This window comes from Argopecten irradians, chromosome 2 (genome assembly GCF_041381155.1).
Source record: "Argopecten irradians isolate NY chromosome 2, Ai_NY, whole genome shotgun sequence".
Classification (NCBI taxonomy): Eukaryota; Metazoa; Mollusca; class Bivalvia; order Pectinida; family Pectinidae; genus Argopecten; species Argopecten irradians.
This window is the reverse complement of record NC_091135.1, coordinates 67,142,191-67,286,369: the sequence shown is the minus strand read 5'-3', so window position 1 is coordinate 67,286,369 and position 144,179 is coordinate 67,142,191. Positions and strand designations below refer to the sequence as shown.

General features: G+C 37.2%; 6 protein-coding genes across 7 annotated transcripts; 2 read left to right on the top strand and 4 right to left on the bottom strand.

Annotated features, from left to right (window-relative positions):
* Positions 1 to 15,059: 15,059 nt before the first annotated feature.
* On the bottom strand, positions 15,060 to 27,147 carry LOC138317066 (uncharacterized). The gene is made up of 3 exons (XM_069258689.1): positions 26,800 to 27,147; positions 18,228 to 19,250; positions 15,060 to 17,672 (listed from the first exon to the last, which is right to left on the bottom strand). Exons 2-3 carry the CDS (start codon positions 19,227 to 19,229, stop codon positions 15,945 to 15,947), a joined length of 2,730 nt encoding a protein of 909 aa, XP_069114790.1. The 5' UTR covers positions 19,230 to 19,250; positions 26,800 to 27,147; the 3' UTR covers positions 15,060 to 15,944.
* A 15,228-nt stretch (positions 27,148 to 42,375) lies between these two features.
* LOC138316291 (mitochondrial inner membrane m-AAA protease component AFG3L2-like) lies at positions 42,376 to 84,682 on the top strand. Its single transcript, XM_069257924.1, is given in 19 exon segments — positions 42,376 to 42,545; positions 44,362 to 44,524; positions 49,847 to 50,039; positions 52,347 to 52,485; positions 55,305 to 55,364; positions 55,600 to 55,745; positions 56,389 to 56,446; positions 56,930 to 57,033; positions 57,370 to 57,610; positions 58,921 to 59,074; positions 66,510 to 66,639; positions 68,054 to 68,139; positions 68,275 to 68,354; positions 68,356 to 68,395; positions 77,491 to 77,606; positions 78,726 to 78,806; positions 81,607 to 81,726; positions 82,642 to 82,827; positions 83,306 to 84,682. Coding segments are annotated over 19 exon segments (2,397 nt in total). The 5' UTR covers positions 42,376 to 42,461; the 3' UTR covers positions 83,522 to 84,682.
* A 1,230-nt stretch (positions 84,683 to 85,912) lies between these two features.
* LOC138316802 (mucin-6-like) lies at positions 85,913 to 95,833 on the bottom strand. Its single transcript, XM_069258458.1, has 5 exons — positions 95,825 to 95,833; positions 87,914 to 88,730; positions 87,139 to 87,779; positions 86,539 to 86,839; positions 85,913 to 86,397 (listed from the first exon to the last, which is right to left on the bottom strand). Exons 1-5 carry the CDS (start codon positions 95,831 to 95,833, stop codon positions 85,913 to 85,915), a joined length of 2,253 nt encoding a protein of 750 aa, XP_069114559.1.
* A 9,705-nt stretch (positions 95,834 to 105,538) lies between these two features.
* On the bottom strand, positions 105,539 to 111,090 carry LOC138316290 (uncharacterized). The gene is made up of 2 exons (XM_069257923.1): positions 110,979 to 111,090; positions 105,539 to 110,068 (listed from the first exon to the last, which is right to left on the bottom strand). The coding sequence occupies exon 2, from the start codon at positions 110,046 to 110,048 to the stop codon at positions 108,015 to 108,017; it is 2,034 nt and encodes a 677-aa protein (XP_069114024.1). The 5' UTR covers positions 110,049 to 110,068; positions 110,979 to 111,090; the 3' UTR covers positions 105,539 to 108,014.
* Positions 111,091 to 112,130: 1,040 nt separating this feature from the next.
* Positions 112,131 to 139,640, top strand: LOC138316289 (uncharacterized). Of its 2 annotated transcripts, none has more exons than XM_069257920.1 (6): positions 112,131 to 112,227; positions 114,150 to 114,333; positions 124,815 to 124,986; positions 135,222 to 135,345; positions 135,613 to 135,741; positions 136,602 to 139,640. In XM_069257920.1, the coding sequence occupies exons 1-6, from the start codon at positions 112,220 to 112,222 to the stop codon at positions 136,990 to 136,992; spliced, it is 1,008 nt and encodes a 335-aa protein (XP_069114021.1). In that variant the 5' UTR covers positions 112,131 to 112,219; the 3' UTR covers positions 136,993 to 139,640. The 2 variants fall into 2 exon arrangements, with proteins under 2 accessions (XP_069114021.1, XP_069114022.1); XM_069257921.1 differs by lacking the exon at positions 112,131 to 112,227 and adding an exon at positions 112,501 to 112,658.
* On the bottom strand, positions 137,187 to 139,227 carry LOC138316801 (clumping factor A-like). Its single transcript, XM_069258457.1, has 3 exons — positions 139,210 to 139,227; positions 138,045 to 138,191; positions 137,187 to 137,828 (listed from the first exon to the last, which is right to left on the bottom strand). The coding sequence occupies exons 1-3, from the start codon at positions 139,225 to 139,227 to the stop codon at positions 137,187 to 137,189; spliced, it is 807 nt and encodes a 268-aa protein (XP_069114558.1).
* Positions 139,641 to 144,179: the final 4,539 nt, after the last annotated feature.

Below are 144,179 nucleotides of genomic sequence, written 5' to 3'. Positions count from 1 at the left end.
CGGACACATTTATGTATTTAATAATGAAACCGCCCTGCCAAGTTCAATGACCCCATTTGAGAAAAAATGAATGCACTTATACCGTGCAACAGTTGTCTGCCGGAGGAGCATTGGTTACCGCGTTACAATTAATTACTGATCAAGGATGTAGTAATTACTTATCAAGGCTACAGATATATTCAGGAATACGATCCCTCATTGTATGGTATTTATCACGATACGAACTCATACCCGTAGAATCCGTTCATTGACTCCAGATCACACGCACAGTTTGTGTGAAACAGGTTTGGAGAAAAGTTAAGATTAACATGTCACGATGGCCTGTGTAAAAACATGTGCAATTAATTAATACTAAGATTCGATCATCTTATGTTATCATAACTCGATTTCACTCTCAGGATGTATTATTTACTGTTTCTTGTTTCAAAACTGACAAATTATCCCAAGAGTAAACCATTTGTTATAAGTTCAGTTTTTATTTGTCCGAGTGGGAAATCTACCATTTGGTTCAGACAATTCATAAAACAAGAAATTCTGTAAGTGTTTATTAATATCTAGCCACTATTGGTTTTATAGACTCTTGAATTTTAAATTATACATATATTGTTAGTGTTTAACTCTTGTAAAACACTGTTATCAATCATATAGTCAATTCACATCGCTGTTTCTATATTAATGACAATAATATGGCAATATTAAGAAATAACGTATACATATCCCGACATATTTTCACAGTTTTCACCTTGTATAAGGACCTATTTAATGCCTTTTTTGAATTGTCAAAAAGCATGTTTGTCGCTATATTGTGAAATGAACTTGATTTGCTTTGCTTTTTCGCACGACACATAATGACGAACATTCTCCTACCTAATGCCTTCTGATACAGTAATTCAGGATACCGTTCATTTGAATTACTTGAACCAGAATAACTCCTTCCTTGCTGATTCTGCTTTGCATCGCTAATTAGGAAAAGTGAACGCAATTATACGACGTTGCTACGTAATATTTCGTTGCAAAACAGCGCAGACAACTCTAGATTGTGCAAAGACAAAATGCCAATCTGTTCTTGAATCGAGATTAACAAATAACACACTTTGAAACGAAAAAATATAGCATCACTATAAAGGACAATGATGATGTATAATTAAACAATAGAGATAGAAGATACATGGAGTTGAAAGAAACTTGGTGGAATCAGTAATAGAAATAACTAGCGCATTGTATATTGCTGACAATGGATTCTCTTTGGAGCAGATACAGTCACGCGTACCTATTTATAATGCTTTATTTTTCTGATCTTAATCCGGCGTTATTTTCATTCCGTGTTCCCTGATCAGTGATCGTGTATCGTAAGAACTAAAGGAAGGGCCAGGAAATAATAAATAATTAACACGGATTAATGATGGGCTAAAATTCCTCAATGAGATCAAACGTAATTTCACACACCAGTCGTGTGATATTATGGCCGATGGTAGACGCACTGTCTCTCGTGTCCTGTGCGTTCATGTTTGAATGATTAGCTTAACCTGTCACGTACGTTATCTTATTTTACATACTTAATTTCTTTCATTCTCGTCATTTTAATCCTTGCATTAAACTGTTATTGGCCATCAACAAAATGTTTCTACAAAATTCAGAAACAATAAAATAAGCACGATCATAATGACACGAAGGTCAATGGTTTGGTTTGGTTTGTTTAGTTCAATGGAAGTATAGAATAGGTTTGTATGGACAACTGGGAAAAGAATTCAGACGGGGTAGCCAAAGCAGGACCTTTATGAAACTTACAATACCCTGACCAAAGACTAAAATGTACTTTACCAATGTGATTCACGAGACTTGCATACATAAATCATGGTATGGATTACAAAGCTCCCTCAATTTTTAATCCTTTTCAAGTCAAATAGTCGTGCAAATGGTGTGTATTCGTAGTTCTGGTATAAGATATACGTTTTAGTGATGGCTTTGATGTATTAAACAAAATTGTGCAAAGTCTTGGATATTTTAGATGTACTTAAGCACGTATGGACAATAAAATCTCCCCATCTGCTGCTCATGGCTTTGAATCAGTTTATCTGTAGGTCATCTCATTTGTATACCCTATAACATTTTTAACAATTACAAAAACCACGTTTACTGAGTCATTTCATCTATATATTGATATTATATGTGTTAAATAATTTATATTGGTAGCTTTTATCACTCAATCAATTAAAGCAAAACACAGATAGTAAGTTAAACCTTTGGAACACATCAATATTTCATAAATCATAAGCAATTCAGTGATTTACTTTAGAATTGGTCGTTTGGAAGTCTTTATTCTTTGACAATTTCCCCTTATGAAATATTCTTTCCATGCATGCAAATGGAAGAAAATCACACGTGGGTTTTGAAGGCGTAATTTCCACAATAAGCTAGTGAATACTTATCAATATATTTGTCAAAAATGCACATCCAACCAACGTTGTCCTTATATATTTGTTCTTACCCATGCTCCTTTAAAGTGAACAGTCGGGCAAGGATGGCTAAAGTCGGTAAAATTGTGTGAATGTATCCAGTATAATTTCTTATGAAATAGAAAAATAAAATCTCTCGCCAAAATCTGTCTGCGCACGAAGAAATTAATTTAAAGTATAGGAATTCTAAAACGTCCTCCCGGCTGACTATGTCCGTGGTTACATTTACACGCAGCCTCGCTTTCAATGCTTTCAACTTTCCTTTACTTTAATGGTCAGAACTGGGAAACGTAAGCAGAACTAGGCCGTCGTATTAATATGTGAGAACTTTTGGAAGGCCAACGAACGCATGTTCACTTTAAGAGCTGCTATAAGAAGATTTTAAATTAATCATTTTCAAATCACCCTCTGTGTACGATTTAACAATGATATCGCGTTTAATTTAATCAGTTTTTCCACTCCATAAAATATCATAGTATGCTGTTGATTTTCTTTATATAAGAAACATGGGGTGTTGGAAGTGCTTTAAAGAGGTGGTTAAATTGAGAAATAAGTCTTGTTTTGTAGATGATGGTGGGCTATTCAAATCGCTTTTCATCCGTGGTCCGTCCTTCCGTCCGTTAACAATCCTTGTTACCGCTATTTCTCAAAAGGGACTGAAGGGATCTTTCTCAATTATCATATGTAGGTTCCCCTGGGGCCCTAGTTTGTTGTGCATATTGCATTTTGGTACCAATCGGTCAACAAAATGGCCGCCAGGCAGCAATCTTGAATTTTGACAATTAAAGTTTGTTACCGCTATTTCTCGGAAAGTGCTGAAGGGATTCTTCTCAAATTTCACATGTAGGTTCCCCTAGGGCCCTAGTTGTGCATATTGCATTTTGGGACTGATCGATTTACAAGATGGCCGACATGCAGCCATCTTGGATTTTGACAATTTAATTTTGTTACCGCTATTTCTCAAAAAGTACTGAAGGAATCTGTCTCAAATTTCATGTGCATGGTCCCCTAGGTCCCTGGTTATGCATAATGCATTTTGGTACCAATCGGTGAACAAGATAGCCGACCGGACGCCATCTTGGATTTTGATAGTTGAAGCTTAATTTAAAATTGTTACCATTTTTTCTCAGAAAGTACTGAAACGATCTGTCTAAAATTTTATATGTAAGTTCCCCTAGGACCTTAGTTTTGCATATTGCATATTCAGATCGGTCAAAAAGATTGCCGACAGGTAGCCATCTTATTTTTTGATAATTGAAGTTTTTTCCTGTATTATATCTCAGAAAGTACGCAAAGGATCATTCTCAAATTTCATATTTAGTAATATGTAGTAAAAGTTTGAAAAGCAGAGAAAAGATCCCTCTTCCCTTTGTCAGACATAGATCATTCTTGGTTTGGCGCCAAGGTACCTCTGGTTATTATCCCCCGCCCAACAAAGTTGGCGGGGGATATACAAATGGGTTCCGTCCGTCCGTCCGTACGAATGGTTTCCGGAGCATAACTCTAAAACCAGTAGAGATATTTCCACGAAACTTCATACACACATTGGTCTTATGGTCTAGTAGTGCCTTTTGCTATTTTTAGGTTTTCATTTTTTGCATTTTTTCGGTAACCATGAAAACATTGCTGAAAATATCATATTTTTGTACCAGGTTCGTTTCCGGAGCATAACTCTAAAACCAGAAGAGATATTTCCACGAAACTTCATAGACACATTGGTCATATGGTCTAGTAGTGCCTTTTGCTATTTTTAGGTTTTCACTTAATGTACTTTTTTCTGTAACCATGGAAACATTGCTGAAAATGGCAGATTTTTGTGTAAGAATCGTTTCCGGAGCACAACTCTAAAACCAGCTGAGATATTTCGATGAAACTTCATAGACACATTGTTCTTATGGTCTAGTAGTGCCTTTTGCTATTTTTAGGTTTTCACTTTTTGTGCTTTTTCTGTAACCATAGAAACATTGCTGAAAATATCATATTTTTGTAGCAGTTTCATTTCCGGAGCATAACTCTAAAACCAGCAGAGATATTTCAACGAAACTTCATAGACACGTTCTTTTTATGGTCTAGTAGTACCTTTTGCTATTTTTAGGTTTTCATTTTTTGCACTTTTTCCGTTACCATGGAAACATTGCTGAAAATATCATGGTAAATAGTAAATGTTACTTTGCAAAACTCCACCCATCTTTGTGTATATAGTCTAATATAAATGTCAAGGCTGTATACCTGATTCAACAATTGCAGCCCCGCTCTGCTTGAATTATACTCCATCTTTCTTTAGCTCAACTTCCTTTTTCCTGATTTTTTTTCATACACATAAGTCTCCACAATCAAACTTACTTCAGCTTTGATATCTCCATTGGCGGGGGATCTGAATGACTATGTCCTTGTTTTTCATACACATAAGTCTCCACAATCAAACTTACTCCAGCTTTGATATCTCCATTGGCGGGGGATCTGAATGACTATGTCCTTGTTTTTCATACACATAAGTCTCCACAATCAAACTTACTCCAGCTTTGATATCTCCATTGGCGGGGGATCTGAATGACTATGTCCTTGTTTTTCATACACATAAGTCTCCACAATCAAACTTACTCCAGCTTTGATATCTCCATTGGCGGGGGATCTGAATGACTATGTCCTTGTTTTTCATACACATAAGTCTCCACAATCAAACTTACTTCAGCTTTGATATCTCCATTGGCGGGGGATCTGAATGACTATGTCCTTGTTTTTCATACACATAAGTCTCCACAATCAAACTTACTCCAGCTTTGATATCTCCATTGGCGGGGGATCTGAATGACTATGTCCTTGTTTTTCATACACATAAGTCTCCACAATCAAACTTACTCCAGCTTTGATATCTCCATTGGCGGGGGATCTGAATGACTATGTCCTTGTTTTTCATACACATAAGTCTCCACAATCAAACTTACTCCAGCTTTGATATCTCCATTGGCGGGGGATCTGAATGACTATGTCCTTGTTTTTCATACACATAAGTCTCCACAATCAAACTTACTCCAGCTTTGATATCTCCATTGGCGGGGGATCTGAATGACTATGTCCTTGTTTTTCATACACATAAGTCTCCACAATCAAACTTACTCCAGCTTTGATATCTCCATTGGCGGGGGATCTGAATGACTATGTCCTTGTTTTTCATACACATAAGTCTCCACAATCAAACTTACTCCAGCTTTGAACTCTCCATTGGCGGGGGATCTGAATGACTATGTCCTTGTTTTTCATACACATAAGTCTCCACAATCAAACTTACTCCAGCTTTGATATCTCCATTGGCGGGGGATCTGAATGACTATGTCCTTGTTTTTCATACACATAAGTCTCAACAATCAAACTTACTCCAGCTTTGATATCTCCATTGGCGGGGGATCTGAATGACTATGTCCTTGTTTTTCATACACATAAGTCTCCACAATCAAACTTACTCCAGCTTTGATATCTCCATTGGCGGGGGATCTGAATGACTATGTCCTTGTTTTTCATACACATAAGTCTCCACAATCAAACTTACTCCAGCTTTGATATCTCCATTGGCGGGGGATCTGAATGACTATGTCCTTGTTTTTCATACACATAAGTCTCCACAATCAAACTTACTCCAGCTTTGATATCTCCATTGGCGGGGGATCTGAATGACTATGTCCTTGTTTTTCATACACATAAGTCTCCACAATCAAACTTACTCCAGCTTTGATATCTCCATTGGCGGGGGATCTGAATGACTATGTCCTTGTTTTTCATACACATAAGTCTCCACAATCAAACTTACTCCAGCTTTGATATCTCCATTGGCGGGGGATCTGAATGACTATGTCCTTGTTTTTCATACACATAAGTCTCCACAATCAAACTTACTCCAGCTTTGATATCTCCATTGGCGGGGGATCTGAATGACTATGTCCTTGTTTTTCATACACATAAGTCTCCACAATCAAACTTACTCCAGCTTTGATATCTCCATTGGCGGGGGATCTGAATGACTATGTCCTTGTTTTTCATACACATAAGTCTCCACAATCAAACTTACTCCAGCTTTGATATCTCCATTGGCGGGGGATCTGAATGACTATGTCCTTGTTTTTCATACACATAAGTCTCCACAATCAAACTTACTTCAGCTTTGATATCTCCATTGGCGGGGGATCTGAATGACTATGTCCTTGTTTTTCATACACATAAGTCTCCACAATCAAACTTACTTCAGCTTTGATATCTCCATTGGCGGGGGATCTGAATGACTATGTCCTTGTTTTTCATACACATAAGTCTCCACAATCAAACTTACTCCAGCTTTGATATCTCCATTGGCGGGGGATCTGAATGACTATGTCCTTGTTTTTCATACACATAAGTCTCCACAATCAAACTTACTCCAGCTTTGATATCTCCATTGGCGGGGGATCTGAATGACTATGTCCTTGTTTTTCATACACATAAGTCTCCACAATCAAACTTACTCCAGCTTTGATATCTCCATTGGCGGGGGATCTGAATGACTATGTCCTTGTTTTTCATACACATAAGTCTCCACAATCAAACTTACTCCAGCTTTGATATCTCCATTGGCGGGGGATCTGAATGACTATGTCCTTGTTTTTCATACACATAAGTCTCCACAATCAAACTTACTCCAGCTTTGATATCTCCATTGGCGGGGGATCTGAATGACTATGTCCTTGTTTTTCATACACATAAGTCTCCACAATCAAACTTACTCCAGCTTTGATATCTCCATTGGCGGGGGATCTGAATGACTATGTCCTTGTTTTTCATACACATAAGTCTCCACAATCAAACTTACTCCAGCTTTGATATCTCCATTGGCGGGGGATCTGAATGACTATGTCCTTGTTTTTCATACACATAAGTCTCCACAATCAAACTTACTCCAGCTTTGATATCTCCATTGGCGGGGGATCTGAATGACTATGTCCTTGTTTTTCATACACATAAGTCTCCACAATCAAACTTACTCCAGCTTTGATATCTCCATCGGCGGGGGATCTGAATGACTATGTCCTTGTTTTTCATACACATAAGTCTCCACAATCAAACTTACTCCAGCTTTGATATCTCCATTGGCGGGGGATCTGAATGACTATGTCCTTGTTTTTCATACACATAAGTCTCCACAATCAAACTTACTCCAGCTTTGATATCTCCATTGGCGGGGGATCTGAATGACTATGTCCTTGTTTTTCATACACATAAGTCTCCACAATCAAACTTACTTCAGCTTTGATATCTCCATCGGCGGGGGATCTGAATGACTATGTCCTTGTTTTTCATACACATAAGTCTCCACAATCAAACTTACTCCAGCTTTGATATCTCCATCGGCGGGGGATCTGAATGACTATGTCCTTGTTTTTCATACACATAAGTCTCCACAATCAAACTTACTCCAGCTTTGATATCTCCATTGGCGGGGGATCTGAATGACTATGTCCTTCTTACAGTTAGCTTTTCAATTGGAGAAAGATTTCTTCTGTTCCATGAGTTTATTAGAGTCTTTAGTTTCACAAGCTTCCTATCAAAGTTTAACTGAACATTCTTTGCAAGTCAACATCATATCCAATGCCTACAAGATTAAATTTTGTTATACCCCATGACAGATTATGTTCTGTGGTGTATTTATCTTTGCTGTATTTTTTGCTGCCAATCCAAACTACCTGGGTCTTCGTTAAATTCATTTTGAGACCTGAAATTTTGACATAAAAGTTGTTGTAAATTTGAGGTTAGAGATTTTTCAGAACCACCAAGAATCACAGATGTGTCGTCCGCAGCTCTGCAGGAAGGGCGTTAGAATTGTACCTGCTGCCCCTATTACATGTTCGTAAAAGGCGACTAAATTTAGGGTCTTGTCTTTACTCTTCTTCCTAACTGACTTTATCTTTCATAATGCCCTTGACACTACCTCACTTTTGGCTTTGAGTTGAGCGTTCGCCCCAGTAAGGAAGGCAGAGACACACCAAAGTCTATAAAAGTTGTAGTTTCTGCTCCTACTTAGCGCTCGGCATACCCGGGAGTGGGACGACTGGTTCGCCGGTTGTCAGTATAATGTGACCGGGTGGGATGTGTTGCCTGGTGTCTTCGGCGGCATGCGTCAGTGATATAGCACTATAAAAAGGGCAACCGTTCCCTTTTACAAGAAGACACAACACGAACATACCACAGTCTCCCAAAACACGCACCTCTCACTTCACACACACTACACACTGCATAAATTGGAGGCCGTCCTGACATGATCCTGCCTATTAATAGGACGTTAAAATAATCAAACAAATAGAAGTGTCGTCCGTAAACTGAGAAAGAATAACTTTTTTTCGTTAATAACAATACCTTTTATGTCTGAATCGTTTCTTTATACGATGATATTTCCGCACAGAGAATAAAAAATATACGATGAGACTGAGTCCCCTTGTCGGCAACCGCGCTCAAATTGCGAATAAATTGGATAAGTTTCCACCTATATTAACAGCAGAGTGAATGTTGTTTTGGAAAAGTTTGAACCAATTAATGATAGAATGTCCAAAAAATTGTAAGGTTTTTTTGATGAAATTCCATTAATTAGAGTCAAATGCTTTTTCAAAATCAATTAATAATAAGAGTCCAGGTAAATTATTTTCTTCAGTGTATTAAATCATGTATCAAGCGCTAATTTTCACCAATATCTCTACCTGGGATAAATCCAGTTTGATTGTTACTTATTAATTTAGTTATGACAGTCTTTATTCTCTCTGCTATTGTACCAGATGCTAATTTGTCAACAGTGTTAAGGAGTATAATAGGTCTCCAGTTTTTAAGTTTATTACGGGGTTTGTCACCTTTTGGAATACATGAACATTTTCCTTGCTTTTGAGTAATAGATAGTTCTGAAATTGAAAAACCATGGTTAATTGACCTTCCAATAAAATGACCAAGTTGTTTCCAAAAGACTTTTTAAAATTCCGCCGAAAATCCATCTGAACCGGGAATTTTATTATCTTTCATTTTCATTAGTATTTTCGCCATTTCTGTAATGGTGATAGGTCCTTCCAAAGAAAAAGATCTAACGGGAGATAACTTTTGGATTTCATATTAATCTAGCAAATCATCTAAGTCAACATCTTGAGTATTGATATTTATTTTGTATAAATTTTCATAAAAATGTTCAGTTTCATCAAAGATCTCTTTCTGATCAGAAATCACTGTGCCATCTTGGCCCTGCAGATAGGGTGTAAGAATTGTACCTGCTTCCCCTATTGCATGATCGTAAGAGGCGACTAAATTTAGGATCTTATCTTTTCTCCTCTTCCTTACTGACTTTATCTTTCCTAATGCCTCACTTCTGGCCTTGATTTGAGCGTTCGCCCCTGTGAGGATGGTTCTGGGTTTTGTCCACTGGCCGAGACACACCAAAGTCTATAAAAGTGGTAGTTTCTGCTCCTGCTTAGCGCTCAGCATACAGGGAGTGGGACGACTGGTTCGCCCGTTGTCAGTATAGTGTGACCGGGTGGGATGTGTTGCTTGGTGTCTCCGGCGGCATTCTTCAGTGATATAGCACTATAAAGAGGGCAACAGTTCCACTATACAAGAAGACACAACATGAATATACCGCAGTCTCCCAAAACACGCAACACACCACATACACGGGAGGCCGTCCTTACATGACCATAGCTGTTAACAGGACGATATAATGAATCAAACAAAAAAACAAAGCCATCATCTACGCACCTCGCACAACATACACGCAACACACCGCACACATGGGAGGCTGTCCTTACATGACCATAAGTGTTAATAGGACGTTGATTAATCAAACAAACAAAGAAACAAAATTTCTTTCCGAGGAATGATTTTGCTGGTAAAATTTCTTGATTCTAATTCACAGAAACACCTAGTTGGTTTTCTCCTTCACTGATCCATTTTGCTCGAGAGAGAATCATGTTGTCATTTAAATTGTGCTTTCTTAATTGTTCTAATTCATGTTTTTTTATATACAGCATATTAATATCATAATTTAAAGATGTACTTTCTTCTTGTTTCTGAATATCTCCTATCAGTTTTTTTCTAAAAATTATTGCATATTTTCTTTTTATGACAAGAGTAAGAAATAGTTTTACTTCTTATTTTTAGTAATAGAGTTTCTAAAATCAACTGATTACCGATTACAAAGATTAAGTTTTCTAGAGGAATATTTTCAATATTGTATACTGGTAATGCATACTGTGCTTTTATTTTTACAATTAAAGATCTTATGGTGTCCAAGTAATCAGAACCTTTAAGTAATGAATTGTTCATTTTCCACAGCCCTCTATCTTTTTGAAATTTGGTAAAACTTAAATTGATAAGATTTGTTACAAAAAGTGAAAAGTGGCAATACTTAAAAAACGAGATTTCGACAGAATTTTTAATGCAAATGTATTGGGAGGCGATTTTTGTTCATCAATGATTTGCTTAACACAAATATATATGAAATTTTATTAAATGAGTCGAAGAAGGTTTTATTTTTAGAGCTTTTGCGAGCATCTTTAAGGTACTTTTTATCATATAACTACAAAGAATCTCGCAGCAGAATTTCCAGACAATGAAAAATGCACTGGTGACACATGCAAAATATTACACTAAGAAATCACTCGATATCGGTCAGATATATTGGTAGTACTAATAAAAAGACTTCACCTACCGAATTTTATTTTGTGGTCTTTTTTATACGATTAATCATTAAACTTGATTAGTAGATTCTGAAGTATTAAACTCTGTAGAGAGTGATTTTAATATTTTACCTATTATACAGAATGATTGATTTGAGTCTTACAGACAATTAAACAGTACAATATGTTTTGAGGTATTTGAAGTAGAAAGAAAAATCTGGTATGTTTATTTCTAATACGGCGTACACACCAAAATGGTCATCAGAAATAAACTGACTTCAACACTCAAAGAAAGATAACTCTGACAAACTTAGGCGTATTGTTTAAAAATATTTTTAATGATCGCCAGAAGTCAATTTTACATTTGTATGTAGTTGGATTAGATGAAGTAAAAATAAAAAGGTTTATAAACATTACCTTGAATAGTTTTGTTGACTTTTAATTCGTTCCCCATATTTAGCTGATGGAAAGTCATTATCAGTATACTTACTGTTTACCGTGTTAACCTAAACGATATATCATTATGGTATACCTGGGGTTGATAGTGGGAATCGGGCAGTTTGTGTAAATAATATCAAACTGCGCGGCTTTATACGTTTTAGACTGTTTTGGGCAAAATACTGTCATAATGAAGCCTACATGTTATGATATCAGCGATATCTAGCATTTAAAACAATATCTTTTCACCAGTTGCAGTTATACATTTAGTTCCTATCAAAAGTTCACATAACAACGCTGTATCTGGCATGAATGTGTTTGGTGATTTCGTATGTGTGGGTGTGTGGTATATCCATGTTTCTCCTTGCCGTATCCAGGATCCGAAATCAAAGAAATACAAAACATTTCACAAATAAGCATTGTTTTTTGTTATCACTGATAATAGAGAAGCCCAGGATACTGATAAGGTTTGACAGTAAGCAGCAAATAAATCAAATAAGAACGTTATAAATTGCACTTGAAAGTTATCATTAGATAGACGAAAATAAAGTTCTAAGACAATATGTGTCCCAAAAGAACAGCGTCGTCCAGAGTCTTAACAACGAATCCGTTGAATAGTAGCCCTCACCCCAAGAACAATCTCGTGATGGCCCCTAAGCCACATACACATACCATAATTTTACGGTAAATAATACAGATACCAAATCGTTATTTAATAATAATTCGAGGAAACCACCTAGGTTAAATACAACCTGGATAACTGACGGATTCGTGCAATGGCTCCACCATCAATTTTTATTGACCCTTGGGAGTCGTAACCTGATGCAGTCGGCCGTAAACAGACAAATGGTCTTCGCAGTGTCAACATGATACGGATACTGCCTTACAGTTTATATCAGTGTAAATGTCATGTATATCCGTGGTGACACTTTAAATGGATATTGAGTGTTCAGATGTAGGAAACAATTCAAAATGGTGCATTTCCAAAGGGTTGCAAGCTTCTTGTACTAAACCATTCCTAGCCTTTGTAAAGAGAACAAATAATTAGCGGTCAGTCATTTTCATGGGAAAAAGGTTTTAACCATTTTGCAAGGGACATTGATATGGTTGCGAATATTTGATCTATGAATTCTGCCAGTACGGAAAATGTCCAATGTGCTGAATAAAAAGTATTGTTCTTGAATCCGATACATCCATAACATTTGACAAATTCTGAACATTAGTTCAGTCAGTGAAAAAGAGATAATCTACTTGAAAGTTTTACATGTACGTTTGTATCCATCGTTATCGGGTTTCCTTTAATGCATTACACTGTACTTACCTGACACGACGACTCATATTTAGATATTTAATTTATATTTTTGTATTGGACTTTATTGCTAATCGTTAACAGTTCCATTCCAATAAATCAATCACTGCCCGTTCCCCGTATCACGTGATCGTATTATCACCTAGCTGGATGTCAGCTAAGGCAATATCTTCGCATAATAATTAATATTTGATAGCTATCAGTGAACAATTATTAATCCCATGTGAATTATCCATATTGAACTCGACTTTAGGATTTGTTGACATAGAAACGCAAGTATGTACTGAAGACTAAAACATTGCTGTAACAGGACAAACAGTTCCGGAAGCATAACCAGACAAATAGGATTTTACTTTCTCCCATACTTCTCTGGAATATCCCATGGTTGCTAAGGAAAAGATGACTCTTTCTCCCATACTTCACAGGGATACCCCGTGGTTGCTAGGGAAAAAATTAATAGAAACTTACATGGGTCTGTGAAGTGGACAGGGATATCTCAACCAGAGTGAAAGATTTTGGCCGTCAACCGAGAGTTGAGATATCCCTGTCTACTTCACAGACCCATGTAAGTTTTTTTTCTCCTATATTTAGTAGAAAAAATGATGAAATTTCACTTGGTTTCCAGCTCTTTCATCGTGCCATTATCGAAGGAACGTCGTTATGCGTCAACATTGATGACGTAATCTACAATGCGCGCCGCAGTTACGCCGCATGAATTGATGACGTCTAGTTATTGTCTAGTGATTGTCTTCAGGTTCAAAAGGCTAGCGCGCGCAAACAGAGAAATCTCCCACGGCTAAAACCAGTGACAAATCAGTGAATGGTGGGCGAATAATAGAATCTTACATGGGTCTTTCAAGTGGACAGGGATATCTCAACCCGAGTGAAAGATTTTAGGGTTGAAATCTTTCACGAGGGTTGAGATATCCATGCCCACTTGACAGATTCATGTTTGATTCTTTTTCTCCCATACTTAATAGGAAAAAACCAAAATTATCGTTGCTTTCCAGGCTTTTCATCGCGCCATTATCGCAGGAACATCGTTATGCGTCAAAATTGATGACGTGATCAACCATGCACGACGCGGCGACGCCGCATGTATTGATGACGTCACGTTATTGTAAAACTTTTATATATTTGAGGATTTGAAATAACACCTGTTATCTCACACTGTTGTACACGTGATTTTATAGCACCTTTCAGATATTACAATATTGATTTTTTTTGTATAAAGTTATTTAAAACAACTTCAATGACAGCTCTGCATTGAGTTTGTTGAATCGTCAGCATTCCACGATTATCCCGGTTATTTGTTTCATCTCTAAATCTCTTTTTCAAAACACTAAATATTAGCCTTTGTATGAGGAGACCATAACGTGAAACACTAAATTTTAACCTTTGTATGAGGAGATCATAACGCATATTGGCGGTATTGTCTTTAAATATTAACATCCTTAATCTCCATGCCATTCGAATAAACAACTAAACCTGATAGAGAAAAACTTTCAGTGTAATGTGACTGTTGGGAGTGTCTTGTTTGCCTTTTCAACAGCATGCTTTAGTGTCTATTCCGCCAACACGTTTATAATGCTAAAAGGGATCGTAAACTTTGGTCTATGATTGACTTTTTTCTAGTTGGAAGCACACATAATTCTACTTAAATGACCTTTAGGTGGACTCAATGTAAGCTTCACGTGTGATTTAACTCGAGGTATGATAATACGCAATCGTTCAAAGTCAACCTGTATCTGACGTAGCTTTGTTTGGTAGATTAAATGGGTTACCTGTTGATACTTTTTTTCTGCCGAAAAGGTCTGTCATTTTCATTTTCGTTGTCATTTTGGGACTTGATACAAAGTCTTATTCGGTTATCTTGGAATACAATAGACTCCATTATCGCGTCTTTGTTGATGTTTGTTGATGAATAAGAAAACTTTGTTCCATTGTCATCTCAGAATCATTTCATATCTACTATGTCTCTTGTTTGAATTCCTTTCTATATATTAAAAAATATAACAAAACCATCAAGTATGATCTGTGACTTTTAACGCTTTTTTCAAATTCTGGAAATTTAAAAGCTACTCTTTATATGATTTCCTTTGAGTTGACAATGCAAATACTGAGGAATAAAAACATGAATACCTATCATAGATTCAATTTTTATCAATGCAAACTAGCATTCACCACAATATGATAATACGTAACATATATGGCAACAGATATACAGCGCATCCAAAATTCAAAAAGGACAAACAATGCATCCAAGTAATACAGAATTATATTTTCATTCATGAATATACTCATAACGCCAATTTTGAGGACCATTATCTTATGATAACGAGGAAATAGAATAAAGATTTAAAGTGTGTTAGCTTTATAGTGTTAAATATCTACAAACCTAGATACTGATAAAGTTATACAATAGGTGTAACTTACACGGGACAATGCGATTGTGCTATCCTACGCTAAATGACAACAAAAGCAGACAATGCGTTAATAAACCAAACCAGAAACTTTGGATAAATAACATACAACATTTACCAATGTTTGGATTTAATAAGATAATTACGTAGCAATTATATCATACAACTAGCAATAGTTCTATCTTTAAAGCCAATTTTTACAAACTTTAAATTTGAAATCGTAATATATTTCTAATTTAATTTCAAAGTTAATTTCATTTTGCAAGTCCTGCTTTATTGGACTTGTGATTCTCTGAAAGCTGTTAATGTCTTGTATTACCTCACCTCCACATGAAATCCGATAAAGACGCATAAGGAGGACAGACACCACGCGCCACAAAAGGACAGTTTGTATGTTTTATACTACAGGGTTTACAAATCGAGTTACTGTAACTTTATATGACACTAGATTCGTTACATGTATTAGTCAATACCTTAAAACCAGGTAATATGTCATAAGCAAGAGATCTAGACATTTCCGTTCAAGGTTTACCGTTGTCATGTACAATATGAGTATCTACAACAATTATTAACAACTATTAGCAATAGTGGTTTAACTTTACACCAATGTGTAAAACCAGTTCAATAGTGTGAAATTAACTATAAGCTATAAATGACTTGAAGTCCTCAAACTCCCGCCATTTTCTGAAATCATCTCGGCTATAGGCTGGAAATCCTTTTGCTGTCTCCTGGCTGGGTTGCAGGGACAACTGGAAGCTCTTTTTTCAGCACGTGTTTCAGAGTTATCTACTATATTTGTACATGTTGCCTTTAGTTTGGAATCGGTAAGGGAACATATCATTATATACATGGACGAGATCAGATTCATCACAAGGAACAGGTAGACATTTCCTGTCCAACGAGCGAAAGATATCAGATACCAGAAGGACTGCACGAGTAACAAAACAAAGGATACTTTACTATAAAAGCCAAACATATGCACAAATTCTACATCATCCTTCTCAAGGGCGATGGCATAGCTATAAATAGCTAACACCAGGGAAACTAAGAAAGACAGCGCTAACATTGTCAGGATAGGAAGGCAAGATATGTACAGGGATAGCGAGTTGATTGCTGAGTAGCATGGGAGCCCCCATGATATCCAAGGAACAGTGACGTCACTAGAATGGCTGACAACATACCAATACGTCACGGATGCAATAATTGATGGCAAGAGTACAGGGTACGATGCGTGTAATATTTTCAGAATGTAAGGGTTTTGAGATTGCAGGTCGACACGCATCATCAATCCAACATGGAAGACACAGAGTTGTAGTAAGGATACGGAGAAGGCAGCTGTGAATTGTAGAGAGGCTCCGGTAATACGACAGTTGTAGGTCGACACAAACGGAAACGGCACTGTGAGGAGGACGATGTTGTATAGTATGAGGCCAAGCACCAGTCCCATCAACATGTAGGACAAAGTGTTCCGGGGCTTATACACAACAAAGACTCCCACTAAAGCAACACATAGACAAAGTATAGATAGACCTACCAACGCCAGGCCAACACGACTTTCTGCATCCTCTTCTGTTCGACCTAGTTTGTCATCTTTTGGCGACAGTTTATCAATTCTCTCGAAGAACCTTTGACTGCATAAGATAATGTATGTGTCACCGTATTCAAATTCGTCCAGACTAAAGCAGAGATCAATTTGAGGAAGACATAGGGTGTCGTTAACCCTAGTAGTGTTATAGTCTTCCATTGTGATGTTTATCTTAGAACATAGTGTGAACTTAGATAACGTGGTAACAGGCATCCGGGATCCACAAACACCAAAGTCATTTCGAGCCCCAAAACCTGGCAGTTGGATATTTTCTGTTAATTCCAAACCGTTTATTGTCAATGATTCCCGCTCTATTGAAGTTACCGTTTCAGACATAAAAGGAGATATGTCAAAATATATGACCTCATTTCTCACTGTAGTATTAAATCCCTCCATATCACTGTATAGAATCCGTTCCATGGTGGCGATGTCGTTCTGCTGACCGATAACTACAAACTCAACTGGGACATTAACGTGGGTTACCCGAGTTTCGTTATTTTTAGGAAATACATTAAGTTTCCCTTTCACGGTTTTGGCAAATACTTCCGCAATAGAAGAACATTGTTGTGCCTGTAGAGGAAACAATACCAAGGAGAGATATTCTTGGATGTAGCTTGCTGGTCGAGCGGCCGCAAATGGATCTGGCAGCCATTTGTAGGACACGTTATAATGTGGAGTTATCATAAGATTTAGGTGATATCTCCGGAGACTGACCGACCTGTAGATGCTGGTACAGATGCCGTTTCTATAAATTAGAGGAGGGCTGCAGAAAATCTCACGACATAATTTCTGAAAAAAAAAAGAATAAGAATATTCCGTATGGTGCATTTCTTTAAAGAACACTCCTATTTTTGAGCTTATTTGAGTAAGATATTGAAACAATTCTAGGGAAATGAATGTGGATATAATTGAAACATGGGAATAACAGTATGATAAAATTCAGGAATGTTTGTGAAAGTTGTCACTGTGTAGATAAATGCCACTTATTGATGGGGTTGTTTTGCAAGATTAGTGCATGTGGTTCTTGGAATAGAGACAAATAATATACAAATATTAGCATCCCAAAGATCTAAGTGGGCAACGCAGAAGCTTAAGTCTTTGGTTGCAAAATATGGAAATTAAACAATGATATGATGACATTGCTTAACAATTTCAAATGTTCATGAGGAAGATATTTTATAATGTGTGCGTGCTTGTATAGTGTCGATAATAATAGGAATTGTAAAATATTTGATGCTTACAAATAAAATGTAGTAAGATAAATCTAGTTAATGGATCTAGTGATGTAAACCCTACATGCATGTTAGTTTATACCCCTGGTTAATGGATACAGATTATTCCTACCATTATCCCGTCATATCGTGTCCCTGGTAGACATGTTGCTCCTACAGCATCATGACCAAACACTAAGTTGGTTATTAAATCCTGCTCAATGGCTCCCGAGAAGGTCGGTATCGGGGGCAAGGGGCGGCTGCCTATCAAAGGATATGTTCTGGTACATTCCGTGTACGGTTCGTCATTCACGTTACACATGTAACAGTGTATGTTTTGGTACGTTGATCTGTAGACCGACCTGTAACTCGTACAAGCACGATCCATGTCGTCATCAAATACCGTCCACCGTCCGGTGACGTTACATTCAGATACCAACCCCAAGGTGTCACACTTAGCCAAAGTCATGTTACGTGGAGGTTCGAACAACAGATTGCATTGTTTGTTACTAGCAACGCTCTCCATTAGTTCCCGAAGACTTTTAGGTTCAGGTGTTGATGACGATGTACAGTTTACATTGGCAGACCAGGCTATAAGATTTTCTTCTTGTCTTGAATTGCATATGGCGCAGAACACATTCCTGTATGTAATTTTGTTTGTAGTGTCCGTTATAGGTAGAACCATGGTCATGTTGTACGGGTGTAGCACAGAGCCACGGACACAAAGTCTATCAATACGAACGTCCTCGAAGACACTTGGACATCGATTTATCATCAAATAACTTTGTAAGCTTGATTTCGTCTTATTTTCTTTGTATATATATTGGGGACGGAGGCATGCGAATCTGCTATCTTTTCCTGTGTAGTCGGGACACTGCTCAAGCGACGGAGAAGCACTATCACAACTACAGCGAGAGCAACAGGACGAAGGTGTCATAGAATGGTCCACCGTACAAGTACTGACGTGTGGACAGAAGAGTATTTGTTTTTCAAGGACGAATCTGAGGAAAGGATCTTTAATACTGACTACTTTTTCACGCGCGGCCTTCCTGTCCGAGTACGTCACATAGTTTCTGCTCATTGCCATCGTACCTATTATAGAACCAGTCAGGAGCCACATCACTACGCTCTCCATGTTACTGGCTCTTGTCCTTCTCTGTAATTTAAAAATAATTAGATTCACAGATGTATGTAAACAGTGACGATATGATACCTTAAACTAATTAATTATAAAATATGTTTAAATACTGTATAGAAGGTGGGCAATCGATGTCGAGCCTAGTTTTTTAGGGTATACACGACACAATAATGACATCATGAAAGGACACAGGATTCCTTATAATGCTCCAGCTACTAACCTCAGTAGTCCGCATCCAGGATAACCTGACGTCGATTTTCTAATCACAATAAGAGGGCATCTTACATCGAATGGTGTCGATAAGTACTTAGTGTACTTAATCATACCTTCATTCGGTAAATAATAAGGGTGAACACGTGCATATGATTTAAAACAAGATATTAATACCGAGAGGACAACACATTATTTACGTTATTAATTGAGTCTTTGTGATATGTTCACGTACGTTAATATCATACTATACCTGTTTTGAAAAAAAACATATTTAGTTTACTGATATAAATACTAATACATCTTTAACACGTGCCGTATTTGTCAAACGTGTTTCTGACAATTGATAAAGTTTGACAGGTGGGGTGGTACATACACGTTGCAAATTGAATTAATTTTATCAACAGATGGTATTATGATACAATGTATGTATATATCTATACCTGACGGACATACGCGTTAGTAAATGAAATAAAATTAGTTGCTGAAATCGGATATTAAAGTGCACAAATATATTATCCTGTTAGATTATATTCCGTCTTCCAGTTTAATTGGCTACAATGGAGATTTATTACTAGTTCTAAGCTTACTGGCAATGATAATGTCTTTCTTCTGATTTTGGTTAAGCATCTTTCATGCGTTTGGTCACGAAATTAATATTCCATATTTACAATCCACTGTCCGTAAATCTTGTGTCAAGATAAAATAAATTTAACCTTTACAAGATTTTCCTGATATTTAGTTAATATAAGATTATTGGTTACAAGACTTACGTGATGTTTAGGTGAAATGAAATTAACTTGTACAACACTTACCTGATGGTTAGGTGAAATAAGATTAACCTGTACAAGACTTACCTGATGGTAAGGTGAAATAAGATTAATATTTAAAAGACATACCTGATGTTTAGGTGAAATAAGATTACTATTTACAAGACTTACCTGATTGTAAGGTGAAAAAAGACTAATATTTAAAAGACATATCTGATGTTTAGGTGAAATAAGATTAACATGTAGAAGACTTACCTGATGGTTAGGTGAAATAAGATTAATATTTACAACACTTACCTGATGTTTAGGTGAAATAAGATTAACATTTATAAGACTTACCTGATATTTAGGTAATATAAGATTATTGGTTACAAGACTTAAATGATGTTTAGGTGAAATTAAGTTAACCTGTACAAGACTTACCTTAAGTTAGGTGAATTAGGATTAATATTTATAAGACTTACCTGATGTTTAGGTGAAATGAAATGAACCTGAACAACACTTACCTGATGTTTAGGTGAAATAAGATAAATATTTACAAGATTTACCTGATGTTTAGGTGAAATAAGATTAATATTTACAAGATTTACCTGATGTTTAGGTGAAATAAGATTAACCTGTACAAGACTTACCTGATGTTTAGGTGAAATAAGATTAACCTGTACAAGACTTACCTGATGTTAGGTGATATTAGATTAATATTTACAAGACTTACCTGATGTTAGGTGATATTAGATTAATATTTACAAGATTTACCTGATGTTTAGGTGAAATAAGATTAACCTGTACAAGACTTACCTTATGCTTTGGTGAAATAAGATTAACCTGTACAAGACTTACCTTATGTTTAGGTGGAATAAGATTAACCTGTACAAGACTTACCTGATGTTTAGGTGAAATAAGATTAATATTTACAAGACTTACCTGATGTTTAGGTGAAATAAGATTAACCTGTACAAGACTTACCTGATGTTTAGGTGAAATAAGATTAACCTGTACAAGACTTACCTGATGTTAGGTGATATTAGATTAATATTTACAAGACTTACCTGATGTTAGGTGATATTAGATTAATATTTCCAAGACATACCTGATGTTTAGGTGATATTAGATTCATATTTACAAGATTTACATGATGTTTAGGTGAAATAAGATTAATATTTACAAGACATACCTGATGTTTAGGTGAAATAAGATTAACCTGTACAAGACTTACCTGATGTTAGGTGATATTAGATTAATATTTACAAGACTTACCTGATGTTAGATGATATAAGATTAATATTCACAAGACATACCTGATGTTTAGGTGAAATAAGATTAACCTGTACAAGACTTACCTGATGTTTAGGTGAAATAAGATTAACCTGTACAAGACTTACCTGATGTTAGGTGATATTAGATTAATATTTACAAGACTTACCTGATGTTAGGTGATATTAGATTAATATTTACAAGACTTACCTGATGTTAGGTGATATTAGATTAATATTTACAAGACTTACCTGATGTTTAGGTTAAATAAGATCAATATTTACAAGACTTACCTGATGTTTAGGTGAAATAAGATTAATATTTAAAAAACCTTCCTTATATTAAGGTGAAATAAGATAAATATTCAGAAGACTTACCTGATGTTAAGGTGAAATAAGATTAATATTTACAACACTTACCTGATGTTTAGGTGAAATAAGATTAACATTTATAAGACTTACCTGATATTTAGGTAATATAAGATTATTGGTTACAAGACTTAAATGATGTTTAGGTGAAATGAAATGAACCTGAACAACACTTACCTGATGTTTAGGTGAAATAAGATAAATATTTACAAGACTTACCTGATGTTTAGGTGAAATAAGATTAATATTGAAAAGACTTACCTGATATTTAGTTGAAATAAGATAAATATTCACAAGACTTACCTGATGTTTAGGTGAAATAGGATTAATATTTACAAGAATTACATGATGTTTAGGTTAAATAAGATCAATATTTACAAGACTTACCCGATGTTTAGGTGAAATAAGATTAATATTTAAAAGACTTACCTGATATTAAGGTGAAATAAGATACATATTTACAAGACATACCTGATGTTTAGGTGAAAAAAGATAAATATTTAAAAGACTTACCTGATATTAAGGTGAAATAAGATAAATATTTACAAGACATACCTGATGGTTAGGTGAAAAAAGATTAATATTTAAAAAAAAACCTTCCTTATATTAAGGTGAAATAAGATTAATATTTACAACACTTACATGATGTTTAGGTAAAAAAGATTTATATTTACAAGACATACCTGATGTTTAGGTGAAAAAAGATTAACATTTATAAGACTTACCTGATGTTTAGGTGAAAAAAGATGAATATTTACAACACTTACCTGATGTTTAGGTGAAATAAGATTAACATTTATAAGACTTACCTGATATTTAGGTAATATAAGATTATTGGTTACAAGACTTAAATGATGTTTAGGTGAAATTAAATTAACCTGTAGAGGACTTACCTGAAGTTAGGTGAATTAGGATTAATATTTATAAGACATACCTGATGTTTAGGTGAAATGAAATGAACCTGAACAACACTTACCTGATGTTTAGGTGAAATAAGTTAAATATTTACAAGACTTACCTGATTTTTAGGTGAAATAAGATTAATATTGAAAAGACTTACCTGATATTTAGTTGAAATAAGATTAATATTTACAAGACCTACATGATGTTTAGGTGAAATGAGATAAATATTTACAAGACTTACCTGATGTTTAGGTGAAATAAAATTAATATTTAAAAGACTTACCTTAAGTTAGGTGAATTAGGATTAATATTTATAAGACATACCTGATGTTTAGGTGAAATGAAATGAACCTGAACAACACTTACCTGATGTTTAGGTGAAATAAGATTAATATTTACAAGACTTACCTGATGTTTAGGTGAAATAGGATTAATATTTAAAAAACCCTTCCTTATACTAAGGTGAAATAAGATTAATATTTACAACACTTACCTGATGTTTAGGTGAAATAAGATTAACATTTATAAGACTTACCTGATATTTAGGTAATATAAGATTATTGGTTACAAGACTTAAATGATGTTTAGGTGAAATTAAGTTAACCTGTACAAGACTTACCTTAAGTTAGGTGAATTAGGATTAATATTTATAAGACTTACCTGATGTTTAGGTGAAATGAAATGAACCTGAACAACACTTACCTGATGTTTAGGTGAAATAAGATAAATATTTACAAGATTTACCTGATGTTTAGGTGAAATAAGATTAATATTTACAAGATTTACCTGATGTGTAGGTGAAATAAGAATAATATTTACAAGACCTACATGATGTTTAGGTGAAATAAGATAAAATTATTTAAGATTAACCTGTACAAGACTTACCTTATGTTTAGGTGAAATAAGATTAACCTGTACAAGACTTACCTTATGTTTAGGTGGAATAAGATTAACCTGTACAAGACTTACCTGATGTTTAGGTGAAATAAGATTAATATTTACAAGACTTACCTGATGTTTAGGTGAAATAAGATTAACCTGTAGAAGACTTACCTGATGTTTAGGTGAAATAAGATTAACCTGTACAAGACTTACCTGATGTTAGGTGATATTAGATTAATATTTACAAGACTTACCTGATGTTAGGTGATATTAGATTAATATTTCCAAGACATACCTGATGTTTAGGTGATATTAGATTCATATTTACAAGATTTACATGATGTTTAGATGAAATAAGATTAATATTTACAAGACATACCTGATGTTTAGGTGAAATAAGATTAACCTGTACAAGACTTACCTGATGTTAGGTGATATTAGATTAATATTTACAAGACTTACCTGATGTTAGATGATATAAGATTAATATTCACAAGACATACCTGATGTTTAGGTGAAATAAGATTAACCTGTACAAGACTTACCTGATGTTTAGGTGAAATAAGATTAACCTGTACAAGACTTACCTGATGTTAGGTGATATTAGATTAATATTTACAAGACTTACCTGATGTTAGGTGATATTAGATTAATATTTACAAGACTTACCTGATGTTAGGTGATATTAGATTAATATTTACAAGACTTACCTGATGTTAGGTGATATTAGATTAATATTTACAAGACTTACCTGATGTTTAGGTTAAATAAGATCAATATTTACAAGACTTACCTGATGTTTAGGTGAAATAAGATTAATATTTAAAAAACCTTCCTTATATTAAGGTGAAATAAGATAAATATTCAGAAGACTTACCTGATGTTAAGGTGAAATAAGATTAATATTTACAACACTTACCTGATGTTTAGGTGAAATAAGATTAACATTTATAAGACTTACCTGATATTTAGGTAATATAAGATTATTGGTTACAAGACTTAAATGATGTTTAGGTGAAATGAAATGAACCTGAACAACACTTACCTGATGTTTAGGTGAAATAAGATTAATATTTACAAGACTTACCTGATGTTTAGGTGAAATAAGATTAATATTGAAAAGACTTACCTGATATTTAGTTGAAATAAGATAAATATTCACAAGACTTACCTGATGTTTAGGTGAAATAGGATTAATATTTACAAGAATTACATGATGTTTAGGTTAAATAAGATCAATATTTACAAGACTTACCCGATGTTTAGGTGAAATAAGATTAATATTTAAAAGACTTACCTGATATTAAGGTGAAATAAGATAAATATTTACAAGACATACCTGATGTTTAGGTGAAAAAAGATAAATATTTAAAAGACTTACCTGATATTAAGGTGAAATAAGATAAATATTTACAAGACATACCTGATGGTTAGGTGAAAAAAGATTAATATTTAAAAAAAAACCTTCCTTATATTAAGGTGAAATAAGATTAATATTTACAACACTTACATGATGTTTAGGTAAAAAAGATTTATATTTACAAGACATACCTGATGTTTAGGTGAAAAAAGATTAACATTTATAAGACTTACCTGATGTTTAGGTGAAAAAAGATGAATATTTACAACACTTACCTGATGTTTAGGTGAAATAAGATTAACATTTATAAGACTTACCTGATATTTAGGTAATATAAGATTATTGGTTACAAGACTTAAATGATGTTTAGGTGAAATTAAATTAACCTGTAGAGGACTTACCTGAAGTTAGGTGAATTAGGATTAATATTTATAAGACATACCTGATGTTTAGGTGAAATGAAATGAACCTGAACAACACTTACCTGATGTTTAGGTGAAATAAGATAAATATTTACAAGACTTACCTGATGTTTAGGTGAAATAAGATTAATATTGAAAAGACTTACCTGATATTTAGTTGAAATAAGATTAATATTTACAAGACCTACATGATGTTTAGGTGAAATGAGATAAATATTTACAAGACTTACCTGATGTTTAGGTGAAATAAAATTAATATTTAAAAGACTTACCTTAAGTTAGGTGAATTAGGATTAATATTTATAAGACATACCTGATGTTTAGGTGAAATGAAATGAACCTGAACAACACTTACCTGATGTTTAGGTGAAATAAGATTAATATTTACAAGACTTACCTGATGTTTAGGTGAAATAGGATTAATATTTAAAAAACCCTTCCTTATACTAAGGTGAAATAAGATTAATATTTACACCACTTACCTGATGTTTAGGTGAAATAAGATTAACATTTATAAGACTTACCTGATATTTAGGTAATATAAGATTATTGGTTACAAGACTTAAATGATGTTTAGGTGAAATTAAATTAACCTGTAGAAGACTTACCTAAAGTTAGGTGAATTAGGATTAATATTTATAAGACATACCTGATGTTTAGGTGAAATGAAATGAACCTGAACAACACTTACCTGATGTTTAGGTGAAATAAGAATAATATTTACAAGACTTACCTGATGTGTAGGTGAAATAAGAATAATATCTACAAGACCTACATGATGTTTAGGTGAAATAAGATAAAAATTTACAAGACCTACATGATGTTTAGGTGAAATAAGATAAATATTTACAAGACTTACCTTATGTTTAGGTGGAATAAGATTAACCTGTACAAGACCTACCTGATGTTAGGTGATATTAGATTAATATTTACAAGACTTACCTGATGTTTAGGTGGAATAAGATTAACCTGTACAAGACTTACCTGATGTTAGGTGATATTAGATTAATATTTACAAGACTTACCTGATGTTAGGTGATATTAGATTAATATTTACAAGACTTACCTGATGTTAGGTGATATTAGATTAATATTTACAAGACTTACCTGATGTTAGGTGATATTAGATTAATATTTACAAGACTTACCTGATGTTAGGTGATATTAGATTAATATTTACAAGACTTACCTGATGTTTAGGTGGAATAAGATTAACCTGTACAAGACTTATCTGATGTTAGGTGATATTAGATTAATGTTTGCAAGACTTACCTGATGTTAGGTGATATAAGATTAATATTTACAAGACTTAACTCATGTTTAGGTGAAATAAGATTAACTTTTTTCAAGACTTTTCTGAGGTTGAGATACAATAGAGTAAGTCTGCTAGGAACTTACCTTATGTTAAGCTTTCGATGAACTTTTACACGGCTTAAGGGTGTCGAAGTAACCCTTGTTTACTAGTAAATGACTTTACTGTGAGCGTTGTTGGCGATTTATTGTCATATCCTCGTGTCTCATGAGGACTATCTATCATGTTCATCTGGTGTGCGCGAAATGCCATCGTCGATGAATAATTCATCAACTTTAATGGATTTCTGTGCAACTATTGATGACCTTGTTTAAAGTAAATATTTAACTGATATGATTTTGCAAATAATTCCGAGATTTTCAATAATGATTAGTGCGAAATATCTGTAAATACATCGGTTTGGGCCGCTAGCATCTTTCATGTTTGTTTTTGATTCAGTATTATTAATCAGTCATACAGGTATAAACACAATTGTTATTAACAAGGCCTGATGCTATTCGTATTGTTTAAACTATGCTGCTGTATTAATCTCGCATTCGGTTTGGTTAGAATCAACACCGAGGCATGGAGACACCCAAACAGAAATGAAGCAATGTTCTTCTGACATGTTGTTTCTTTTGACATTGTTGGTTAATATCATTCTTTTGAAAAAAAATTAAAGTTAATAAGACTTGGTTAAACTCTTAAAACATACAAAAAGATAAGAAAATTATGCTTATTTCTGCGTTTCTTGCTTTATTGACTGAATCATGGAATGGAATTTAAACTTAATGCCCTCTTAACTCTCAGATTCATTTCACGACTTGTTTTAAACGTGACCAAAATATTGGCCAGATATATAGATAGATCAGCACGAAACTCCGTCTCTCCGTCCACCATAAGGAATACGGGTATCTTAGCTGTTAATAGGACGTTAATTTATTTTGTGTGATATGTTACATAATGTCTTGAAAACATCATCCATTTATTGTATCTATGCAGTGTGTTTGTAAACAAAAATATACCTCACATTTATTGTTTTAACCCTATACTACATGTATATGTGTAGACGCATCATGCTATGTTATATTTTGCTATGATGAATTATGATTAATGATATCACCTATATTTACTTTGTATGTACATTGTAGATTACATAGTTGTATCGCACCGATTATCATATCTTGCAATCTTAGAAATTACTATAGTCAACGTTAATACAATCAATTAGTCTATCAAACATCTTACATCATATAAACCATTTCATAAAAATGATATTCTCTTCAATTTGTCCATCCAATGATGTCTCACTTAGATAAAATATATATATACATAACACGTTACATCATCTGTTACAGGATTTAAAAGCTAAGGAAACTTACTTCGTCTCCTTCACACAGTGGAAAGTGTTTGATAGTTTGCCCTCATAAATACTTTTTTTTATTTTCGGAGCGAAGCCTAGCGGAGATTACAAAAACTACGGCATGCAATCCAGTTTTTCAGTAGGCTAACCTAGTATCATGTTGGAGTTGTCGCTGGAGTGGAATTTGTTATGAGAAGACGTTTGATAGTGTAGAGAAACGCCCTGAAAGCTGCCGAGGTAACTACGGAGTTTCGGAGAAGATTGTGACATTAATCAGATCCACCTACCAAGACATGGGCTACAGCATTTCCCATACCGACCAGCTGTCTAATAGATTTGGTGTGATGTTTGGAGTTCGCCAGGGATGGTTGTGTGCTGTTACCATTTGTCTTCCACTTGGTCATGAACTGGATAGTGACAATGACCTTGATATTGTGGATGACAACGCACTCCTGGTACACAACTACAACCATATGCAGGATAAAGGAGTTCGTCTGGGGGTCAAAAAAGGAAAAGCGAACTGAAGAAAACCAGCACATCAGTCACAATGAACGGGGAGCCAAGTAGGGAGATCGATTCATTTTTACTTGCGAAGTATGATTGACAACAGGGACAGACTGAAGAGGATGTTGCTTCCAGGATTGGTAAGGACAGACGAATTTTCACTGAAGAGCATGTGAGTGTCAATGGAGATCTGCACAAATAAAAACAAGATTCATATCAATGTTCAGTCTGTTCTACTATACATGTATATAGAATCGACTCCAGGAGAACAACAAGATTCAGACATTCCTAAGACCTATTTGAGACGCATCTACAACATCCAATAGTCAGCGAAGATCAGAAATGCTGATCTGTGGGAGCGTATGGGACAGGAAGACGTTGCCAAAGAGATTACATTGTGCTGAGGAATTGGGCTGGATTGGACATAAACGTACCCATGGAAAACCAACATCTAGTCATGCAAGGAAAGAGAAGGAGTTGTTGGTCCTGAAACAGTAGGAGACAATGTGCCGACACGGTTGGTTGGTTAGTCCTGAAACAGCCGGAGACAAGGCACCGACACGATTGGTTGGTTGATTAGATTGCCGTCTTTGTTAATGTGCTACTTGTAGTAACATTCGTTCAAATTTATTTACACAACCGTGTTCAATATCGGGTGAGTTCTCTTCTATTAGTGCCAGAGATAAATACTATACTATAGTACATACAGGTTAACTATAGCACATGTTAGAAATGTCACTTTGCAGTAATATATGCGATGAATCATAGCCAGTCACTATCTATATATAAATTATGATAACACCATGGCCATTATATTGCGATAATATATAAAGTATCGCGTATTTACTGCATACTTCTAACCTTTCACAAAGGAAAAATGTGGCCAATAAATATATTGCTACCACAGTGGAGTTCACACATAATCCCTTTTCATGGCCAATCTTGATTATAACATGGCCATGAAAGGGGCTGGACAGTCGACCATGGTAACAAATGCTGTAAGAGAGGGGAGATAATAATTACCCACCTTGTTATAATGATTTAATTAAGCAATTGTCACGAGAGTGATACTATGTGAGTTGGTTCACGAATATATAAATAGAATCCAACAGCTATAAACAGTTGAAAGTTTATTCATATAAAAACGGAGACAGATAACCCTGAAATAAAAAGAACAATACCTGACAATATATAGGGACACATAAATGAACCGACTACTATATCTTCTATATTTATACTGTAAGGTATAAAATATAAACAGGTATATATTTAATATATTATAATATTAAATTGTATTTTAATTTCCGAGTTACATATATTTACAAATAACATTTAATTTACAGTCACTTGACTCTATGCATTGCCCTAACCTCACCGACCACGTGCGGTCCTTTGTTATACATAATATAAAGCTTTATGGACAAGTTGTTTAAAGAAGTTTTGATTATATAAAGTAATTAATTATATTGCATAGTAAGAATAAGTTAATTACTTTATTTCTAGTTATACATTAAATAAACATACCTTTTAGTACTGTGGCCGTAAAGCACACATGTACAGTCCAGTGCCTATTTCCACGTAATGTGCGGACACGCTTCCTCAAGGGTGGGCGTGCACGTGCAAGGACAGGGTCATGCAGGGTCAATGTGACACACTCAACCAATCCATTCACTCGCCTCTCATACGTCATCATAACAACTTACACACAGATTTACATGTACAGGACAATGCATGACACAGGGACATGTAATATAAATTCAGACAGACACAGGGACATGTAAATTAAGACAATACACAGCGCATGTAGTTAAAACACCATATATAATACATATTATATATATGGTGAATTTAAACACCGCGACATTCTCCCCTGCAAAGGAAAATGACTCCTGGCATTTAAATCACCAAGTGTTAAACATCACAGTTAAAATATTCATAGGAAAATCAATGAGCAGTACAGTATCCAGTATCCAAGTGATTGGGGCAATCCCTACCTACAAGGATTAAAGGATCACTGCTCACTGAACAGAATTTTTTTTTACCAATATTAGAAATCAATATTTACAAAATTTATCACCTTGGCCAGTGTCCCAAGGTAATATCCAGCATCTATAGCTTAACTAGAATTTCTCCTCTGCCAAGTGAAACAAAACATTCCTGATGCGAATATAATCTAACATTTATTATAATTGAATGTAAATTGCAATTATGCTACAATTCTACTTAATAAATGGTAAACCATAAGGTAATACACATTAGTAGCTGTAGAGATTAAATATAATTTTCACAATCAGGAGTGGTCTTTGCTCACTATGACATTCTCCCACTGCTCTAAATGTCTAAACGTAGACCTCGGACCCAGAATTTGATGGCACCAAGGTTTCCATGAGCCATTCTCCATACAACTTAGGAGGTTTACAGGCTTGTCTGGACCTTGTAGCTGGAACTGAGTCTTGTGTCTGACCAACACTGCGCATGCCTGCAGCGTTAGAATTTCGACACACACCCCTGGTACCCTGTTTCAGAGAATTCCCTGTACCAAAGGTATTTGGTTGCACTGGTCGTTGCGCGCCAGCGACAGTGCGCCTGGGTCTCCTCGCAGGAATGACGTACCTGGGTGATCGACTTCCATCATCATCTGAGCTATCAGAGTCAGTAGTGGAGGAGGAACTCTCATCAAACTGTATCCCAGGATTCTGATTCTGAGTTGTCTCCCTTGGTTCATCAGCACCCTGTGTTCTAGGTAGCCACATGAAAGGGAGGAGCAGGTTCCTATGCACAGTTTTAATAGGTCCCTGTCCTGACTCTTTCCGGATCTTATATACAGGCATATCAGCATTAGGTATACTAAGGATAATGTAGGGATCCTTAGCCCATTTATCAGCTAATTTCTGTTTGCCACATATACCTACGTTCCTCATCAGAACCCGGTCACCTACTTCTAGAGTAGCTTCCCTAACTCCCCTATCATACCTATCTTTGTACCTCTTACCCTTCCTATCGCTTTCAGCTGAGGCAGCTTTGTAGGCAAAGTCTAACCGACGCTTAAGCTTTTGGGCATAATTCTGGCGACTCCCTACAGTCTCAGAATCTGTATCGATGCCTAAAAATGCATCTACACTAAGTCTTGGGTGCCAACCAAACATTAGGTAATGAGGGGAATATCCAGTGGTCTCATGTTTTGTAGCATTATATGCGTGAACAAGAGGAGCCACGTAAGATTTCCAATTGGATTTTTGTTCTTCCTCCATTGTACCTAACATTTTTAGCAAAGTTTGGTTGAACCGTTCGACCATGCCATTGCCCATAGGATGGTAAGGGGGTAGTTCTCGTTTTATCCACTCCAGCTATCTTGCAAAGTTCCTTGATAACTTTGCTTTCAAAATTCCTACCCTGGTCACTGTGGATTCGGGCAGGAAAGCTGTAGTGGACAATGAACTGTTCGTACAACACCCTGGCGGTGGTACTCGCTAACTGGTTCCTGGTTGGAATTGCCTGGGCATAGCGGGTGAAATGGTCAGTGATAACCAGCACATTTTCGTAGCCCCCCTTTGACCTTTCCAAGGTCAAATAGTCAATGCAGAGTAGTTCCATTGGTCGAGAACTTTGGATGTTAACCAACTCTGCTTTTGGGACAGTAGGGGTTTTTCTACGAATACACCTACCACAGCTTTCGACCCATCTATTTACCTCGGCATCAAAGCCAGGCCAAAAAAACCGACGCTTTGCCAACCAGTTTGTCCGGTCACGTCCCTGATGACCGACATCTTCATGCACTCCCCTGAGGACCTTCTCTCTATATGCCTCAGGAATGACTAGCTGCTGAATAGGGTCATTATCAATGGTGGTGTTTCTATACAACACGCCCTTACGCAGTTCAAACAGCCGCCACTCCCGCATATACTGCCGCACTTCCTCAGGTTCGTGTCTCAGAACACTCTTATCAGGTCGAACCCCCTCCCTGACAAAATGTATAACCCTCCTGAGATGTTTATCTAAGGACTGTTGTTTTTCCCAATCCACACCAGAGAGTTTTACATTAGCCATATCTAGAGTGTCATTCTCTGTATCATTCTCTGGTTCTAGGGCTGATGTGTTTGAGAGTACCACAGTTTCAGCTAATGGCAATTCCTCTCTCGTAGTCAAACAAGCACAGGAAACTGCTCTCACAACATCTGGGAAAACTTCCTCTAGCTGATATGGTCGCCTTGATAACCCATCAGCGTCCCCATTAAGACGGCCCGCTCTATAGACTAATTTAAAGTTATAGTTTGAGAGTGAGGCTAACCACCTATGGCTTGCTGCGTCCAGCTTTGCAGTGGTCGTCACATAGGTTAGAGGGTTGTTATCTGTACGTACCTCAAAAGTGTTGCCATACAGGTAATCATGGAACTTGTCAGTGAGGGCCCATTTGAGACAAAGAAATTCCAACTTATGAGCTGGGTAGTTCTTCTCGCTGGGACGTAATCCTCGACTAGCATACGCTATTACCCGTTCATGGCCCCCTTGATTCTGGTACAGTACAGCACCTAAACCTTCTATTGAGGCATCCGTGTTAACAATGAAAGGCTTAGTAAAGTCTGCATATGCTAACACTGGTGGAGATGATAGAAGACCAACAATGGTATCAAAAGCCTTCTGTTGACTATCCCCCCATACCCAGGGAATCTTTTTCTTTGGCCCCTTAACATTTTTGTGGGTACAGTGTCCAACAAGGAGATCGTTTAAAGGTTTTATGACTTTAGCATAATCCTTAATGAACCTCCTGTAGTACCCTGTAAAACCTAGAAAAGAACGCAAGGTTTTGACATTGACTGGTTCCGGCCATGTCTTTAATGCTGAAAGTTTCTCTGGGTCAGTTTGAATCCCTTTCTCAGAAACTATGTGGCCCAGGTAGCGCACATGAGTTTTAAAGAACTCGCACTTAGACCCTTTCAGCTTTAAGCCGTGTTTCTCAAGCCGTTCAAACACACCTTCCAGTCTTTTGAGGTGTTCCTCAAAGGTGTCTGAAAATATGAGAATATCATCCAAGAAAATTAAACATTCCTTAAGATGACTCTCACCCATACAGGCTTGCATTAATCTCTGAAATGTCGCAGGCGCATTAGTTAGACCAAACGCCATGCGGTTACATTCAAAGAAACCGAGTGGTCCGACAGAAAAAGCTGTCTTAGCCTTGTCCTCCTCTTTGATTTCGACCTGCCAGTAACCAGATCTCAAGTCCAGTTTACTGAAGTATCGCGAACCAATAAGGGAGTCCATGGTTTCCTCCACCCTAGGTAGGGTGTAAGCATCCTTAATGGTTTTCCCATTGAGTTTACGCAAATCAATGCAAAATCTCAGGGACCCATCTTTCTTTCGAACGAGGACCACATTCGAACAGTAGGGACTGTGAGACTCTCTAATAGCGTCAGAGTCTAACATCTCTTTAAGATGTTGTCTCACTTCCTCATACATTCCTGGTGGAATACGACGATACGGTTCCTTAAATGGAACATCGTCTGAGAGTTTAATCTCGTGCTGCACCAGGTCTGTCTTCCCTAAATCCTTTGGGGATGTGGAGAAAATATGTTGCCACTTACCCAGTACCTGATATGCTCTCTCCAACTGCTCAGGAGTGAGATTATCCCTATCAATAGAGACCCCCAGTTTGTCCCACCATTCCCCCTCAGTCTTAGAGGATTCAGTATCCTTACTAGAGGGTTCTGGGGACCACCTGTCCATTACCTTCACATCTGTGAGATTACAGAGAGGCGATTTTGGCGATATAGTAATCGACTCCGTAGACAGATTACAGATCCGGACTGGTACTCGTTTAAGTCTTCCAGGTGCACATTCAAGTGACACTACCCTTGGACATACAACAAGGTTTCCGGATTGCAGAGAACTGCCCTGTTCTGTTACAGCCGTACTAAAATCACCATGCTTGCGTACCAAGCCATGGACAGTCTTTACCTGGTTTGGACCTATGGACACTGGGTATGTATTGGCAGATTTCACCACCATGGGATTGTTAAAACACAAACTATCAACAGCAGACTGCCAGGCATCTGGAAATGTAGAATCAGAGCCAGTCTGTTGTATATCCCTACACATACGAATTATATTTGTGCCAACAATCACAGGAACTTGTCTGTTATAGTTGGTCATTGGTGTTACCAGAATAGGTACACAAAAAATTCACAATCAGACAGAAATGGAATAGTGATATCTGCCTCAATATATCCTAAATAATGGTAACTTAGACCCACCTGCTCCAAATACCTTAAGATCAAAATCTTTGATATCCATCAGAACAGGCTTGGGATTCAGAGATTTGTAACATTTCTCTGAGACACAAGTGATCATAGAGCCACTATCAATGAGAGCAGAATATTTCTTCCCCCCTAGTATGATATGGTCAACATTAGAACCACCAACCATTCTATCATACAGAGTACTGTCTGTACTATTAGTGTTATTCGGGCTTGTCCTAACTACACCATCCCCCATCTGCCCTACAACAGGGGAGGTTACTCTTTTGGCTCAGACTTTCCTGCTGAGGGTTTCTGGGCATTACCTTTATTCTGTTTCTGGTACCCATCGCTGCGTCCAGCCTTCCCTTTATTTTGGTTTGCCCCAGACTTACCATTACCCTCAAGCTTCTTTTCGAGGACCTTGATTTTGCTCATTAAGGCACTTACCTGGTTAGTGAGCTTGTCAAGTTTCGTGTCACTCTCTGAAACTTGTACAGGGTTATGCTGAGCTTTAGCCTTTTTAGACTTATCGGTTGCCTTCTGAGCTGGGTTAAGCTCCAGGTCTACCGCTCTGACTTCCCTTAACAGCAAGTCATATGACTTAATGGAGTCATACTTGTGACGCGTCTGGCCCTTCAATTTGTCACAGCGTAAGCCAGTCCAAAATTTGGATCGGAGCATGTCGTCTCTGGCTGCAGAGTTTACATGTCCACTGTTAATGGCGAGCTGTAACAGTGCCTCGAGTCTGCACCCATAAGCTGTGACAGACTCCCCTTCTTTCTGTGTAGCAGAGTAAAACTGCTGTAACACAACTTCATTAGAAGCTACGTTACCAAAGAAGGTGTCTAGTTTCCTTAAAATCTCAGACAAAGTTGCCCTAGGACCTAATGGTATAAGTGTCTGACGAGCAATACCCCTGAGTGACTTCCTGATGGCTTGGAGAATCAACTCTTCTGACAGGGTGCTGTCGGATGCTAAACACCTTACCTCATACCGCCAACCCTCATATGTGGTTTCACCACGCTGAGGTGATTCATCTCCAGAGAATGTGGAGATTTTCGGAACTTGAGGTAAAAGGTGTGTATCCCTTCTTTGAGGTGGTGGAGTGAGTGGAACTCCATATCCTCCCCCCAGCCCTGAAAATGGAGAATCACTAGAGTCATTACCCTTTGGAGGTAAAGGAGTACTAGTATTCACTCCCTCCCCACGTCCTACAAAATCAAATTTATAACCTGGGGAACCTACCATACCTTTGTCACTATTTGACTTTACCTGTGCAGGCAATACTGAGGCTGCAGGAGTCTTGACAGAACCAGGATCGTTTTGGCTCAACATACTGTCATACTCCACCTTGGTAAACAGGACATAGTCGTCATTCTGGCGCAAAAGGCTAGCCATGAGATCATAGTCTGCCTGATCCAAGTTGGATGATCCTGCGTTTGGCTTTGACATTGCCATGTTGTACAAAATACAAATTGAAATACAAAGTAAAAGTTAATAAGACAATGAATATAAACGATGAAATAAGTAGTACAATATCTAGTATCCAAGTGATTGGGGCAATCCCTACCTACGAGGAATACAAGATAACCACTTAATCATACAAATACAAACTTAAGGCAGAAATTTAAACACAATATGTACAAATAGAAAAACAACAAGTCTTTTCATCCAACACCTAGCTAGTAGTGGAGTAGGGTGGATTCCGTCCTTATACAAACTAAAATTCAGTGAAACCCTGGATTTATCCTGGTGTTTCGCCTTCCTGTACCTTACCAAGTCCAACCTGAGATGAGGTGAGCTGACACAAAGTCTATTATTGACTTGCGTAAGGAAACTATTCAATTCCAACACCCTGTCATTAAGGATGTCATCTTGATGTTGGAATGAATCAGGATTTGGATGTCCCTTGGATTTGTTCCACTCTTGAATAGAGTATGAAGGGATCTCCAAAAATACAAGTTGTACAGTAGGGAAATTGGAAACAATGGAAACAAACTTGTTGATAATAGAATGCAAATCAGAATTTGCAAATTCAGAAGTCTGGTGTCTTAGACTAATAAATTTCCCTTGTTTGACAGTAAGGTCGCATGTACCTAGCCAAACATATAACACAATATGTGGATAAGAAATGACTTTGACTGGAAGTTCAGTCTCTAGCCAACGAAGAAAATGTGTAAAACGACCACCTGGTTGACAATTAAATTCAATATTACAACATAAATTTTGCAATAAATCCAAATGACGTTTCAGGTAAAATCCCTTACTACTTGTAAGAACAATAGGTTTCTTCCTTATCACCACATGTGGTATAGGTTTATCAATAAATTTCTGTAGTTTACTACAACTCATAACCTACAGAGTATTGAAATGGGTATATGATATATACTAATAATATAGATTTAAACCTGTATACTCTAAGATAATATACAAAATGTACCCAGCAAAGTATACTACCTATACTTAAACAGATTCAAGAGAATATGTAGAAGTATCGATTACATATATATATATATATCATACAATGCGCTGACATAAAACACAAAGGACAAATACAACATTTACAAACCAATCTTCAGCAGCAGTTTCACTCAGCTCTTGATCTTCTGACACAATCCTCAAATTCCGCTACAGTGCAGTGCAGTGTGTGCAGTGTTAGTAGGTTGGGATTGTTAGCTGGGAAGCAAGCATGCAATATATGTAAATATAAGATAGTTTGAAATGTAAAGAAATATAAAAGTTTATCACATTTTACAGATTTAAATTTGTAGATGAATATCTATAAATTTTATAAAATGTTTACGATAATGTTGTTATTTATCTATTTATATAGTTAATTTAGTAATATTAGATATGATTTAGAGTATTTTATGTAGTATAATTAGATTCAAATGTAACCTACACTAGCATTTATATGTTTAAATCTAAGTGAACATTTGAAATTTAGTTATGTTTACTACGCTATGAGAATATGAGAATAGCCTACAGCATAAATACACATGAAACATCAAACAAATCAATAACAAATGCAATGAATAATATCAATAGTGAATACAAATGACAATGAAAACAAAAATATGTAAATATTTAAAGTCAAAGATAAACACGCGAACGATAAATGTCAACACTTGGACGGCTCTCCACTGGACGATACAGAATGACAATCAGTTACAATCCAACGACGACAGCAGGAACTCAAAAGTAAACAGGATGACGACGACACAATCACGAATCCATGATGACAAGACGAAAATAAAGACGATGACAATCACAGGTAAACAGAAGACATCACAACCGGAAGCACATGTTGAATCGATGAGGTATCAAGTATAGAGTGATCTCCCCCTGACCATGCTTTCCGGTCCTCTAGGCTCGTATCACGTGATCACCCACGTGGTAAACTATGGGTGTTACGTTGTACGCCGGGCACTGCCTCCGTCGAACTATTACGTTGGGCGCCAATGTCACGAGAGTGATAATATGTGAGTTGGTTCACGAATATATAAATAGAATCCAACAGCTATAAACAGTTGAAAGTTTATTCATATAAAAACGGAGACAGATAACCCTGAAATAAAAAGAACAATACCTGACAATATATAGGGACACATAAATGAACCGACTACTATATCTTCTATATTTATACTGTAAGGTATAAAATATAAACAGGTATATATTTAATATATTATAATATTAAAATTGTATTTTAATTTCCGAGTTACATATATTTACAAATAACATTTAATTTACAGTCACTTGACTCTATGCATTGCCCTAACCTCACCGACCACGTGCGGTCCTTTGTTATACATAATATAAAGCTTTATGGACAAGTTGTTTAAAGAAGTTTTGATTATATAAAGTAATTAATTATATTGCATAGTGAAGAATAAGTTAATTACTTTATTTCTAGTTATACATTAAATAAACATACCTTTTAGTACTGTGGCCGTAAAGCACACATGTACAGTCCAGTGCCTATTTCCACGTAATGTGCGGACACGCTTCCTCAAGGGTGGGCGTGCACGTGCAAGGACAGGGTCATGCAGGGTCAATGTGACACACTCAACCAATCCATTCACTCGCCTCTCATACGTCATCATAACAACTTACACACAGATTTACATGTACAGGACATTACATGACACAGGGACATGTAATATAAATTCAGACAGACACAGGGACATGTAAATTAAGACAATACACAGCGCATGTAGTTAAAACACCATATATAATACATATTATATATATGGTGAATTTAAACACCGCGACACAATAGACCAACTAACCAATGTTGACAAGATTTTTTAAAACACATTGCAATAAGAAAATCACATTTATTTAAATGTAGATCGAAAAAAAACTTCATTAATTATTATTTCAATTAATTATCATATGATAGCAACTTCGTATTTTAAGGAAAACTTTTAACTCCTGAGGAACATTTATGTCAACAAATGATGCCTTGGAATTGATATAAATGCATTCTATCAATTGAAAGCACAGATGGGATTAACTGCAAATAAAATTTATATTACATTAAAAGTTTCTGACAATTTTTTTTCTTCATTAAAAGTTTCTGACGATTTCTTTTCTTCATTAAAAGTTTCTGACGATTTCTTTTCTTCATTTACTTATTTTTCTTTTATCCCCTATAAATATTTTGATGCAGCATTTTGCAGCCAAAGTTTTTATCTCTACACATGGCAAATCTCTTTGTGTTCCTTACAATGGACAACGACAGACTGAAGAATTAACATTGAGCAAAGAACCCCTAATATACTGAGAAATGCTCACAAGCTTAATAATATGGGAGAGTGGGGTATAGGGATGAAAAGGTGTGAATTTTTCAAACAATCTGTTTTTTGTTCGAGGTTAAGACGCATGCAGTAAGTCAGTTATTGCATGATTTCTCGTCACTCTGGACTTATTACCCCCTCGCTTCGCTCGGGTGTAATAAATCCCTTTTTACTCGAAAGCCATGCAATAACCTTTACCTTTTGTTGTGTCCTTTGTAATAGTGAAACTTTTGCCTTTTTATAGTGCTTTATCTCACTGAAGCATGCCGCCAGAGGCACGAAACAAGAACATTCCATCCAGTCACATTGTACTGAAAAATGGACAAACCAGTCGAGCGCTGAGCACTAAGCAGGACGATAAATTACCATTTGTAGACTATAGTGTGCCTCGGCCAAGAGACAAAACAATGTGCCTTCCTTACGGGGTCTTCCTTGAACACCAACTCTGGGTAGGGTGGAGTGTTTTCATATGGGTTAAGGTGGGTTTACATGGAGTTATAGTTTATCTCAGAATTGTTCTCAGTGCAAGATCACAGGTAAATCTCAGGTAAATCAACTCACCTGGTAAATCAGTAATTGTTAATTATTGCCAAGCTGCTGCAGAATGGTGTATAAAACAGTGGCATACATATACTTGGGGAAAAAAACATACTTTCCTCATATTTTAATGAGCCTTCCTTACAGGTGGTGACCAAAAGTGAGACTTTGTCAAGGGTTACGTTAGGGAGAAGAAAGTCAGTTGGAAAAATGAGAAAAGAAAAGTTCCCTAAATTTAGTCGCCTTTTACGATCATGAAATTTCTAACGCTCTACATGCAGTGAAAACTTGGTTCAGGATAGCAAGAGAAGATAAGAACTGATTGAGAAGACAGAGTGTTGTCGTTGGCCTATACGCTTTATGGCGAGCAACGGACAAACATATGTAAATCATTTGAGTTGTTTAAAATTATCTATACCCTTAAAATCGACATATTTCTGAGCATCACCTAATAGAAGCCATTGTAAATCATCACAAAACTCACATTGTATTAAAAACGGACCTCGTCCTCAATCTCATTTAATAAACAAGATTTACACATTCTATTTTCTATTGGCACTTTCGGCCACGGGAATCTAAAAATTAGTTACAGTTCATATAATTATGGATCTACCAGAGTTCCCTTGAGCGTTTTCAGAGATTTTGAGGGTTTAGATTCGGTACATACTCTACATCGTAAGTTATACATGTAAGGATGGAAAGCTCACAGAGACAAAAATTTTATCTCACATAGCTTTAGCGGCTAAAAAATCACATTTCTAGCACGTATTGATAAAAACAGTTACTACCGTTAGAAAGCATTTTTTTTCTTTCAAAATCACCCTACATGTATACAACTATATGAAGTTCCGCCAATAAGATGATAGCAGCCCCGTTTCAACAAAAATAGCACGCAAGTGTCTTGTGTAAATTCATCATGGAACTTTTCCATGCATTATGCATGAGCGAGATCACCAATGGAATCTCATTGGCTAACTGAAATAATTACACATGTTTCTGGTTGTACGGACAGTCATATTATTTTCCATATTTCAGATTTTATGAAACCTCACTTATAAACTGTTTAGTGGTAGTGGATTACCAACGCATATCACCTCTATCTGTCAGGTTCTTTGAATGCTTTAAAGTAATTTTGACAGACTTTGTTTTGATGTACCATTACCTCTCAGTTGGAATGTGTATCCCAATGAAACAAGTCATTTGAACAGTTCGTGAGCAAAACATACAGGTTTCTTAAAAAAAACCCATTAATGACATCAGAAAATATTTCCCTATGGTCTAAGATGAAATTACGACACCAAACATATAAAAGATTTCCTGCATAAAATATGAAAACGATGGAAAGTCATTAATTCGTTGTTTTGCCATCTGTCGCAGTGGTAGTCAACTACTAAATTATCGATCTCGTTTTACCGTTTCGGAAAGGTAGCGGGTCTTTAAAGAGCATAACATTAGGTAAGCGCCAGATTTAAGGTGTGACATAACACAGACTTTTATTTTCAATCAATTTTTAATGTTCTCTATTTCCCATTTCATCAATCTGATTCAAATCACTCCGTTAAATTTCAAACCAGAAACATATATTAGAGAGATTGGCAAATTCGCCATTTATAAACCATGATGTTATATATATATGTTTTAACTTTGTATTGATACAGATATATAATGTTTAAAAAATACAATTAAAAGTAGTTCGCCAAAGGAAAATGCCTATAAACCGGAGTTCCCTCTGTCTGTCAACGAAGACACAGAGGGAGTTTCCAATCTCTATGTATAGTCTATATGTTTCTGATCAAACGTACAGTAGTGATAAGAATCTGTATTTTATCAGATTGCCATTTCATTAATTCATTAGACACACTGCCATATATTCTCTGCAACTTCTTCTTTAAAAAAAAAAAAAAAAAGATTAATGTAGTCATTTTACCATTATATCAGTTTTCTTTCAGGTTGCATAAAAATACAATTATGTTTTATAACTAACCGACCGATCGACCGGAAGTCCAAATTGGCCGAAACGGGTTAAGGATGTGCAACCAAATTCGTTTATATACGAAACTATTAAATATTATTGTAATGTTCCTTCAGGAAATCGAAATAGGGATGTTATTATTTATGTAAATTGATAAAAGATTATTCTCTTTGATCATATGAGAAAGTTACTCTATAAATACCTGAAGTAAATATTGAAAGTCTATGTAAACAGTAAATACGAAACTAAAGGTTACAATGCATTCACTTCCGGCGTTTTCATAACAGCGCCCTTGTCGGTGCTTCTGATGTAACTCATTTAAAGATTGATCTATTAGGTGCATGGTCGAAAATTCAGGATGTCCCACCGATATATGACTGTTGGTCGTAGAGGCCATGCCATTCTTCGAAGGGTGTTGTCTGTACGGTCTCCAAATAAAGAGGTAAATTATTCACTTGCAATCCATGCTGAATCGTGATCATGAAATTGACAATGTCACCTGACAAAGCTCTCAAAAATATCATAATATGTTGAATTTTATCTATACCTAACTGTTATTTATTGATTTTATATTGTATTTTGTACTTTATTTAATTGATGGCCTCCTTGGTGTTTCTGTCCCTCATTAGATACAAATTAACTTCCCCCAGCACAGATATGTGTACTACCTTTTTTGGACGACGTGCGTGTATATCAGTTTATGTAATTTCGTTTGAGGTAATTTGTTGATCAATTTCAATTTCTCACTTGATTCGTTGAATAAAATTTAGGATTTTTATTCATCACGCGCTTTTAAATTGTAGGAATAAATTTTGAGTTTGTAAACATACAATACATGGAATTCAATGTTTATCAAGGATTTATCAGTCAGAAGGATTTGTCACCCAGGGTTTTGGACGAATACGTTGCAAGAGCTTTTGTGTTTGTGCACCGACCTTGACGTTAGGTGACGACTGTTTTTCTATTATTTATTTGGGTGGCAGTGAATAGTAGATCAGGGAAAAATACACATTCTTGTCGAGTATCAAAACCAGGTCAGGAATCAAACCCATGGCCAGGTCTCCGGTATGAAAACAACATTTGGCTGATATGGTTGTACCTTAGTGGACAACTTCTCTACTTATAAATACTTCTTCCGGTGTGACGTATATATATACTGGTATAATTTCACATAATATTGATAGTTCTTCTCATTTTTTTTTTAACTGGATAAAATTTATAGACAATATGCCTTGATACTTAGATGCACTTACTCTAACTAATCCTTCCATTACTTATATTTAAAAAACAACTATTTTCATAATTTCGATGAGGGGATATTGAACCGTTAATTGTCTCTTGGTCCATATTTTGCACATTTGATCCTGAAGGCTGAACATATTAGAATGATGGTTTGAATTTATTGGGATTGTCTTTCCAATGATTGTTTAGGTGGCTTTTGAAACTATTGGTCGTTGGCGCCAATACAACTGATTCAGGAAGTGAATTCCATTGTGTGATGACTCTGTTACTGAACACATTTTTGCTGGTGTTAATTAAGTCTAACTTGTCTCTTGTATAATTTTTTTGAGTGTCCTATGGCAGATCCATATTGTGCAAAGAAAAACATTCTTTGATGGTCCACAATATCTATTTTGTTGATGATTTTAACACCTCCAGCATGTCTGATCTGGCAGTACCAACTGAACTGCATTGTAGCCAGGCATGCTCTGTCATGATCATCTGATCATGAGTGACAGATGTCGTATTATAACTTAGGCCATACAAAAAATATTTGTGTTTCCGGTAACCCGACCAACCCTTATATAAAATCAGTGCCTACTCAAAAACTTTTTATCAGTTTTGTCCTCAATCAAACATTAATAACAACCTTGTTGTTAACAATTTTGTTTAGTTTTTCACAGAATAACGAATTTTGGTACAAATTCTGTAAATTTAAGACACCAATAATCTCCCGGGAATTAAATCCATGGTTTATATATAAGGTTGAATAAAGTTAACTTCAGTTTTTCACTGCAAGAAACTGGGATGAAGCGAAAAAATTTTTTTTTTAAAAATCCCTACCTATCAACCCTTCATTTTTAAAGGGTGTTACCAGAAACAAGAATATATTTTCATTTGGCCTTACAAGCCACAATGATCTGCTCCTTTTTGCCCTAGAAAGAAGACAGGAGATCCAGCTGCAGCCAAAGTTAATCACTTGCTTGACTGTTGAATTTTAAGTTATTATGTGTTACATATATATTTTTCCCTTGTAGATACAAAGAGAAATAACACTCCTTTCCAAAGCATTACACTCCAAAGAAATGGATTTTCTGATTCGGAATTTCAGCTGCACAGTCCTTCGAGCATCCACCAATTCTCCAAAAGGATTTGAAAAATTTGATGAGATTCTCAGAAAGAAATCAAAATCAGCAGCTGGTAAATTTCATTTCATATTCAACCACTCATGCATTTACTGGTATATGTACCGTTTTTTTCCCTAATAAGGGCTCCAGGCACAGGTAATTCGGCCAAGACAGGGCGCCGTTATTTGAGGCCATTTTTAGATGTTTTTTTTCTGAAACAGACTATAGTCATCTTGCTTTTATTTTTGTATTTTTGATGCTGTGAAACAGCAATCAGAGGTACGCTTGGCAAGCTTGAGCACATCAAATCAATAATAACAATCCATGATGAAAATGAAACTTTCACACCCTAATTGAAGGTAGATAATAATAAAATACTCATGTACAATAATTATCACAACGATAATCAATGTTCACAATTAGGCAATCAGTGATGTTTCCCGATGTTTACTTATAACTATTTCGTTTTCATATTCTTTTGCATCTTGTGTAAAAATCACACACAGCCTTCTTGATTTAATCCTCCGCAGTAGATGTTCTTTGTTTATCTTTCTATTTAAATGATACAAAATTTATGCTATAAATGATGATTAATTATGCTTGTTGTAATGATTTATACAAAAAATAAGATTTAAATGTGTTTACAAAAGTCTTTTATTTGGTTGAAACTACACTCTCTTCCATCTAGAGATGTGAAATCTCAAGTTACCCCCCCCCCCCCCCTTTAAACATCATTGCTATTAGGCCTAACATTCATAGCTATACTGAACGGTACATTACCGTAGTGAAAGTGCACTGCATAGCACTTGCTGTTCAACTTGTTCAAGCTGTGTTTAAACAAACATACACAATGTATTATTTGCAGCAATGTTTCATTACATCAAAGGATTGAAATTATGACTTTTTATTTGACAAAAGTATCTGGCCATGTAGGCAGCTATGTTAGACTTTCTAACAAGGAAATCAATACATAATCCGGAAATCGCAATATTTCTGTTGTTATTATATTGATATTAATTAACTTGTTTTATTATATTTCCTTTTGAAGAGACATTGATGAAATAGATAATTTCAGTAATTTATTAGCTCACCTGGCCCAAAGGGCCGGTGAGCTTATGTCATGGCGCGGCGTCCGTCCGTCCGTCCGTCCGTCGTCCGTCTGTCCGTCAACATTTCCTTTAAATCGCTACTAGTCATAGAGTTCTGCATGGATTGTAACCAAATTTGGCCACAAACATCCTTGGGGGAGGGGGAACAGAACTTGTATAAATTTTGGCTCTGACCCCCCAGGGGCAGGATGGGCGGGGCCCAATAGGGGAAATAGAGGTAAACCCTTTAAATCGCTACTTGTCCTAGAGTTCTGCATGGATTGTAACCAAAATTAGCCACAAACATTCTTATTGGAAGGGGAACAAAACTTGTATAAATTTTGGCTCTGGTCTCCCTGGGGCAGGAGGGGCGTGGCCCAATAGGGGAAATAGAGGTAAATCCTTTAAATCGCTACTAGTCATAGAGTTCTGCATGGATTGTAACCAAAATTAGCCACAAACATTCTTGGGGGAAGGAGAACAGAACCTGTATAAATTTTGGCTCTGACCCCCCGGGGGCAGGATGGGCGGGGCCCAATAGGGGAAATAGAGGTAAATCCTTTAAATCGCTACTTGTCCTAGAGTTCTGCATGGATTGTAACCAAAATTAGCCACAAACATTCTTATTGGAAAGGGAACAAAACTTGTATAAATTTTGGCTCTGGTCTCCCTGGGGCAGGAGGGGCGGGGCCCAATAGGGGAAATAGAGGTAAATCCTTTAAATCGCTACTAGTCATAGAGTTCTACATGGATTGTAACCAAATTTGGCCACAAACATCCTTGGGAGAAGGAGAACAGAACTTGAATAAATTTTGGTTCTGGTCACCCTGGGGCAGGAGGGGCGGGGCCCAGTAGGGGAAATAGAGGTAAATCCTTTAAATCGCTACTAGTCATAGAGTTCTACATGAATTGTAACCAAATTTGGCCACAAACATCCTTGGGGGAAGGGGAACAGAACTTGTATAAATTTTGGCTCTGACCCCCCGGGGGCAAGAGGGGCGGGGCCCAATAGGGGAAATAGAGGTAAATCCTTTAAATCGCTACTAGTCATACAGTTCTACATGGATTGTTACCAAATTTGGCCACAAACATTTTTGGGGAAGGGGAACAGAACTTGTATAAATTTTGGCTCTGGCCCCCCAGGGGCAGGAGGGGCGGGGCCCAATAGGGGAAATAGAGGTAAATCCTTTAAATCGCTACTAGTCATACAGTTCTACATGGATTGTTACCAAATTTGGCCACAAACATTTTTGGGGGAAGGGGAACAGAACTTGTATAAATTTTGTCTCTGGCCTCCCGGGGGCAGGAGGGGCGGGGCCCAATAGGGGAAATAGAGGTAAATCCTTTAAATCGCTACTAGTCATAGAGTTCTGAATGGAATGTAACCAAATTTAGCCACAAACATCCTTGGGGGAAGGGGAACAGAACTTGTATAAATTTTGGCTCTGGCCCCCCGGGGGCTGGAGGGATGGGGCCCAATAGGGGAAATAGAGGTAAATTCTATAAATCGTTGCTTGTCCTAAAGTTCTACATGGATTGTAACCAAAAATAACCACAAACATCCTTGGGGAAGGAGAACAGAACTTGTATAAATTTTGGTTCTGATCCCCCAGGGGCAGGAGGGGCGGGGCCCAATAGGGGAAATAGAGGTAAATCCTTTAAATCGCTACTAGTCATAGAGTTCTGCATGGATTGTAACCAAATTTGGCCACAAACATCCTTGGGGGAAGGGGAACAGAACTTGTATAAATTTTGGCTCTGACCCCCCGGCGGCAAGAGGGGCGGGGCCCAATAGGGGAAATAGAGGTAAATCCTTTAAATCGCTACTAGTCATACAGTTCTACATGGATTGTTACCAAATTTGGCCACAAACATCCTTGGGGGAAGGGATACAGAACTTGTATAAATTTTGGCTCTGGCCCCCCGGGGCAGGAGGGGCGGGGCCCAATAGGGGAAATAGAGGTAAATCCTTTAAATCTCTACTTGTCCAAGAGTTCTGCATGGATTGTAACCAAATTTAGCCACAAACATCCTTGGGGGAAGGGGAACAGACCTTGTATAGATTTTGGCTTTGGTCCCCTGGGGGCAGGAGGGGCGGGGCCCAATAGGGGAAATAGAGGTAAATCCTTTAAATCGCTACTAGTCATAGAGTGACATACATTCTTGGGGGAAGGGGAACAGAACTTGTATAAATTTTGGTTCTGATCCCCCAGGGGCAGGAGGGGTGGGGCCCAATAGGTGAAATAGAGGCAAATCCTTTAAATCGCTACTAGTCATAGAGTTCTGAATGGAATGTAACCAAATTTAGCCACAAACATCCTTGGGGGAAGGGGAACAGACCTTGTATAAATTTTGGCTTTGGTCCCCTGGAGGCAGGAGGGGCGGGGCCCAATAGGGGAAATAGAGGTAAATCCTTTAAATCGCTACTAGTCATAGAGTGACATACATTCTTGGGGGAAGGGGAACAGAACTTGTATAAATTTTTGGCTCTGACCCCCAGGGGACAAGAGGGGCGGGGCCCAATAGGGGAAATAGAGGTAAATCCTTTAAATCGCTACTAGTCATAGAGTTCTGAATGGAATGTAACCAAATTTGGCCACAAACATCCTTGGGGAAGGGGAACAGAACTTGTATAAATTTTGGCTCTGACCCCCTGGGGGCAGGAGGGGTGGGGCCCAATAGGGGATTTAGAGGTTAATATTAAAATTCCTTCAGAAAAGAAACAATGAACCTGTATTCAGAACATTACTTGGCATTACAAATCAGGTGAGCGATACAGGCCTTCTGGGCCTCTTGTATTTACATAGAATTTATTAATTATTTATAAAACGAAAATGTCACTCAGATTTTTACCAGATTTATTAGTTTGATAAATCTACTTATTTCAGAAATAATAAATTTTGATATACAGTGTATTAAATATATTTCAGTCATTTAAGGAAAAAAAAATGTTGAATCAACTTTAATTATAATAAAAAATGTTGAATCAACTTTAATTATAATAAAATAATAAATATCTTTTTCTTTAACTCCAAAATTCAACATTGTACATTATATAAATACAATGTTCTACAACATGTTAACTACATTTAATATAAATGATAAACCAATTTCTTAATTCCTTTGTTTAAATCCTTCGTTCACAGTATCTATGAGTGGCCTTGGCACTTTGATTCTGAAATTTGATTACTATAACCAATTTACGTTTAAAAGTCAACTAATTACTGAATTTTTTATTGTTTTGAAGAAATGTATGCACCAGAAGTATTTAACATTGATTAAATGTATCTGTTTCACGGAATTTTGGCATTTCATGCTGGCCTGTTTGTTTACCATGCATACACAAAATGGCAGACAATGCTTTCGATCACTACTTTTGTATGTATCAGATGGGAAATATTGACAAGTGTACACAATAAAATGGATAACATTTCTGTTATTTAGGAACCTTTATCATAGATATTCAGTAAAAGGTTATTTCCAGTAAATGTTCATCCGAACACATGTGTGGGACATTCAAGTGACACATTTTGTTTTGAACATAGCGATCTCGCTGTTTCTATGCATAAAAATATCTGAAGTTGTCCAATGCAATAAATTTAGTTGTTATAATATACTAGATGATATATATGATAAACATCAAACTGATGTGAAACAGTATTTTATTGGCACCGACAAAGACAAATTGTCACAATCTGCCACAACAGTTGTATGAAATTAATTGTTTTTTTTTTCAGAAAAAACATGTTGAGGGGCGCTCTTATTAGAGGATGCTCTTAATAGGGAAAATACAGTACATGTACAATGTGCATACTAGTGTATTACAATGGCATGACAGTGTAACAGTTTTATAGGAAATGAAAGGAAAGAAAAAGGCAGTGTTTATGAAATCCTAGTTTTCTTTGATTAATTTAATTATGAATGATAATTGAAGATGATAACTTGATTTCCCTTGTTTGATTAGATTGTCACATGGTATGTGTTAACCTCTAACACTGGTGGAGTAGTGTCTTACCTGATATAGTGGTTGCCTGTCATTGATATCATTGCTTTTAGCTCCAAAGTCATTATATAATTATCATTAAAGGTTTAACTGTATCAAAGTACATAATAAGTTATAGTACTAAGAAATAATTTTTTTGTTTTGATGAAAATAGCTCTCGGATTATTACTCAGGAATTTTTCTATAATAAAATCTGAGACTGAACAACAAACTCATTTCCCTGAAAAATCTTGTAAAAAATCCCTAATTTCTTCTGAAAAATTCTTAATTTTATGGGTGGTCTACCTTTACTGTTGTATCTCAGATCCTAAGAGGGAAGCTGAGGAGTCTTCAACTGGACAGAAAATGGAGGATCCACCAAAGAAAAGTGCAGATGATAAACCTAGAGAAGAGGAAAAAAAATGGAAATCTGATGATCCCTGGGCTGAACTCAGATCAGCATTTAAGAAAGCCTCCGATGAATTTGATAAACAATCTAAGCAATCTTCCGGAAATCCGTGAGTAAATTCATATGATTATATAATTATAAACAAAAAAAAATAACATATGGTCATGATGACCTATCGTGATAGTTTTTTGTCTGACGTCGTGTGACGTCCGTTAACATTTCTTTATGATCATTTTATGAACTTGAGTAAATATAAACGTAGCTTACTGAAACTTTGCATGTAGACTAACATTGGAGACTCAGAGATTTCGGACAAGTATGAAAATCAGCTTGATTTGATTGTAATTTACGGAGTAATTGCCCTTATCACAAATAATTATTATTGGACATTGTGAACATAATAACTTGAGTAAATATGAACTCAGCTTCATGAAACTTTGTAATTATACTAAAATCGGGAAGATCTGAGACAAGTTCGAAAATCGGCCTGATTCAATTGTATTTTACGGAGTTATTGCCTTTTGCAGTAATGTTTATTGAACCTTGTGAATACAATAACTGGAGTAAATATGAACTGAGCTTAATGAAACTTTGTATGCAGACTAACATTTAAAATATCTTGGAGCAGTCTGAAAATCAGCTTGATTAGACGGTAATTTACGAAGTTATTGCCCTTTGCACTTATAATTATTATTGGACCTTGTGAACCACACATTAACTTGAGTAAATATGACCTGAGTTTCATGTAACTTTGCATTTAGACTAAAATTGGAAAGATCTGGGATGAGTTAGAAGATCGTAACTAACTTTGCAAAATCTGAATGGTGCAAATACAACACAAATCAGTAAATATATTTTAGTGACAAGAACTATGATTGTTTTCAAATTGGTATTGTAAGAACTCTAATAACACCAGACCTTTCAGTTTATCAGTTTACTGATTTTGTAAAATGAAAATAAACCATTGATTTCAGGTTTGTGCGTATATTTAATATTTTCCTACAAATATATATTTTATTAGACAAAAACTAGATTGGTTTAGAAATCAAACATATTTATATAATATTAACACATATATATATGTGATAAATATATGAATAAACACAGTCTAATATAATATACTTTAAAACCTTTACAAAAACAAGCCAAAATCAGCATTAAAAGTATTCACACAAGAGTAAAATATCCTTTGGAATGTTCAATTCAGCACTGGAAAAAAAATCAAGGAGTAAAATCAGCATTGAGTAAAAAAAAAAATAGGGGGTAAAAACCCATTGACCTAAAATTTTATCTGGAGCTCTGTTACAGAGTTAATACCCTTTGCAATTATAATTATTGAACCTTGTGAACAGAACTTGAGTAAATATGCACCAAGCTTACTGAAACTTTGTATGTAGACCTATTAGATGTATGTTCCTATTTTGTGAACAAAAAACATCAGCTGGCTATTAATGACATAACTAATATGTATCAAATATCAGTTTGCCGTTAAAGCCCATGGGCCTCTTGTTTATTCAAAGTTTAATTATTTTCACATTTCATAGATCAGTGCATTTGTATTTCGTAATGATTTTTGTGTCGCCTGCAATGTAAGGGGGACATATAGGTATCACTATATCGGCGTCCGAGAAAATTAAAAGGTTTCGGTGCGATAACTTCATTATTTATTGTCTGATTTCAACCAAATTTGGTATATTACTTTATATCAATGAGATTTGGGATGAGTTGGATACTGATGAAAATCTCAATATTTGCAAGAGTGAAAAGACTTTAAATCGTCAAAACAGATAAATCCATGGTTTCCGCTCTATGACTTTAGTATTTTTATTGTCTGATTTCAACCAAAAATTTCTTCATATCAATGAGATCTTGGATGGGCTTGATTCTGGTAAAAATCCATTAATATTTGCAAGAGTTACAGGATTTTAAAATCATCAAACAGATAATTTCTTGGTTTCTGCTCAATAACTTTTGTGTTTATTATCCCATTTCTTTCTGTGATGTTTTAAATTGCTGTGCAGGCGACACATTCACTTCCGTGGAATTCTTGTTGTTAAAACTGGCTGACCATAATCATTAGTATACTTCCTGCACTGAAGTTGGGGATGTCGACTGTATACTGGAATTTCCTTGTCTTGTCATCAGTTTGAATCTTGTCTGCACTACTCCTCATAAACTATTGAACCAATTTCTATGAACTTTGATCACAATTCTATTGGGGACCATGTGAAGTAAGATCTAGATTTTTTGTTTATAATTTGTTGCAATAGTAACAGGTCACTTTATACAGGTTTTGTAATATGGCAAATAACTGGGTGGTCATGATCATGGCATCAGTTTTGTTCAAACTTGGACAATTGACATTTGGATGGCTATTATTACATTTTTATTTTATTCTCATTTTCTTCCCTTACAGTAAAGAGCCCAGCCCATCTCTGTTGTTTACTCTGTTTGGGGCCTTTGCTGCTGTCATATTATTAGGATCATTAATGGCACAACAGAAGAAAGAGATCTCTTACAAGGAGTTTGTTAGCAATTACCTGAGTAAAGGACTGGTGAGTAAGCAATTACCTGAGTAAAGGACTGGTGAGTAAGCAATTACCTGAGTAAAGGACTGGTGAGTAAGCAATTACCTGAGGAAAGGACTGGTGAGTAAGCAATTACCTGAGTAAAGGACTGGTGAGTAAGCAATTACCTGAGTAAAGGACTGGTGAGTAAGCAATTACCTGAGTAAAGGACTGGTGAGTAAGCAATTACCTGAGTAAAGGACTGGTGAGTAAGCAATTACCTGAGTAAAGGACTGGTGAGTAAGCAATTACCTGAGTAAAGGACTGGTGAGTAAGCAATTACCTGAGTAAAGGACTGGTGAGTAAGCAATTACCTGAGTAAAGGACTGGTGAGTAAGCAATTACCTGAGTAAAGGACTGGTGAGTAAGCAATTACCTGAGTAAAGGACTGGTGAGTAAGCAATTACCTGAGTAAAGGACTGGTGAGTAAGCAATTACCTGAGTAAAGGACTGGTGAGTAAGCAATTACCTTAGTAAAGGACTGGTGAGTAAGCAATTACCTGAGTAAAGGACTGGTGAGTAAGCAATTACCTGAGTAAAGGACTGGTGAGTAAGCAATTACCTGAGAAGGAAAAAAACTGGTGGTGAGTAAGCAATTACCTGAGTAAAGGACTGGTGAGTAAGCAATTACCTGAGTAAAGGACTGGTGAGTAAGCAATTACCTGAGTAAAGGACTGGTGAGTAAGCAATTACCTGAGTAAAGGACTGGTGAGTAAGCAATTACCTGAGTAAAGGACTGGTGAGTAAGCAATTACCTGAGGAAAGGACTGGTGAGTAAGCAATTACCTGAGTAAAGGACTGGTGAGTAAGCAATTACCTGAGTAAAGGACTGGTGAGTAAGCAATTACCTGAGTAAAGGACTGGTGAGTAAGCAATTACCTGAGTAAAGGACTGGTGAGTAAGCAATTACCTGAGTAAAGGACTGGTGAGTAAGCAATTACCTGAGTAAAGGACTGGTGAGTAAGCAATTACCTGAGTAAAGGACTGGTGAGTAAGCAATTTACCTGAGTAAAGGACTGGTGAGTAAGCAATTACCTGAGTAAAGGACTGGTGAGTAAGCAATTACCTGAGTAAAGGACTGGTGAGTAAGCAATTACCTGAGTAAAGGACTGGTGAGTAAGCAATTACCTGAGTAAAGGGCTGGTGAGTAAGCAATCACCTGAGTAAAGGACTGGTGAGTAAGCAATTACCTGAGTAAAGGACTGGTGAGTAAGCAATTACCTGAGTAAAGGACTGGTGAGTAAGCAATTACCTGAGTAAAGGACTGGTGAGTAAGCAATTACCTGAGTAAAGGACTGGTGAGTAAGCAATTACCTGAGTAAAGGACTGGTGAGTAAGCAATTACCTGAGTAAAGGACTGGTGAGTAAGCAATTACCTGAGTAAAGGACTGGTGAGTAAGCAATTACCTGAGTAAAGGACTGGTGAGTAAGCAATTACCTGAGTAAAGACTGGTGAGTAGCAATTACCTGAGTAAAGGACTGGTGAGTAAGCAATTACCTGAGTAAAGGACTGGTGAGTAAGCAATTACCTGAGTAAAGACTGGTGAGTAAGCAATACTGAGTAAAGGACTGGTGAGTAAGCAATTACCTGAGTAAAGGACTGGTGAGTAAGCAATTACCTGAGTAAAGGACTGGTGAGTAAGCAATTACCTGAGTAAAGGACTGGTGAGTAAGCAATTACCTGAGTAAAGGACTGGTGAGTAAGCATTACCTGAGTAAAGGACTGGTGAGTAAGCAATTACCTGAGTAAAGGACTGGTGAGTAAGCAATACCTGAGAAAGCTGGTGAGTAAGCAATTACCTGAGTAAAGGACTGGTGAGTAAGCAATTACCTGAGTAAAGGACTGGTGAGTAAGCAATTACCTGAGTAAAGGACTGGTGAGTAAGCAATTACCTGAGGAAAAAACTGGTGAGTAAGCAATTACCTGAGGAAAGGACTGGTGAGTAAGCAATTACCTGAGTAAAGGACTGGTGAGTAAGCAATTACCTGAGTAAAGGACTGGTGAGTAAGCAATTACCTGAGTAAAGGACTGGTGAGTAAGCAATTACCTGAGTAAAGGACTGGTGAGTAAGCAATTACCTGAGTAAAGGACTGGTGAGTAAGCAATTACCTGAGTAAAGGACTGGTGAGTAAGCAATTACCTGAGTAAAGGACTGGTGAGTAAGCAATTACCTGAGTAAAGGACTGGTGAGTAAGCAATTACCTGAGTAAAGGACTGGTGAGTAAGCAATTACCTGAGGAAAGGACTGGCGAGTAAGCAATTACCTGAGGAAAGGACTGGTGAGTATGCAATTACCTGAGTAAAGGGCTGGTGAGTAAGCAATTACCTGAGTAAAGGACTGGTGAGTAAGCAATTACCTGAGGAAAGGACTGGTGAGTAAGCAATTACCTGAGGAAAGGACTGGTGAGTAAGCAAATACCTGAGTAAAGGACTGGTGAGTAAGCAATTACCTGAGTAAAGGACTGGTGAGTAAGCAATTACCTGTGTAAAGGACTGATGAGAAAAAATGCATGCTGCTATATATGCTTCATTAAACCAGTTTAGAAAGAACTTCTTCAGATGTCAAATACAGAATTGTTTCCCTTTGTATTTTAATGGTTTTAGAAAATTGTGTCATTGCAACTTGTGATTTATTAGATATAAAATGTTTTGATACAAATGAAAGTGCTACATAATATTACAGTTAGTTAAACTTTTTAAAATAAGAATTCTCTTCGATAGTATATTTTAGCCACTATTCAGGATGATGCTTTGCTTGTAACTTTGAAACAAGATGTATTGAATAATGATTGATTTTACTCCTCAGGTGGAAAGTCTAACTGTACAAAACAAAGAAGTTGTAGTGGTCAATTTTAAGCCTGGAGTGGTAAGTGTATTATTATTTTAATTGTTTTTTTTCACATCTTCTGTAGCCTTTATTAGGTCATCTTGAGATGAAGACTCAAGCTGCTAAACAAACTCAGGTGACTGCATATTAAGGCCCATGGGCCCTTTTGTTTTAAATTGTGAAAATAATATTTTAACATTTTTGTAAACAGATTTTTTTTAATCATTCAGTTGAACCTAAGTTTTTTATGAAGCTATAAAAATTACTTTTCAAGCTGCAATCAAGGACTGTTGAGTTCCGAATTGGAAGTGTGGATGCTTTCGAGAGGGCTTTACAGACAACACAGGAAGAACTTGGAATAGATAAGTCACATTTTGTGGATGTTTCCTATACAGAAAAACAAAACATAACATTAGGCAGGTAAGATATTCTCGCCCACAGTAATCAGATGATGAGCTATTTAAATCATCTTATGTCAGTTGTCCTTCCTTCCTTCCATTAACAATTCTTCTTACTGCTATTTCTTAAAAGTACTGAAGGGATCTTTTTTAAATTGCAAAGTAGGCTCTACATGGGCCCTAGATATGTATATTTCATTTTGAGACTGATCTGTCAACAGAATGGCTGACAGGCAGCCATATCTAGGATTTTGATAGTTGAAGCTTGAAAGCAGAGAAAATATCCCTCTTTTCATTGTCAGACAGAGATCATTGTTTGGTGGTCACCAAGATCCCTTTGGAGTCCCTTGTCTTACTTACCTTACCTACATGTTGTGTTATCTTCATACAGATGTTAACAGTATAACAAACTGTGTTAATCCAAATAAAACAAACAAGGTTTGGGCTGTAGATAGATTGTACTTATTTGATTGTAGAAATTACAAGATGTAATAAATACTTTTGTTTATAATACTAAGTGATATAATATACATGTACATTGAATATGATCACGTAATAATGATTGAAACAACTTTTTGAAAATATTTCTTTGAATTAACAATGTATTTTATAACTGTGAATGTTGTTGTTTCAACTTAAACATAACATTGAACCTTTTTTTCCAGCATTTTGCTGAATAGTTACATGCTGCTTCTCCTTATTGGTGGTTTATACTTTTTGCGGGTAAGTATTCCTCTTATTGGTGGTTTATACTTTTTGCGGGTAAGTATTCCTCTTATTGGTGGTTTATACTTTTTGTATTCCTTAGTTCCTGCTCTATTTGATTTAAATGATTTTGTCCCTGGGTGTTCCTCATATCATGAATCACAGCATGTCAATATACATAGTCTGCATCTTAGGTTTATGTAACTAGCTATCAGTGACTCTTGTTTTGATCAAACTAAAGGACTTTTTTGTAAATATTGATGGATCATGTTTACTATTCTTTCATTTATACATGACAATCTGACTGTTAGCTAGTAGCTGATATAAAAAGGTTGCTGGAGTCGAAACAGATGTGAGAGATAAAGAGTTTTGTATTAGTTACTGAACTATTGTAGGGATTCTGTGATGACTGCTAGAGATATGCTGCAATCAATAAATTCTGATCTATTGATGATGGGAGTTACAAGTATGATATGTAATTTAACTTTTATATCTAAACAGAGAGGGGGAATGATGGGAAACAAGGGTGCGGGAGGACCTTTCGGATTCGGGAAATCAACAGCAAAAGTCTTCAAGCCAAACTCTGATATTGTTGTCAGATTCAGGTCTGTAAAATATATTGTTTATATATAGGAATATTTGATGATATAAAAAACACTGTATATAAATAAGAATATTTAATGATATAAACAAAAAAAATGTATAAATAGGAAGAGTTTATGATAAAGAAAACCCATTGCATATTAATAGGAATATTGATGATATAATGCTGTTATGAAATTTGATAAAGTCAATTCAGAAAATTTTAGTTACTTCTGAAATTTCACATAATTAATGCATTCTTATATAACTATTACAAAATTTCTTACAATGTATGTATGTATGAGTAAATAAATATTTTTTAGTTTCCTTGTACAATGATGTGTAAAATCTGTTTATAGTGATGTAGCGGGATGTGAGGAAGCCAAACTAGAAATCATGGAATTTGTAAATTTCCTGAAGAATAAGGATCAGTACCTGAAACTCGGTGCCAAAATCCCCAAAGGAGCCATGCTGACAGGCCCGCCAGGAACTGGCAAAACCCTTCTAGCTAAGGCCACAGCTGGTGAGGCCAACGTCCCTTTTATCTCAGTATCCGGATCAGAGTTCCTGGAAATGTTTGTTGGTGTCGGTCCTGCCCGAGTAAGTGGATCTTAAAATTAAAAAATATACCTGGTAATGCCATTAGCATCAGTTAATAGAGAAATCAATAGAGAAATCAATATAAATTTGCAGGTTAAATAGAGAAGTCAGTATAAATGCGCAGGTTAAATAGAGAAGTCAGTATAAATGTGCAGGTTACTTAATCATTGTGCTAACAATTTAATTTTGCCTTAAATTTGATCATGTTAACATATATACCAGGGTATGTACATTTGGATATTTAAAAAATAGTTATGGCAGTGTGGATTTTGGTATATTCTAGTCCAAGATACTCTGGCCTTGACACCAGACTTAGTAATATCTACTTAGCCCAAGATACTCTGGCCTTGACCCCAGACTTAAACATTATGACAGATAGATGTCTGGTGTAGCCCGAGATACTCTCTCCCTGACCCCAGACTTTGACCTTATGACAGATAGATGTCTGGTGTAGCCCGAGATACTCTGGCCTTGACACCAGACTTATACATTATGGCATATGTGATATTATAATTCTTAATTTAATATGTAGTTTAACACTTGATATTGATTGAAACCCCAGTGATAAAACAAGAAAACTATACAAGGTATGAATTATTAAATATTTTACTGTAAAAGATGAACTTCTGTTCCGAAACAAAAACTTCCATCAAGTATATATGGTTGTGTGTTGAATTAAAGAATTAATCTCCTCCTGTGGGTGCGGGGCGAGTGCATATAGATGTCTGGTGTAGCCCGAGATACTCTGGGCCTGACTCCAGACTTAGACATTATGACAGATAGATGTCTGGTGTTGGGTCAGGTCATCTCCTATTCAGACTGCTTACAATACACTGACAAGCGCCACTAACCTTGGTCTTTTCAACAAATGAATAATTTATCTACCCATAGCAATCTATCAAGATTTTTAAGTGATTTGCATATTATGAAAAATGACAACAACGAGGACGTATATTTGAATTTGCAGAAAAAAAACCTACTCTATTGACATAATAGAATATGTATGTGTGATAAAATGGTTTGCTATAGGTAGATAAATTATTCATTTGTTGAAAATACCAAAGTAAGTGGCACTTCTCATTGGGAATGTTTTGTAAGCAGTCCAAATAGAAGATGACCTGGCCCTAAACCAAACGGTGTCAGCGAATCCATGTTTTCATATAGTAGTGCGCTCTGGCCCTACACCAGACATCTATCTGGTCATATATTATAGTCAGAGTATCTCAGACTAAGAATATTTCAAATTTGCACAATGAATTTAGATTACAAACTATTTGACAATTGAGTAAGTGTTTCTTCTTTGTTAATAGGTCCGAGACATGTTCAAAGAAGCCAGAAAAAATGCCCCTTGTATATTATTTATAGATGAGATTGATGCTGTTGGACGAAAACGTGGGAGGTCAAATTTCGGGGGCAACAGTGAACAAGAAAATACACTCAACCAATTTCTTGTGGAACTTGATGGTAGGATGTTAGATTGTATTAATATCTGTTGATAATTAACACAATCATATTAATGTTATTAAATAATGGCTCAATGCTGTCATCATTTCTATCAGTACAGACATGCCATATACACGCGTACATGTGTGACATTGTGCGCGGAAGTTAGACGTGAATGTGCACATGGTTGTTACAAAGGTCTGTAAGTCAGAAAGCAAAGATTTGTGGAAATGGTCAATAAAAACACACAATATTCAAAATAACAACTCCATCGGTCCATTAAAATGTTCACTTCTATTTCTTATCATGATTTTGTTAGGCCAATAACGTAGATATAGATCCTTGGTTAGGCATTTTGAAACATAATTTGCCGTACGACAGATCAAGTGTGGTACGTAGCTATAGGCATATATCGACCATACACAAACAACGATGGCATTTGGTTTTGTCTTTTAAAAAAGAATTAAGGTAAGAACCTAATAACATAAAACAAATACCTTTAAAACATAAAAAATGAAATATTTATTTTAGTACACATACATTACATAAAAACCTATTATCATTTACAAGGTAGAGTAGTCCAAATGGTGATTTTCCACCCAACCTAAAAAAAATAGTTCGCATAAAATGTTTTTGCACAGAAATGTTCTTTAACATGTCCTCCATCAGAAACTGGATGATGCCACCGTGGCATCATTGGGGAAATTGAAATATTCAAGATGGCGGACAAGATGGTTGACAAACTGCAACATTGATATATTTCAATCCTTATTTGATATTCTTGCTATAAAATCATCATGCAATTCTTTATGCTCTTCGATAAAATTTTGTGTACATCATATTAGTCATACCGTCATTGAACAGAATTCTTAATATAATAAAGTTAACTCTTGTAATTAATGTTTAATTAATAAGTTAATTAACATAATTTTCAAATCGGTTATTGTATGATAAAATTGCTTTGATTCATTAGTTATTACATGTAGATTGGTATTTTGTGTGGTTTTGTTTAAGACAATATTTTACATTTCGCTGGTTTCGGTGTCTATAGCGTTTTAATTCTACCTTTTTGCCCATTACATGATCATAAAAAGGCGACCTTTTAGGCTTTATATATTCTTTTCTGCCTAACGTCTTCCTTGACACCACCTCACATTTGGCCGCCTTGAGTTAACCGTTTAGAAAGGCTCTGGGAACTATTACTTGCACAAGACACGTCTCTTTACTGTAAACGTACTTATTTTAGCGGTATTGAACCATCGAACTGCGTTATTTTATATCCGCGACGCTAAATAATAATTTACAGATGTCTTGCGCTACAATAAGTATGTTTTTTACAGAATATACATGTACATTGTTTCTGCTCTTGCTTAGCATTCAACAGAAAGAGAGTGAGACGACTACTATACATGTAGCCGATGTCAGTATATATGACCGACTGTGATGTTCTCCCAGTGTATTTGGCAACATGTTTCAGTGAGAATACATTGAAATGTTTCCACCATTAAAAAAGGCACTCTTGCATGATCATATCACAGCCACCCGAACCAAAGGCATCCAACAAAGCAACATATGTAAGGTAGACCGTTCTTAAAATGATATTTTCTGTGAAAAGGGCATTATACGTAATCAACCAACCAACACTTTTAATATTTACAGATTTTCTTCTACCCAAAATGGAATTACCCATTCAGTAGTCATTTTGAAAGATATAGGAATAACCTCATGTGATTTTTAGCAATATAACTAATCTTATTATAATTATTGGTAAGATGACATGTTCAGTCGTACCTTGTTAATTTGTTCTGCAGGTAGGGTGTTAGTATTTAGTATTGTACCTGCTGCACCTATTTTATGATCGTAAAAAGGCGACTAAGTGTATGATCTTATCTTTTATCTTCTTCCTAACTGACGTCTGACTTCTAACGTCTCCCTTGACAACGCCTCACTTTGGGCTTTCGGTTGAGCACTCGTCCCTGTGAGAATTTGGTTTGGTTTGTTTTAGTTTTACGTCCTATTAACAGCCAGGGTCATGTAAGGACGTGCCAGGTTTGTTGGTGGAGGAAAGCCGGAGTACCCGGAGAAAAACCACCGGCCAGCGGTCAGTACCTGGCAACTGCCCCACATAGGATTCGAACCCGCATCCCAGAGGTGGAGGGCTTGTGGTAATATGTCGGGACATCTTAACCACTCGGCCACCGCGGCCCCCCCTGTGAGAAAGGTTCTGGGTTTGGTCCCTTGGCGGAGACACACAAAAGTCTGTAAAAGTGGTAGTTTCTGCTCCTGCTTAGTGCTCAGCATACCGGGAGTGGGACGAGTGGTTCGTCCGTAGACAGTATAATTTGACTGGGAGGGTTGTATTTCTTGGTGTCTTGGTGGCATGCTTCAGTGATAGAACAAAGGGCAAGAGTTCCAAAATTTCCACTATACAAGAAGACACAACACAAATATACCAGTCTCCCAAAACACTCCCTCACTTCTTAAAGCAATACAGCGCATACATGAGAGGCCGTCTCAACATTACCCTGCCTGTTAACAGGACGTTACTTTAATCATAATAAAAAAACACGACAAACAAACTAGTTTATTATGCAATACATCTTTATCATAAAATGAAAATACACACTTCTTGAAATTGATTTTTTTATAAAAAACAAGAATAACTTTTTATTTAAATATAAACATAGTGTATTGCCTAACTATTTGATGGTATAACCTGCAATAACGATGTTTTGCATGCTTCAATATGTAATAAGCAGGAGCAGAAACTACCACTTTTTAAAGACTTTGGTGTGTCTCGGCTAGGGGACAGAACCCAGAGCCTTCCTCACAGGGGCGAACGCTCAACTCAAGGCCAAAAGTGAGGCGGTGCCAAGGGAGGCATTAGGAAAGATAAAGTCAGTTAGGAAGAAGAGAAAAGATAAGATCCTAAATTTAGTCGCCTTTTACGATCATGCAATAGGGGCAGCAGGTACAATTCTAATGCCCTACCTGCAGGGCCAACGAAATCACAACCCTCGGGGCAATTCCTGAATGTCCAACCCTCGGCAAGCCTCGGGTAAGACGTTCATGAATTACCCCTTGGGTAGTGATTTCGTTGTCACACCCTCTAGGTAGGGAAAGATTCTATTAATCACAGCCCACGCGTTCACATTAAAATGACAACGGGCAAACAGTCATCCCCATTCCCTATGTACTGACCAGACACTGCGACATTTTAGAGTAATGTGAGGCTCGGCTAGGGGATGTATTCCCCAAATGGGCGAGAGTTCAACTCTGCCAATTTAGGCAGCGATGTTGGGAAGAAAAAGAAAAGATACCAAAATTTAGTCGCCTTTTACGATAATGAAGGGACAGCAGGTACAATTATTATGCCCTACATACAGAGCAACTGGACAAACTTTCAAGACAGATATTCAATTATTATTTAATATAGAATGGATGCCTTTGTTTCGTAACCAGTTTGAATATAATTGATATGCACAAAGATGTTATGAGGCATTGAACCATCAAAATGTCAATAAAACATATGATTCAGTACTTCGACAAAACCATTTCTTAACCCATTTTAATGTACAATATACTTGAAAACGATATCAGTTGAAAAATATACATGTAGCAACTGTAAAGGGTAATGCTTACTAATGATATATTCATTTCCAAAATAGTTACCAGATAAAAATGTTATACTTATTAGATGTTAATTTTGATATTTTTCGAAGGCCAAATTGATTTTTTTGTTCTTAATGGTTTATGATATTTATATTTTTATTCTGGTTTTGTGTAATTTATTGGTTATACATGTATTAACTAGCTTGAATGTAACAACCTTAGAAAACAAGTTTTAGTTAATTTGATATGGGAGTCCAAAATGACAACATTCCAATATAATGAACATGAAAAATCTTTCTTTGGGATGTTTGATTGCATTACAATGGTTTTTTTTAAACTTTTTAAAAAATGTTTGATTTAATAAATGGAGTTGAACATCGTTTTGATAAAGGGAGTGAAAGCACTGGTTTGTCCATTGTTAGTATAATGTGACAGGGTGGGGGCGTTTTGTTATCCCATGCAATTTAATAACATTTACCATATTGAGATGGGGGTATTAGTTTATAACGTCCTATTAACAGCCAGGATCATGAAGATAGAAAATAGATTTTTATCTAGGTCAATACATAATACACACAAGTGTTATTGTATGTAAATGGATGTGGGTATCAATTTATTCTTAAATAATTCAATTTTGCTTGTTACAAGCATTTTCATTGGCCTACAATTTAATTTATCAGCCCATAAATCAAAACAATGGCGTTGTCGTTTGTCACGATGCTTCTGATGGGCTGAGATGACGAAGTAATGATTTCATAGCCAAAAGCCAAAATGAATTTTGAATATAGAAGAGATTATCTTTAGTAAATTGAATTATTAGGATTAATTTGAATAGATTTGTTATATTATGGAGATATAACACAAAAGCCTGAGTGTCGTAAACGGCTTCGCGGTTATTTAAAGTACACTCAGATTTTTGTGTTATATCTTCATAACATAAAAATCTATTCAGGTTAATCCTTAATTAACATTAATTTAAATAAGTGTTTAAGATTGGGTTATATGACAAGATAGTTGTCCTTATTTCTGTTATTCGGGATTATTAAAACGTTTTGCTACTACCAAAACAGTATAAACTAGTGTTTAAAACAAAGGGCTTAGTTTTATAAAATGTCGGTAAAATGATCATATCAAATCTTTTTTTCTGAAAGTATAGTAAATTCATAAATGCATTATCAATGACTTCTCTTGGCTTTTAAATCATATTATAACAAGTTACTAGTCACTTAGCATTGAAATTGGTATTAATTGTATGTCTAGCTGTTTGAGAAAGAAGTACGTAACTAATTTATTTCAATATACAATATCTTATAGTGATTACATAGTTCAAAGAATATTGATATGATGCTTGTATGCTTCCTATATGCTAACATTAGTTTATATTGTTCGTTAATTTTGGCTGCTGTAATTTCCGCCGTGTACCATCTGCCTTCTATTGCATGATATCTTACAATGCGACTAAATTTCAAATATTTTCTTTCCTCATGTTCCTAACTGCATTTTAGCCCACCATCATCAGATGGTGGGCTATTCAAATCGCCTTTCGTCCGTGGTCCGTCGTCCGTCCGTCCTTCCGTCCGTCCATCCATTAACAATTCTTGTTACCGCTATTTCTCAGAAAGTATTGAAGGGATCTTTCTCAAATTTCATATGTAGGTTCCCCTAGGACCCTAGTTGTGCATATTGCATTTTGGGACCGATTGGTCAACAAGATGGCCGACAGGCGGCCATCTTGGAGTTTGATAGTTAAAGTTTGTTATCGCTATTTCTCAAAAAGTGCTGAAGGGATCTTTCTCAAATTTCATATACAGGTTCTACTAGGACCCTAGTTGTGCATATTGCATTTTGGGACGGATCGGGCAACAAGATGGCCGACAGGCGGCCATCTTGGATTTTGATAGTTAAAGTTTGTTACCGCTATTTCTCAAAAAGTACTGAAGAGATCTTTCTCAAATTTCATATGTAGGTTCCCCTAGGACCCTAGTTGTGCAAAGTGCATTTTGGGACGGATCGGGCAACAAGATGGCCGACAGGCGGCCATCTTGGATTTTGATAGTTAAAGTTTGTTACCACTATTTCTCAAAACGTGCTGAAGGGATCTTTCTCAAATTTCATATACAGGTTCTACTAGGACCCTAGTTGTGCATATTGCATTTTGGGACGGATCGGGCAACAAGATGGCCGACAGGCGGCGGCCATCTTGGATTTTGATAGTTAAAGTGTGTTACCGCTATTTCTCAAAAAGTACTGAAGAGATCTTTCTCAAATCATGCATAGGTTCCCCTAGGACCCTAGTTGTGCAAAGTGCATTTTGGGACGGATCGGGCAACAAGATGGCCGACAGGCGGCCATCTTGGATTTTGATAGTTAAAGTTTGTTACCACTATTTCTCAAAACGTGCTGAAGGGATCTTTCTCAAATTTCATATACAGGTTCTACTAGGACCCTAGTTGTGCATATTGCATTTTGGGACGGATCGGGCAACAAGATGGCCGACAGGCAGCCATCTTGGATTTTGATAGTTAAAGTGTGTTACCGCTATTTCTCAAAAGTACTGAAGGGATCTTTCTCAAATTACATGCATAGGTTCCCCTTGTACCCTAGTTGTGCATAGTACCTTTTAGGACTGATGCATAATGCCTTTCAGGACTGATTGGTAAACAAGATGGCCAACGGGCCGCCATCTTAGATTTCATTGTTGAAGTTTGTTACCACTTTTCTTAGAAAGTACTATAGCGATCTGTCTCAAATTTTGTATGTAGTGTGTTTGAAAAAGTTTGAAAAGCAGGGAAAAGATCCCTCTTTCCATTGTCAGACATAGATCATTCTTTGGTGGGCGCCAAGATCCCTCTGGTTTTCTTCTTTATGTCTCTCTTGACATCACCTCACTTTGCGCAGTTGAGCGCTTGCCCTTGTGGGGAAGCTCTGGCTACTATTCTATAACCCAGGATAAAATAAAAAAAGATATCCTAAATTTAGTCGCCTTTTACGATCATGCACAGGTACACTTCTGATGTTCTACCTGCAGGACATTCGTAAACAGTTTGTGTGATGTAGTAAATCATTTTCCCGGATGATCGTCCTTAAATATGCTATTATGTTTAACGTTGCGCAATATAAGTAATATTGTTCATTTTTCGACAAAATAATGATGTAAAATAACTGATTCTGAAAGTTAGTTTTTATCAGATTTTATTTTCTATCAAAGAATATGCATCTATCTTGCAAATTTAAGAAAGAAAACTTATCTTTTGCAATTACGTTACATTTAACTCTAATTTATTTGACTTATACCGTTTTTGAGAACATTCATGGCGGCCATCTTGAATATTTTCAATTCCCCAAAGATGCCAAGGTGGCATCATTCGGATTCTGATTAAGCACATCCTACTGCAGCATAATCAGCGAAAACATTTTATGCGAACTATATTTTTGGGTTTTCTGGTTGGCACCTGGACTACAGGTGAGTAACTCGTACTTGACAATTTAATTGACTAAGAACACGGAATTCGGCAGTCTGGAGAAATTTGTAATCCAGATAGTTTCGGCTTGGAACAAAGGTGTCCAGATTATCGATGGTCTACTGTTATACTCTTTTCTTCATATATTAATTGTTTTATTGTTCAATGCAGGTAAAATACAATGCTTGAGTCATTAGAGAAATCAACAATAAGTACACAGATAATCACAGATTAGGAAATTGAAATCTGTGTAATGGTCATTAATTTGTTAGTTAAGTTTAGATGAATTTGTTAGTTAAGTTTAGATATTCTATTCTACAGTTTACAGAATACAGAATTTACTCCTATGATTGTACATGTACATATCTAATGGTTTGTTTTAGGTTTCAGTTCACAGACAGGAGTAGTGGTCCTAGCTGCTACTAATAGAATTGATGTCCTAGATCCGGCCTTGTTACGGGCTGGGAGATTTGATCGACAGATCTATATACCTTTACCAGATATCAAAGGCAGGTAAGTTGTGACATCAAGTACAGGTGTTCTACAGGTGTTGGAGTAAGTAGTAAACTTGTTGTTTTGATATAATGTTACATGCTCTAGAAGAACCTAAAATAGAGTGAAGGTGATTATACAATTCCTTGTAAACTTCCCTTGGTGAAAGTTATTGTACAATCCCTTGTAAACTTCCCTTGGTGAAGGTGATTATACAATCCCTTGTAAACTTCCCTTGGTGAAGGTGATTGTACAATCCCTTGTAAACTTCCCTTGGTGAAGGTGATTGTAAACTTCCCTTGGTGAAGGTGATTATACAATCCCTTGTAAACTTCCCTTGGTGAAGGTGATTGTACAATCCCTTGTAAACTTCCCTTGGTGAAGGTGATTATACAATCCCTTGTAAACTTCCCTTGGTGAAGGTGATTGTACAATCCCTTGTAAACTTCCCTTGGTGAAGGTGATTATACAATCCCTTGTAAACTATCCCTTGTAAACTTCCTTGTGAAGGTGATTTACAATCCTTGTAAACTTCCTTGTGGAAGTGTTGGACAATCCCTTGTGGAAGGTGATTATACAATCCCTTGTAAACTTCCCTTGGTGAAGGTGATTATACAATCCCTTGTAAACTTCCCTTGGTGAAGGTGATTGTACAATCCCTTGTAAACTTCCCTTGGTGAAGGTGATTGTACAATTCCTTGTAAACTTCCCTTGGGTGAAGGTGATTATACAATCCCTTGTAAACTTCCCTTGGTGAAGGTGATTATACAATCCCTTGTAAACTTCCCTTGGTGAAGGTGATTATACAATCCCTTGTAAACTTCCCTTGGTGAAGGTGATTGTACAATCCCTTGTAAACTTCCCTTGGTGAAGGTGATTATACAATCCCTTGTAAACTTCCCTTGGTGAAGGTGATTGTACAATCCCTTGTAAACTTCCCTTGGTGAAGGTGATTGTATACAATCCCTTGTAAACTTCCCTTGGTGAAGGTGATTGTATCAATCCCTTGTAAACTTCCTTTGGTGAAGGTGATTATACAATCCCTTGTAAACTTCCTTTGGTGAAGGTGATTATACAATCCCTTGTAAACTTCCCTTGGTGAAGGTGATTGTACAATCCCTTGTAAACTTCCCTTGGTGAAGGTGATTGTACAATCCCTTGTAAACTTCCCTTGGTGAAGGTGATTATACAATCCCTTGTAAACTTCCCTTGGTGAAGGTGATTATACAATCCCTTGTAAACTTCCCTTGGTGAAGGTGATTGTACAATCCCTTGTAAACTTCCCTTGGTGAAGGTGATTGTACAATCCCTTGTAAACTTCCCTTGGTGAAGATGATTGTACAATCCCTTGTGTAAACTTCCTTGGTGAAGTGATTATTCAATCCCTTGTAAACTTCCCTTGGTGAATGATTGTACATCCTTTTACTTCTTTTAGGGCCAACATATTTAAGGTTCATCTTGGAAATATAAAAAACAGATCTTGTGAAATGGCGAAAAAATTGGCTGCACTTGGTTTTTGATGTTGTATCTGACATCTAAATGGTGGACAATTCAGTGAATATCTTGTAAAGAAAGATTATTTTATATCCACTTAACATTTCCTAAAAGGGAAAAGTATTCAATTTTATATAAACTCACCATTGAATGGTGTTGTAGGTGCCGACATTGCCAATGTGTGTAACGAATCAGCACTGATTGCTGCCCGATTTTTTGACCTAAATGAATCAGTTGGAGCCTACCCACTTTGAACAAGAAGCGATAGAGAGAGTAGTAGGAGGTAAGCTGTTGTCTTATAGTGAACAAGTCATAGAGAGGGTAGTAGGGGGTAGGCTATTGTCTTATAGTGAACAAGTCATAGAGAGGGTAGTAGGAGGTAAGCTATTGTCTTATAGTGAACAAGTCATAGAGAGGGTAGTAGGGGGTAAGCTATTGTCTTATAGTGAACAAGTCATAGAGAGGGTAGTAGGGGTAAGCTATTGTCTTATAGTGAACAAGTCATAGAGAGGGTAGTAGGAGGTAAGCTATTGTCTTATAGTGAACAAGTCATAGAGAGGGTAGTAGGGGGTAAGCTATTGTCTTATAGTAAACAAGTCATAGAGAGGGTAGTAGGGGGTAAGCTATTGTCTTATAGTGAACAAGTCATAGAGAGGGTAGTAGGGGTAAGCTATTGTCTTATAGTGAACAAGTCATAGAGAGGGTAGTAGGGGTAAGCTATTGTCTTATAGTGAACAAGTCATAGAGAGGGTAGTAGGGGGTAAGCTATTGTCTTATAGTGAACAAGTCATAGAGAGGGTAGTAGGAGGTAAGCTATTGTCTTATAGTGAACAAGTCATAGAGAGGGTAGTAGGGGGTAAGCTATTGTCTTATAGTGAACAAGTCATAGAGAGGGTAGGGTAGGCTATTGTCTTAGTAACAAGTCAGAGAGGTTAGGGGGTAAGCTATTGTCTTATAGTGAACAAGTCATAGAGAGGGTAGTAGGAGGTAAGCTATTGTCTTATAGTGAACAAGTCATAGAGAGGGTAGTAGGGGGTAAGCTATTGTCTTATAGTGAACAAGTCATAGAGAGGGTAGTAGGAGGTAAGCTATTGTCTTATAGTGAACAAGTCATAGAGAGGGTAGTAGGGGGTAAGCTATTGTCTTATAGTGAACAAGTCATAGAGAGGGTAGTAGGGGGTAAGCTATTGTCTTATAGTGAACAAGTCATAGAGAGGGTAGTAGGAGGTAAGCTATTGTCTTATAGTGAACAAGTCATAGAGAGGGTAGTAGGGGGTAAGCTATTGTCTTATAGTGAACAAGTCATAGAGAGGGTAGTAGGAGGTAAGCTATTGTCTTATAGTGAACAAGTCATAGAGAGGGTAGTAGGGGGTAGGCTATTGTCTTATAGTGAACAAGTCATAGAGAGGGTAGTAGGGGGTAAGCTATTGTCTTATAGTGAACAAGTCATAGAGAGGGTAGTAGGAGGTAAGCTATTGTCTTATAGTGAACAAGTCATAGAGAGGGTAGTAGGGGGTAAGCTATTGTCTTATAGTGAACAAGTCATAGAGAGGGTAGTAGGGGGGTAAGCTATTGTCTTATAGTGAACAAGTCATAGAGAGGGTAGTAGGAGGTAAGCTATTGTCTTATAGTGAACAAGTCATAGAGAGGGTAGTAGGGGGTAAGCTATTGTCTTATAGTGAACAAGTCATAGAGAGGGTAGTAGGAGGTAAGCTATTGTCTTATAGTGAACAAGTCATAGAGAGGGTAGTAGGGGGTAAGCTATTGTCTTATAGTGAACAAGTCATAGAGAGGGTAGTAGGGGGTAAGCTATTGTCTTATAGTGAACAAGTCATAGAGAGGGTAGTAGGGGTAAGCTATTGTCTTATAGTGAACAAGTCATAGAGAGGGTAGAAGGGGGTAAGCTATTGTCTTATAGTGAACAAGTCATAGAGAGGGTAGTAGGGGTAGGCTATTGTCTTATAGTGAACATACCATAAAAGGGTAGTAGGAGGTAAGCTATTGTCTTATAGTGAACAAGTCATGGAGAGGGTAGTAGGGGGTAGGCTTTTGGTCTTATAGAGAACAAGTCATAGAGAGGGTAGTAGGGGGTAAGCTATTGTCTTATAGTGAACAAGTCATAGAGAGGGTAGTAGGAGGTAAGCTATTGTCTTATAGTGAACAAGTCATAGAGAGGGTAGTAGAGGGTAAGCTATTGTCTTATAGTGAACAAGTCATAGAGAGGGTAGTAGGGGGTAAGCTATTGTCTTATAGTGAACAAGTCATAGAGAGGGTAGTAGGAGGTAAGCTATTGTCTTATAGTGAACAAGTCATAGAGAGGGTAGTAGGGGGTAAGCTATTGTCTTATAGTGAACAAGTCATAGAGAGGGTAGTAGGAGGTAAGCTATTGTCTTATAGTGAACAAGTCATAGAGAGGGTAGTAGGGGATAGGCTATTGTCTTATAGTGAACATACCATAAAAAGGGTAGTAGGGGGTAAGCTATTGTCTTATAGTGAACAAGTCATGGAGAGGGTAGTAGGGGGTAGGCTTTTGGTCTTATAGAGAACAAGTCATAGAGAGGGTAGTAGGGGGTAAGCTATTGTCTTATAGTGAACAAGTCATAGAGAGGGTAGTAGGAGGTAAGCTATTGTCTTATAGTGAACAAGTCATAGAGAGGGTAGTGGAGGGTAAGTTATCGTCTTATAGTGAACAAGTCATAGAGAGGGTAGTAGGGGGTAAGCTATTGTCTTATAGTGAACAAGTCATAGAGAGGGTAGTAGGAGGTAAGCTATTGTCTTATAGTGAACAAGTCATAGAGAGGGTAGTAGGGGTAAGTATTGTCTTATAGTGAACAAGTCATAGAGGGGTAGTAGCTATTTGTCTTATAGTGAACAAGTCATAGAGAGGGTAGTAGGAAGGTAAGCTATTGTCTTATAGTGAACAAGTCATAGAGAGGGTAGTAGGGGGTAAGCTATTGTCTTATAGTGAACAAGTCATAGAGAGGGTAGTAGGAGGTAAGCTATTGTCTTATAGTGAACAAGTCATAGAGAGGGTAGTAGGAGGTAAGCTATTGTCTTATAGTGAACAAGTCATAGAGAGGGTAGTAGGGGGTAGGCTATTGTCTTATAGTGAACAAGTCATAGAATGAAGATAGTAGGGGGTAGGCTATTGTCTTATAGTTAACAAGTCATAGAGAGGGTAGTAGGGGGTAGGCTATTGTCTTATAGTGAACAAGTCATAGAGAGGGTAGTAGGAGGTAAGCTATTGTCTTATAGTGAACAAGTCATAGAGAGGGTAGTAGGGGGTAGGCTATTGTCTTATAGTGAACAAGTCATAGAGAGGGTAGTAGGGGGTAGGCTATTGTCTCATAGTGAACAAGTCATAGAGAGGATAGTAGGGGGTAAGCTATTGTCTTATAGTGAACAAGTCATAGAGAGGGTAGTAGGGGGTAAGCTATTGTCTCATAGTGAACAAGTCATAGAGAGGGTAGTAGGGGGTAAGCTATTGTCTTATAGTGAACAAGTCATAGAGAGGGTAGTAGGGGGTAGGCTATTGTCTTATAGTGAACAAGTCATAGAGAGGGTAGTAGGGGGTAAGCTATTGTCTTATAGTGAACAAGTCATGGAGAGGGTAGTAGGGGGTAGGCTTTTGTCTTATAGTGAACAAGTCATAGAGAGGGTAGTAGGGGGTAAGCTATTGTCTTATAGTGAACAAGTCATAGAGAGGGTAGTAGGGGGTTAGCTATTGTCTTATAGTGAACAAGTCATAGAGAGGGAAGTAGGGGGTAAGCTATTGTCTTATAGTGAACAAGTCATAGAGAGGGTAGTAGGGGGTAAGCTATTGTCTTATAGTGAACAAGTCATAGAGAGGGTAGTAGGGGGTAAGCTATGGTATCTTATCGCACCTCGGACAGAAATGTCCCCAAATGATTGGCGGAGAGCCATCACGTGGTGACCCCCTATCACTTTATAGGGGTCATTAAATTTTATTATGGTGCAATATAGCGGCTCTCGCCCTCGCTTCAAAATTTAAACACATTATCTTCAACTAAATATACCACTTCATTACCGTTAAACTATATATTACTTGTTAATTTTTGTGTAAAAATAACTTTAATGGTTTTAATACTTCAAATCACATGAAATACATTTTTAGGTCATCTGACCCGAAGGGTCAGGATGACCTATAGTCATCATGCTTCGTCCGTCGTCGTCGTGCGCCGTGCGCCGTCCACCGTCCGCCGTGCGCCGTCCGCCGTCCGTAAACTTTTCACATTTCAATCTTCTTCTCAAGTTTGACCAGTGGGATTGAGCTGAAACTTACATGAAATGATCCTGACATGGTCCCGACAAAGTGTTGTTATTTTTTCGGGTCGATCCGAAATCCAAGATGGCCGCCACAGCCGCCATCTTGAAAACACATTTTGAACTTCTTCTCAAGTTCTACCAGTGCGATTTGGCTGAGACTTGCATGAAATGATCCTGACATGGTCCCGACAAAGTGTTGTTATTTTTTGGGTCGATCCGAAATCCAAGATGGCCGCCACAGCCGCCATCTTGAAAACACATTTTGAACTTCTTCTCAAGTTCTACAAGTGCGATTTGGCTGAAACTTGCATAAAAATGATCCTGACATGGTCCCGACAAAGTGTTGTTATTTTGCGGGTCGATCCGAAATCCAAGATGGCCGCCACAGCCGCCATCTTGAAAACACATTTTGAACTTCTTCTCAAGTTCTACCGGTGCGATTTGGCTGAAACTTGCATGAAATGATCCTGACATAGTCCCGACAAAGTGTTGTTATTTTTCGGGTCGATCCAAAATCCAAGATGGCCGCCACAGCCGCCATCTTGAAAACACATTTTGAACTTCTTCTCAAGTTCTACTAGTGCGATTTGGCTGAAACTTGCATGAAATGATCCTGACATGGTTCCGACAAAGTGTTGTTATTTTTCGGGTCGATCCGAAATCCAAGATGGCCGCCACAGCCGCCATCTTGAAAACACATTTTGAACTTCTTCTCAAGTTCTACCGGTGCGATTTGGCTGAAACTTGCATGAAATGATCCTGACATAGTCCCGACAAAGTGTTGTTATTTTTCGGGTTGATCCGAAATCCAAGATGGCCGCCACAGCCGCCATCTTGAAAACACATTTTAAACTTCTTCTCAAGTTCTACTAGTGCGATTTGGCTGAAACTTGCATGAAATGATCCTGACATGGTTCCGACAAAGTGTTGTTATTTTCGGGTCGATCCGAAATCCAAGATGGCCGCCACAGCCGCCATCTTGAAAACACATTTTGAACTTCTTCTCAAGTTCTACTAGTGCGATTTGGCTGAAACTTGCATCAAATGATCCTGACATGGTTCCGACAAAGTGTTGTTATTTTTCGGGTCGATCCGAAATCCAAGATGGCCGCCACAGCCGCCATCTTGAAAACACATTTTGAACTTCTTCTCAAGTTCTACCGGTGCGATTTGGCTGAAACTTGCATGAAATGATCCTGACATAGTCCCGACAAAGTGTTGTTATTTTTCGGGTTGATCCGAAATCCAAGATGGCCGCCACAGCCGCCATCTTGAAAACACATTTTGAACTTCTTCTCAAGTTCTACTAGTGCGATTTGGCTGAAACTTGCATGAAATGATCCTGACATGGTTCCGACAAAGTGTTGTTATTTTCGGGTCGATCCGAAATCCAAGATGGCCGCCACAGCCGCCATCTTGAAAACACATTTTGAACTTCTTCTCAAGTTCTACTAGTGCGATTTGGCTGAAACTTGCATGAAATGATCCTGACATGGTTCCGACAAAGTGTTGTTTTTTTCGGGTCGATCCGAAATCCAAGATGGCCGCCACAGCTGCCATCTTGAAAACACATTTTGAACTTCTTCTCAAGTTCTACCGGTTCGATTTGGCTGAAACTTGCATGAAAGGAGCCTGACATGGTCCCAACAAAGTGTTGTTACATCTCTGGTTGATCCCCAATCGAAGATGGCAACCATGACACTATATCTAATTAATTTCCTATATGATTATTGCCAAGGTACTCAGATGACCGTTAAGGCCCATGGGCCTCTTGTTTAAATACGAGTTGCTTCCCCTACGCCAATTTGAAAGTTGATGAAGCGGCGAAAGTCAAACGTAACAATTCAAGCGTTTTCTAGACTGTGATTATAAACAAATGGAGGTGTTCGTACCTACAGATCAATCTTCACTCTACAATCAATTTATGGGCATATCTTTTAAGTGATTATCTCAGCGAGAATGCACAGATGATCAAGGAGATTGTGTTTAAAATGTTAGATGGATGTTTGTGTCACTCTTGTTTGTGATGCTTTCAATATACAGATGGTCTGGTGTCATATTGAGGTAGGCCTACTGTGCACATAGGAATGTAGAAATTATTGTTGATTTATGAATTATTCATTATTATTCTGCAGGTTCCTTATACAGTTTATTTGAAAATTCTTGAAAGAAATACATAGATAAATATTTAGCCTAGGCCAATTATTTGAAACGTGGCGATTGTTTGTTATCATTCGTGCCAGTATGATTTAAGTTTGATTTCAGATTCTTGACCAAACAAATAGGAAACAAAGAATTAATAAAACAAATAAATGGTCCTCGATGCGATAAATTCGTTATATAGTCAGTTACTGACCCCCTATAAAGGCATAGAGGGTCAGTAAGAAGTATAGGAGGCTCGAGCTATGCCCTCGCCCCCTACAAATCTTACTGACCCTCTATGCCTGTATAGGGGGTCAGTAACTGACTATATAACTAATAATAGTGAACAAGTCATAGAGAGGGTAGTAGGGGGTAAGACATTTTCTTATAGTGAACAAGTCATAGAGAGGATAGTAGGGGGTAAGCTATTGTCTTATAGTGAACAAGTCATAGAGAGGATAGTAGGAGGTAAGCTATTGTCTTATAGTGAACAAGTCATAGAGAGGGTAGTAGGGGGTAGGCTATTGTCTCATAGTGAACAAGTCATAGAGAGGGCAGTAGGGGGTAGGCTATTGTCTTATAGTGAACAAGTCATAGAGAGGGTAGTAGGGGGTAAGCTATTGTCTTATAGTGAACAAGTCATAGAGAGGGTAGTAGGGGGTAAGCTATTGTCTTATAGTGAACAAGTCATAGAGAGGGAAGTAGGGGGTAGGCTATTGTCTCATAGTGACAAGTCATAGAGAGGGGGTAGCTATGTCTTATAGTGAACAAGTCATAGAAGGTATAGGGGTAAGCTATTGTCTTATAGTGAACAAGTCATAGAGAGGGTAGTAGGGGGTAAGCTATTGTCTTATAGTGAACAAGTCATAGAGAGGGTAGTAGGGGGTAGGCTATTGTCTCATAGTGAACAAGTCATAGAGAGGGTAGTAGGGGGTAGCTATTGTCTATAGTGAACAAGTCATAGAGGGGTAGTAGGGGGTAGCTATTGTCTTATAGTGAACAAGTCATAGAGAGGGTAGTAGGAGGGTAAGCTATTGTCTTATAGTGAACAAGTCATAGAGAGGGTAGTAGGGGGTAAGCTATTGTCTTATAGTGAACAAGTCATAGAGAGGGTAGTAGGGGGTAAGCTATTGTCTTATAGTGAACAAGTCATAGAGAGGGTAGTAGGGGGTAAGCTATTGTCTTATAGTGAACAAGTCATAGAGAGGGTAGTAGGGGGTAGGCTATTGTCTTATAGTGAACAAGTCATAGAGAGGGTAGTAGGGGGTAAGCTATTGTCTTATAGTGAACAAGTCATAGAGAGGGTAGTAGGGGGTAAGCTATTGTCTTATAGTGAACAAGTCATAGAGAGGGTAGTAGGGGGTAGCTATTGTCTTATAGTGAACAAGTCATAGAGAGGGTAGTAGGGGGTAAGTTATTGTCTTATAGTGAACAAGTCATAGAGAGGGTAGTAGAGGGTAGGCTATTGTCTTATAGTGAACAAGTCATAGAGAGGGTAGTAGGGGGTAAGCTATTGTCTTATAGTGAACAAGTCATAGAGAGGGTAGTAGGGGGTAAGCTATTGTCTTATAGTGAACAAGTCATAGAGAGGGTAGTAGGAGGTAAGCTATTGTCTTATAGTGAACAAGTCATAGAGAGGGTAGTAGGGGGTAGGCTATTGTCTTATAGTGAACAAGTCATAGAGAGGGTAGTAGGGGGTAAGCTATTGTCTTATAGTGAACAAGTCATAGAGAGGGTAGTAGGGGGTAAGCTATTGTCTTATAGTGAACAAGTCATAGAGAGGGTAGTAGAGGGTAAGTTATTGTCTTATAGTGAACAAGTCATAGAGAGGGTAGTAGGGGGTAGGCTATTGTCTTATAGTGAACAAGTCATAGAGAGGGTAGTAGGGGGTAAGCTATTGTCTTATAGTGAACAAGTCATAGAGAGGGTAGTAGGGGGTAAGCTATTGTCTTATAGTGAACAAGTCATAGAGAGGGTAGTAGGGGGTAAGCTATTGTCTTATAGTGAACAAGTCATAGAGAGGGTAGTAGGGGGTAAGCTATTGTCTTATAGTGAACAAGTCATAGAGAGGGTAGTAGAGGGTAAAGTATTGTCTTATAGTGAACAAGTCATAGAGAGGGTAGTAGGGGGTAAGCTATTGTCTTATAGTGAACAAGTCATAGAGAGGGTAGTAGGAGGTAAGCTATTGTCTTATAGTGAACAAGTCATAGAGAGGGTAGTAGGGGGTAGGCTATTGTCTTATAGTGAACAAGTCATAGAGAGGGTAGTAGGGGGTAAGCTATTGTCTTATAGTGAACAAGTCATAGAGAGGGTAGTAGGAGGTAAGCTATTGTCTTATAGTGAACAAGTCATAGAGAGGGTAGTAGGGGGTAGGCTATTGTCTTATAGTGAACAAGTCATAGAGAGGGTAGTAGAGGGTAAGTTATTGTCTTATAGTGAACAAGTCATAGAGAGGGCAGTAGGGGGTAAGCTATTGTCTTATAGTGAACAAGTCATAGAGAGGGTAGTAGGGGGTAAGCTATTGTCTTATAGTGAACAAGTCATAGAGAGGGTAGTAGGGGGTAAGCTATTGTCTTATAGTGAACAAGTCATAGAGAGGGTAGTAGGGGGTAAGCTATTGTCTCATAGTGAACAAGTCATAGAGAGGGTAGTAGGGGGTAAGCTATTGTCTTATAGTGAACAAGTCATAGAGAGGGTAGTAGGGGGTAAGCTATTGTCTTATAGTGAACAAGTCATAGAGAGGGTAGTAGGGGGTAGGCTATTGTCTCATAGTGAACAAGTCATAGAGAGGGTAGTAGGGGGTAAGCTATTGTCTCATAGTGAACAAGTCATAGAGAGGGTAGTAGGGGGTAAGCTTTTCACTGATAGTATTGAAGGGATGACAATGTGAAGCCTTATTTACTTATGAATATTGTTTGTTTGTTTCACAAAAGAATTTTCCCACTGCAGGTTTAGAAAAGAAAACACAGGTGCTACAGCCAGAGGAGAAGAAAACTGTAGCCTACCATGAAGCTGGCCACGCCATTGCTGGCTGGTTCTTAGAGCATGGGGATCCTCTCCTTAAGGTATTGATTCAGATAACATTATAATGACCAAACTCACAAAAAGTACAAATTAGAGTATACTTGTACTCAACGGTGCAGTAAACATGTACTACATCTAGGTCAGGCCAGGAACAATGATAATCCTGTTAATGAAAAATATAAAACTAGAATGCTGTGTTAAAAAAAAAAGATACTAAGTTATGATTAATAGATCATTCCAAGCTGTGTATTTTGCTAATTTAAAAATCTTCAGTTAATTTTTGCCCACCATCTGATTAAATCACTTTTTGTCCGTGGTCCCTCCTTCCGTCTGGTCGCATCTGTTGTTACCGCTTTTTTCTCAAAAAGGGCTGAAGGGAACTTTTCAAATTTCATATGTAGGTTCCCTTAGGGCCCTAGTTGTGCATATTGCATTTTTGGACCGATCGGTCAACAAGATGGCCACCAGGCCGCCATCTTGGATATTGATAGTTAAAGTTTGTTACCGCCATTTCTCAGAAAGTACTGAAGGGATCTCTCTAAAATTTCATATGTAGGTTCCCCTAGGGACTAAGTTGTGCATATTGCATTTTGGGATCGATCAGTCAACAAGATGGCGCCAGGCAGCCATCTTGGATTTTGATAGTTTGTTACAGCTATTTGTCAGAAAGTATATAAGGGATCTCTCTCAAAATTCACATGTAGGCTAATGTAGGGGCCTTGTAGTGCATAATGCATTTTGGGACTGATCAGTCAACAAGATGGTCGCAAGGCAGCCATCTTTGATTTTGATACTTAAAGTTTGTTACCACTATTTCTCAGAAAGTAATGAAGAAATCTCTCTCAAATTTCATGTGCATGTTCCCCTTGGTCCCTAGTTGTGCATATTGCATGTTAGTACCGATTGGTGAACAAGATGTATGACAGGACGCCATATTGGATTTTGAAAATCAAAGTATGTTACCGCTATTTCTCAGATAGTACTAAAAGGATCTCTCTCAAATTTCATATGTAGTAATATGTAGTAAATATTTGAAAAGCAGAGAAAAGATCCCTCTTTCCATTGTCAGACATAGATCATCTTTGGTGGGCGCTAAGATCCCTCTGGGATCTCTTGTTCTGTGTAGTAGATATTAAGAGTGTCCACTCCATTTATTATAGGTGTCCATTATACCGCGAGGAAAGGGTTTAGGATATGCCATGTACTTACCACAAGAACAATACCTTATGACACAGGAACAGGTATGTAATAATGTACTTACCACAGGAACACTACCTAATGACACAGGAACAGGAATGTAATAATGTACTTACCACAGGAACACTACCTAATGACACAAGAACAGGTATGTAATAATGTACTTACAACAGGAACACTACCTAATGACACAAGAACAGGTATGTAATAATGTACTTACCACAGGAACACTACCTAATGACACAAGAACAAGTGTGTAATAATGTACTTACCACAGGAACACTACCTAATGACACAAGAACAGGTATGTAATAATGTACTTACCACAGGAACACTACCTAATGACACAAGAACAGGTATGTAATAATGTACTTAAAACAGGAACACTACCTAATGACACAAGAACAGGTATGTAATAATGTACTTACCACAGGAACACTACCTAATGACACAAGAACAAGTGTGTAATAATGTACTTACCACAGGAACATTACCTAATGACACAAGAACAGGTATGTAATAATGTACTTACAACAGGAACACTACCTAATGTCACAAGAACAGGTATGTAATAATGTACTTACCGCAGGAACACTATCTAATGACACAAGAACAGGTATGTAATAATGTACTTACAACAGGAACACTACCTAATGTCACAAAAACAGGTATGTAATAATGTACTTACAACAGGAACACTACCTAATGGCACAGGAACAGGTATTTAATAATGTACTTACCATAGGAACACTATCTAATGACACAAGAACAGGTATGTAATAATGTACTTACCACAGGAACACTACCTAATGACACAGGAACAGGTATGTAATAATGTACTTACCACAGGAACACTACCTAATGACACAGGAACAGGTATGTAATAATGTAATTACCAAAGGAACACTATCTAACGACACAAGAACAGGTGTGTAATAATGTACTTACCATAGGATACCTTATGACACAAGAACAGGTATGTAATAATGTACTTACCACAGGAACACTACCTAATGACACAGGAACAGGTATGTAATAATGTACTTACCACAGGAACACTATCTAATTACACAAGAACAGGTAGGTTATAATGTACTTACCATAGGAACACTATCTAGTGACACAAGAACAGGTATGTAATAATGTACTTACCACAGGAACATTACCTAATGACACAGGAACAGGTGTGTTATAATGTACTTACCACAGGAACACTATCTAATGACACAAAAACAGGTGTATAATAATGTACTTACCACAGGAACACTATCTAATGACACAAGAACAGGTAGGTAATAATGTTCTTACCACAGGAACACTATCTTATGACACAGGAACAGGTATGTAATAATGTACTTACCACAGGAACACTACCTAATGGCACAGGAACAGGTATTTAATAATGTACTTACCATAGGAACACTATCTAATGACACAAGAACAGGTATGTAATAATGTACTTACCACAGGAACACTACCTAATGACACAGGAATAGGTATGTAATAATGTACTTACCACAGGAACACTACCTAATGACACAGGAACAGGTATGTAATAATGTAATTACCAAAGGAACACTATCTAACGACATAAGAACAGGTGTGTAATGATGTACTTACCATAGGATACCTTATGACACAAGAACAGGTATGTAATAATGTACTTACCACAGGAACACTACCTAATGGCACAGGAACAGGTATGTAATAATGTACTTACCACAGGAACACTATCTAATTACACAAGAACAGGTAGGTTATAATGTACTTACCGCAGGAACACTATCTAATGACACAAGAACAGGTATGTAATAATGTACTTACCACAGGAACATTACCTAATGACACAGGAACAGGTGTGTAATAATGTACTTACCACAGGAACACTATCTAATGACACAAAAACAGGTGTATAATAATGTACTTACCACAGGAACATTATCTAATGACACAGGAACAGGTATGTAATAATGTACTTACCACAGGAACATTACCTAATGACACAGGAACAGGTGTGTAATAATGTACTTACCACAGGAACACTACCTAATGACACAAGAACAGGTATGTAATAATGTAATTACCACAGGAACACTACCTAATGACACAAGAACAGGTATGTAATAATGTACTTACCACAGGAACACTACCTAATGACACAAGAAAAGGTTTGTAATAATGTACTTACCACAGGAACACTATCTAATGACACAGGAACAGGTATGTAATAATGTACTTACCACAGGAACACTATCTAATGACACAGGAACAGGTATGTAATAATGTACTTACCACAGGAACACTACCTAATGACACAAGAACATGTATGTAATAATGTATTTACCACAGGAACACTACCTAATGACACAGGAACAGGTATGTAATAATGTACTTACCACAGGAACACTACCTAATGACACAAGAACAGGTGTGTAATAATGTACTTACCACAGGAACACTACCTTATGACAGAAGAACATGTATGTAATAATGTACTTACCACAGGAACACTACCTAATGACACAGGAACAGGTGTGTAATAATGTACTTACCACAGGAACACTATCTAATGTCACAGGTACAGGTATGTAATAATGTACTCACCACAGGAACACTACCTAACGACACAAGAACAGATGATTGTGAAAAATATTGCATGATGAAAAAATGAAAAAAAAAAACATAAATTTTATGTGCTTTACCCAAGTACCATCATGGAAAACAATTACCGATAGAAAAATACTGTGCTTCCATTGAAGTTTTTGTACATTAAATTGGTCTGACACAATTTATGTTGACAACAGTTGGAGATATTTGACAGGATGTATTCTGTTACATTTTCAGATTATTGACAGAATGTGCACATTACTTGGAGGAAGAATTTCTGAAAAAATCTTCTTTGATAAAATCACATCAGGTGCACAAGATGATTTGCAGAAGGTGACCAAAATGGCTTATTCTCAGGTTAGTCTCTGGAATTTATTCTCAGGTTAGTCTGTGGAATTTATTCTCAGGTTAGTCTGTGGAATTTATTCTCAGGTTAGTCTCTGGAATTTATTCTCAGGTTAGTCTCTGGAATAACTTCTGGGAACAGAAAGTCTCCTCTTCAGATGAAGGGATTTTATTGTAGGTATACAAATTCTGGTTTTGCTCTTGCTCCTGCTGTACATTTGTATCACCTGAGATTATTCTGATCTTGACCATAATAGCAAGCACATCAAAGAAAATGTGTTGAATTTTAGTGTTTTCCCAATCTAATTAAAATTAGATCGTCTATGTTGCTGTCAGTGGACTGTCCGCTCATAGAAGCGGACAGTCTACGGAGAGCGACATAGACGATCTAATTTTAATTAGATTGAGTGTTTTCCAGAACAAGATTAACTTTGACCTTATGTTTTAAGTATTAAAAATAATTCTAAATGCTTTAAAAGAGTACACCAAAGGAAGCCATTCCAGTAGCTGGTACATTTCAACAATAAATGAGAAGACATTATATGTGTTGATTTTTAAAAAAAATCTCAGTATTTATTAACAGATATCCATAATTTTATGATACATGTAAATTTGTATTAACTTAAAACACTTGATCTACTATCGTTTGAATTGTTTCACTGATTATTTTTCCATGAAATGTTCTATGTTTCCTTGATCATTTTCCCACCTTTCTTTAGTTTGAAGTGTTTCATTGATCATTTTTCCACCTTTCTTTAGTTTGAAGTGTTTCATTGGGCAATTTCATAGCATTGAGATGAAAAAATCTAGGATAGATAATGAAAAATAATTCCACTGGCTGCAAGCTAATAATTGAACAAGTTGATTTTTTATGTTTAAATGAAGTGTTAAGAATCCGTTTTGATATGATTATGATTTTATTTGAAGGTGACGTTGTTGGGTATGAGCGAAAAGATTGGACAGATAGCTTTCGAACAGGAACAGCAATCATTCCTGAAACCCTACAGTGAGAAAACAGCTATGATCATTGACGAGGAAGTGCGAGACCTTGTATCCAAATGTTATGATCGGACAATGGCCCTACTGACCGAGAAGAAAGATCTGATTGACAAAGTGAGTACTCTCACCAAAGATCTTGACAAGATCAAACGCTTGTAAATTAGGTTTCAGTGGTCAAACAAAGATCAAACTAAACCAAATTTCAAGAGATAAGTGTACAGAAGATAAAATTGTATGAACAGTACTTGATTGAATTTAGAAATTGCCATGGATTTATTGAAAAATATATATAATTGTGTAATTGTATAGAACATTTATAATCATACCAGGCAAGTGACTGTGGGTAGTAATGTTGTTCTCTCATGATGGCTTTTGGGTGCTAATTCACACCCACAAGGGGTACAAGTCCAATTCCCTCCTAGACAGAGTAGCATTAACTTTGTAAGGGAGGGGTGTTAACACAGTAAAATACATTTAGCCATGTATCTATTTATGGTGCTGTCTTCTGTACACATGATATCAAAGTTTTGTTTGTAATTTAAGTTGTATGTGTTGTAAAGAGAGAGTAAAATTCACAAACCCTTGTTATCAGGTTGCAAAGTTACTACTAGAAAAGGAGAAAATAGACAAGGCAGACATGGAGTCCATTTTAGGGAAGAGACCTTTTGCAGAGAAGTCGACCTACGAGGAATTTGTGGAAGGGACAGGTTCAATGGAGGAGGACACTGTGCTACCAAAAGGACTTGAAAGTTGGAATAAGACACGCGAGTCTACAGACAAACCTTTACCAGACCCCGCAGTATCTTAAACTGGCCATGGTCATAAGGACCAAATGTGGAAAAGGAGATTGCCATAAATCATTGACTCCATTCAAACTCATCAACAACTGATAATTAACATACTAGTCGTGACCCATTGTTGTGATCTATTGTATTTTGTTTGAAAAGTTATGCTTTAGTTTAATGTTATTTTGGCACAGTCCAATTTCAGAGTAATGAATTCCGTGTAATCATAATATATACTGCATTAAATAACTGTATTGTACTATCGGTCATATTTTAGCTGTAAAGCCTGGAGCGAAAAGAGGTAAAAATATTAATTACAGCTAAGATATTTACATTGACAGTATATCAGCATCCTAATCAGGATGAGGTAAGTTTCAAACCGGAATCATTTGATTAAATTCAGGTGCAATCCTGATTACAAAGATATGTATTTAGAAATTCTTGGTATCTATTTCAGTCTTGTTTGGTTGCGTTGTATATCTAGCTATATATAATAATGGGACTTGACTTGTGTGCTTAACATTGTACAGCACAATGAGCAATAATTTGAATATCTGAGTGTGCAACATGTCACAATTAATATTCTGCTTTGTTTGTAATGGAAGAATCAGGGTGTGATTTTAGACAGCTAGGATTCACAAGTCTGCCATACTGTTTAAATGAGACAGTCTAGTTCTGTTGTATTAAGGTATCAGAACATCAGGTACATTAGTTGGCCTGTTCAGAAAGATGTCCATCAACATTGAATAAATTATCCTCAGTCTAGTGAAAATGTGCACGTTTATAGCATAAGCAAGCTAATAGATTCATTGGCATTAAAATCGATGTCCATCCTGTTCCTGACGACCCAAAGGTGTATACCAACTATAATTGTAATACTGCAGGTGGCATTTAACTTGAGGTATTTCTCATGTAGATTCAGTTTGTTTGTGTCATGTTGCAAAAATCAGAAACAGGTTGATTAGGATATAAGAATGTAAATTAATAATTAAATCGAAAAGATAATGTCACAGAGAATGGAGACATGAAATAATAAGTAACTAACAGCTGTGATATAGGAAATGTCCTTAACATAGAAACAACTGAAGTAAACCTGAATTGGTTAACTACCATGGAAGTGCAGATGCATCACTTTATCATGTTTGATGTGTTTGTTAATGGTTAAATAAAGATTAATTATTTAATTATGTAGTATATTGTTTGTATTTGTAAAAAGTGTACAATGGTTTACTGAATTGGCGCATTATTATATCTACCAAACCTACTACTCTGACTGGGTGGGGTGTGCTGTCAGGTGTCTCTGGCGGTAGGCTTCAGTGAGATTGTGACATTATTATATCTACCAAAACTACTACTCTGACTGAGTGGGGTGTGCTGTCCTGTGTCTCTGGCGGTAGGCTTCAGTGAGATGGTGATATATTATATCTACCAAAACTACTACTCTGACTGGGTGGGGTGTGCTGTGTGGTGTCTCTGGCAGTAGGCTTCAGTGAGATGGTGATATTATTATATCTACCAAAACTACTACTCTGACTGGGTGGGGTGTGCTGTCCGGTGTCTCTGGCGGTAGGCTTCAGTGAGATGGTGATATTATTATCTACCAAAACTACTACTCTGACTGGGTGGGGTGTGCTGTCCGGTGTCTCTGGCGGTAGGCTTCAGTGAGATGGTGATATTTTATCTACCAAAACTACTACTCTGACTGGGTAAGGTGTGCTGTCCGGTGTCTCTGGCGGTAGGCTTTAGTGAGATGGTGATATTATTATATCTACCAAAACTACTCTGACTGAGTGGGGTGTGCTGTCAGCTGTCTCTGGCGGTAGGTTACAGTGAGATGGTGATATTATTATATCTACCAAAACTACTCTGACTGAGTGGGGTGTGCTGTCCGGTGTCTCTGCAAATAGGCTTTAGTGAGATGGTGATATTATTATATCTACCAAAACTACTACTCTGACTGAGTGGGGTGTGCTGTCCGGTGTCTCTGGAAATAGGCTTTAGTGAGATGGTGATATTATTACATCTACCAAAACTACTACTCTGACTGAGCTGGGTGGGTGTTCCCTGGCTGTTCCATGGTGTGATATTATTATAACTCCAAAACTACTACTCTGGGTGGTGTGCTTTGGGTAGGCTTGCAGTGAGAAATGGTGACATTATTATATCTACCAAAACTACTACTCTGACTGGGTGGGGTGTGCTGTCCGGTGTCTCTGGCAGTAGGCTTCAGTGAGATGGTGACATTATTATATCTACCAAAACTACTACTCTGACTGGGTGGGGTGTGCTGTCCTGTGTCTCTGGCAGTAGGTTTCAGTGAGATGATGTTATTATATCTACCAAAACTACTACTATGACTGGGTGGGGTGTGCTGTATGGTGTCTCTGGCAGTAGGCTTCAGTGAGATTGTGACATTATTTATATCTACCAAAACTACTACTATGACTGGGTGGGGTGTGCTGTATGGTGTCTCTGGCAGTAGGCTTCAGTGAGATGGTGATATTATTACATCTACCAAAACTACTACTCTGACTGGGTGGGGTGTGCTGTCCGGTGTCTCTGGCAGTAGGCTTCAGTGAGATGGTGATGTTATTATATCTACCAAAACTACTACTCTGACTGGGTGGGGTGTGCTGTGTGGTGTCTCTGGCAGTAGGCTTCAGTGAGATGATGTTATTATATCTACCAAAACTACTACTCTGACTGGGTGGGGTGTGCTGTGTGGTGTCTCTGGCAGTAGGCTTCAGTGAGATGATGTTATTAGATCTACCAAAACTACTACTCTGACTGGGTGGGGTGTGCTGTGTGGTGTCTCTGGCAGTAGGCTTCAGTGAGATGGTGACATTATTATCTACCAAAACTACTACTCTGACTGGGTGGGGTGTGCTGTGTGGTGTCTCTGGCAGTAGGCTTCAGTGAGATGATGTTATTAGATCTACCAAAACTACTACTCTGACTGGGTGGGGTGTGCTGTGTGGTGTCTCTGGCAGTAGGCTTCAGTGAGATGGTGACATTATTATATCTACACCAAAACTACTACTCTGACTGGGTGGGGTGTGCTGTGTGGTGTCTCTGGCAGTAGGCTTCAGTGAGATGATGTTATTATATCTACCAAAACTACTACTCTGACTGGGTGGGGTGTGCTGTGTGGTGTCTCTGGCAGTAGGCTTCAGTGAGATGGTGACATTATTATATCTACCAAAACTACTACTCTGACTGGGTGGGGTGTGCTGTCCGGTGTCTCTGGCCGTAGGCTTCAGTGAGATGGTGATATTATTATATCTACCAAAACTACTACCCTCACTGGGTGGGGTGTGCTGTCCGGTGTCTCTGGCGGTAGGCTTCAGTGAGATGGTGATATTTTATCTACCAAAACTACTACTCTGACTGGGTAAGGTGTGCTGTCCGGTGTCTCTGGCGGTAGGCTTTAGTGAGATGGTGATATTATTATATCTACCAAAACTACTCTGACTGAGTGGGTTGTGCTGTCAGGTGTCTCTGGCGGTAGGCTTCAGTGAGATGGTGATATTATTATATCTACCAAAACTACTACTCTGACTGGGTGGGGTGTGCTGTCCAGGTGTCTCTGGCGGTAGGCTTTAGTGAGATGGTGATATATTATATCTACCAAAACTACTACTCTGACTGGGTGGGGTGTGCTGTCGGTGTCTCTGGCGGTAGGCTTCAGTGAGATGGTGATATTATTATATCTACCAAAACTACTACTCTGACTGGGTGGGGTGTGCTGTCCGGTGTCTCTGGCGGTAGGCTTCAGTGAGATGGTGACATTATTATATCTACCAAAACTACTACTCTGACTGGGTGGGGTGTGCTGTGTGGTGTCTCTGGCAGTAGGCTTCAGTGAGATGGTGACATTATTATATCTACCAAAACTACTACTCTGACTGGGTGGGGTGTGCTGTCCGGTGTCTCTGGCGGTAGGCTTCAGTGAGATGGTGATATTATTATATCTACCAAAACTACTACTCTGACTGGGTGGGGTGTGCTGTCCGGTGTCTCTGGCGGTAGGCTTCAGTGAGATGGTGATATTATTATATCTACCAAAACTACTACTCTGACTGGGTGGGGTGTGCTGTGTGGTGTCTCTGGCAGTAGGCTTCAGTGAGATGGTGACATTATTATATCTACCAAAACTACTACTCTGACTGGGTGGGGTGTGCTGTGTGGTGTCTCTGGCAGTAGGCTTCAGTGAGATGGTGATATTATTATATCTACCAAAACTACTACTACTGACTGGGTGGGGTGTGCTGTGTGGTGTCTCTGGCAGTAGGCTTCAGTGAGATGGTGATATTATTAATCTACCAAAACTACTACTCTGACTGGGTGTGGGGTGTGGCTGTGTGGTGTCTCTGGCAGTAGGCTTCAGTGTGATGGTGTGATGTTATTAGATCTACCAAAACTACTACTCTGACTGGGTGGGGTGTGCTGTGTGGTGTCTCTGGCAGTAGGCTTCAGTGAGATGATGTTATTAGATCTACCAAAACTACTACTCTGACTGGGTGGGGTGTGCTGTGTGGTGTCTCTGGCAGTAGGCTTCAGTGAGATGATGTTATTAGATCTACCAAAACTACTACTCTGACTGGGTGGGGTGTGCTGTGTGGTGTCTCTGGCAGTAGGCTTCAGTGAGATGATGTTATTAGATCTACCAAAACTACTACTCTGACTGGGTGGGGTGTGCTGTGTGGTGTCTCTGGCAGTAGGCTTCAGTGAGATGATGTTATTAGATCTACCAAAACTACTACTCTGACTGGGTAAGGTGTGCTGTCCGGTGTCTCTGGCGGTAGGCTTTAGTGAGATGATGTTATTAGATCTACCAAAACTACTACTCTGACTGGGTGGGGTGTGCTGTGTGGTGTCTCTGGCAGTAGGCTTCAGTGAGATGGTGATATTATTATATCTACCAAAACTACTACTCTGACTGGGTGGGGTGTGCTGTGTGGTGTCTCTGGCAGTAGGCTTCAGTGAGATGGTGATGTTATTAGATCTACCAAAACTACTACTCTGACTGGGTGGGGTGTGCTGTGTGGTGTCTCTGGCAGTAGGCTTCAGTGAGATGATGTTATTAGATCTACCAAAACTACTACTCTGACTGGGTGGGGTGTGCTGTGTGGTGTCTCTGGCAGTAGGCTTCAGTGAGATGATGTTATTAGATCTACCAAAACTACTACTCTGACTGGGTGGGGTGTGCTGTGTGGTGTCTCTGGCAGTAGGCTTCAGTGAGATGGTGACATTATTATATCTACCAAAACTACTACTCTGACTGGGTGGGGTGTGCTGTCAGGTGTCTCTGGCAGTAGGCTTCAGTGAGATGGTGACATTATTATATCTACCAAAACTACTACTCTGACTGGGTGGGGTGTGCTGTCAGGTGTCTCTGGCGGTAGGCTTCAGTGAGATGGTGATATTATTATATCTACCAAAACTACTACTCTGACTGGGTGGGGTGTGCTGTCCGGTGTCTCTGGCGGTAGGCTTCAGTGAGATGGTGATATTATTATATCTACCAAAACTACTACTCTGACTGGGTGGGGTGTGCTGTCAGGTGTCTCTGGCGGTAGGCTTCAGTGAGATGGTGACATTATTATATCTACCAAAACTACTACTCTGACTGAGTGGGGTGTGCTGTCCGGTGTCTCTGGCGGTAGGCTTCAGTGAGATGGTGATATTATTACATCTACCAAAACTACTACTATGACTGGGTGGGGTGTGCTGTCAGGTGTCTCTGGCGGTAGGCTTCAGTGAGATGGTGATATTATTATATCTACCAAAACTACTACTCTGACTGGGTGGGGTGTGCTGTCCGGTGTCTCTGGCGGTAGGCTTCAGTGAGATGGTGATCTTATTATATCTACCAAAACTACTACTCTGACTGGGTGGGGTGTGCTGTGTGGTGTCTCTGGCAGTAGGCTTCAGTGAGATGATGTTATTAGATCTACCAAAACTACTACTCTGACTGGGTGGGGTGTGCTGTGTGGTGTCTCTGGCAGTAGGCTTCAGTGAGATGGTGACATTATTATATCTACCAAAACTACTACTCTGACTGGGTGGGGTGTGCTGTGTGGTGTCTCTGGCGGTAGGCTTCAGTGAGATGATGATGTATTATATCTACCAAAACTACTACTCTGACTGGGTGGGGTGTGCTGTGTGGTGTCTCTGGCAGTAGGCTTCAGTGAGATGGTGATTTATTATATCTACCAAAACTACTACTCTGACTGGGTGGGGTGTGCTGTTGGTGTCTCTGGCGGTAGGCTTCAGTGAGATGGTGATGATGTTATATATCTACCAAAACTACTACTCTGACTGGGTGGGGTGTGCTGTGTGGTGTCTCTGGCAGTAGGCTTCAGTGAGATGATGATTATTAGATCTACCAAAACTACTACTCTGACTGGGTGGGGTGTGCTGTGTGGTGTCTCTGGCAGTAGGCTTCAGTGAGATGATGATGTTATTATATCTACCAAAACTACTACTCTGACTGGGTGGGGTGTGCTGTATGGTGTCTCTGGCGGTAGGCTTCAGTGAGATGGTGACATTATTATATCTACCAAAACTACTACTCTGACTGGGTGGGGTGTGCTGTGTGGTGTCTCTGGCGTAGGCTTCAGTGAGATGATGATGTTATTATATCTACCAAAACTACTACTCTGACTGGGTGGGGTGTGCTGTATGGTGTCTCTGGCGGTAGGCTTCAGTGAGATGGTGATATTATTATATCTACCAAAACTACTACTCTGACTGGGTGGGTTGCTGTGGTGTCTCGGCTAGTTAGTGAGATGGTGTATTTATCTACCAAAACTCTTGACGTGGGTGTGCTGTCAGTCTCTGGCTGGTATGGATTGATATTATTACCAAAACTACTACTCTGACTGGGTGGGGTGTGCTGTCAGGTGTCTCTGGCGGTAGGCTTCAGTGAGATGGTGATGATGTATTTATCTACCAAAACTACTACTCTGAATGGGTGGGGTGTGCTGTCCGGTGTCTCTGGCGGTAGGCTTCAGTGAGATGATGATGTTATAATATCTACCAAAACTACTACTCTGACTGGGTGGGGTGTGCTGTCCGGTGTCTCTGGCGGTAGGCTTCAGTGAGATGATGATGTTATAATATCTACCAAAACTACTACTCTGACTGGGTGGGGTGTGCTGTCAGGTGTCTCTGGCGGTAGGCTTCAGTGAGATTGTGACATTATTATATCTACCAAAACTACTACTCTGACTGGGTGGGGTGTGCTGTATGGTGTCTCTGGCGGTAGGCTTCAGTGAGATGATGATTTATTATCTACCAAAACTACTACTCTGACTGGGTGGGGTGTGCTGTGTGGTGTCTCTGGCAGTAGGCTTAAGTGAGATGATGTTATTAGATCTACCAAAACTACTACTCTGACTGGGTGGGGTGTGCTGTGTGGTGTCTCTGGCAGTAGGCTTCAGTGAGATGGTGACATTATTATATCTACCAAAACTACTACTCTGACTGGGTGGGGTGTGCTGTCCGGTGTCTCTGGCCGTAGGCTTCAGTGAGATGGTGATATTATTATATCTACCAAAACTACTACTCTGACTGGGTGGGGTGTGCTGTCCGGTGTCTCTGGCGGTAGGCTTCAGTGAGATGGTGATGTTATTATATCTACCAAAACTACTACTCTGACTGGGTGGGGTGTGCTGTCGGTGTCTCTGGCGGTAGGCTTCAGTGAGATGGTGATATTATTAATATCTACCAAAACTACTACTCTGACTGGGTGGGGTGTGCTGTATGGTGTCTCTGGCGGTAGGCTTCAGTGAGATGATGATGATATTATTATATCTACCAAAACTACTACTCTGACTGGGTGGGGTGTGCTGTATGGTGTCTCTGGCGGTAGGCTTCAGTGAGATGATGTGATTATTATATCTACCAAAACTACTACTCTGACTGGGTGGGGTGTGCTGTATGGTGTCTCTGGCAGTAGGCTTCAGTGAGATGATGATGTTATTATATCTACCAAAACTACTACTCTGACTGGGTGGGGTGTGCTGTATGGTGTCTCTGGCAGTAGGCTTCAGTGAGATGGTGACATTATTATATCTACCAAAACTACTACTCTGACTGGGTGGGGTGTGCTGTGTGGTGTCTCTGGCGGTAGGCTTCAGTGAGATGATGATGTATTATATCTACCAAAACTACTACTCTGACTGGGTGGGGTGTGCTGTATGGTGTCTCTGGCGGTAGGCTTCAGTGAGATGGTGATATTATTATATCTACCAAAACTACTACTCTGACTGGGTGGGGTGTGCTGTGTGGTGTCTCTGGCAGTAGGCTTCAGTGAGATGATGATTTATTAGATCTACCAAAACTACTACTCTGACTGGGTGGGGTGTGCTGTGTGGTGTCTCTGGCAGTAGGCTTCAGTGAGATGATGTTATTAGATCTACCAAAACTACTACTCTGACTGGGTGGGGTGTGCTGTGTGGTGTCTCTGGCAGTAGGCTTCAGTGAGATGATGATGTTATTATATCTACTACCAAAACTACTACTCTGACTGGGTGGGGTGTGCTGTATGGTGTCTCTGGCGGTAGGCTTCAGTGAGATGATGATGTATTATATCTACCAAAACTACTACTACTCTGACTGGGTGGGGTGTGCTGTATGGTGTCTCTGGCGGTAGGCTTCAGTGAGATGGTGATATTATTATATCTACCAAAACTACTACTCTGACTGGGTGGGGTGTGCTGTCCGGTGTCTCTGGCGGTAGGCTTCAGTGAGATGATGATGTTATAATATCTACCAAAACTACTACTCTGACTGGGGGGGGTGTGCTGTATGGTGTCTCTGGCGGTAGGCTTCAGTGAGATGATGATGTATTATATCTACCAAAACTACTACTCTGACTGGGTGGGGTGTGCTGTATGGTGTCTCTGGCGGTAGGCTTCAGTGAGATGATGATGTATTATATCTACCAAAACTACTACTCTGACTGGGTGGGGTGTGCTGTATGGTGTCTCTGGCGGTAGGCTTCAGTGAGATGATGATGTATTATATCTACCAAAACTACTACTCTGACTGGGTGGGGTGTGCTGTATGGTGTCTCTGGCGGTAGGCTTCAGTGAGATGATGATGTATTATATCTACCAAAACTACTACTGACTGGTGGGGTGTGCTGTATGGTGTCTCTGGCGGTAGGCTTCAGTGAGATGGATTATTATATCTACAAACTACTACTCTGACTGGGTGTGTGCTGTATGGTGTCTCTGGCGGTAGGCTTCAGTGAGATGATGATGTATTATATCTACCAAAACTACTACTCTGACTGGGTGGGGTGTGCTGTATGGTGTCTCTGGCGGTAGGCTTCAGTGAGATGATGATGTATTATATCTACCAAAACTACTACTCTGACTGGGTGGGGTGTGCTGTGTGGTGTCTCTGGCAGTAGGCTTCAGTGAGATGATGATGTATTATATCTACCAAAAACTACTACTCTGACTGGGTGGGGTGTGCTGTATGGTGTCTCTGGCGGTAGGCTTCAGTGAGATGATGATGTATTATATCTACCAAAACTACTACTCTGACTGGGTGGGGTGTGCTGTATGGTGTCTCTGGCGGTAGGCTTCAGTGAGATGATGATGTTATTATATCTACCAAAACTACTACTCTGACTGGGTTGTGTGTGCTATCCGGTGTCTCTGACGGTAGGCTTCAGTGAGATGATTATGTTATAATATCTACCAAAACTACTACTCTGACTGGGTGGGGTGTGCTGTATGGTGTCTCTGGCGGTAGGCTTCAGTGAGATGATGATGTATTATATCTACCAAAACTACTACTCTGACTGGGTGGGGTGTGCTGTATGGTGTCTCTGGCGGTAGGCTTCAGTGAGATGATGATGTTATTATATCTACCAAAACTACTACTCTGACTGGGTGGGGTGTGCTGTATGGTGTCTCTGGCGGTAGGCTTCAGTGAGATGATGATGTATTATATCTACCAAAACTACTACTCTGACTGGGTGGGGTGTGCTGTATGGTGTCTCTGGCGGTAGGCTTCAGTGAGATGATTATGTATTATATCTACCAAAACTACTACTCTGACTGGGTGGGGTGTGCTGTATGGTGTCTCTGGCGGTAGGCTTCAGTGAGATGATGATGTATTATATCTACCAAAACTACTACTCTGACTGGGTGGGGTGTGCTGTATGGTGTCTCTGGCGGTAGGCTTCAGTGAGATGGTGACATTATTATATCTACCAAAACTACTACTCTGACTGGGTGGGGTGTGCTGTCAGGTGTCTCTGGCGGTTAGTGCTTCAGTGAGATGGTGTTACTGATTATTATATCTACCAAAACTACTACTCTGACTGTGTACCCATCGGTTTTAAACGACTTCGATAAATTAAACAACCAAGCAACGTTCTTAAAGTTACCTTTAGAAATATAGATTTCTTAGTTTTGACAAAACGTTCTTAAACCTGAAATTAGAAAGTTTTCAAAATTACAACATCTTATTTGAAATATTAGCAATGTTTATCAACGGTAAAATATCGCCAAACACAACAAGAAACTGTATCTGTCGGCATTGGCTGTTTATAACTGAAATTGAATTATAAGGATTAATTTGAATATATTTTTTTATGTTATGGAGATATAACACAAAAATCTGAGTGTATTCTCATCAAAATTCAATTTTGCTTGTTACGAGAATTTTCATTGGCTTGAAAATTTATTTTATTAGCCCATAAAGGAAAAAATGGCGTCGCCGTTTGTAACGCCGCTTCTGATTGGCTAAGATGACGGCGTAGTGATTTCATAGACAAAAGAGTCCCAAAATAAATTTTGAATATTGAATTATAAGGATTAATTTGAATAGATTTTCTATGTTATGGAGAAATGACACAAAAATCTGAGTGTACTCTCATCATAAACCGCCTTCGGCCTCGTGCAATATAACATTTGTTGATTACAACCATCTCGGGTTAATGTTATGAACTAGAGCACAGTAACCCATGAAATATTTGTATAATAGGGAATTTCCATTAGACGGATAGACTATAACTCGGTATTTATAGGGAATGTCCATTAGACGGATATATATTATAACTAGTGCTATATAATAAGGAATGTCCATTAGACGGATAGAGACTATAACTAAAGATATATAGGGAATGTCCATTAGACGGATATATATTATAACTAGGGATGTATAAGGAATGGCCATTTGACGGATATATATTATAACTAGGGCTGTGTAAAGAATGTCCATTAGACGGATATATATTATAACTAGATTTGATCGCGATCAAAACACGGGATTTCCACCTATGTAATGATATAAGTAATGTTAGCGAACAGACGATTACTTTAATACTCTTTTCCTTCGCTTCAAATCGAATTCTTGAACGAACAGACGATCTCATTCAATATTCATTAGAAAGCGTCTCTTACGAAAGAAGTCTGGTCCAACCGAAAAACAAATTGAGGGGAATGCCCTTTTGGACAGAAGATTTCATAGAGAGGTGAATATTCAGGGTACATCAGTTAATGGTTAATGTGTGGGTCGGGCAATACATGTAGGTGTAAAATTTGTAAAGAATATTGATGTGAATTTGTTTGGTTTTGTGGTTTCAAAACTACCGGGTATTTTCCCCAACGTAGCACAGGTTTTGCTTAAACATCGATTGTCACAGGTGACAGCTCTGCCAGACACATAGCAGGTTTTGAACCTGTCAGTTATTGGGTTTGTGCATTACCTTTCTTTGATTAAATGTACGTCCTATTAATAGCTAGATTCACGTAAGGACGGTCTCCCATACATGCGGTGTAGCTACACATGTACATGTACGTGTATTAACGCAAACATGACGATTGTGTACATTGTTCATGTAGAACTTAAAAAATCTCGAAATTAAAGTATTAAAGTTTGGTATAAGTAACAATCAGCCAAATGAAAAAAAAACGGCCCGCCGTGTGTATAAGATTGACTAAGATTGAGCCCAGGACAGAATTTTAACCTGGCCGCTGATTGGCTGGCTAATCTTAGAATTTCAAAAGTAAAAATGTTTTCTGACAGGTAATTTTTCCTTGATAACCATGATATGAATTTTGAAATTCAGATTGAGATTTAGGTTCAAAATATCAATTTTGATAATTAATAGGTAAAAACATTAGAATTTCAGGGTTTTTTTTAAGTGCAAAATTCTCCTTTTCTTATGAAGATCATGGACCAATGGGGAATAACTCGTGGGAATAACGTATTAGATACGGAATACCTCACTTTGGCCACAGGCCACAACATGTAATCTCAACTACATAATCGCTGAAAGGACAATTGATGTTCTATACCTCCGCCATTTTGAATCATATGACATTGAAATTGGTCAATATATGTGTCTGAGAGCGTGCCCTTTCACATTCGATTCAAGACCTTTCTCTTGGAAATTTCTCAAATAACGGTAAAATTTACGTTAAAAAGTGAACGAAACGCCATATTCAGAGGGCTACATGTATATTTCGGCCATTTTCTAATTCGTGATTTTGAGATTAAAACCCTGTACAGGCAATATGCCAATGTCTACATTCACATAAAATCAACTCCCTAAATTAAATTATGAAGGCGCTACGAGCACACAAATTACGTTGAAAAATAAGGAAATGGAACAAATTGCCATATTTGGAGAGCTATATTTCCGCCATTTTTCTATATAACCCCTTTAAAATCCATAACTTTTGAAGACAAAAGTTCATAAAACAGAGGTATGAAAAAATCAACACAGTACATACAGGTATTAAGGCGCTGAAACGTCTCGCGCATGGACAAATATCAACTAAAATTTCGATTTTTGATGTCCTATATCTCCGCCATTTTGAATCATATGACCTTGAAATTGGTCATTTTATCTGTCTTAGAGCATGCTCTTTCATATCAAATTCAAAATAATTTTCTTTGAAATTCCATAAATAACGGTAAAATTTACATTAAAAAATGAACGAAACGCCATATTCGGAGGGCTATATTTCCGCCATTTTCATATTTATGTCTTTGAAATTAAAAACTTGTACGGACAATAGGCCAAAGTCTACATTTACAAAAAATAACAAGAGGCCCATGGGCCTTAACGGTCACCTGAGTTAGAATACATAATGAAACAAATAATGAAACAAATTAAAGACATATAAACACTATATGCTGGGCCTTGAAGTTGGTCAGTGATTTATAAATTTGACCTTTTTAGACTATGAAGAGTATTTGCTTCCATCAAACCTGTGAACTTAGAGGTATTTTTTGAAATTTTAATCAATTTGACCCTGTTTGGTCCTGCCCCTCTGGTCCCCCAGGGGGTCATCAAGGACGGATATGGATGTTAAAATGCTATATCTTAGGCTAATAATTCTAATCAAGTTTGACTAATTTCCTACGAAAATTGGGCAAATAATGTTCACAAAAAGGTTTTTACTATATAAACTAAAGTAAACTTGACCCCTCCCCAGGGGGTAACGTGAGACCCCAAGATCATATAATTCACAGTTTTTATAAAACACCTGAAGACCTTTCCATCTATAATTATTTGATTCTACTATATCCAGAATTTTAGAAGATTTTTGAAGTTTTAGCCTATTTGACCCTTTTTAGCCCCCCCCCCCCCCTGCCCCCCCCCCCCAACCCCATGCCCCCAGGGGGTCGGCCAGGACCAATGTGGATATGATATTAAAATGCTATCTCAGGCTAATAATTCTAACCAAGTTTGACTCATTTCCTATGAAAATTGAGCAAAAAATGCTCATTAATGTGTTTTTCCTATATAAACTATAGTAAACTTTACCCCCTCCCCAAGAGGAAACAGGAGACCCCAGGGTCATATAATTTACAATTTTTATAAACAAACTTTAAGACCTTTTCATATCTATAAAGTGTATTTGACCATTTCCAGAATTTTAAAAGAATATTTTTGAAGTTTTAGCCTATTTGACCTTTTTTTGGCCCCGCCCCTCTGTTCCCAGGGGGTCGGCCAGAACCAATGTGGAAATGATATTAAAATGCTATATCAGGCTAATAATTCTAACCAAGTTTGACTCGTTTCCAATGAAAATTGAGCAAAAAATGCTCATAAATGTGTTTTCCCTATATAAACTATAGTAAACTTGACCCCCTCCCCAGGGGGAAACGTGAGACCCCAGGGTCATATAATTCACAATTTTTGTAAGGACCTTAAGACCTTTCTATTTATGAAAAGTATTTGATTCTACCATATCCAGAATTTCAGAAGAAGATTTTTGAAGTTTTAGCCTATTTGACCCCTTTTGACCCCGCCCCTAAGGCCCCTGGGGGTCAGTTATAGAAAATTTGTTAATAGGATTAAATGGCCATCTCATACTGATAATTCTGACAACATTTGACTCATTTCCTATTACAAATGACCAAATAATGCGCAAAAATGTGTTTTCTCAATATAAAGTATAGTAAACTTAACCCCCTCCCCAGGGGGAAACTAGAGACCCCAGGGTCATATAATTCACAATTTTTGTAAAGGACCTTAAGACCTTTCTATCTATGAAGAGTATTTGATTCTACCACATCTGTGAGTAGAGAAGAAGATTTTTGAAATTTTACTCAATTTTACCCCTTTTGGCCCCTCCCACAACCCCCTGGGGGGTGGGGACCATATAATTCACAATTTTGATTGGCCTTATGCCTTAGAAGGTTTGTGCAAAATTTCATTGAAATTGCTTCAGCAGTTTTGGAGAAGAAGTCGAAAATGTAAATTGTTTACGGACATACGACGGACGACGCACGACGGACGACGCACGACGCACGACGACGGACAAAAGGCGATTAGAATAGGTCACTTGAGACTTCGTCTCAGGTGACCTAAAAATCCTACCTGAAATGATAAAGGTGCTACGAGCTCACAAATAACGGAAAAAATATCAGGAAATGAAACAAATTACCATATTTGGAGAGCTTTATTTCCGCCATTTTTCTATATCACCCCTTGGAATTCATAACTTTTGAAAACAAAAGTTCTTACAACACAGGTACGAAAAATGAAGAATGTACATACAGATTTAAAGGCGCTGAAACGTCTCGCGCAGGGACAAATATAAACTAAAATTTCAATTTTTGATGTCCTATATCTCCGCCATTTTGAATCATATGACCTTGAAATTGGTCATTTTATGTGTCTTAGAGCATGCTTTTTCACATCCAATTCAAAACAATTTTCTTTGAAATTTCATAAATAACGGTAAAATTTACGTTAAAAAATGAACGAAACGCCATATTCGGAGGGCTATATTTCAGCCATTGTCAGTGTTTTGTCTTTGAAATTATAACCCGATACAGATAATATGTTAAAGTCTACATTTACAAAAAAAAACGCCCTACATTAAATGAGAAAGGCGCTACGAGCTCACAAATTACGTTGAAAAATAAGGAAATGGAACAAATTGCCATATTTGGAGAGCTATATTTCCGCCATTTTTCTATATGACCCCTTTAAAACCCATAATTTTTGAAGACAAAAGTTCATACAACAGCGGTATGAAAAATCAACACTGTACATACAGGAATTAAGGCGCTGAAACGTCTCGCGCAGGGACCAATTTAAACTAAAATTTCGATTTTTGATGTCCTATATCTCCGCCATTTTGAACCATATGACCTTGAAATTGGTCATTTTATGTTCCTGAGAGCATGATCTGTCATATGCGCCCTTCAAAACTTTTCTGTGACAAATTTCGTTTTTGACCTTTGTTTGACCCCGTAGCGAACTCTTGACCTTGACATAATCTCTGATAACATAGCATGGGAAAAGCACTCGCAATGTCAGGATCTGTCTGAATAACTAAACATGAACGATGTACAGCGTACAGTTATGAAGTTATGAGCGTTTAAAGACCTTGAACCTTATCGTACAAAATCGAACGTACGTTTCAAGCACTCATGTACGTACATAACGTGTCCACATTTGAGCGTCGTATCTTGTTCCGTTAGTGAGAAAAAGTGTTAAGATGGTTTGTGGAAATAATAAGAATAATTAACTTACTTTATATATAATAATAATAATAATAATGCTGTTAGAGATATCTTCATAATTCCAATTGTTCTGAAATCAGACCAATTTTTTAAGTGTTCCAGCAAAATTAATGAATTGTAACTTACTTACTTTTGGAGAAAATCGTCTTTTTGTGTCCCTATTTCCCTGATGCAAATATTCACTTGGAAGGTCTTTATCACTACAGTGTTTATTCCCGTTGAAAACAAGCGTTCTGACGCCCTTCGCGGGTTAAGTTCATTTTACGAATTTAAAGTCAACAAAAGAAGCGGAATAATACCAAGAAACAATGCATTTTCAGCGTTAACATCGACATTAGTCGGGCACAAAACTCGATATCGGATAATATGAATTTCCTGTAATAGTTGTAATAGGAAAATATTACGATGTCAGTAAATAAATGTTTAATTTCTTTCGTTTGATTCAATTTCTAAATTTGTTGACTTGATCCCCAACATTCCAGTGACGTCACTTTAAGTAGGAGTGAATGAAACGGCAGTCAGTGCTGCCAAACAGTGGCGTCACAATCACCGGAATGACGTCGCTTACATATTTCACACGGTAGTAAGGAGTACACACTCATTCGGTTTAGTGAATGCATCTTTTCTTGATCATCAAAAAAGTGTTTCGCTTTGAGCGAATTCGTGTAAATAACAGGCAATTTGCTTTCGTTTTGAATACCATCTTCTGTATGTATAATGAAAAAGTTGCAGGATAAACAGAATACCCGGTCACTATCTTACAATACAAGTTTTATTTTGGTGTCCACAGGGAAAACCGAGATGACTCGGCAAAACCTCCTCATCTCATCTCATCGCACAAACGATAGCAGCATCGATATTAATTATAGCAAAATAAAAATGTCCAACGTTGGAAATATTGCAAGTACATTCATTATTTACATAAACCAGTAATTAGAATAATCATTTATTTCATCTAGACTAGATCATTTGCAAATCCCATACACCGCCTGCAAGGAGATGTCCTTGGCCTATCGCTACCCACGATGCTCTCGATCGTGGTCTTATATTATGTAACTTTTAATGGGACATTAAATCTAGATATATCTGTTTTCAACAGTTAAATTTCTATGAACACGTGTAAAATAAGCAGTTTCAACTGCTATTCCGAGACCGTAAAATGCAATCTTGGTCACCTCAGCCAAAACACATGGGGCACGCAAATTATAAAACTCGGTTAGCTTTTTTATTGTCATTATTGTTATACATTGTATGTGATATTTAAACGAAAACACATATTTCACCTAAGAAGCCAATGATATATATAATGTAAGTATCGGTTAGCTTGTTAACTTACATTATATATAATAATAATAATAAAAATACTGTAAGAGATATCTTCATAATTCCAATTGTTCTGAAATCAGAACGATTTTTTAAGTGTTCCAGCAAAATTAATGTAGTGTAACTTACTTACTTTTGGAGAAAATCGTCTTTTTGTGTCCCAATTTCCCTGATGCAAATTTTCACTTGGAAGGTCCTTATCACTACGGTGTTTATTCACGTTGAAAACAAGCGTTCTGACGCCCTTCGCAGGTTAAGTTCATTTTACGAATTTAAAATCAACAAAAGGAGCGGAATAATATCAAGAAACAATGCATTTTCAGCTCTAATATCGACATTAGTCGGGCACTAAACCCAATATCGGATAATAACAATTTCCTGTAATAGTTGCAATAGGAAAATACTACGATGTCAGTAAATAAATGTTTAATTTCTTTCGTTTGATTCAATTTCTAAAATTGTTGACTTGATCCCGAACATTCCAGTGACGTCACTTTTAGTAGGAATGAATGAAACGGCAGTCAATCCCGCCAAACAGTGACGTCACAATCACCGGAATGAACATTCTGTGTAAATAACAGGCAATTTGCTTTCGTTTTGATTACCATCTTCTGTATGTATAATGAAAAAGTTGCAGGATAAACAGAATACCCGGTCGCTATCTTACAATACAAGTTTTGTTTTGGTGTCGACAGGGAAAACAGAGATGACTCTGAAAAACCTCCTCATCTCATCTCATCTCATCTCATCGCACAAACGATAGCAGCAGCGATATTAATTATAGCAAAATAAAAACGTCCAACGTTGGAAATATTGCAAGTACATTCATTATTTACATAAACCAGTAATTAGAATAATCATTTATTTCATCTAGACTAAATAATTTGCGAGTCCCGTACATCGCCTGCAAGCAGACGACCTTGGCATATCGCTACCCACGATGCTCTCGATCGTGGTCTTATATTATGTAACTTTTCCTGGGATATTAATTCTAGATATATCTGTTTTCGACAGTTAAATTTCTTTGAACATGTGTAAAACAAGCAGTCTCAACTGCTATTCCGAGACCGTAAAATTCAATCTTGATCACCTCAGCCAAAACACAGGGGCACGCAAATTATGACAGAAACGTTTACAAGTAATTTGATACGTATGTCATTTGAAAGTATTGGAGACCTTTTGATATGCACGTGTATATCATGATGTTTCAAGTGGATGCCCGTATTATTTTTTGTGAAAAATGAATTATATATATTATATATATGTTATAAAATTCGGTTAGCTTTTTTATTGTCATTATTGTTATATACACTGTATGTGATATTTAAACGAAAACACATATTTTACCTAAGAAGCCAATCATATATATAATGTAAGTATCGGTTAGCTTGTAATAATAATAAGAAGAAGAAAAAACAGAACAAAAACAATAGGGATTTCCATCCTGAATGGAAATCCCTAACTAGGGCTATATAATAAGGAATGTCCATTAGACGGATAGAGACTATAACTAAAGATATATAGGGAATGGCCATTAGACGGATATATATCATAACTAGGGATGTATAAGGAATGGTCATTAGACGGATAGACATAATAACTAAGGATAAATAGGGAATGTCAAATATTGATATAATGATAAAAGAAATAAATGTACCTCATTAGTCCGCTAAACATGCCTATATTATTAGTTTTTCCTTATTATAAAGTTTATATATTAGGTCATTTTTTTAAAAACCTAATAATATTGGCAGGCTTAGCGGACTAGTACCTAATATCATGACAAATGAAAATGAAATAATGGTAGAAGCAAGTATAAAACCATATAATATAATGAAAACTCTTCTTTTAAGCTGTAAAAACCTGTACAATATATGAATATTTACACTTAGAAACTCTTCACAAAACTGCATACGATTCAACGTTTATTAGATTTAACACAGTAATCAGGTATTTGTAATCGATAAATTGGTGTTTTCAATCGATAGCAGATATGTCCATTAGACAGATGAGATTTCCTTCGGTGAATGTTCCCACATCGCACATGCACACAGGGATTGTTTACCTCGCCGAAAGATAATGATATGAAATAGTGACGAGGTCGTTTCTATTCATTTTTAGTGTTTTCTTCATTTTGAACAAAATGGTTATACAGATTTTTAAATTTTGTTATTTACACAAAGTACACAACTTTTACCATTATTTTCAGTTCTATAATTCGTTTTATCTTTCATTACATTATTTTTTAACGATTAAGTCCCTTTAAAATAATCGAAAATAGGATCACAGCCAAATATAAAAAAAAATAGGCTACCTTAGTTCTCCTTTTGTAAGAAATAGCAATTCAAAGGTATTTAAAGTACTTACCATCCCGTCGGCCCTGTCACGCGGTTTATGACAGGTTCCTATTCGGACATTTGTGATGTTATTTATTTGTTTTAATCTACTCGAACATACTTAATATTCTATGTTAAGAAGTAAAATACAAAGCTTTATTTTGAAAATAATAGCCGTTTCTTTATAGTGATGTATTTTATAGTGATGTATTGCTTTAACGTATTTAACCGTGTTTCTTTTAGCTAATCCTTCTTAGCAGTTCTCAATACCGGTAACGCTTGCGTCAGTTAATTAGCGACCATTGTATATCACGTTTAGACTAAGCGCTGTTTACATGTTTGTTCCTGTATATTTTGTATATTATCTTTTTGTATTACTTGTATATTCACTTTAGGCCTAGGTTTGGAAGTGTAGAGTTGGATATTTCTCCGCTCCGCACCCGACTGTAATAAATCAGTATATAGAAAATATCATCTTTGGATTATCCTTTTTAACAGACTACATTAGAGCTATTTCCCCAATACACTAGCTGTAGCGCTGTGAAAGTTGGTGTGAGAATCTCCGGGCAAGTCCACTTTTTAGCTGGACTACGATACGGTCGCTCATTACTAAGACTTGATAAGTGCAAGGAACATATGATTCTTACAAATGGAGAACTGGATATTTCACCAGGGTAACATGCACATATAACTATAGAAGACCAGTTTTAAGTGAGTGTAGAAAATGTGGAAGAGGTGGAATTCTTTATTCAGACCATCGCTTTTCTTGTCCCGCTAAAAATGTGTCGTGTTTTAAGTGCGGAAATCTTGGACATTTCTCAAGAATGTGCTTCAAAAAAGTGATAGGAGAGAAGTCAACGCCTCGGAAATGTCCGGCAGTGAAAAGTAGCAATAATACAAAGTCCCGCGCTAAGAAGATAAGAGATCAACAGAGAATTAAAACTTTCAGATTAAAAAGGGAATTTTTCGCCTCTGCACCCTTTGCATCTGTTTCCAATGATGAGCTGGTCAAGATGCAAATTAAACCATGTAGTGGACAGACAAGTGAAACATCCAAACGGCAGGTAAAGCAGATCAACGTTATTAGTGACAGGTGCCATGTGTTAAATAACGAAAAGGGAAAATTACTGAAACTGGTCATATCTCTCGAAACAAAGTGTGAACGATTTCAAACCAGCGCAGAACGTGAAAGAAAACTTTCGGACCAAATTGAAACATTGCAAGCAACAAACAGGCAACTACAGCAAGCAATAAGTAAACATTTAAAGACGTCAACGGAACAGGGAATTATAGACACAAACAAACGCAGAAAATATCTAAATTCGCGAATAGAATATTTGGAGCAGGAGAACAACAAATACTATCAACTTGACAAAGAACAGAAAATAAAAATTGAACATCTCGAGAGAGAACTGGACATTGAGCGACATAAAAAGGTACCCAGGACTGTAGAACATTTAGACCACAGTGTCGTCGTCGGTAATATGCGACACGAGGACATGTCTTATTAAAGGAGGGAGCAGGTTCCTATTCGGACATTTGTGATGTTATTTATTTGTTTAAATCTACTCGAACAAACTTAATATTCTATGTTTAGAAGTAAAATACAAAGCTTCATTTTGAAAATAATAGCCGTTTCTTTATAGTGATGTATTGCTTTAACGTATTTAACCGTGTTTCTTTTAGCTAATCCTTCTTAGCAGTTCTCAATACCGGTAACGCTTGCGTCAGTTAATTAGCGACTATTGTATATCACGTTTAGACTAAGCGCTGTTTACATGTTTGTTCCTGTATATTTTGTATATTATCATTTTGTATTACTTGTATATTCACTTTAGGCCTAGGATTGGAAGTGTAGAGTTGGATATTTCTCCGCTCCGCACCCGACTGTAATAAATCAGTATATAGAAAATATCATCTTTGGATTATCCTTTTTAACAGACTACATTAGAGCTATTTCCCCAATACACTAGCTGTAGCTCTGTGAAAGCCCCAGGAGGGTCAGAGCCACATTGAATACAAAATTTGCTCCTCTTTTTCCCGCAATAATGTTTTTTCTACCAACTTTAGTGTAAAATCATCGGAAATATTAATATCTGAACATGCATTTCCCCTTACTATTTAGTTTGTAGATCATCTGTTCGCCTTTCCACAGAGACGGGAGTGATCAAAGTTGAAAGAAATCCATTGAAAATCTTATGACAATTAGTGATTTATAGCATTTACTTTCATTTCTCCGATCTTCCTGCCCCAGGATATTGAAGGCGCCATATCACTACAAAATATATTCTCCATGATAATCATTACCAAAATTGAGCCAATACCCATATGTAACCGTAGTGGTAATGATAGACAAATACCCGGTCGTGATTAAGTTCGTTTATTACTTCAACACTCGGACAATACTAGGTGACAATGATGATGAAGATAGACACTCTGTAAACAGACATAAAACTACACTTAACACTGAGCAATACACACAGTATACAATATTAGAAATACACTAAAGGGACACAACTCTACATACGCATCTGATAATATAAATAACCAAAATAAAGAATTGATGCATCACGCTTAAGGATGTACTCCTCTGAGAAGTCAAAATTTTCTTGTATTAAACTTTTTTTCTCATATAGATTTTTGGAAATAGGAGTTCATGCCATAAAAGAAAATAGAAGAAAAAACATATGTCCGTGTGCTCTTTTTTGAGCTATTGTCACTCAAAGATACCTAATTGACAAAATATTGGATTTTATGGGAATTTTGCCGTTTTGACCATATACACAATAGATTAAAGCCATAATTTCCGAATGAGGTGTTTGATATGTATAGATGTTTGTAGAATTTATTTTCTAGTAGTCTTCTTTAAAAATATACCAGTTTTGATCAATAAGACTTACATTTTTTCTCAGAATAACAACATATGCTACCCCTACCCCTTAATTTTGAGCTTCAAAATGCACCATTTTCAGCAATTTTTGCCAAATTTAGCCCTTTATAGAAAAAGTTCTGGTATTAAACTTTTGTTAATATTTTGCATATCAACAGAGAAAGGGTTGTTCTATCTAAATCAGGCAGAAAAATGGGGGGTCCGTGTGCTTACTTTTTTGCCCCATTTGAATATTTGTTATTTTTCAGTATTTTCGAGTAAAAAATAATTTTGCTCAAATTACCATTAAATGTAAAAATAAAGAGACAAAAGTGTATCATATCACACATTAATGCTCAATATTTTAATTACCACGAACGCAGTAAAGATTTACAGCAAAAATTACCTCAATACAGCTAAAAATACTGACGCAGTGATGATTTAAGTAAAAACAATTTCAGTAAAAAATGGTAAAACTGTGGCTCTACTCAAAGCGAAAAAAGACACAATTTCAAAATGGCCGCCAAATGGGCCATTTCTTAAAATCCCCATATAAAAAAATCTACTAAAGCTAGAAATGTAATTTTTTGACAAAATTTGCAACTGGTAACTTCCGACAGATATTGATAGATTTTATTTGAAAATCTCATAACTTCTTTGATCTTTGTCGAAACGAGACTTCAATGGGACTGAAACCTGAGAAGAATACAACCTTAAGATAAAGTTACACATACGAATAACCACAATTATAGATATATGACTAATAATTAATCCACAATAACCTTATCTAAGTTACTGAACTCTAACAAATAGAAATAGAACCTATACAAGTATAAATATGTAAATACTCAAGAAACTATAAATATCACTCTGCTCCAAATATATATATAGAAAATGAATAATTACTTAAAGAAGTAACTAAATAGTAAGTAATAAATAATTAGATATATGATAAATTACCTGGGTGTGGCCCAAAGCTCTCATCACCTGATATATGCCCCTTCCTCAACCGCATAGTTTAAAACTATATAAAAAACAATAGACAACTACTTACAAATTGAACACAAGGAGAAACTGAAATAACATCCAATTTCATAAACTCTACAAAAGGAACTTTACATCTATAAACCTAATTTGAAATATATATACCAAACCAAAGATATTTCAAATATACCAAATAGAAATAGCATATACATTTATACATCCAAATTACCAACTAGCAAATATAAAACTTAGAAATACAAATACCATATAATTATAAAAAAGGAAAATAACTTACATGATATGAGACCTTGAATTACTTGAATTCCCTGGACAATATGCACCTTTCACTCCCGAGGTCTCAAGCACATCTGACACAAAGACACTACAAACTGACCATCACACATTTACCGCCAAAACTAACTAGCCAATGAAATTACAACTATAATTAGGTACCAAGAATGTGGACGGACCAGTTAGACTGGACTTTGGACAGCACAAACAATAAACACACATGTAGACTTACATAACAAATACATGACAGGTAACACACACTGGCTGTAACCTGTAACACTAAAGAAACTAGATGTACACACTCTTACAAAACTCACTATCCACAGTCTGGGCACAAACACACAAACAAGTAAATACAAATAATAAATAGTAATAATAAATTGATATTAAAATAAGATAAATACAACCCTACTACACGTATAAAACACTATGGCTACTAGGTTTTTTTTTTCAAGAAAATGTTGATGAACACAGCACCAAGATAAAATCAGCTTGTAACAAATTATCAAGATGTACATCTACAGTAATACACTTTTGTAATTAATTAGAGCAAGTACTTTATTTGTCCCAAAAGAATTTACATGTACAGTAAAAGTTGGCAGCACACAATTTCTTTCTCGGCTCCAACCTCAGTTTCATCTGTCCGTGAAGCTCATTAAAATGGCGTAAGCGTTGGTAGCCAGCAAAATGACCCCATCAGAGCTCTAGGGTTTTGATCCTGATCATAGCCGGGTTCCATCGCGTTTCTACCTGAAGCGAGTCCTTGTACGCCCTTAAGGCCCTGTGATTATCCCCTAGGGTTTGATAGCAGATCCCTAGTAATGTGTGCACGATCCAGAAGACGTGTCCGCCTTCAGATTCGTCATATTTCAATACTAACAGGTAGTTGAGCGCCTCCTCGCGGCCTTTGGTGTCCCCGAGTTCGTGATAGCATAGGAACATTAAGAAGGCTGCATACGGTAATGGTGGAACCCCCATAGCACCGTCTGGATGCGCTTCCAGTTCCTCGTGGAGATGAGGGAGGCACATTCTGTTGTATTTCTTACCAAAATATATCATAGACGAAAACGCCACTTTCATTTTGAGCAAAAGTTCGAGTCTATGCCCACAATATTTATCTTCATACAATCTACTGCCTGGCCGATAATAATGGGCAAACGATATGACATTCGAACACATTTGCGCAGCTGTCTTGTAATTTCCCGTCTGGTAGTGGAATGTGGCCAGGTACAGTAGTTCTGTTCCCATCGCCGTTTTCGGAACCATTAGTTTCCTACACTCTCGTAACCTTTTGTACATGACTTTGTTGCTTCTGGTCGAGGATAGAGGCGTGTGGAGAACCGAGAATGATGACATCCCCATTCTACAAAGAACTTCCATAGTATTGAAATACGCGAGGAATTCGTCTAATTCTGTCTTCGTTGTACAAAGTAAATGGAGCGCGTGAGCTATTCCTTTTCTGTTGTGTACATTTCTGGAAGCGGCAATGTGTCTAGAGAGGCAGAAAATTAGTTGCATATCGCGCCGTGATTCTTCTGCCTGGGGTAAATCCGGCTGCATAAGGAAAACTTGGAATCTTTTATCAACAAGTCGATCTAAAATTGGTGGGTGGCAATACGAACCGACAGATAAACAATGCCATTTCATCTGATGAATGCATGTGAGCATATGAAGTAACTTTTTCTGGTTTTCCCCGTGAATGTGTCTCTTGAAAAGATTACTTCTTGGTATAAAATACTGAGGACAAAATCCGGATCTCACCCAGACGATTAGGATGCTTAAACAAAACCAAAAGCAGTGAAATATATTACTTTCTTTCCAGAAATGTTTTGGTGTATTTTCTACTGCGTGAAAGATGATTGTTTTCATAAAATATGAACAAAGAATATCTTCCTCTCCGAAGAAACTTTTCAGTGAATTTTTAATGTTCTTTAAAAAGATTTTCAGGAGTCCGTACACTTGAAACTGAGTGTAGTTAAGCGAATGAACCAATCGCCTCTCTGCAGTAACAAATGATATTCTCCATTGAAGCAATGTATCACCGGAACATCTGTCACCTATTGGCACCATGTGACAACCGTCTGCAACTATTGTATTAATAAGTGCTTGGTCTGGCCAGCCGTAAACCCGCGGCCGTGTAATCCACTCCGCTGACTCGCGTGGCCAGGTCTTACAAGGGAAACCATGAACGACATCAAATGCCCTGTTATATCGCGTCGCTTCTCCACTGGTGCTCGGTCCGTGGGAGGTTATCGGAATTCCAATTATCATTTGACTTTCTTCCTTGATGATTTCCTCTCTGTAAATGTCACTTGAGATAAACACGTCTTTTCCAACCTTAACAAAAGCATTAAGCACCATTCTGCTACACGAACATCTCACCTCCTGGGCTAGTTGTAGTTTGACATATCCAGGCTGACAATGGCTTGCCTCACGTTTATAGAGTATAATCTTGTCTCGGTGGTCTGGTGGGAAAGGATGGTTCGGATCTATAACGCATATTGTATTATCTACCATCATTTCGTCATTATCTGAATCTTTCATGAGGAATCCTTCAGAACAACTTCCAGCCATGTACATGAGTATTGTCTTGTCAAATGCGTTATGCAGTTGCTCTTTGATAAGAACGGTTCTCTGTCTGATGTTGATTTCGCTCTGTGATCCCAATTCTCTGCTCATCAATCGGGATAATAAGACAGACATCCGCTCGGAATCTTCTGTGTCAGCCATGGCGGTATGCAGCTGTGTGCCTATAAAGAAAGTAGTGTATTTCAGGGTGTAGCCATGTGGTCAATGTCTCGAGTAACATGAGGGCTCAGAGATCCGCTTATTGGGTGGATATTTTCTCTGTCCCTCATTCAGTGCTACCATTAAAAATGTTTCCCTTGTTATTGAACACTGTACATGTACCTCAGAGTTTGTTCTCTTGAGAATATTGAATTATTGCATTTTTATAGATAGCTTAACATTACTTTCGGAAGACAAGAATTATAAAAAATATTATTAAAGGCCCACTACCTTCTCGAAACGGCTTTTAAATTTTTAACGGGAAAGTAAATCGAGATTGATAACTTTGTAGAGTCGCAAAAGTCATTAACTTACAATTAATATTACATTTATTATCACCTACTGAACAATTTAATTAAAATGAAATGTTAATTTTCATAACGCGGGTCGTCTTATGTCTCCCGCCGTCGTCCTAAATACCTGGTGGTAATGGACTATCACTGTGCTAGACAGCAAAACAGCGAAATTACTCTCCACTGTTTTCATATATTACATAAGAAATCTTGCATATGTTGTAACCTGATCTAAGATCATCGGTATATATTTTCTGATGTTATAAATGTTTTTAAGAAACCTTTACATTTTGCTCCGGAAAGGTATTTAAAAAATAATACTTCTAGTTACTTGAACAATTCTGTGTCGAAGCAAAGTTCATAATTTGTATTGTATGTATTTCGCTTATAGTATCAATATCCGGTGTACCAATCCACACGTGATTTACTATGTGTACCGTACACATTATTAAGTACATGTACACATATGTATATAGGTTTAAGCAAATCATACAAAAGTGTTTATATTCATAATAAAGTAATTTGTTGAAATTCTTAAACTATTATCATTGTTTAGGCCACTGACTAGATCGATATTTACCTGATCTAACCTGGTGGTAGTCACAGGCCTAGGTGATGTGAAATGTTTACAGCATGCTTACATTATCGGACCGTGCTTATCTTCGTCACGCCTTGTTTCTTCTGGAACGACGGGGACTATTTCCGGGTCAGTGGCTACATATATATATTGTATTTCATTTTTAACTTCCGAACTGCAAGGACATACCAGTTACACGGCATGGCATCATCAATAAGCCGTAGAATTTATTTAAATTACATTTGATAGAGATGATTTAGTTTATTCATACATATGTGATTATGAAAAACATCCTAACAGAAACACATATATACATTATATATGTTTAAAGATTAATTATCTATGTATGCATTATATCATCAAATACATACAACATGCATTATACGATGTATTGGACTATGGTTCCGTGTTTCCAAATACACTTAAAACATAGTCGGCGGTGTAATTTTGTTACAAAAACGTCGAGAAACGTAACTTGTGTTAGCCTAACCGCGCGATTGCTTTAGGATCAATAGCTACAATATTGTAGCTCAAAAGACTTTTTGACAGAAAATGGTGTCGTCTTTAGAGCTACAATTTGTGCCTATTACTGCTAATGGAGCAAAGTAATAATTACGCAAACCATTATAAAACGTTTGTTTGCATTTTTATCGTACTTGTTTGATATCGCTTACCTAATAGGCAATAAAACTGAACCACATAAAATATCAAATTCTCATCGAGGCATTATGTTTTTTTTTCCGTAATTCATATGAAGGTCTTTCTGAAGGGAATTTATACAAATTGTGAATTTGACGTCTTGTGAGCGGTACGGTAGATATCAATTATGGTAGTTATGTTTGTTTTGGACAAAAATAATATGTAAATGCATGTATACGCATAAATAATTGGAATCCTCCAAAAAAGGTATAGAAAACTATGCCCGAGTGATTTTCGAAGGCAGCTAGTGCTCCACTACGACACATAGGAAGGTATAGTAGGCCGGGTACGTATATTCGTTCTATAGGAGCAATATTAATGTGAGAAAAAATATTAACGCGTTTCGTACCCTTGATCTCCTACAGAATGCTATGACATAATCGTTAAAATTGACGAAATTAAATATGACTATAAGAAGAAGAGAAGGACAAATAGCCATTTATCACATACACAGCATGACGTCAGTAGAACTATTATATTATGACGTCACAGTTACACAATACTACATCAGAAGAATAGGACTGGGAAATATCCAAACGATAGATATGGAAAGGTTTGTTTTCAATTATATCATTTTAAACCGGATTGAACAGTGTGAGCTGGGCCTATCTAAGAACGGTATAAATATATATATATAATTATATTATCTTCATAGTGTATCTACATTTATATTTATAAGAGCTTCATACAGACATTTTAACCTATTTGATTGCTAAACATCGTATGAACTGTTGTATAATATTAATCTGTGTCTTCCAAATACACATTACATTACGGACATCACCCGTCCTGTCGAAGTTGTGTCGGATCCCGACATTAGTCTCTCCCAGTATTAACCTTAGCTACTACGTAAACAATATGGCGGCAAAGTGTTGATGACTGTTCGACTCGAGCATTTAAGTGTTAATGATTGTCGATTTATCGGTGCTGTCTCCTCTTCAAAATGCCTAAAAAGGGGAAGAAGTCAGGGAAGAAGAAAGGAAAGTAAGATTGAATAGTTTTGATTAATGAAGTGAACTGCACCCAATCCCTTGTATGATAGGAAGAAGAGAGATGTAGTATATTCCCCTACAACTAGGTTAGACACTATGACAGATAGATGTCAGGTTTAAGGCCAGAGTGCACTTGTACTTGAAAATCTGGAATTAGCCGAAACCGTTTGGTATCGATTCATATTATCTCCGATTCAGACTACTTATAGAATTACAAAATATTACTGCCGAGAAGCGTCACTTAATTAAAGTTACCTTGGTCTTTTCAACAAATGAATAATTTTTCTACCCGTATGATAGGAATCCATTTTTTCACGCATACACCTAAACTAGGCATTTATCTGTCATAATGTCTAAGTCTGGTGTCAGGACCAGAGTATCTCGGGATAATGTACAATGAATGTACTTGTAGGCTACATAATATATATATGTAAGCCTGTATTGTATGCATGTATACATGTGTACAGAATATCTAGTACAGCATTTTTATGGTACATGTACAGTAGTAGCCTAGTAGGGCTGGATCAATATATTGACCGATAGATATCGGTTTTCAGCAGCGTGTCAAATATCGATACACAACATCGCTGTATCGTTTTAACATTACTCAACCTGCTGTTTTCGTTATAGAAATAGGAAATTCCAAAACAAAATTTGCTCTAAAGCATCATTCAAGTAAGAGCATTTCAATCAAAAGGAAGTGTTTAATTAAGGCATCTGTGTCACCTAGATGGATTAGAAATGCCTTTTCATAACTAAGAATACAAATTGACAGAAATTAAGAACACGTATGATAAACCGAATCAAATGTTTGGTAGATTTTTTCCAGGTTATAGAAATTTTATCAAAATTGTCTTTTATCGTACATATCACAATATTCAAAACACAATGGTCAACTGAATTTGAAAAGGAGGTCCATTGTATCGTCAATACATATGGTGTATTGTTTTAGTGTATCGTATCGTTTTAGACCTTCCGATATCAGGGGGATTATCCACCCCTCTACAGTAAATATTTGTGGGGATTTTTCAATTGTTTTTTGGCTAAACTTTTATGTTTAATTTGAATATCATTATCTAAACGTGTGCTCTTTATTTAAAAACAACTGAATTAGCAAAATTAATATACAAACTTTGAACATATATATGTGCTTATATATGACTTTGAAAATAGGGCTAGATCTACAAGTGTAAAAATATGTATAGCATCTGTCTTACAAAATCTGAAGATTTCTGATGTTGAATCTGCTTTTCTATTATGGGCCAATTGATTGGCCCTGAGTACATTAATTAAATCAGATTTTTTTAAAGAGGTTGAATCTTTGGATTACTGTCTACTACAGCATGTACATGTGCTTTAAACCTGACAGTGTATTTATTATGATAAAAAGCATGACCTGTTTATATGTACATGTAACTTCTAGTTCATGTACAGAAATGTATAAAAATATGGTAGTATATAGAACCAAAATCTCTTTTATAAGGAGTTCATCAGGAAAACATGACTCGGATAAAGTGGAAGGGTTGGAAGCTGACGCTGGCACCATGATGGATATCACTGATGCTGATGGGAAACTAAAACCAGGCAGCGCAGCTGACGGTAAAGGAGGAAAAAAGAAGAAAAAGGGACTGAGGAAGAAGAAGGTTTCTACTGCAGACAAAGCTTTGGTAAGGGTTTATTTACATCACAGTGACATCACACTGCAGACAAAGCTTTGGTAAGGGTTTATTTACATCACAGTGACATCACACTGCAGACAAAGCTTTGGTAAGGGTTTATTTACATCACAGTGACATCACACTGCAGACAAAGCTTTGGTAAGGGTTTATTTACATCACAGTGACATCACACTGCAGACAAAGCTTTGGTAAGGGTTTATTTACATCAAAGTGACATCACAGTGACATCACACTGCAGACAAAGCTTTGGTAAGGGTTTATTTACATCACAGTGACATCACACTGCAGACAAAGCTTTGGTAAGGGTTTATTTACATCACAGTGACATCACAGTGACATCACACTGCAGACAAAGCTTTGGTAAGGGTTTATTTACATCACAGTGACATCACAGTGACATCACACTGCAGACAAAGCTTTGGTAAGGGTTTATTTACACCACAGTGACATCACAGTGACATCACACTGCAGACAAAGCTTTGGTAAGGGTTTATTTACATCACAGTGACATCACACTGCAGACAAAGCTTTGGTAAGGGTTTATTTACATCACAGTGACATCACAGTGACATCACACTGCAGACAAAGCTTTGGTAAGGGTTTATTTACATCACAGTGACATCACACTGCAGACAAAGCTTTGGTAAGGGTTTATTTACATCCATCACAGTGACATCACACTGCAGACAAAGCTTTGGTAAGGGTTTATTTACATCACAGTGACATCACACTGCAGACAAAGCTTTGGTAAGGGTTTATTTACATCAAAGTGAAATCACAGTGACATCACAGTGACATCACACTGCAGACAAAGCTTTGGTAAGGGTTTATTTACATCACAGTGACATCACACTGCAGACAAAGCTTTGGTAAGGGTTTATTTACATCAAAGTGAAATCACAATGACATCACAGTGACATCACACTGCAGACAAAGCTTTGGTAAGGGTTTATTTACATCACAGTGACATCACAATGACATCACAGTGACATCACACTGCAGACAAAGCTTTGGTAAGGGTTTATTTACATCACAGTGAATTCACAATGACATCACAGTGACATCACACTGCAGACAAAGCTTTGGTAAGGGTTTATTTACATCACAGTGAAATCACAGTGACATCACAGTGACATCACACTGCAGACAAAGCTTTGGTAAGGGTTTATTTACATCAAAGTGAAATCACAGTGACATCACACTGCAGACAAAGCTTTGGTAAGGGTTTATTTACATCACAGTGACATCACACTGCAGACAAAGCTTTGGTAAGGGTTTATTTACATCAAAGTGAAATCACACTGCATACAAAGCTTTGGTAAGGGTTTATTTACATCACAGTGACATCACACTGCAGACAAAGCTTTGGTAAGGGTTTATTTACATCACAGTGACATCACACTGCAGACAAAGCTTTGGTAAGGGTTTATTTACATCACAGTGACATCACACTGCAGACAAAGCTTTGGTAAGGGTTTATTTACATCACAGTCATCACAGTGACATCACACTGCAGACAAAGCTTTGGTAAGGGTTTATTTACATCACAGTGACATGACATCACACTGCAGACAAAGCTTTGGTAAGGGTTTATTTACTCCAGTACATCACAGTGACATCACACTGCAGGCAAAGCTTTGGTAAGGGTTTATTTACATCACAGTGACATCACACTGCAGACAAAGCTTTGGTAAGGGTTTATTTACATATCACATTCCGGTGACATCACACTGCAGGCAAAGCTTTGGTAAGGGTTTATTTACATCACAGTGACATCACACTGCAGACAAAGCTTTGGTAAGGGTTTATTTACATCACAGTGACATCACACTGCAGACAAAGCTTTGGTAAGGGTTTATTTACATCACAGTGACATCACAGTGACATCACACTGCAGACAAAGCTTTGGTAAGGGTTTATTTACACCACAGTGACATCACAGTGACATCACACTGCAGACAAAGCTTTGGTAAGGGTTTATTTACATCACAGTGACATCACACTGCAAACAAAGCTTTGGTAAGGGTTTATTTACACCACAGTGACATCACAGTGACATCACACTGCAGACAAAGCTTTGGTAAGGGTTTATTTACATCAAAGTGAAATCACAATGACATCACAGTGACATCACACTGCAGACAAAGCTTTGGTAAGGGTTTATTTACATCACAGTGACATCACACTGCAGACAAAGCTTTGGTAAGGGTTTATTTACATCAAAGTGAAATCACAATGACATCACAGTGACATCACACTGCAGACAAAGCTTTGGTAAGGGTTTATTTACATCACAGTGACATCACACTGCAGACAAAGCTTTGGTAAGGGTTTATTTACATCACAGTGACATCACACTGCAGACAAAGCTTTGGTAAGGGTTTATTTACATCACAGTGACATCACAGTGACATCACACTGCAGACAAAGCTTTGGTAAGGGTTTATTTACACCACAGTGACATCACACTGCAGACAAAGCTTTGGTAAGGGTTTATTTACATCACAGTGACATCACAGTGACATCACACTGCAGACAAAGCTTTGGTAAGGGTTTATTTACATCACAGTGACATCACACTGCAGACAAAGCTTTGGTAAGGGTTTATTTACATCAAAGTGACATCACAATGACATCCAAGTGACATCACACTGCAGACAAAGCTTTGGTAAGGGTTTATTTACATCCCAGTTACATCACAGTGACATCACACTGCAGGCAAAGCTTTGGTAAGGGTTTATTTACATCCCAGTGACATCACACTGCAGACAAAGCTTTGGTAAGGGTTTATTTACATCACAGTGACATCACACTGCAGACAAAGCTTTGGTAAGGGTTTATTTACATCACAGTGACATCACACTGCAGACAAAGCTTTGGTAAGGGTTTATTTACATCACAGTGACATCACAGTGACATCACAGTGACATCACACTGCAGGCAAAGCTTTGGTAAGGGTTTATTTACATCACAGTGACATCACACTGCAGACAAAGCTTTGGTAAGGGTTTATTTACATCACAGTGACATCACAATGACATCACACTGCAGGCAAAGCTTTGGTAAGGGTTTATTTACATCACAGTGACATCACACACACTGCAGACAAAGCTTTGGTAAGGGTTTATTTACATCACAGTGACATCACACTGACATCACACTGCAGACAAAGCTTTGGTAAGGGTTTATTTACACAAGTGACACAGTGACACACAGTGACATCACACTGCAGACAAAGCTTTGGTAAGGGTTTATTTACATCACAGTGACATCACACTGCAGACAAAGCTTTGGTAAGGGTTTATTTACACCACAGTGACACAATGATCACAGTGACATCACACTGCAGACAAAGCTTTGGTAAGGGTTTATTTACACATCACACTGCAGAAGCTTTGGTAAGGGTTTATTACACAAGTGACATCACACTGCAGACAAAGCTTTGGTAAGGGTTTATTTACATCACAGTGACATCACACTGCAGACAAAGCTTTGGTAAGGGTTTATTTACATCACAGTGACATCACACTGCAGACAAAGCTTTGGTAAGGGTTTATTTACATCAAAGTGACATCACAATGACATCACAGTGACATCACACTGCAGACAAAGCTTTGGTAAGGGTTTATTTACATCACAGTGACATCACACTGCAGACAAAGCTTTGGTAAGGGTTTATTTACATCACAGTGACATCACACTGCAGACAAAGCTTTGGTAAGGGTTTATTTACATCAAAGTGACATCACAATGACATCACAGTGACATCACACTGCAGACAAAGCTTTGGTAAGGGTTTATTTACATCACAGTGACATCACACTGCAGACAAAGCTTTGGTAAGGGTTTGGTTACAGGGTGATATTTGACATCACAGTGACATCACAGTCACACTGCAGGCAAAGCTTTGGTAAGGGTTTATTTACATCAAAGTGAAATCACAATGACATCACAGTGACATCACACTGCAGACAAAGCTTTGGTAAGGGTTTATTTACATCACAGTGACATCACACTGCAGACAAAGCTTTGGTAAGGGTTTATTTACATCACAGTGACATCACACTGCAGACAAAGCTTTGGTAAGGGTTTATTTACATCACAGTGACATCACACTGCAGACAAAGCTTTGGTAAGGGTTTATTTCACATGACATCACAGTGACATCACACTGCAGACAAAGCTTTGGTAAGGGTTTATTTACATCAAAGTGACATCACAGTGACATCACAGTGACATCACACTGCAGACAAAGCTTTGGTAAGGGTTTATTTACATCACAGTGACATCACAGTGACATCACACTGCAGACAAAGCTTTGGTAAGGGTTTATTTACATCACAGTGACATCACACTGCAGACAAAGCTTTGGTAAGGGTTTATTTACATCACAGTGACATCACAGTGACATCACAGTGACATCACACTGCAGACAAAGCTTTGGTAAGGGTTTATTTACATCACAGTGACATCACACTGCAGACAAAGCTTTGGTAAGGGTTTATTTACATCACAGTGACATCACAGTGACATCACAGTGACATCACACTGCAGACAAAGCTTTGGTAAGGGTTTATTTACATCACAGTGACATCACACTGCAGACAAAGCTTTGGTAAGGGTTTATTTACACCACAGTGACATCACACTGCAGACAAAGCTTTGGTAAGGGTTTATTTACAAGTGACATCACAGTGACATCACACTGCAGACAAAGCTTTGGTAAGGGTTTATTTACATCACAGTGACATCACACTGCAGACAAAGCTTTGGTAAGGGTTTATTTACACCACAGTGAATCACAGTGAATCACACACCTGCAGACAAAGCTTTGGTAAGGGTTTATTTACATCACAGTGACATCACACTGCAGACAAAGCTTTGGTAAGGGTTTATTTACATCAAAGTGACATCACAATGACATCACAGTGACATCACACTGCAGACAAAGCTTTGGTAAGGGTTTATTTACATCAAAGTGAAATCACGGTGACATCCCAGTGACATCACACTGCAGACAAAGCTTTGGTAAGGGTTTATTTACATCACAGTGACATCACACTGCAGACAAAGCTTTGGTAAGGGTTTATTTACACCACAGTGACATCACACTGCAGACAAAGCTTTGGTAAGGGTTTATTTACATCCCAGTGACATCACAGTGACATCACAGTGACATCACACTGCAGGCAAAGCTTTGGTAAGGGTTTATTTACATCACAGTGACATCACAGTGACATCACACTGCAGACAAAGCTTTGGTAAGGGTTTATTTACACCACAGTGACATCACAGTGACATCACACTGCACATCACAGTGACATCACACTGCAGACAAAGCTTTGGTAAGGGTTTATTTACATCACAGTGACATCACACTGCAGACAAAGCTTTGGTAAGGGTTTATTTACATCAAAGTGAAATCACAATGACATCACAGTGACATCACACTGCAGACAAAGCTTTGGTAAGGGTTTATTTACATCACAGTGACATCACACTGCAGACAAAGCTTTGGTAAGGGTTTATTTACATCCCAGTTACATCACAGTGACATCACACTGCAGGCAAAGCTTTGGTAAGGGTTTATTTACATCACAGTGACATCACACTGCAGACAAAGCTTTGGTAAGGGTTTATTTACATCACAGTGACATCACACTGCAGACAAAGCTTTGGTAAGGGTTTATTTACATCACAGTGACATCACACTGCAGACAAAGCTTTGGTAAGGGTTTATTTACATCACAGTGACATCACAGTGACATCACACTGCAGACAAAGCTTTGGTAAGGGTTTATTTACATCACAGTGACATCACACTGCAGACAAAGCTTTGGTAAGGGTTTATTTACATCACAGTGACATCACACTGCAGACAAAGCTTTGGTAAGGGTTTATTTACATCACAGTGACATCACACTGCAGACAAAGCTTTGGTAAGGGTTTATTTACATGACACAGTGACATCACAGTGACATCACACTGCAGACAAAGCTTTGGTAAGGGTTTATTTACATCACAGTGAAATCACAATGACATCACAGTGACATCACACTGCAGACAAAGCTTTGGTAAGGGTTTATTTACACCACAGTGACATCACACTGCAGACAAAGCTTTGGTAAGGGTTTATTTACATCCCAGTGACATCACACTGCAGACAAAGCTTTGGTAAGGGTTTATTTACATCAAAGTGATATCACAATGACATCACAGTGACATCACACTGCAGACAAAGCTTTGGTAAGGGTTTATTTACACATCACAGTGACATCACACTGCAGACAAAGCTTTGGTAAGGGTTTATTTACATCAAGTGACATCATCAGTGACATCACACTGCAGACAAAGCTTTGGTAAGGGTTTATTTACATCACAGTGACATCACACTGCAGGCAAAGCTTTGGTAAGGGTTTATTTACATCCAAGTGACATCACACTGCAGACAAAGCTTTGGTAAGGGTTTATTTACATCAAAGTGACATCACAATGACATCACAGTGACATCACACTGCAGACAAAGCTTTGGTAAGGGTTTATTTACATCACAGTGACATCACAGTGACATCACACTGCAGACAAAGCTTTGGTAAGGGTTTATTTACATCACAGTGACATCACAGTGACATCACACTGCAGACAAAGCTTTGGTAAGGGTTTATTGACATACATCACAGTGACATCACACTGCAGACAAAGCTTTGGTAAGGGTTTATTGACATCACAGTGACATCACAATGACCCAGTGACATCACACTGCAAACAAAGCTTTGGTAAGGGTTTATTTACATCACAGTGACATCACAGTGACATCACACTGCAGACAAAGCTTTGGTAAGGGTTTATTTACATCAAAGTGAAATCACAATGACATCACAGTGACATCACACTGCAGACAAAGCTTTGGTAAGGGTTTATTTACATCACAGTGACATCACACTGCAGACAAAGCTTTGGTAAGGGTTTATTTACATCAAAGTGAAATCACAATGACATCACACTGCAGACAAAGCTTTGGTAAGGGTTTATTTACATCACAGTGACATCACACTGCAGACAAAGCTTTGGTAAGGGTTTATTTACATCAAAGTGACATCACAATGACATCACAGTGACATCACACTGCAGGCAAAGCTTTGGTAAGGGTTTATTTACATGCACAGTGACATCACACTGCAGACAAAACTTTGGTAAGGGTTTATTTACATCACAGTGACATCACAGTGACATCACACTGCAGACAAAGCTTTGGTAAGGGTTTATTTACATCACAGTGACATCACACTGCAGGCAAAGCTTTGGTAAGGGTTTATTTACATCACAGTGACATCACAGTGACATCACAGTGACATCACACTGCAGACAAAGCTTTGGTAAGGGTTTATTTACATCACAGTGACATCACACTGCAGACAAAGCTTTGGTAAGGGTTTATTTACATCACAGTGACATCACACTGCAGGCAAAGCTTTGGTAAGGGTTTATTTACATCACAGTGACATCACAGTGACATCACACTGCAGACAAAGAAGCTTTGGTAAGGGTTTATTTACATCAAAGTGACATCACAGTGACATCACAGTGACATCACACTGCAGACAAAGCTTTGGTAAGGGTTTATTTACATCACAGTGACATCACACTGCAGACAAAGCTTTGGTAAGGGTTTATTTACATCACAGTGACATCACACTGCAGACAAAGCTTTGGTAAGGGTTTATTTACATCACAGTGACATCACACTGCAGACAAAGCTTTGGTAAGGGTTTATTTACATCACAGTGACATCACAGTGACATCACACTGCAGACAAAGCTTTGGTAAGGGTTTATTTACATCACAGTGACATCACAGTGACATCACACTGCAGACAAAGCTTTGGTAAGGGTTTATTTACATCACAGTGACATCACACTGCAGACAAAGCTTTGGTAAGGGTTTATTTACATCACAGTGACATCACACTGCAGACAAAGCTTTGGTAAGGGTTTATTTACATCACAGTGACATCACACTGCAGACAAAGCTTTGGTAAGGGTTTATTTACATCACAGTGACATCACAGTGACATCACACTGCAGACAAAGCTTTGGTAAGGGTTTATTTACATCATCAGTGACATCACACTGCAGACAAAGCTTTGGTAAGGGTTTATTTACATCAAAGTGAAATCACAATGACATCACAGTGACATCACACTGCAGACAAAGCTTTGGTAAGGGTTTATTTACATCACAGTGACATCACACTGCAGACAAAGCTTTGGTAAGGGTTTATTTACATCACATCCCAGTGACATCACACTGCAGACAAAGCTTTGGTAAGGGTTTATTTACATCACAGTGACATCACAGTGACATCACACTGCAGACAAAGCTTTGGTAAGGGTTTATTTACACCACAGTGACATCACAGTGACATCACACTGCAGACAAAGCTTTGGTAAGGGTTTATTTACATCACAGTGACATCACACTGCAGACAAAGCTTTGGTAAGGGTTTATTGACATCACAGTGACATCACACTGCAGACAAAGCTTTGGTAAGGGTTTATTTACATCACAGTGACATCACACTGACATCACACTGCAGACAAAGCTTTGGTAAAGCTTTGGTAAGGGTTTATTGACATCACAGTGACATCACACTGCAGACAAAGCTTTGGTAAGGGTTTATTTACATCACAGTGACATCACACTGCAGACAAAGCTTTGGTAAGGGTTTATTGACATCACAGTGACATCACACTGCAGACAAAGCTTTGGTAAGGGTTTATTTACATCACAGTGACATCACACTGCAGACAAAGCTTTGGTAAGGGTTTATTGACATCACAGTGACATCACACTGCAGACAAAGCTTTGGTAAGGGTTTATTTACATCAAAGTGACATCACAATGACATCACAGTGACATCACACTGCAGACAAAGCTTTGGTAAGGGTTTATTTACATCACAGTGCGTCACACTGCAGATAAAGTTTTGGTAAGGGTTTATTTACATCACAGTGACATCACAATGACATCAGAGTGACATCACACTGCAGACAAAGCTTTGGTAAGGGTTTATTGACATCACTATTGCGTCACACTGCAGACAAAGCTTTGGTAAGGGTTTATTGACATCACACTGCAGACAAAGCTTTATTGACATCACAATGACATCACAGTGACATCACACTGCAGACAAAGCTTTGGTAAGGGTTTATTTACATCCCAGTGACATCACAATGACATCACAGTGACATCACACTGCAGACAAAGCTTTGGTAAGGGTTTATTTACATCACAGTGACATCACAGTGACATCACACTGCAGGCAAAGCTTTGGTAAGGGTTTATTTACATCCCAGTGACATCACAATGACATCAGAGTGACATCATTGCAGACATAGTTTTGGTAAGGTTTTTTTTTTATAAAACAGTGACATCACAATGACATCAGAGTGACATCACAGTGACATCACACTGCAGGCAAAGCTTTGGTAAGGGTTTATTTACATCACAATGACATCAGAGTGTCATCATTGCAGACATAGTTTTGGTAAGGGTTTATTTATAAAACATTGAAATCACAATGACATCAGAGTGATATCACAGTGACATCACACTGCAGGCAAAGCTTTGATAAGGGTTTATTTACATCACAATGACATCAGAGTGATATCACAGTGACATCACAGTGACATCAGAGCGACATCACAGTGAAATCACAATCACATCAGAGTGACATCAGAGTGACATCAGAGTGACATCAGAGTGACATCACAATGACATCACAGTGACATCACAGTGACATCACACTGCAGACAAAATTTTGGTAAGTTTTTTTTTTACAGCACAGTGACATCACACTGCAGGCAAAGCTTTGGTAAGGGTATTAACACCACAGTGACATCACACTGCAGACAAAGCTTTGGTAAGGGTGTATTTACATCACAGTGACATCACAATGACATCACAGTGGCGTCACATTGCAGTCAAAGCTTTGGTAAGGGTTTATTGACATCACTGTGGCGTCATACTGCAGACAAAGCTTTGGTAAGAGTTTATTGACCTTACAATGTGACAGTTTTACTTATATGGTGATACGAGTACTGTCTGACCATTGAGTTCCTAACTTTGTTTTAAAACTATGCTTATATAGCTATTCAATGACCATTTGTTTTGTAGCGTGGGCTATCAGAATATGATGTTGATTTGTGACCTTTGTCTAAATAGCACTATAATAAGCTATTCATAAAATGGATGCGACATATTTTATATAAATAACAGAATAAACAAAAATATTTACCTTGATAGAAGGTTTCATCAGGTATCTGAATGATCAACTTTTAATTGTTTTTGATTGAATACTTAAAGATGTCAATATATTGATAGTCCTAGGAAAATGATTTTTGCAGAACAAGAGTGAATAACAATCATTTACAGTAAGACAAACCTGACAAAATTCCATTTATTATTCAGGAAAAGCTGGAAAAGGCTGCTGATAAACTAAAGGCAAACAAAATGTTCTTTATCCCATTTGTAAATCGCATGGATCGTTGGTTAGCGGCTAATTCCCAGTTAGCTGTTGAACTCTTTAAGAAATGTGATCAGGAGGATGAAGGATATATCAACTATGACGATTTCAAGTCAGGTGAGGAATAAGAGTTAACTCCCTTCCAATAATAAAATTACTTGTTAATGAATAACCATACAACCATGATGGGGTGGACTATTTACTGATGGGATGGACTAAAATTACTTATTACTTACATAATATATACTAATAATAATAAAAATACTGTTAGAGGTATCTTCATAATTCCAACTGTTCCGAAATCAGAATTATTTTTTTAGTGTTCCAACAAAATTCATGTATTTTATTTTTCTTACTTTTTGAGAAAAACAACTTTTTATGTCCCTGTTCCCCCGATGCAAAAATTTCCTTGGAAGGTCTTTATCACTATGGTGTTGATTCCGGTTGAAAACAAGCGTTCTTACGCCCTTCGAATTTGCGTAATCAAACTCAACAAAAGTAGCGGAACAATATCAATAAACCAGATATTTTCAGCACTAATATCGAGATTAACCAGGCATAGAACTCGATACCAGGTAATAAGAATTTCCTGTAACAGTTGCGATATAAAAATATTGCAATATGAGTAAATAAATGATTAATTTCTTTATTCTGATCACCATTTCTAAATTTGATGATTTGATCCCGAACATTCCAATGACGTCACTTTTTTGTCCTCTATGAGCCCGGGTGATTGGACCTTGCAAGCTGATGTTTTGAAGGATTGAATCAGCATTTATTTGTGGTATTATGGTGGCAATTTGCACTCATATACAGCTTAACATAGTTTAAAATAATGGTGTTACTTTGTCGTGAAACATTTCATTATTTAAACGTCACTTTGACAAAAAGAAAAAGAAACAGTAGGCCTACATGTATGTAGGCTACAATGTAAATCTTGCAGCGTTTGTGGATACAGTGCTTCGTTTAGTAGATGAAATTCATGAAATATTGCACAAAAACATCATTAACATGCTTCTGAAACATATAATTAATGATTTGAATTGAATATGTTCGACATTGTGTGTAAAAAATCTATTTTGGTCTTTCGCCGTCGAAAACCGATGAAACCGTGGTACCACTGGGTTGCGAGCAACTATCGTGATTTTTTCGTGTTTTTTTTTTCTTGTTCATTAAAAAAAGAAGCGATCTTTGAAGACTTAAGACTATCTTTAGTCCAAAAAATTTCGGCAATAGCATTCATTTTTTTATATTTGAGTTGAATGCATCAAATCGGATCTGTTCCCGACATCGACTGTGCATTGTATTTTCATGTAACTTAGTAGAATTTTACGATGCATACGCAGTAGAAAGACATAATATAAAAAAGATTGCATGATACAATGTCTCATTGCATATAACTTTGATATTGTATGGTATAAAATATAAACTGTCATTTTCTCAGTATCAACGTAACACGAGCCTCACAGTGCTTCGTCTCGGCGAAATCTAACTCATTCCTCTCAGGGGTTGTCTTCACCGACGTTCGAGCATTTCAGAAAAAAAATCAATAAAATAACAAACAAAGATTATCGTATACCAGTTATATTAAAGAACAACAAAAAACTTTGATTTGTGATCAATGTGTTATTATCATTTTTTCACTTTTCATCATGCTGAAACAACAGCTACATGCACCCCATGTCAAACTGAACTGCTAATATAAGCAGTTATTAGGCAGTTTTGTAGCAGTCCCACAATTTTTAGGCAGTTATTAGGCAGTTCTCAGCAGTCCAGTTTTAAGCAGTCACTGAAAACTGCTAATATTTCACCATACAAGATTTAAAACTGCTTGTTGAACTGCTAACTATATTTGTAAGCAGTCAGTGACTGCTTATCATAGACTGAAACTGCTTGTCATTGACTGCTTATAGACCTTAGCAGTCTAACAGAGCAGTTCACATACCAAATGGACAAAGGCAAGAAATTGCATGGCAAAATAAAACTTATATAGTGAAGTTGTCTTGCAACTTATTATTAAATGCAAAGGAACATGAATTAAGATACATCATTAAATTGTAAATTTTAAATGTGTGATTAATTCCTACTTCAAAACTTTTTTTTAAATTTTACACACCATAAACCATTTAAATGGAATTCAAAACTAAATAAAGGTCAGTTTGATCAACATAATTATTCTATACATGTATTCATAAAATATCAAAGTCCTATTATAATTTCTCATATTGATAAATATGTGCCAATAATACTATTTTGTACATATAAACATAGATGCATATGCAGTCCCTTATCTCTAACACCCTGGGGAGGCAGCTACAGCCATGGGTCATTATACACAGAGATCATGATCCCACATGTAGTGTTGCTGTGTGTACACATGTGGTGACCTTTGAACCTGTATAGTCTCCCTCCAAATTCCAGCGGTCAGTTTGAACAGTTTGGTGTGAGGAAGCATGTGCACAAATTATCTTCTACATAATTTGGACCATTTGGTGAATATTTTGGACATCTAAATAAGTGAGGTGTAGTTTTCAACATGCAGTTTTACATAGTTATAAGTGTAAGTATAAAGGGAATTGTGTATAGCCAGGAATAGAAATGGTAAAATGTTCAGTTTTGGATGTATGCATTCTGGTGTTGTACTGGATTATAACCCTATAATTTTGCTGTATATACCCCCAATGTACAAGGTAAGATGCATGAGCTTGCAATCTATGTGCATATATATATATATATAGCTGCATGGGATCCATGCATTTAAATTTGGAAACTTAGAAGTTAACTATTTCTATTTTTTTTTTATTGATAAAATTCAAATTCATTTTCCATTTTACTCTTATACACCCCCAGTATAATATAGATGATGCATTTTCTTTTTAAAACAATTTGTATGACACAAAATAAACATTATGATTTATGTGTATATATCTTGGATTGGTTTATATTATTCAATCTTTTATTTTCTATAAATTTCTGAAAAATGAATACCGGTAAATGCATGCATATAATGCAAGGCAAGTTATTTTTTAAAAACTGCAAACTTTATCTTAGAGTTAGTGTAATTATATATAACTTGTCTATGTATATTTTCCACATTATAGTATTTTCATTTTTTTCCCATATAATTGGAAATGTGTTAACAGTTTCTTGAACTTATATTTATAAGTATTAAGCAATTGTGATTCATAAATATAAGCAGTCGCATGCTCCATATTTGGATTGTTTTTAGCAGTTTTGTGAGCTATTTATAGATATTAGGCAGTTTTGATTCGTACATTAAGCAGTCGCTTGCGCCATATTTGGACATTTTAGGCAGTTCATTTTGAAATAGACTGCCTAAGAACTGCCTAAAGTAAGCAGTCGCATGCGCCATATATGGACATTTTAGGCAGTTCATTTTAAAACGGACTGCCTAAAAACTGCCTAATAACTGCCTAAAAACTGCTAAGGAACTGCTAACCGACTGCTAGTGGACTGTGAAGGTTAAGGGACTGCTAATTTTTCCAATGGATTGCTAAGGGTTAACAGTCCAAGCCAGTTGCATTATGAAGGCTAAATAACTGCTAAAAGAACTGCTTATTCAGTAAACTGTGAAGGCTTAAAAACTGCTAAAGAACTGCCTTCCACTTTGACATGGGACATTACATTTACAAATTTTTATTTTTCTTATTTGGAAATACTAAATCATACATCATCAAAAAAATAACAATGTTATCTGCTTCATAACACTGTATATAAAAAAGCAGAAATCTGGCTTAGTGTTAACGTGCAGATCTTCTGATCTTTCAATTCTCACCACCGGCGGCCATTTTTTTTTTTTTTTTTTTTTTAATATATCATTCAAACTATTCACAATATCTGGCAAGGGCTACATGTACATGTAGCTCTATTACTACAAAATAAATAATTATATATCTGAGGATTTACATAGGATATATACACGGTCAGTATCTTACAGTAGCTAGGCCAAGGACGTATCCTTGAATTGGCCTATTAGTTTTTTTTGGTGTTGACACGGAAAGACGAGATGACTCCTGTCTCCTGGACATTAAAACAAATCATTTATTTCATCTAGGCAAATGATAATTTGAAAACTCCATATACCGTCTGCAAGGAGACGTCCCAGGCCTATCGCTACACACAATGCACTCGATCGTGGTCTCATACATATGTATTCTGTAACTTTTCATCGATTATTTGATCCAGATATATCTGTCTTCGACAGTTATATTTAGAATTATGAATATGTGGAAGGAACGTGTGTACAAGATAAAAACAACCCATCTCAACTGCTATTCCGGGACTGTGAAATGTAATATTGGTCACCTCAGCCCAAGCAAAGGGGCACGCAAATTATTCATCATGTAAAATAATTGCTATGTACATCATGTCCACATGACTGAAAATTGCGAAAAATGAATTATATATTATGTAAGTATCGGTTAGCTTGTTAACTTACATTATATATAATAATAATAATAAAAATACTGTAAGAGGTATCTTCATAATTCCAATTGTTCTGAAATCAGAACGATTTTTTAAGTGTTCCAGCAAAATTAATGTAGTGTAACTTACTTACTTTTGGAGAAAATCTACTTTTCTTGTCCCTATTTCCCTGATGCAAATATTCACTTTTGCCTTACTTGGAAGGTCTTTATCACTACGGTGTTTATTCCCGTTGAAAACAAGCGTTCTGACGCCCTTCGCGGGTTAAGTTCATTTTACGAATTTAAAGTCAACAATAGAAGCGGAACAATATCAAGAAACAATGCATTTTCAGCTCTAATATCGACATTAGGTCGGGGACAGAACTCGATACCGGATAATAAGAATGTCTTGTAATGGTTGCAATAGGAAAATATTACGATGTCAGTAAATAAATGTTTAATTTCTTTCGTTTGATTCAATTTCTAAATTTGATGATTTGATCCCGAACATTCCAGTGACGTCACTTTTAGTAAGAGTGAATGAAACGGCAGTCAGTCCCGCCAAACAGTGACGTCACAATCACCGGAATGACGTCGCTTACATATTTCCCACGGTAGTAAAAAGGAGTACACACTCATTTAGTTTAGTGAATGCATCTTTTCTTGATCATCAAAGAAGCGTTTCGCTTTGAGCGAAATCATGTAAATAACAGACAATTTGCTTTCGTTTTGAATGCCATCATCTGTATGTATAATGAAAAAGTTGCAGGATAAACAGAATACACGGTCAATATCTTACAATACAAGTTTTATTTTGGTGTCCACAGGGAAAACCGAGATGACTCGGCAAAACCTCCTTAACTCATCTCATCGCACAAACGATAGCAGTATCGCTATTAATTATAGCAAAACAAAAATGTCCAACGTTGAAAATATTGCAAGAACATTCATTATTTACATAAACCAGCAATTAGAATAATTATTTATTTCATCTAGACTAAATCATTTGCAAATCCCATACACCGTCTGCAAGGAGACGTCCTTGGCCTATCCCTACCCACGATGCTCTCGATCGTGGTCTTATATTATGTAACTTGTCATGGGATATTAAATCTAGATATATCTGTTTTCGACAGTTAAATTTTTATGAACATGTGTAAAGCAGTCTCAACTGCTATTCCGAGAACGTAAAATGCAATTTTGGTCACCTCAGCCAAACCACAGGGGCACGCAAATTATGACAGAAACGTTTACTAGTAATTCGATACGTATGTCATTAAAAGTATTGGAGACCTTTTTATATGCACGTGTATATCATGACGTTTCAAGAGGCTGCCCGTATTATTTTTTGTGAAAAATGAATTATACATATATGTTATAAAAATAGGTTAGCTTTTTGATTGTCATTATTGTTATATACACTGTATGTGATATTTAAACGAAAACACATATTTTACCTAAGAAGCCAATGATATATATAATGTAAGTATCGGTTAGCTTGTAATAATAATAATGATGATACTTTATTTATTGAGGGGGGGGGGGGCATATTTAGCATGTAGCCATAATCTTCCATATGGCCCTCATTATATCAACACAAACAAAATTGACATAAATCATCAGAATATACATCACATGCATATGATAACAATCTATATACAATACAATGGAAAAACACAAGTGAAATGAAACACATATATTACTGTTTCATATATACTGTATAGTACAACCCTTAAACCAAATGATAGGAACTGTTTTGATATAGGTAACATATATTAAGCACAATGTAAGTTAATAATGCATTTAGATTATCAAGTTTGATAGTAAATAATTTCTTGACTTTTGCTTAAAAGTTACAAGGGATGTGGATTCTGGTTTATCAAATGGAAGATTATTCCAAGATACAACTCCAGAGTAGCTGAATAACTTTCTCATTGTCTCTGATTGTAACTTTGGTAAAAGGAGTTTATTTTCTGTAGCTGATCTGAGTTTGTAAAAGCAAGAATTTTGACAAGTTTCAATTAAAGTACATATATAATCCGGTGTCATATCATGCAGTACTGTAGTATAACGATGCATTGATATGGAAATTAATTTAAAGATTTAAGTTAAAGTAAGCTATGTATAATATATATAAATTGATATTATAATTGACCAATGTGAATATGTCTTCAGGCAGTTGATTCAGGAACATCATCTAGTCCATATAGGAAGTCAGTTCATAACTAGGAAGTTGTTTTTCAATCATTGCCTGACATAATTTTAGGAAATCGTGACCTTTACACCATTCCTGCTTCCTGGTATAGAATATATATGAGACTCGAGATATTCTTTAAACACACTCCACAGACACTCCACAGACACTCCACACTCTACACTCGACACTCGACAGACACTCTACACTCCATAGACACTCCGGACACAACATACACTACAGACATGGCACACTTCACACCAGGACACCTATGAAGATACCAACACTAGGAAGCATGGAAATAATTTTGTACATGTATTTTAGTAGACGGAGAAGTTATGATTGTAATTCCCGTCAGGATGTATAGGACTATATGGTCCTTTATCCACTGTACTAAGTATATATATGGAACCAAATAAAAACTATGCAACTGAAAGTCAACGCCTCCATCATCATTCAACTACATCGACATGAACATCACAAGCAACATTAAGCCTTCCAACCATTTTAAAAGAAAAGACATTTTATTATAGTGCTTTATAAACCAAAATTACAGTATTTTATTCTGAGTTCAAAAGGGAGTACTTTAGCTTTTTTAAAAAGGGATGAACTGTTAGATAGTATTGGTTTATCTAGCATTATTCTAAGAGCTTTCTTTTGTAGTTTTGTAATATGATTTATTTGTTGTTTTATCAAACCATTACCCCAGACTATAGCGGCATAATCTAAAATTGGTAAAATGTAGGAATTGTAATAAATTTTCCTAGCTTCTCTTGGTAGATAGCTTTTAAAGCAATTGCTATTGAGAGCTTAGATGTTACCTTTTTTACTTGTTCTGACCAGTTTAAAAATTTATCTATGTAAATACCTAAGACTTTCTGACAATTTGAATGATTGATATGTGTATCATTTACTGCTAGATGGATATCCATTCCTGCTATTTTCCTCTTACTCCCAATAAGCATACTATTTGTTTTTTGTAAAGGAGAAGGTACGTTAAGACTCGAATATGGCCCCAAAATTAATTCTCCAGTAAAAAACAACATATTTTGCCATATAACAGTTGAATACATTTGCTAACACATAACATCCCAAAAATATCCTGCATGTGCCAATTATGTTCACTATGACGTCATCAACATGCAGTTTCCCACCATTTTTCACAAAAATCCTTGAAAAATCATACTTTTTGAGTGGTTTTCTCTAAAAATGAATGTGGCCGCCTTCGTGGAGCAGAAAGAGATTTTCACACGTTGTGTATCGTGTATTTACGCATATCCATGCAAAATATAAAGTTGCTCCAAGGTGGCGGCCAAATCCATTTCAAGCCTTTTCTAACCTAAAGATGATGAATTTCTAGCAAAATTTGGCGAGAAGAGGAAAATCATCAATTTGATGACGTCATAGGTGGAGCACATCGTGTACATGGTTATAAAAAGTTATGTTTTGATGAATGGCAAGTATGAGAGTATTTATTGATGTGAAATTGATGTGGATCAGAGTTAATATTTTTCGGCCTGAAAAATTAAGGCCAAATACTGGTCCTATCATATCTACTTCTTTATGTTCATATTATTAAATTGGCACCATCTAAAATGTTTTTAATATCTTCATGAAGGCTTTGCTCAATTTCAGGAAATGTACTGCCTTTTGTGTGTATAGTCGTATCATCAGCATACATATCAACATTACTTTGTTTTACATACATTGGTAAATCATTAAAGTGAATAGTTGGGAAACGAAAACCAGTCTAAATGCGTTCATTGGCCTTCCAAAAGTTCTCACATATTAATACGACGGCCAAGTTCTGCTTACATTTCCCAGTTCTGACCATTAAAGTAGAGGAAAGTTGAAAGCATTGAAAGCGAGGCTGCGTGTAAATGTAACCACGGACATAGTAAGCCGGGAGGACGTTTTAGGATTCCTATACTTTAAATTAATTTCTTCGTACGCAGATTTTGGCGAGAGATTTTATTTTTCTATTTTATAAGAATTTATACTGGATACATTCACACCATTTTTACCGACTTTAGCCATCCTTGCCCGACTGTTCACTTTAATATATATAAGAAACATAAGTGGACCATTGACTATTGACAGAGAGGGTGGACTATTAACTGATGGGATGGACTATTAACTTATGTGATGGACTATTGACTAATAGGGTGGACTATTGACTGATGGGGTGGACTATTAACTTATGGGATGGACTATTAACTTATGGGATGGACTATTAACTTATGGGATGGACTATTGACTTATAGGGTGGACTATTAACTGATGGGATGGACTATTAACTTATGGGATGGACTATTGACTTATAGGGTGGACTATTGACTGATGGGGTAGACTATTAACTGATGGGATAGACTATTGACAGAGAGGGTGGACTATTGACTGATGGGGTGGACTATTAACTTATGGGATGGACTATTAACTTATTGGATGGACTATTGACTTATAGGGTGAACTATTAACTGATGGGATGGACTATTAACTTATGGGATGGACTATTGACTTATAGGATGGACTATTAACTGATGGGATTGACTATTAACTTATGGGATAGACTATTGATTGAAAGGGTGGACTATTAACTTATGGGATGGACTATTGACTTATAGGGTGGACTATTAACTGATGGGATGGACTATTAACTTATGGGATGGACTATTAACTTATGGGATGGACTATTGACTTATAGGGTGGACTATTAACTGATGGGATGGACTATTAACTTATGGGATGGACTATTGACTTATAGGATGGACTATTGACTGATGGGATTGACTATTAACTTATGGGATAGACTATTGATTGAAAGGGTGGACTATTAACTTATGGGATGGACTATTGACTTATAGGGTGGACTATTAACTGATGGGATGGACTATTAACTTATGGGATGGACTATTGACTTATAGGATGGACTATTAACTTATGGGATGGACTATTAACTTATGGGATGGACTATTAACTTATGGGATGGACTATTGACTTATAGGGTGGACTATTAACTGATGGGATGGACTATTGACTTATAGGGTGGACTATTGACTGAGAGGGTGGACTTTTAACTGATGGGGAGGACTATTTACTGATGGGGAGGACTATTACCTTATGGGATGGACTATTGACTTATAGGGTGGACTATTAACTGAGAGGATAGACTATTAATTGATGGGGTGGACTATTGACTGAAAGGGTGAACTATTAACTGATGGGATGGACTATTGACTGAGAGGGTGGACTATTAACTGATGGGATGGACTATTGACTGAGAGGGTGGACTATTAACTGATGGGATAGGTTATTGACTGAGAGGATGGACTTTTGTCTGAGAGGATGGACTATTATTTGATGGGGTGGACTATTAAGTGATAGGGTGGAATATTGACTGAAAAGATGGACTATTAACTGATGGGGTGGACTGTTAACTTATTGGATGGACTATTGACTGTGAGGGTGGATTGTTGACTGAGTATATATAACATTCCCTCTTGTTTCAGTTCACAAATAATTTGTTCTATATCCAGTTATTGTGTGTATAACTACTACATATAACATCGACTCTTGTTTCAGTTCACAAATAATTTGTTCTATATCCAGTTATTGTGTGTATAAGTAAGTAATCAATGAGAAGTAAACAGAAACTAGCCGTACATATAAATATTATACCATTTTATAAAATCTTATTTTGAGACAGACATTATTGTGTGATTTGTTGACAGGAATGTTTGATCTGGGCGTGATCTGTAACAGGACAGAACTACATTTATTGGCCAAGTTGATGGATCGAGAGAACAGTGGTGACATTGACTATTATGATATTCCTAAAGGCCTTCAGTATGTCAGGTAAGTAGAAACACAAGAAATATTTCATACCCCAGATTAAGTTGTCTGGTAAGTAAAACAAAAGATGCATTTAAATAACAAAAACTAAAATAATATATTTTTTAAATTCAAAAATGTAGTATTGTAAGTAACAACAATCAAATATATTGGCCTTTTTCTGTCTTCATATAAGTATGATATTTCTGTGTGATGAAACAATCTAAATTAAATTTTCAGTGTCCTAAACATGATAGCTATTACTAGAATTGTTACATTAATGTTTAACAGAGAATTGGAGGAGATGGACAAAGAGGCAGAAGAGGCAGAAAATATTCTCATCAAAACAGACCAAAATATGGAGCACTGTAAAAAGTGTAAGATGGGGATCAATGGACCAAGCATGATAAAAAATCCCAGGTAAGTAAATAATGAGAACTATATATCTTTCACATAGCTAGCCATGTAAGATAGAGTTGTCCCATGAAAGACAGCTATGTAAGATAAATCTATCTTACATAGCTGTGACGTCACAATTGAAATAACAATGAGATGACGTCATGTCAGCCAAAGTTGACGTCATTTTTCTTCTATTTTGATTGATTTGTCGGATTTATTTACCATTTCATTTGTTTAATTTGCATTTCAAACCGTTTTACCTAAGATTTCTTGTTTATATTTTCAATATAAACCAAACTTTGATAAGCTCTTTCGAATGGCGTTGTTATTTTTAAAATCGATCGATTATTTAAGAAGTTAAGATTTTATTACAAAATGGCTGCCTCACCTTTCGTGCAAGTAATTCGACAAGCAATGTGAGAAAATAACTCTTTCATATGTAAATTATGTAGGATAGAACTATTCCACCCTCGGGTACAGAATTTTGGGTCAGAAACCTCGGCAAGCCTCGGTTCTGACCCAAAATTCTGTACCCTCGGGTGGAATAGTTCTATCCTACATATGTACATATGAAAGAACTATATATCTTTTAGAGAGAAAGGCTTTATCTGACTCCTTATTAACTGCATAAACATATGTTAAATCTTCAAAGAAATCTACAAGTCTAGATCTATACCCTTTCCAACTTGAGGAGAATGTTTCAGGAGACCTTCACCTGCTCAATAGATGACAGGGGTCAGCGTTTTTGCTTTTTTCATTTCTATTTCATGTACAGCTAAATGGACATATGGTATACAAAAGTGAGATTCTAGCGTTGTTTTGTTACACAGGTACCTGTTACTAGAATTGGTGTTTGTGACGTTTGTTGTTTTGTTACACAGGTACCTGTTACTAGAATTGGTGTTTGTGACGTTTCACGCTAACGCTGACCATCCGTGGCATTTGGAGGAACTAGTCCACACTCACATACCTGTATGTGGTCTGTTACAACTGATAGCAGAGCTGACTGGCATCCAGTCCACAAAACTGTCCTTGTTCAGTGATAAATCTCGTAATCGGGAGGCCATGCTGCCCCCGGATATGACCCTCAAGGAGCTGGGATATGAGGGGGCCTCGCTGAATGAACCGGAGGAGACTACGCTGTATTACGATTATAAAGTGGAATTCACAGACTGTCCAGTGTTACTATGTGACCATTACTTTGGGGAGGAAGTCAAACTCGGACAGAGATACAGACCTCCACCTGAGAAAACGGCCAAAATAAAGAAATGATAAAACAGTTATATCCATCTAATGACAAAATTTTATAACACATACTAAGGGCTTTTATCTGTAAGTGGATTACTAGTTACCCATCAAAACCTGTTATAACATCACAGAAAAAGTACAGCACAAACATGTAATCTACCTGGTACCCACTGACTTCTCCAATGTGGTATTTTGTACAGGTGACTAGTGTATGAGACCTAGCTTGTCACTATCTGTACTGAGGTCACTGTCTGTACTGAGGTCACTGTCTGTACTGAGGTCACTGTCTGTACTGAGGTCACTGTCTGTTCTGAGGTCACTGTCTGTACTGAGGTCACTATCTGTACTGAGGTCACTGTCTGTACTGAGGTCACTATCTGTACTGAGGTCACTGTCTGTACTGAGATCACTATCTGTACTGTGGTCACTGTCTGTACTGAGGTCACTATCTGTATACTGAGGTTACTATCTGTACTGAGGTCACTATCTGTACTGAGGTTACTATCTGTACTGAGGTCACTGTCTGTACTGAGGTCACTATCTGTACTGAGGTTACTATCTGTACTGAGGTCACTGTCTGTACTGAGGTCACTGTCTACTGAGGTCACTATCTCTACTGAGGTCACTTTCTGTACTGAGGTCACTATCTGTACCGAGGTCACTGTACTGAGGTCACTATCTGTACTGAGGTCACTATCTGTACTGAGGTCACTGTCTGTACTGAGGTCAGTATCTGTACTCAGGTCACTATCTGTACTGAGGTCACTATCTGTACTGAGGTCACTATCTGTACTGAGGTCACTGTCTGTACTGAGGTCACTGTCTGTACTGAAGTCACTGCCAGTACTGAGGTCACTGTACTGATGTCACTATCTGTACTGAGGTCACTGTCTGTACTGAGGTCACTATCTGTACTGAGGCCACTGTCTGTACTGAGGTCACTATCTGTATTGAGGTCACTGTCTGTACTGAGGTCACTATCTCTACTGAGGTCACTGTACTGAGGTCACTGTCTGTACTGAGGTCACTATCCACTATCTCTACAGAGGTCACTGTACTGAGGTAACTATCTCTACTGAGGTCACTGTACTGAGGTCACTATCGGTACTGAGGTCACTGCCAGTACTGAGGTCACTATCTGTACTGAGGTCACTATCTGTACTGAGGTCACTGTCTGTACTGAGGTCACTGTCTGTACTGAGGTCCGGTACTGAGGTAACTATCTGTACTGATTTCGTTGTCAGGAAACAGGTTATGAAACCATAAAGAGAGGATACGGGTTAGCAAACCATAAAGAAAGGATACAGGTTAGCAAACCATAAAGTCAGGACACAGGTTAGCAAACCATCAATTCAGGATACAAGTTAGCAAACCATTACGTCAGGATACAGGATAACAAACTGTAAAGTCAGGATACAGGTTAGCAAACCATAAAGTCAGGATACAGGTTAGCAAACCATAAAATCAGGATACAGGTTAGCAAACCATAAAGTCAGGATACAAATTAGCAAACCATAAAGAGAGGATACAGGTTAGCAAACCATAAAGTCAGGATACAGGTTAGCAAACCATAAAGTTATGATACAGGTTAGCAAACCATAAAGTTATGATACAGGTTAGCAAACCATAAAGTCACGATACAGGTTAGCAAACCGTAAAGTAAGGATACAGGTTAGCAAACCATAAAGAGAGGATACAGGTTAGCAAACCATAAAGCCAGGATACAGGTTAGCAAACCATAAAGTCAGGACACAGGTTAGCAAACCATAAAGTCAGGACACAGGTTAGCAAACCATAAAGTCAGGGTACAGGTTAGCAAACCATAAAGTCAGGATACAGGTTAGCAAATCATAAAGTCAGGACACAGGTTTGCAAACCATAAAGTCAGGATACAGGTTAGCAAACCATAAAGCCAGGATACAGGTAAGCAAACCATAAAGTTATGATATAGGTTAGCAAACTGTAAAGTCAGGATACAGGTTAACAAACCATAAAGTCAGGATACAGGTTAGCAAACCGTAAAGTCAGGATACAGGTTAGCAAACCATAAAATCAGGATACAGGTTAGCAAACCATAAAGTTATGATACAGGTTAGCAAACCATAAAGTCTGGATACAGGTTAGCAAACCGTAAAGTCTGGATACAGGTTAGCAAACCGTAAAGTCAGGATACAGGTTAGCAAACCATAAAGTCAGGATACAGGTTAGCAAACCATAAAGTCAGGATACAGGTTAGCAAACCATAAAGTCAGGATACATGTTAGCAAACCATAAAGAGAGGATACAGGTTAGCAAACCACAAAGTCAGGATACATGTTAGCAAACCATAAAGAGAGGATACAGGTTAGCAAACCATAAAGTCAGGGTACAGATTAGCAAACCATAAAGTTATGATACAGGTTAGCAAACTAAAAAGTCAGGATACAGGTTAGCAAACCATAAAGTCAGGATACAGGTTAGCAAACCGTAAAGTCAGGATACAGGTTTTAAACAAATTTTGAATAGAATTTAGATAATTTTAATTTAGATAAATGATTAACTACAGGATAAAGTGTAATATATTACTTATTATACATTGTATATACTGAGATGCCTGGTAGACAGGAATTGTCAGTGAAATGTAATTTATGATATACATTCATTGTTATTTAATAAACTATTCTTTAACAAACCTTAAGTGTCATGTGTTGGATTTTTGTCACGACTTTTAGTGTTGTTAACCTTTACAATGATGTTTTCCTCATTTCCTGTTGTTTAAATACTATCTAAGTAGCCAGCTGTTATTTCAAGTATGCCGTAAGAGGATTAGAAAAGTATACCATTTGTAAACCCTGATAATGTTAACTTCATTTAAGACAAATCACACAAAGGATACATTTGTATGATATAATCCCAGGACATATTAAGTTGTACCATTTAAGCATTAAATTGCCTTCTTGGGGGATTAATGGTCCTATAATTCTCCCAGGATTGCAGACAAATTGAATAACGTGCATTAACAAATAATATAGAACAACTGGGGGTTTTCATTCTGGTAGCATGCAAGTACGCACAAAAAAATGCGCATTGCCTTATTACGTCATGACGTCGCTCAGAACTATATAACTACACCAACGGGAGTTATAGGGGAATTATGATCTCATAAATTCCGTTTTTGTTTGGTAAGGTTATATAGTCTCAGTCCCGAGCAAATGGAAATATAAAATTAAGGGGAAGCTTCTAAGAAGTATGTAGACTATATAATTTAGTGGTGGCTTCTCAGAAGTATGTAGACTATGTGATTTAGGGGTGGCTTCTCAGAAGTATGTAGACTATGTGATTTAGGGGTGGCTTCTCAGAAGTGTGTAGACTATATAATTTAGGGTGGCTTCTCAGAGGTGTGTAGACTATGTGATTTAGGGGTGGCTTCTCAGAAGTGTGTAGACTATATAATTTAGGGGTGGCTTCTCAGAAGTATGTAGACTATATAATTTAGGGTGGCTTCTCAGAAGTATATAGACTATATAATTTAGGGTGGCTTCTCAGATGTAGACTATATAATTTAGGGTGGCTTCTCAGAAGTGTGTAGACTATATAATTTAGGGTGGCTTCTCAGAAGTATGTAGACTATATAATTTAGGGTGGCTTCTCAGAAGTATGTAGACTATATAATTTAGGGTGGCTTCTCAGAAGTATTTAGACTATATAATTTAGGGGTGGCTTCTCAGAAGTATGTAGACTATATAATTTAGGGGTGGCTTCTCAGAAGTATGTAGACTATATAATTTAGGGTGGCTTCTCAGAAGTATGTAGACTATGTGATTTAGGGGTGGCTTCTCAGAAGTGTGTAGACTATATAATTTAGGGTGGCTTCTCAGAAGTGTGTAGACTATATAATTTAGGGTGGCTTCTCAGTAGTATGTAGACTATATAATTTAGGGTGGCTTCTCAGAAGTATGTAGACTATATAATTTAGGGGTGGCTTCTCAGAAGTATGTAGACTATATAATTTAGGGGTGGCTTCTCAGAAGTATTTAGACAATATAATTTAGGGTGGCTTCTCAGAAGTATGTAGACTATATAATTTAGGGGTGGCTTCTCAGAAGTATGTAGACTATATAATTTAGGGTGGCTTCTCAGAAGTATTTAGGCTTCTCAGAAGTTTAGACATATAATTTAGGGTGGCTTCTCAGAAGTTGTAGACTATATAATTTAGGGTGGCTTCTCAGAAGTGTGTAGACTATATAATTTAGGGTGGCTTCTCAGAAGTATGTAGACTATATATTTAGGGTGGCTTCTCAGAAGTGTGTAGACTATATAATTTAGGGTGGCTTCTCAGAAGTATGTAGACTATATAATTTTAGGGTGGCTTCTCAGAAGTATAACGAAAGTATGATAATTGGGTGTTCAGTTAATATATATTTGGGTGGCTTCTCAGAAGTATATAGACTATATAATTTAGGGGTGGCTTCTCAGAAGTATGTAGACTATATAATTTAGGGGTGGCTTCTCAGAAGTATGTAGACTATATAATTTAGAGTGGCTTCTCAGATGTAGACTATATAATTTAGGGGTGGCTTCTCAGATGTAGACTATATAATTTAGGGGTGGCTTCTCAGAAGTATATAGACTATATAATTTAGGGGTGGCTTCTCAGAAGTATGTAGACTATATAATTTAGGGGTGGCTTCTCAGAAGTATGTAGACTATATAATTTAGGGTGGCTTCTCAGAAGTATGTAGACTATATAATTTAGGGTGGCTTCTCAGAAGTATGTAGACTATATAATTTAGGGTGGCTTCTCAGAAGTATGTAGACTATATAATTTAGGGGTGGCTTCTCAGAAGTATGTAGACTATATAATTTAGGGGTGGCTTCTCAGAAGTATGTAGACTATATAATTTAGGGTGGCTTCTCAGAAGTATGTAGACTATATAATTTAGGGGTGGCTTCTCAGAAGTATGTAGACTATATAATTTAGGGGTGGCTTCTCAGAAGTATGTAGACTATATAATTTAGGGGTGGCTTCTCAGAAGTATGTAGACTATATAATTTAGGGGTGGCTTCTCAGAAGTATGTAGACTATATAATTTAGGGGTGGCTTCTCAGAAGTATGTAGACTATATAATTTAGGGGTGGCTTCTCAGAAGTATGTAGATTATATTTTAATTTATGGGTGGCTTCTCAGAAGTATGTAGACTATATAATTTAGGGGTGGCTTCTCAGAAGTATGTAGACTATATAATTTAGGGTGGCTTCTCAGAAGTATGTAGACTATATAATTTAGGGGTGGCTTCTCAGAAGTATGTAGACTATATAATTTAGGGGTGGCTTCTCAGAAGTATGTAGACTATATAATTTAGGGTGGCTTCTCAAAGTATGTAGACTATATAATTTAGGGTGGCTTCTCAGAAGTATGTAGACTATATAATTTAGGGTGGCTTCTCAGAAGTATGTAGACTATATAATTTAGGGTGGCTTCTCAGAAGTATATAGACTATATAATTTAGGGGTGGCTTCTCAGAAGTATGTAGACTATATAATTTAGGGGTGGCTTCTCAGAAGTATGTAGACTATATAATTTAGGGTGGCTTCTCAGAAGTATGTAGACTATATAATTTAGGGGTGGCTTCTCAGAAGTATGTAGACTATATAATTTAGGGGTGCTTCTAAGAAGTATGTAGACTATATAATTTAGGGTGGCTTCTCAGAAGTATGTAGACTATATAATTTAGGGGTGGCTTCTCAGAAGTATGTAGACTATATAATTTAGGGGTGGCTTCTCAGAAGTATGTAGACTATATAATTTAGGGGTGGCTTCTCAGAAGTATGTAGACTATATAATTTAGGGGTGGCTTCTCAGAAGTATGTAGACTATATAATTAAGGGGTAGCTTCTAAGAAGTATGTAGACTATATAATTTAGGGTGGCTTCTCAGAAGTATGTAGACTATATAATTTAGGGGTGGCTTCTCAGAAGTATGTAGACTATATAATTTAGGGGTGGCTTCTCAGAAGTATGTAGACTATATAATTTAGGGGTGGCTTCTCAGAAGTATGTAGACTATATAATTTAGGGGTGGCTTCTCAGAAGTATGTAGACTATATGATTTAGGGGTGGCTTCTCAGAAGTATGTAGACTATATAATTTAGGGTGGCTTCTCAGAAGTATGTAGACTATATAATTTAGGGTGGCTTCTCAGAAGTGTGTAGACTATATAATTTAGGGTGGCTTCTCAGAAGTATGTAGACTATATAATTTAGGGGTGGCTTCTCAGAAGTATGTAGACTATATAATTTAGGGGTGGCTTCTCAGAAGTATGTAGACTATTATAGGGGGCTTCTAGAAGTATGTAGACTATTATTTAGGGTGGCTTCTCAGAAGTATGTAGATATATATTTAGGGTGGCTTCTCAGAAGTATGTAGACTATATAATTTAGGGTGGCTTCTCAGAAGTATGTAGACTATATAATTTAGGGGTGGCTTCTCAGAAGTATGTAGACTATATAATTTAGGGGTCTTCTCAGAAGTATGTAGACTATATAATTTAGGGGTGGCTTCTCAGAAGTATGTAGACTATATATTTAGGGTGGCTTCTCAGAAGTATGTAGACTATATAATTTAGGGGTGGCTTCTCAGAAGTATGTAGACTATATAATTTAGGGGTGGCTTCTCAGAAGTATGTAGACTATATAATTTAGGGGTGGCTTCTCAGAAGTGTGTAGACTATATAATTTAGGGGTGGCTTCTCAGAAGTGTGTAGACTATATAATTTAGGGTGGCTTCTCAGAAGTGTGTAGACTATATAATTTAGGGTGCTTCTCAGAAGTTGTAGACTATATAATTTAGGGTGGCTTCTCAGAAGTGTGTAGACTATATAATTTAGGGTGGCTTCTCAGAAGTAGTAGACTATATAATTTAGGGGTGGCTTCTCAGAAGTTGTAGACTATATAATTTAGGGTGGCTTCTCAGAAGTGTGTAGACTATATAATTTAGGGTGGCTTCTCAGAAGTTGTAGACTATATAATTTAGGGGTGGCTTCTCAGAAGTGTGTAGACTATATAATTTAGGGTGGCTTCTCAGAAGTGTGTAGACTATATAATTTAGGGTGGCTTCTCAGAGGAGTGGTGGCTTCTCAGAATTGTAGTATAATTTTAGGGTGGCTTCTCAGAAGTATGTAGACTATATAATTTAGGGTGGCTTCTCAGAAGTGTGTAGACTATATAATTTAG

Coding starts and splice junctions, on each gene's coding strand:
- LOC138316290 (XM_069257923.1), bottom strand. CDS start 110,048: ATGGCTGACACAGAAGATTCCGAGCGGATGTCTGTCTTATTATCCCGA.
- LOC138317066 (XM_069258689.1), bottom strand. CDS start 19,229: ATGGAGAGCGTAGTGATGTGGCTCCTGACTGGTTCTATAATAGGTACG. Junction 17,673..18,227: donor CACGATATGACGGGATAATG/GTAGGAATAATC, acceptor TTTTTTTTTCAG/AAATTATGTCGTGAGATTTT.
- LOC138316802 (XM_069258458.1), bottom strand. Junction 87,780..87,913: donor CAGTCAGAGTAGTAGTTTTG/GTAGATCTAATA, acceptor GCCTACTGCCAG/AGACACCACACAGCACACCC. Junction 86,840..87,138: donor GCACACCCCACCCAGTCAGA/GTAGTAGTTTTG, acceptor ATCTCACTGAAG/CCTACCGCCAGAGACACCGG.
- LOC138316801 (XM_069258457.1), bottom strand. Junction 137,829..138,044: donor ACCTCAGTACAGTGACCTCA/GTAGAGATAGTT, acceptor TAGTGACATCAG/TACAGTGACCTCAGTACTGG.
- LOC138316289 (XM_069257921.1), top strand. CDS start 112,618: ATGCCTAAAAAGGGGAAGAAGTCAGGGAAGAAGAAAGGAAA. Junction 114,334..124,814: donor CTACTGCAGACAAAGCTTTG/GTAAGGGTTTAT, acceptor TTTATTATTCAG/GAAAAGCTGGAAAAGGCTGC. Junction 135,346..135,612: donor AAAGGCCTTCAGTATGTCAG/GTAAGTAGAAAC, acceptor AATGTTTAACAG/AGAATTGGAGGAGATGGACA.